General features: G+C 41.9%; 3 protein-coding genes across 7 annotated transcripts; all 3 read right to left on the reverse strand.

The window, feature by feature from the left end:
- Positions 1-55,709: 55,709 nt before the first annotated feature.
- rpa1 (replication protein A1) lies at positions 55,710-89,690 on the reverse strand. Of its 2 annotated transcripts, none has more exons than XM_080460514.1 (17): positions 89,534-89,690; positions 89,223-89,270; positions 88,451-88,529; positions 88,049-88,157; positions 87,849-87,937; positions 87,179-87,256; positions 85,839-85,953; positions 83,486-83,588; positions 83,335-83,403; positions 82,822-83,014; positions 78,578-78,714; positions 76,589-76,737; positions 67,357-67,489; positions 61,697-61,873; positions 61,192-61,299; positions 60,789-60,875; positions 55,710-56,471 (listed from the first exon to the last, which is right to left on the reverse strand). In XM_080460514.1, exons 1-17 carry the CDS (start codon positions 89,561-89,563, stop codon positions 56,367-56,369), a joined length of 1,809 nt encoding a protein of 602 aa, XP_080316640.1. In that variant the 5' UTR covers positions 89,564-89,690; the 3' UTR covers positions 55,710-56,366. The 2 variants fall into 2 exon arrangements, with proteins under 2 accessions (XP_080316640.1, XP_080316639.1); XM_080460513.1 differs by having other exon boundaries at positions 87,137-87,256; positions 89,534-89,664.
- A 1,711-nt stretch (positions 89,691-91,401) lies between these two features.
- Positions 91,402-95,584, reverse strand: serpinf2b (serpin peptidase inhibitor, clade F (alpha-2 antiplasmin, pigment epithelium derived factor), member 2b). Of its 3 annotated transcripts, none has more exons than XM_080459424.1 (10): positions 95,257-95,584; positions 94,733-94,824; positions 94,452-94,570; positions 94,302-94,376; positions 93,950-94,220; positions 93,643-93,786; positions 93,306-93,494; positions 93,054-93,196; positions 91,921-92,125; positions 91,402-91,842 (listed from the first exon to the last, which is right to left on the reverse strand). In XM_080459424.1, the coding sequence occupies exons 3-10, from the start codon at positions 94,503-94,505 to the stop codon at positions 91,490-91,492; spliced, it is 1,434 nt and encodes a 477-aa protein (XP_080315550.1). In that variant the 5' UTR covers positions 94,506-94,570; positions 94,733-94,824; positions 95,257-95,584; the 3' UTR covers positions 91,402-91,489. The 3 variants fall into 3 exon arrangements, with proteins under 3 accessions (XP_080315550.1, XP_080315551.1, XP_080315552.1); XM_080459425.1 differs by having other exon boundaries at positions 94,452-94,520; positions 95,257-95,565; XM_080459426.1 differs by lacking the exon at positions 94,733-94,824 and having other exon boundaries at positions 94,452-94,520; positions 95,257-95,565.
- A 374-nt stretch (positions 95,585-95,958) lies between these two features.
- Positions 95,959-110,734, reverse strand: wdr81 (WD repeat domain 81). Of its 2 annotated transcripts, none has more exons than XM_080460115.1 (12): positions 110,522-110,734; positions 107,834-108,341; positions 103,461-107,011; positions 103,269-103,376; positions 102,975-103,174; positions 102,721-102,902; positions 102,297-102,462; positions 101,721-101,886; positions 100,845-101,651; positions 100,590-100,735; positions 100,248-100,430; positions 95,959-97,778 (listed from the first exon to the last, which is right to left on the reverse strand). In XM_080460115.1, exons 2-12 carry the CDS (start codon positions 108,193-108,195, stop codon positions 97,452-97,454), a joined length of 6,198 nt encoding a protein of 2,065 aa, XP_080316241.1. In that variant the 5' UTR covers positions 108,196-108,341; positions 110,522-110,734; the 3' UTR covers positions 95,959-97,451. The 2 variants fall into 2 exon arrangements, with proteins under 2 accessions (XP_080316241.1, XP_080316240.1); XM_080460114.1 differs by having other exon boundaries at positions 95,976-97,778; positions 100,248-100,481.
- Positions 110,735-113,721: the final 2,987 nt, after the last annotated feature.

The following is a 113,721-nucleotide window of genomic DNA, read 5'->3' on the forward strand; positions in this document are numbered from 1 at the left end:
TTTTACACAGGATTTCCTTGATTAATAAGAACATTTAAATAAGCACCCCGGGATCCGTGCCTTTGTCCTTCGTACTCGACGAACTTACGCGACGGAACAAGGCAGCAGGCTGCTCTGACTCTTCTGGTCCTGATACTGATGATAACTGCATCGTGTTTATGAGTGAGATTCTGTCCTGAAGCATCTTTTCATCACTTCATTAAACCGCCTGATATGCATTTGGAAGAAGCAGTCACACGCGCTGGCATGTGGATGGACGGACTTTTTTTTCCACCGTGAAAAAAAAAAATCTCGACTTTGATTTTCGACTATTTCTGGGGCCACGAAGGTTTTGGGTTTTTTTGTAGCCTCCGAATTTTTTTTTTTCTTCAGTGGCCCTAAAACTCTTACGTATAGTTCTTAAGTTCACGTGCACTTTTTTTTTTTTACAATTCCTTTTTTTTTCCCCTGGTCCTGTTCGGCAGCTTGGGCAAACAATATTATGTGATTGATAGCCTTCCGGTGTCAGAACAGTTTTTGCTCTTGCAACAGGAAGAGACCTGTTGCTGCCTTTATTAGAAGTTGGCATGGCTGCTGTACACGACCGGGGGGGGTGCATGGGGCACAGCGAGAGGTGCATGGGGAAGCCCCATCTCCCGCCCCCCCCACCCTGTGGAGTGTTGGATGCATGTAGGGGTGTGTCTTTGTGTTTTGAAGAGGTGGATGCTATGTGTGTGTCTAGGGTGAGGTTTAAAATTGGGGGGTAGCGGGGCCTGGGCGTTCTACCACTGCCAAGCGGCAGAACCCCGAAAGCGGCTTACCCGCTCAAGACCCTGCGTGACTAGGAGTGGTTAAAATTGAGGGCGGTGCAAAGTCGTGGGGGACCCAGACCGCAGTTAAGTAGGCACCGCCTCACTGTCCCTATTGTAGAGTGAAGTAAGGTAAGGTAGGGGGGTTGTGAGGGAGGGAGGTCCCCCCGTCGCTAGGACCTTGGCCCAGATGGAACCCCCCGCGTTGCCCCACTCCATCCCCGAGCGGCCGGCCTAAAACCCGGGGAATAACACCCCCCCGACAAGGCGCCGCAAGGAAGCCCCCACCTCACCCAACGGCCAGAGTCTGGGATTTGCAGGGCCCAGTACGAGCCCAGCTGAAAGCCAGCGGTTAAAATTGAGGTGCGGTGCAAAGTCGGGGGAGGACCAAGACCGCAGTTAAGTAGTCTGGACCCCCCACCCTAGGCACCACCTCACTAACCGAGAACCCTGATCCTCCGCCCCTGATCTTGATACACACACACACACACACACACACACACACACACACACACACACACACACGACCACCCCCAGCCCAGAGCAGACACCCCCCACACACATCCCCCTGCACTCCCCAGACCAGGCCGCAGCCTCCCCAGCATAGATGGTAGCAACTCCCCCAAACCCACAGAGCCGCAAACCACTCAAGCCACGACGCCATAGCCACTGACGGCCCAGGAGCCCCAGGGCGGAGCCACCGCCCCCCCACCAGGGCTGCATGGTGTATTTAATTATTGGCGACTATGTCGACTCAAATTGTGTCAAATGATTTTTCCTTCAAGCAGACATTCTCTCCAATGTGATGTGGTCTAGGAGTAAGTTTTTAAATCATTTCATATTCAGATTACTTTTGGATTTCCAGTTCATGAGCCTTTTTTGCGACTCTTAGGGAAACCAGGAGCATGCAGGACTAATTTTTTTCTGTTTTAATTTCTGTGAGATCACCTAACAAGCAAAGTGCAGGTGAGACTGGAATTGGGTAGCCCAGGCATAACGATAAATCTTCACAAATCTTTTGCCAGAACGTTTGGACTGGTGTACACAGCCAAAGTGCGTGTAAATAGGTATCGGGGAGATGACAGTGTGTAGATAGTATCAGGGAGCTCACCTGTGCAGTTTGAACATGTGTTAGTGGGAGTGACACCCATCTTGAACATCCTTTGTCCTGTGTAATGAACTCTGTGAATGACTGTATTGTATGAGCTGTATATTGGTGTTTTTGCTCATTTTGAATGTATTTGTACAGATTTGTGACCAAAACGTTGGGTCTCTGCTGATGTTGAGATCTTCTTCCCATTTGGAGGTTGAGGGGATGTTGAGATATTTGAACCTGACAGGATTGAGATAATTTTAGAAAGAGGTTTAGGTGCTGAGATCTTCAGATGGTTTGTCACTGTCTGAGGTAAGTTCAGGTTAATCTGGTCTAGTTTGAACTTAGTTTGTATTATTGACTTAAGCTGAAGATATTCCAGATAGTTGTTTTGACTGATACCATATGTTTCTATTAGGTCATTAAATAGAATAAAACAGTTTTTGGAAAAACGTTGTTCTAAGTTTCTTATTCCTTTATTTTGCCATCTTGGGAAGTTTATTGGTTTCTTTCTTTGCAGGATGTCGGGATTGTTCAAGAGGGGGTGAGTTTGCAGGAGATGAGTGAAGATCCATTCATTTTAAGAAATTCCCACCAAGCTGTCAGCGATGTGTTTATATTGATGCTTTTAAAGCAGCTGTGTTTTTTGATGACAGGACTGAAGAAGGGAAGATCTCTGATATGGAAATCTTCACAGAATGTTTTTTAAATGTCAAGCCAGTCTTCATCTAAAGGTTTCTGATTAATCCATTTTACAACATAAAGTAGTTTGTTGGCCAGATAATAATTGTAAAAGTTTGGGAGTTCTAAGCCACCTTGGTCCTTGGTGTTCTGTAGTGTTTTTAAACTTATACGTGATGGTTTGTTTTTCCATAAGAATTTAGAGACATGAGAATCAAGAGTGTTAAACCAAGTTTTTGGTGGTTTTGTTGGGATCATTGAGAAGATGTAGTTAATTTTAGGCAGGACTATAATTTTGATTTTTGCTACTCTCCTCATAATTGATATAGGGAGTGTCCTCCATCGAGTGAGGTCCTCCTCCAATGTTTTAATAAGGGGGGTGTAGTTTAAGTGCACCAAGTCTGAGAGTTTGGCTGAGATGTTAATGCTGAGGTATTTGATGTTCCCTGGTTTGAGTGGGATGTGAGGTGTGTGCTGGAAAATAGAGTTAATAGGCAAGACGACTGATTTGTTCCAATTTATAGAATATTCTGAGATTGAGTAGAATCTGTCTATTAACCCTATTGTTTCTGGAAGAGAAGTCTGTGCGCTTTGCAGGAAAAGTAGCACATCATCTGCATAGACACACATTTTATGTGTTACATTTACTGTTCTTATTCCTTTAATGTAATTGTTCTGTCTAATGGCTGCTGCAAGTGGGTCGATAAAAATTGCAACGAGAGATGGTGAGAGTGGACACCCCTGTTTGGTACCTCTCTCAAGAGTGAACCTTGAAGACATTTGGTCATTGGTTTTGACACAGGCACTGGGTGAGGTGGACAGTATTTTTATCCAGTAGGGGTAATTTTCTCTAAATCCAAATTTTCGTAGTGCAGCGAGTAGAAATTTCCAATTTACCCTATCAAAGGCTTTTTCTGCAACTAAGGAGGTGATAGTGGCCTTTTGTTTATTGTGGTGGCAGTGGTCAATAAGATTAATTAATCTACGTGTATTGTTAGTGGAGTGGTCAATAAGATTAAATAATCTACGTGTATTGTTAGTGGAGTGTCGTCCTTTAATGAACCCAGTTTGACCAGGGTGTATGATGTGGGGTCTGCTTGCTAATGTTTTACTAATTAGTTTAAGATCTACATTGATTAGTGATATCGGTAGCTAGATGGTAGTGTGGGATCTTTATCCGGTTTTAGAAGAAGACTGATATTTGCACAGTTCATATGTTGGGGGAGAGTGTAAGATTTTTTTAATCTCCTCAATTATTCAGAAAAAAATTGGTGAGAGTAAAGACCATAATTCTTTGTAAAATTCAGTGGGGTATCCATCGGGTCCTGGAGCTTTACCATCAGGTCCTGGGGCTTTACCATCTGGTCCTGGGGCTTTACCATCAGGTCCTGGAGCTTTACCATCAGGCATGTGCTGGAGAGCTTCATGCAGTTCTTTTACTGAGATGGAAGCTTCTAGGCCTGGGATCTGTTCGTCTTTTAATTTTGGGTGGTCAACTGTGCTCAGAAAGTCTATTTCAGATTGTGAACGGTCAATTTGTGAAGAGTAAAGTTTTTGTAAAATTCTCTGTGATTTTACCATTTTGAGTTTGGACTGAGGGGATTGTACATTTTCCTTAATTCCTTTTTAACTGATTGGCTAAAAGTTTGCTGGATTTATTGCCATGTTTAAAGTTCTCCCAGCGTAGTCTCTGCAGTTGAAATTGTGTTTTATCTTGTTGGGATTTATGGTTGGTTATTGGCGTTAAATTACTGTAAGTAATAGATTACTGAAAGTAATAAATCACTGGAAGTAATTTATGAAAAATTGAAATTATTAATGGAAGTAAGCGGTCATTTACTCATTAACAACTCCTAAAGTAATTGAGTAATTACTTAAAAAGGAAAAAAAAAGAATAAATTATCAAAAATAATTTATTAATAAAAGAATCATTAATTTGCATAAATTTGTTATTTATGTATTAATAATAAATCGGGGCACCACCAGATAAACTGGAAATAGCTAATACCAAAATATCAGTCTCGTTTGTAAAAAGTTTATTTAAGTTAGTTAATATTTCTGCATAAAATATAGCAATCTTAAATAAATTGGAAGGTGTGAGATCCGAGCACAGACTGTTACAAACCAGTGAATTGTCAACAATAAATACACAATAATCACCAAGAAGCGTTCAATTCAGCTAACAGGCGTTTATTAACAAAATGTATTAATTCATAAATAATTCTGGAATCATCTCATAAATCAACACATTCAAATAGCAAACGACATCTAACACGGAGATCTAATCTATTAAACAGCAAATACTATGTACAAAGAGTGTGTGTGTGTGTGTGTGTGTGTGTGTGTGTGTGTGTGTGTGTGTGTGTGTGTGTGTGTGTGTGTGTGTGTGTGTGTGTGTGTGTGTGTGTGCATGGTCTGGAGTGACGAGGGGGTGTAATGACCTCGAACGTCCACCAGGTGGAGGCAGACGTCGGCAGGTCAATGCGGTGACTGTGACGACCACTAGGGGTGTGCGGCGGCGCGCAGCGGGAGAGCGCAATAACCTGATGTGTCCACCAGGTGGATGTCAAGAGGGATTGCGATGACCCACGCGACCATTAGAGGCGTTTGACTCGCTCTTTCTGGGGACGCGGCGGTTGCTTAGCGGCCAGATAAACAAGACGTCAGTCGAGCGCGCATGCGCGAGGGCTGTCTCGGAGTGAGTTAGTCTACCTAGGGCGTAACGAACGGGCGGTTCCGTTGGCCCGGTTCTGAGTCCTAAGTGGAGGTCGGGACCTGCAGTTAGGACTACTGTGACTGAGGCAGATCTGCACTTAGAGCAGGTTACATGCAGTTGGTGTTACATGCAGAAGTAAGCTTATCTTGATGGGTTAAGGGGGGCGCGTGGCTGCGGGTTAGTGGAAGTGGGGGAGAGAAGAGAAAGAGGATGAAGACAAGAGAAAGACAGAGAATTCTGCGAGGCTCGGTTCTGAACCCTGGTTCCTCCACACAGAGCTCCCAGTGGGCCTGGAGCTCACTTGGACCTCTGGTTCTGAGGTGGAAAACCAGAGTCCTGGACTTATTGGTGCGTGTGAACGCGCGTACACAAACAGATGAGATGCTGCGGCCTTCTGAGATCCAGTATGAGACAAAAATACATAATATTTTTACAATTCTTTACAGACGAACATCATTTTAATTACAGTAAAGGTGGGTTTATGAACAGGAGCTAGACTACTACATTTTTAGTCCTGATGATATCCAAATTGTGTACAATCTGTTGCTTTAAAATTGAGCTTTCCCGACAAACATCAAACTATCTATTGAGGTTCCTGAGAGATCTACGAAGTGAGTGCCCACTCGTTGTGATCTCAACTCTGTGACTGGACAGTTCAGTTTCTGTTGACAGCTGGAGAGAGATTAAGGATAACAGCAGAGACCAACAGGGATTATCATCTCTCCCCAACCACCTGTTAGCCTCCTCATTACAGTTAACTAAGGCCTACTCCATAGAACAGCATGAGAAGCGACTGAAAGTTGAGAAGAATTTAGAGAATAAACTGAAACACCAATTTCAGTTCGCAAAGCCAAACTTTCATAACATTGTCGAAATAACATGGTAAAATCAACCTTAATAAATATGTCATAAGCCTCATTCTTTGGAGGATCATAAGTTTGAAAGTTAATGACTACTTGATGATTCCTGGGTGGTATTTAAAACACTTCTCGTTAATTTGCGTTTCATTCAGTCTTGAGATTGTGACGCTGCAAAAATTGTGATTATAAGACAGATTCATGTTTAACTGATATTGTGTGCAATCAGTCGTATTATTATTTCACAAAATGGCTTCATTTTGATCATTCAAACAGTTTTGTTTTTTTAACAGGCTGCATTGTGGTGAAGTGGTTAACACTCAGCACACAGGAAATGCAAACACTCAGTCTTTCTGTGTTTTCTGTGAAGCACTTTCATGTTCTCGTTTTGCATTCCTGGGTTTTCTCTGGGTACTCGCGTTTCCTCTGGATGGATGAAAATCTGCAAGTCCTAAACAGAAAATTTCACTTTCGAGTGTCTTGTCCCGTCACACATCATTCATGTTTTCACATTGAGTGTGCTGAAAGGCATCCCGTTTGAATATATGAGTAGACACGTTTTATTCGGTAAGTCAATCCACAATGTCTTCTTTCTGAGATATTTGCTGCTCAATCTTCACTCTGCAACCTAACTCCTTTTTCGTATGTGGTTTTGCCGGAGCTCACCCAAAAATTGCCAGTTACAAGAGAAAAAAAATATGAATATACTTTTCTAAACTGCTGCCTCCTAAAACAAAGTTGACATGTGATAGTTTACTATATTTACAATACATAACATGATGAGTTCTACAACAAATAGCTCCAAATATTTGTGCTCGCGTCCTTACTGTCATTACAGCCACTTCAAATCCCCACTAATTCATTTATTTATTTATTTTGATTAGTATAATTAATAAAACACAGGTTGCAAAAGAAAATAAAAAGGAATGCTACCAGACACGGTTTGCCAAATCATTATAAACTCATAGCACACTTTTCCTGACATTTGCACATGTTTTGATGTATTTTTTTGTGTGTACTGGCACCCAAGTGAAAGAAAAATAAAGAATAATTATCTTTGCCCCTTGCCTCTTCAGGAGGCAGGCATGCAGAATGAATGCCCTGAGTGACGGCCTGCTTGCAGAGGTGGACAGAAGACAGGACATTTGTACTCAACTGTGCTTGAAGTGTAAACAAAAGTATTAGTACATTTCTAGCTTTTCTCCAGTTTTGGTGATTTAAAAATGATAGCAGATAGCCATATAGCTGATAAAAGCTAAAAAAGAGAGACATCCATTTTGAATATTATTTTGTGGGTGTATTCAATAGAGGAATGACTTAAGATGTGCAACTTTTACTAAAGCATGAGCAAAAGTGCAACTTGGGAAATACAACCCTCATATTCAGATAAGTATCACAAAAGAAACTGCAATGTGTGCAAGTGGCTGCTTCTACCGTTACATGGAGCCGCTGCATCTCAGTTAGTATGTAATGTTCACGCTCCCCATCCAGCCCTGATCATCTGTTAAAGGGGACATATCATGCTAAATCCACTTTTTTAGCCCTTAAATGCATTTTGTTGTATATTTAGAGTGTTTAGAAGTACAGAAAAGTTCAAAGTAGTCTCTTCAGGTGCTCCGTTGATATCTTTATATTCTGTTTTGGTCATATTTTGCGATCGGTTTCGATTTTTCTATTCTCTATTACGTTTTTTGAACAATGACGTCACAGTATTCTCAGCGGAACTGCCAAATTAGGACATCGACATTTCGAGCAATCCGCCATTTTTGTTTCTCGCTGCGATTTTGTAGTCCAACCGAAGTTACGAGAGGATAAGTCGAAATGTTCGGTTGTTGGATGTAGTAACCCACAAGCTTCGTTACACCGTCTCCCAGCATCAGAACCTTTTCGAAGTGCCTGGTTGAGTTTTATTTTTCACAGAAATGTACCCACATCTGTGGGTAAGGTCATTTTTGTGTGCGCGAATCACTTTAAGGACGACTGCTTCAGCAACCTCCGCCAGTATAAAGAAGGATTTGCCAAAAGACTTGGTCTGATTGAGCGGTCAGTTCCTTCTATCTATGGAGACGACGAACAGAGCACTTCGGTAAGCTGTATATAACGCTAAAAAGTGTGATGATAAGACGTCCCTGTCATTGTTTTGTTAGCATTAGCAGTTGCACCGTCTTCATATGTTAGCGCTGTGTGCTCATTTTAGATTATAATGTAACTTCTGTGTTAAATAGTCGTTGTAATACAGGCAGTATTGTAGTAGTGGGCATGGATGGAGAAGTTAGTGTAAATATAGTAACACACCATTGCGTTACATCCATATGAAGACGTTGTTCTGTAGGTGCATCATCGTCATTTTCATCTCGCTCCGCCGGGTCCGACTCTGGCTCCAACATGTATGGCTGGATGGACAAATCTTCCCTTGTTGACATTTTGTAAATAATGTGTGAATATAAAGTTTCTGCGCCGCTAGATAATTGTATCTGTTCTATCAAACTACAAAGATGGCCGAACAGGGTGACGTTGAACCGAGTGTCACCTCTGCAACCTGGAGAGGAGGCGGGGTATGAAGTGTGTCATTTGCATTTGAAGAGACCGCCCCAAAACGAGTTGCTCTCAGAAGCGCATCAGAAAAGGGGTTGAAAAGGGGCCTGTGGAGCTCTAATAATGAGGAATTCAGACCCAAGCATTGCAGTTTCGCGTTGTATAGACCACAACTGTATGATTTATATGTAAAAAGGAAGGATTTAAAAGCATGATATGTCTCCTTTAAGTGTCTTTGGGAAAAACAATTGACTCTAAAAAGCTTCTAATAGTGTGTGAGAACCTTCGCTGTCGGCATGTGAGCAGCTGAATGAGTCAATGAGGTGTTGAAATGTGCCACACATTTCCCATTCGTCCTAATTGTGTGTACAATACTGTGTACCCGCCCATTAGTGCGATTTCATATATTTCACACATTGCTGTATTCACAATGGTCAGTCATGTTTATACATCTAATGTGAGGAAAGATTATTAGTTATAAAAGACAGTAATCTGTAGCAGTCATTATTGCAACTGCAGGATTTTATTTTTATGAAGGAACTGATTAGTGTTGGTTGTTACAAATGGGTACCAACACGCCACAGCCATTGTTGTGAATCACTGTAGACTTGTTAGGAAGGAAACTCCTCCAGTAAAGAAGTCTTAGATTAACCCTGACAAATTATCTCGGCATGCCACATGTAGTGTGTGCTTTCCTTCTAATGGTGCTTAAACCTGCTATATAACCGAGTGCAGACGACGTCTAAAAATAACCGTTACTTAGAATCTGGGCTGTAAGAGCCGCATGCGTCTGGATGCTGACACTCCTCGTCGGAGTTTTACACAGAATTGTTTGATTCTCCTCGACTTTGAGGTAATTAAGAGTCTCACGCACACACACATACAAACACACACACACACACACACACACACACACACACACACACACACACACACACACACACACACACACACACACACACACACACACACACACACACACACACACACTCACACACACTCTCCTCTGAGTTGACCCACTTATTTGGAAAGCACATCAAAGGCGGGGACGTAATTGTAATTGTCTCATTGCAGAGGAAATCTAGGAGCGAGGCAGTCAGGACCCGATTCAGCTGGAAGATCCTCTGCACAAGAAAACAGGTAGCGCTCCAACAGCCTTGTTTGAAGCCGCAGCCAAAACGCTGCTGTATAATTAAAAAATGGGATGAGAGGATGAATAAGTTCTAGGATGTGGTATCATTAAGAAAATGAGAGAAGCTTAGGAAGAGGGAGCAGGAGTATACAGCAAGCCAGTAATAGGCCAGTTAATAGCCAGTTAAAGGGAAAGGAGGTTGGCGGAAATTCATGGAGGAAATGACACAAAGGAAACAAGCAATGAAACACAGGAGGGGGATTTTAAAATCCCAAGTTGAAGTGATATGGTATGAAAAATAAGAGGTGCATATTGGTTCATATGAATATACTATGCATTGTAGATACAACTACAAATCCCTCACCACAACTACACGACGCAACACAAGCCCCAATATAGTGCCAGTATGTGCGATTTCACATAACTTATTTATGCAGGAGAGATGCAGCTTGTTGATTCTTCCTAAGGCTTCACAGTATTGTGGATGCAACATCTCGCTGACAGAAAAAGGGCTGGAAACATACAGAGCACAGCAACCCCCCCCCCCCCCCCCCCCCCCCCCCCCCGCCAGAAAAGAAATGCAGCTTTTGTGCCCATTTCTTGGCTTTTTAATTGACTCACTGTCACTGCTGTGTGGCTTTAATTAAAACCACGCAATTAGAAAATTGAAAAGGAGATGAATAAGCACCGGGAAGGGAGACGACACACTCGGGGACGTGATAATTAAGAGCCAAAACACCACCAAAATGCCGTAACACTTGCACCCAGTGTGTTTCGCTGCTCTCTCTCTCTCTCTCTCTCTCTCTCTCTCTCTCTCTCTCTCTCTCTCTCTCTCTCTCTCTCTCTCTCTCTCTCTCTCTCTCTCTCTCCTCCTTCGAGTCCCACTCTCCCTGCTCAATCACAAAGCTAATATCACCTCTTTCTCCATAAAACCCTTTCTTATTCCAGTGCTTTTATTTTGTCTGTTTATTCAGCTTAAAATCCCCCCCTGAGCAGTGGTGTGCTCCAATTCTCCAAACCGGGCAGCTTGCATACTAAACGGGAGGACTGGAGTAGCCCAAGGCCACACCACCACCTGCATGGATTAGAGGCTTGCTAATCCTCTCTTGTTTGACCTCAAGTCAGATGGAATATGCAGAAAAGAAATGACTGAAAGTCGGTGTTCCGTGTTTCTCCAGAACAAAACATCTAGGTTAAATGACTTCTGTGAGGAGGTGGAGGGGAGCCTGGTTGGTTTTCATGAATCATGTTTTCCTTTTGCTGATTTCTTTCGGTGGTGAATTCTGACGCCTGTGTGCTCTCTAATGCTCGTGGCTTTAGCTGGTTTATAAGGAGACTTGAGCTTTTGGAAAGACCTGAATAGAAAAATTCCACTTTACACAAGGCTTAATGTTTCTATTGGGTATGATCACTTTGCTCTGAGGCCTGAAAAACTGGACGTAGAAACACAGCAACACTCCTTCAATTCCAAACACCTACCGGTACACTCAGGCATAGCGGAGTCACTGAAATTTGGATGAACCACTGTGGATATAAGAAGGCATAATAATTAAAAGAAAATCTTTTTATAGCCTCTAAAATGAATCTCACTCTTTGACACAGTTCAAAATAGCCCCTTCAAGCACAGTCCAGGCTTTTATCTGTGTTAAAATGAAATATAAACTAAAGGTGTCCGCTGTGGTTTATTTCACTTAATGTGCACATTACACAACTTAGACAAAATGTGTGTTTGGGTAGATGATTTCTTTTTTGCATTAATTCTTCTTGGCATTGAAACTTTTGCAAGGAAACTGCAATTTGTGGGAAGAGCAGAAGTAAATATGTGTTGCATCCATGAAAAATAAGAAAAGTCTTATTTTCAAAGTCCAAAAAGCTTCTTCTTTGTCGCTGACTCTTGTCTGGTGGATTGGATAATTGAAGTCTGAATAAACAAGACATATTGGCAATTTAACAATTTATTCTTGAACGAGCCCGACTAGCTCGAGGAAGAATTAAACACGTCCACAACGGCCTGGCACTTCCTCCTCGTGGTGGCCACCAGCATGGTCAAACAAATCACAAATCAGCCAAAATCCTAGCCAACATGGCTGCGTTGGTCATTCTGGCACCAGATATTTACTCTCCCTCTCTCCCTTCCAGAAAAATCGACCCTGCCCAACAGCAACGTGTTGCCTTGAAATCGGTGGGAGAAGCAAAGGCGCCGTTCTGTGAGTGCGGCGCAGCCATGGAGCTAAACACTCCTGGAGGGACCGACACTGCAGTCAAAAGGTTAAACACACATGTACACACACACTCAGGAACATGAGGAAATTCCCTCACAGCAGTGTGACAATGAGCTCCGGGCTCCTGATGAGGCATCGTCTGATCTGCACTGAATGTGTGTAAGTACTTAATTATGACTAAAGCGTATAAATACAGCAGGTAACAAAATAATTATAGTGTAGCTAAAGATTTTGATGGCGGAGCCTGCTGCACAGGATACTTGTAGTATTATGAGTCGTTTTTAAAGCACCATTTGTAACTCCTAATCTACTACACTTTGATTTTACCAAATCAATTTCAATTTTAAATTAAAATTGAAACGTTTCATCTGCATTGTTACAACCCGCAAGTTTACTCTTCTTACAAAGACATGTTTAGAAAAGCTGTAGAGAAATTCTCTATAATTCTTCATTCGTCAGAGAAATGTGCTGTTAATGGTCAAAGAAAATCTAATTATGATGCAATAAACTATCCAGCATTCCAAAAATAAAATTGCATTTTAATTTGAGTACTTTTAAAACTTGTAACTGAGAACAATTTAATCAGTCATTGTTCTGGGGAACAAGTTTTCTGTACTCTCTCGTGGATGATTTCTGACAATATTCTTACTGACAAGAGACGAAATGAATGAACAAACAAATTAGTTCTGGTCATAGTTCAATACAAAGACCAACAAATACCATTTGCTTTAGATGACAAAAGGCAGTGGCTTATTTATTCCTATCCTATATATATGTGCAACTTACAAACAAAAACAAAAAATGTATGTAACCTTAGTGTACATGTTTGAGTATAAATTTAAAACCGTAAAGTTATTAGATGAATCAGTTAGATTAAAATCTACCTCTTAGTACCTAAAAAGTGTAAAGTACATAAAATATATGTACATAGATCACTAAGTGATCAATAAATAAGGAAATCATTTTCCGTGTGTGCACTTTGAATACACAATAGAAATTATTTTTTAAGTTCTTGTTTTTTTTCAATGTCTGTATCACGTGACATGAAAATAACTTTTCAGTTAAAATGCCAAATGTAGATTAGTGAGTGAATAGCAAATTTGTTAAAAATCACAATTCAAAAAATTATAGATGAACGATGAATGAATATTTATTCAGGATTAAGGGCAAAGTATTGGTTTTGAATTTGTTTGTTTGTTTGTTTGTTTGTTTGTTTGTTTGTTTGTTTGTTTGTTTGTTTGTTTGTTTGTTTGTTTGTTTGTTTGTAACACGGTTTTATTAAAACTTCCATGCCTAAGAAAAATTCAGTGCGAGCTACAAATCTGGTAACGTTATCAAAGCAAAAAATGTTCTAAACAGTGTGAGCTATCGTGTCTGGCTCCGCTCAGCAGTAATGAAATCTGCCTTCAAGCACCTCTAAATGTGACTAATTAGCACATGATGTGGATGATGTTTGTTTGTTCTGCACTAAACACCGAAATTAAGAAAGATTATTTTATAAATATTTAGCTGTCAGCAATTGTTCAAGGAAAAATATTATCTGGAAAGTTGTTTTGTGATTATAATGGTGTGATGATGAGAGAGGATGAGAATACAGTATGAGGAGAAAGATATTGTGGGTGGAGCTACCAGCAAAGATATTGAGAAGAGGAGTGCAGTCTGTATGAATGTGTATGAATGCAAAATTAATATTTTGTGTTTAAATGTGTGCGTGTGTGTGGGTGTGTGTGTGTGTGTTTGTGTGTGTGTGTGTGTGTGTGTGTGTGCGTGCGTGCGTGCATGCATACATACATACATATGTACATACATACATTCATACATACATACATACATACATACATACATACATACATACATACATACATACATACATACATACATACATATATACTAGATAACATTAGATAACATTCTTACTGTTCTATTTACTATTTATATAATGCTATTACTATTCTTAATATCAGAAAGATAATTATTAAAAATTGGCGAAGGGGTAGGATTTGATAACTTTACTTCTTACCCCTTTTCAGGCATGTTAATTAGATATACGAGGAGTGTGTGTGTGTGTGTGTGTGTGTGTGTGTGTGTGTGTGTGTGTGTGTGTGTGTGTGTGTGTGTGTGTGTGTGTGTGTGCGTGTGTGTGTGTGTGTGTGCGTGTGTGTGTGTGTGTGTGTGTGTGTGTGTGTGTGTGTGTGTATACTTAAACATACAATTAGATATTTTGTGTAACTATATTTAAATAAACCATAATTTATCTATTTCTTATCATAAAATAGTGTACATATTTTTGGATACGTGTATGTATACAGGGATATTGGTTATGTATGTGGTTGCACAACATTTTTGAATGTTGCATGCCTGAAATCAATGAATTTAAAAAAAAAAAGAGAGATGAGGGAGGACATGCAGGAAACTGTGGTGAGGAAGGAGGGTAGAGGAGACGGCAGTTTAGCAAACCGTAAAATGCACAGAGGGGGACAGGAAGAAAAATGTGGCTGCCTAATGACAGTGAATGACAATCTAATTTATTTCTAATCGGGTCTCTGGGCACTTCAGTCTGAAAACGGATGGATGGATGGATGGATGGATGGATGGATGGATGGATGGATGGATGGATGGATGGATGGATGGATGGATGGATGGATGGATGGATTCTTCTCAAATATTGTTCACAAATTTGTCTAAATATGTGTTAGTGAGCGCTTCTCCTTTGCTGAGATAATCCAATATGGCCAGCCTAAAGACCCATTGAGACTCCAGAAGAAGGAAGAAGAAACTTCTGACACTCTGAGGTGTGAGTGAACAAATTACGTCATTTTTTTCACTCAGCAACGTCTGTCAGACGAAATTTCACCCACCTGGTTCCCTCGCTTGTTCTGCTGCATGGGCCGCAAAGTCTGGCGTGATTAGTCAGATTGTTCCTTTTTACTTCCGTATTCCACTTGTTCACAAGCCAAAATGGATATCGCCTTTTCTCCTTCATCTACTCGGCTATGTCATGTCTCAATACCAAATCTTCCGTCTCAGCTTCTTCTACCTCATCCGCCTCTTTCATACACTCCTCTCTCAAATCAAACGCTCGGTGGGCGGCGTCCTTCAACCACAAGTCTGCACTACTTTAGTACAGAACGGGGCAGTACGCGGCGTCTATTGATGCCCTGCCGTAAACAGACGCCGCTGACTTTGAATGGGTCTTAAGCAGACCTGTGCTGTCTAATCACCATGACGATCTTCCACCTGTAAGCTGGATGGATCCTGACAAAGGAGAAGTGCTCACTAACACAGATTCAGACAAATTTGAGAACAATATTTGAAAGAAACAAGCCTTTTGGGAACAAAAGACTTAAATGTTTGAGTCCGGCTCATGAACTATAAGAGCAAAAACCAAAATGTTGCATTTTTATTTTTGTTCAGTGATAAAGGAAACACCATCCAGGTTTTGGTTAAGACGTCCTGTGTGAATCCATCTAGCAGACTTTTTGCTGAGTTACAAGACTTCACCATGCAGCAGAGCCAAAGTAAAAAAATTAGCCCTCTTTTCCGTCATACAATTTTGGGGGTCCGTACCGGGATATCTCCTCACTTTTAATTTGAATAAAACTCTGTTCTGATCTCCTGACAAAGTGGCTCTCCGGCTCGCTGACTACAGGCTACAAAGAGAATGAAATATGCTGATGTTGTAATGATTTTGTCACTCACCTTGAGGCTACCCGGTGACAGACCCTCTCAAACGCTCTTAATCCTCCTTGCCTCGCTCTAAGAGCGGAGAAATAACAGGGACTTACCAGAGCAGCCGGAACGCTCCCCTGTGCTTCAGCACGGCCCTGTTTCATATTCAATGAAGGGTGTCGGTTGCAGCTGATGGGCCTGATCACTGGGCCAGCAGCACTGTCTAATTATCATGTCATACTCTGCACACGCTGAATACCGTGCTGGCAACACTCCCAAAGCCACCACTTTGAAGCTGTGTACTGATTATGTACAACAATGAAACGGAGGTTGGTAATCAAATACGGCTTTATTTCCTTATCTCTTTCTTTTAAATCGACTTTGCAACTTTTCCGGCGTCCAGAATTACAACGAGCTGCGACACCAACACAGATAATTGAGATGACAGATTAAATGACTTCCAGTGATTCAGCTGAGTCTCAATTTTGAGGACACTGCTAAACGAGAGGTGCTCCTGGAAGACTGAAACGCTTTGTCTGAAGGAGTTTTTCCATTGCATTTCCTAGATTACGTCTTCCACTCCAGCAGCAAAACGCAACACAAGTGTGTCCCCTCACATTCAAATAGCTGCATGGGGGGGGCATCCGAGGTTGAGTTCAGCCTCGTCTCACTCCCTCGCTCAACGCTCGGGGCCTGCAGCTCGGGCATCACGCACATAAACACACCCACACTGACACACAGCGATACACATCACAACAACACAAACATGCACTTAAAAAAAAGCGCTCATGTGACGCTCCTTTGCCCTTTCCTCCACAAGAAGGAGCACATGGGTGTATCAGTGCGCTTGTACGGCTTCCAAGTAGGTTTGCATCACCCACGCAGGCACCAGACCCCAGCTGTGTTTACAGAAAACAAACCCTGCCGCTGAACTCATGGATCGTGGCCAAGAGCCAATCTTCTGCACCATATTCCAATTCATACACAATGTGTGTGTTATTTTTCAAAGCCTGCAAGTGCTATGGTTAGTATGCATGAAATTAACATTCCCGTGATAACACATTTCATGTTGAACTATGACTTCAAAACAAAAACTAGACAAATATTATTCTGGGATAAATATTTTCCTGGCTTAATTTATGGGTGTTACATCATAATGTTGGACAACAGTTCTTCATAGTGACGTTTGTTGTGTATTAACTGCTCCATAACGGAGATGTTTGATTTTAATCCTCCCTACTTTTCTCCAACTCTAACTGACTGGCAGTGTAACACTGAGAAGATAAAAAGAATCAACTAGACTATCCAGTAACAACATCCAGCAGGGCAATGAAGTATTTAATCTTATTGATATAGACCTTTACAAATGAGTGACAAGGTGCTTTAGAGCAGTGTTTTTTTCTAGTTTTTTTTACCCCTTGTCCTGTTCGGCAGCTTGGGCAAACAATATTATGATATTGAGAACCTTCCGGTGTCAGAATAGTTTTTGCTCTTCAACAGGAAGAGACCTGGAGTCTCCTCCTGTTGCTGCCTTTATTAGAAGTTGGCATGGCTTCCGTTCACGACTGGGGGGGACACTCAAAGAGAGAGAGAAGAGAAGATTGGGGAGGGGGGGGGGGGGGGGGGGGGGGTTAAACCAGCCTGAGCAGCTCTAACATGATTTTGAAGCAGGAACATAAATTAACAAAGAAGCAACAACAAAAGAAGAACATGATTTTGAAAGCTGAACAAATGATGACAGAAAACAAGCAACTTCAGCAGCACATCTCATGAGGAGTGGAAATGTGTGTGTGTGTGTGTGTGTGTGTGTGTGTGTGTGTGTGTGTGTGTGTGTGTGTGTGTGTGTGTGTGTGTGTGTGTGTGTGTGTGTGTGTGTGTGTGTGTGTGTGTGTGTGGTTTGTCCACTGGGTGTGGTTGGAACTGGTGCGGGGGGGGCCTGTAGCGACACCCCGGGGTCCGAGGCCATCGGACCCGGACACAACCACCCCGGCGGTTGGCCGGCAGCCCCCCAGACCCGGGTAGGCCCCCGGTGAATCACCCCAGAGAGCCACACCCCAGTTCACCAGACAGAGAATGCAGAAAGGGGTGTGTCTTTGTGTTATGGAAAGGTGGATGCAATGTGTGTGTCTGAGGTGCGGTTTAAAATTGAGGGCCAAGCAGCAGAGCCCCGAAAGCCGGCTTACCCCCTCAAGAGGTAACTAAGTGTGGTTGACATTGTGGGCAGTCGGGCACCGCCCCACTGATCCCTATTGTTGAGTGAGGTAAGGTGAGGTAAGGTCCTGGGGGTTGAGAGGGAGGGAGGTACTCCCGTCGCTAGGACCCTGGCCCAGCTGGACCCCCCCATCCCTGAGCAGCCGGCCTGTTGGGACCAACACCCACCCCGACAAGGCACTGCAAGAGGACCCAGGCAGGAAGCCCCCACCCCACCCAACGGCCGGACAGCAGAGTCTGAGACCTGCAGGGCTCAGTACGAGCCCAGCGGTTAGCCCCCCCCCACACACACACACACACACACACACACACACAAACAAAACATGACTTCTCAGGAAATAATTGCAGCATGCTCATTAAATGCAATTATGTCCCGTTTCCTCCTTCTCTGCCTAAAAATTGCTGTTTGACGAGCTTCTCATGTAACCGCACAGTCAAAAAAATCTGATTAATCTGATTAATGAGAAACAGGCAAAAGCCTTAGAAAACCAAGTCCTCTTAAAACATCAACAATGTTATTTGTAGTCCTCCAAAATGAGAAATGAGCCCCCCCCCGCCCCCCCCCCTCGCCCACAGCACAATGACATATGTCATGTGTCAGAATCTGGTAGAGCAGCTAAAGAAAAAAAGGTTAATGTCAGATGTTACAGTCAAAAGTTCAGTATGCATGCAGTTAAACATCTGATATCAAAGACAGACATTCCTGTTAGTTTTGAAATGTGTCAGACTGGTGCAGCGATGGCAGGCTGAACAAAGAGTAATCAATGGATTTTTTTGTTGTTGTTTTACAAAATACACTTTTCTACAAAAGAAAGAATAGGAAAAGACAAAATACTTGTCTGTGATCTGCCGCATTGCTCTAACAACTCATTTGCTTTTCTCTGACGGTACATCAATACTGTATCGCACTCAATGGGGAGGGAGAACGATGGTAGAAGCAGGAAAGACGTTACTTCGCTCACATTATATCGGGCACTGCTGCGTCTTGAATTAGGGGACAGATCTGCATTGATTTTGTGGCAAGTGAATCAGGCTGTCTTAAATTGGGTATGTGCGTGTGTGTAGTCTTCCGAGCTAATTGCACGATGCTGTGGCAGCTGGAGGTGAGCTGCTGGGACTGGACCAGCACACCACTTGACAGTTTTTTTTTCCTCCCTCCTCTTCCAGTCACTGAAGTCTGCACCTTTGAACAAGATAATCAGTTTGGGTCCATCTCAGAGGGGCAGGCCATTTTATCATTTGTGTGTCTCCCGTGCGATAAACCTGAAACACCAATGCTTTGGTTAATTTGACACGTCAACTGAAAAACAAATCCCACAGTAGTGTGCTGCAGGTCGTAGTGATACGTAGTGTTGATCCTTAAATTGGTACAGCGGGGATTATATTAGTGTCTCACAAAGCCCACCACGTCTGAATTAAGCTGTTTAATTTGATTTGAACTGCATGTAGCCTGGAGAAATTACCCCAGAAAGGCACTTTAAAGTTCTTTATTGTAAATACAATGATAAGAAAGAAAACAAAATGTTGTTTTTCGGCTGCTGCCTTCAGGGGTCACTGCAGCAGATCATCCTCCTCCGTCTCCCACTATCCCCTGCTTCCTCAAATGTCACACCAGCCGTCTCCATGTCTTCCATCGCTACATCTAGAAATCTTCCATCCACACATGTTAACTTGACTTCTGTATCTTTATAAAAACTAAAAAATGAATAAAACATTTTACAATTAAATAAAATTATTAAACCCGAGAATGAGGAGGTCCTGAAAATCTCCTAAACGGGTCTATAAACACGACGCTCTCTCTACTGCAATAAAAGTTGTTCTTCTGATACGAACTGAGGGGGCAAAGCGCTCATTTCAAACAAAATTAGCACATTTCATTAGCATGAAAGGCTGAATGAAAACTACAATAATAGCAACAAAAATGCAAATTCGGTGAAAGACTGAATCACCTCCTTCAGGTGATAGTGATGAGATTCATGAGGCATTTTCTCTTTGGGAAACGAAAAAAACACACATTCACAGTTAAATCCTCGTAAAATCGTTTATGCATCCTTTCATCCTCACAGAGAAAAATTTGAAGCACAAAAAGTTTGGTTAATTATTTATTAACAGTTCCATATGAAGTATCTATGATCAGTGTGTTGGAAGTGGTGTTGCAAGTCCTGGATCATAATGCAAAGTGTCCTTGAATTGATTATTGCTTTTGCAAAAATACAAATTCAGCTGAGAGAGTCTCCTCATTCTAAACTTCCCTCCCCTCTCTCTCACAGCCGATGTGTCTGAGTGTCCTTGGACCACCAGACATCACCTTATACGTGAATGAGTGTGTGAGTTTGTGAGAAAAATGAGGGAATGTGATCGCACACCAACTCTGCTAAAGCAATAAAAACAAGCAGAGTGTTTCTAAAATGTGGCCGATACAGAACATCCTCATTTAGGCTGAACTCTGAGAAGACCTCCAGTGGAGAATACACTCAAGCCTAACAACCTTCTAGACAGAGGGCCTGTGTGAGCACATCACTGTCACAAATCACAAGTTTCAACACTTTCTGAGTGTCAACTACTTTTTTTTGTCTCTTTTCAGGTGCTGCTAGCAATTAATTGCACATACAAAACCCATCAGAGAATCTCTTAATGCTTTTTGGTTTTTGTTTCATTGTCAAAAAGTCCACCGATATGAGCTTTTTACAGTCCAGCTCCTGCTGACCTTGTCTGTCACGTCTTAGCTTTGGGAGAACTCACCAGGTCTGAACAGCGGCCTGGACTACCAACCGTGATCAGCATATCCAGGATCTCTCTCTGTTTTCTGGGTTGACTTATCCAGACATGCGCGATGTTGATAGCAGTTACTACGAAGCAGGTTATCAACTCGCCGGTTCAACCCAGACCTACGTGTGCACGTTCACATGAAAGGGGCGGAGTTTGCAGCGTCTGACCAATCACACACAGAGAAAACCTGCAGCGCAGTTTACAGATTACTGAAGGAGCAGTTATTCTCTGAGATTAAGAAGAATTAAAACACATCCAGCTCGTTGAAAGCAACACTGCTGCTGCAGCCAAAGCCAGAACATTCCTGACTTGTTAATGTGTGACTTTTTGACATTATACGATATTAATTTATCAGCCATATAAACGGACAGCACGTCCACTGATCAATCAATTTCACTTTATTACAGCAGAAAGGTTTCAGGTTGAACTTCCTCACTGATCTTCTTTTAGTTTAGATTTTCCATTCAGTTGTTTTGAGGCTGAGTTTCTCTTGTGTTTTGTCTTGGAAAATTAATTCATCACCGCGACGACACGAGTAGTTCTGGTTCCATAAATTCATGTTTCTGCAGTTCTGTCAGTTGTGATCATGAACCTCATAAAGACAAACAAACTTGGAACAAGTCAAGAATAAAAACCTCCTTCAAAGCCTCAGAGATGAGGATTTATTTTATTATGTCAAAAAGATTTCTAAATGAATTTCTCATCTCCGCTCTGCTGCACCTCAGCGCTGAACCTGAGCACCAATCGCCATCATTTAAAAATGGGCGGGTCATTTTCCAGGAGATCTGATTGGTCAGGAGGCGGAGCTTTGACCTCTTATCCAGAACATAACCTGCTCCTGAGCAGGTTACACTTTCAGTTACCAGGTGATTTACCCTGGTGAGAAGTGAGCGAGCTTCGTAGTACAGAAAACCAGAGTTAATCCTTGAAGTTATCTCGATAAGAGAAAATCCAGCATCGCCGTACTAAGATTTTTGTTGTTGTGTTGTGTCATTTGTGGTTGCATTGTACTGTTGCCCTTCTGGGCCACTGTTTTCTTTTTTTTTCTTTTACTTCTTTAGTAACACTGCTGCTTCACGGCACTCAAAAGATAGTTCTAACAGCAAGACATTGTTTAAGTGCCTAAAGAAAAAATATGTATTTGGGACAATGTATGCAGAAGTATTACTGACAGCTGTAACAAACAGAAAGACAGACAAGCAGATCAACAAAAAAAAGAAATAGTTTCTGGAAATTCTTTTCATTGTATTTCAGTGGGAAGGAATGCTGTGTTATCTTTCGTAATAATGTCTGTGGAAAGTCTTCTAAAAATGTAAAACTGTACCCAGCAGAGTCTTTTGCCGTTTCCCCGGGGGTCTGAGCTGGAAAATCAAGCTCTGGCGTCCCATCCCCACAGCAGTGACAGCGAACGGTGAGGCTGCGTTATGAGTGCCAGTCTGTCACAGGGGACTAGTGGTACTGCTACTCATGTCACAGTGCTGTTCTCCCGTCACAGCTAAAAATAAGATGTTAAACCCTAGCAGGGGGGGGATGCTTTCCATCTCACTCGGCTTGCTAAGTTATTGCAACACGGAGATGCTAAGAGATTTTATCTATCCAATCAGCTTTCGGGTTTGGCGACAGTCAGACTCTACAAAAGCGGTTGCACAATTAAATTATCACTGTGGTGGAGCTTCACGTCCATCAGAAATCTACAGTAGTTTGCAGAAGATGCATCAAAAACATTTCAAAATGACTGTGATGCCATGCATTTGTAAATCAAAACCAAGAGAGGCCAAGGTTTCTCGTGAATGCACCACTTTAAGGCTGACTGTTGCTGTGGTTCAAAGTGACAAATACAATGCCGTCCGTTGCTCTCCTCCCTGTCAGGACTGTGGGAGAAGCCAGTGAAAATGAAAACCACCTCTGCTTCTTGTCCGTCTTTCTCCCCCCACCCACCCCCCGTGTCCTTTGTTACTCTATCACAGTCGATTCAATTCAAAGTTGTCAGATCAAACAGACGCCCCCCCCTCGCCATCCCTCCGCAAGGGCACGGGAGAGGCGGTGCCTTTAATTCACAGTAAGGAGAAGAAAGCTGGCATTTATGGAAAAGTGTCTGTTGTGTCCAGACGCGCAGTGACACACACGCACTCTGTCCGCGGCACTCAATTTCCAACATGTTTCATGGAAAGTCTTTGATCTGCTTCGATAGGTCCGGATGACATGACTCAGCATTATTGTTGTGCAACTCCCACACAAGCGTGGGCGCTGTACATACAGAGGCGGGAATGTACTGATGCTTTCAGTGTCGATAATGCTGGAGCTCTTACTGCTGCACTATTCATGTTCCATGTATACTCTGCTCTTCTTTCAAGTCTCTGTGATATCTCACAGCTTCCTTTCAAGGTTCCATTCCCAGCTGACTTTGCCCCTGGGTGCATTTGCTCTTGAGCAAGTCAAAACTAAACTGTCCCAGTGGCCAGGCAAGGCAGTTTAACAGAAACCTTCCCAACAGCTTTCGCCAAATAGGTTTGTCTGGTTTAAGCAGTGATGCTGGTAACGTTCATTCATTCATTCATTCATTTTCTTCCGCTTATCCGTTTCCGGGTCGTGGGGGTGACAGTCTGAGCACTGTCACCCAGATCACAATACACCGATTAAGAACCTTCCTGCCCACGGGAAGGTGACGCCCGGCGTGGGACACGAACCCACTACCCCTGAGATTGTGAGTCTCATGCTCTACCAACTGAGCTAGCCGGGGGACAATGTTAATTTATAATGCGTTACTCTCATATCACCATCTTTTTCATTAACGACTAATCTATTACTATTTCCAAACCATTAATCACATTAAAATGACTTATCAAAGTCACTGTGCATTACTATTGTAGCGTTACTATTGTAGCGTTACTATTGTAGCATTACTATTGTAACATTACTATTGTAGAGTTACTATTGTAGTGTTATTATTGTAGCGTTATTCATCAATCAATCAATGAATGACTTCATTTATCCCCAGGGGGGAAATTAAAAGGTCTCATAGAGAAGGTAGTGCAAATAAATAAATAAATGAATAAATAGATGAATAGTGCAACAACAGACTACAACTACATCACCGGGTAAATAAATACCAGTAATTGTACAAATCTGGTAATAACAGCGTGAGTCAGATATTAGTACAACAATGAATGTAGATCAAAGGTTAAAATATGTATCAGCATGGTGCAGGAGGCAATCAGCAGTTTTCTTGTAATCTAATTTAGTTACTTTTAAAAACCAGTAATTGTATTACTTTATCAAGGTAATTGTGGCAACACTGGGTTTAAGTTAAAATATAATGACAGAGATCTTGCCACACATCCTCAAGGTCATGCTTCAGTATGGAATATTACCATATAGATGATTATCTTGTACAATACATTAGCTATGATGAAATATTGGAAGAAGACAAATACACTGAAAGAGATGTTTTTGTGTCGGTCAGTAGCAGTTCTCAAGCCATGACCTTCTTTTTCTTTTTCTTGCACACAATATCCCCTCTGTGTGTGACTAACTCTTTTTTTTTTTTTCCTTGACCTGGGAACAGCTTGATCTGTGAGATTTGTCACCGACATGTCCAATCTCCCCACTGGAAATCACAAGACTTTAAATTACAAAAGCAATAAAATACAAATTAGTTTTATACCCACAGCTCCATGCAGTATTAAGTTACCCAATCACAGTTTATAGGCATTTCTATCAAAAGTAGTCCAGTGAAAATAATTTCACAAGTTACTTTTTATTTTTTTTATTTTATTGAGGTTGTTTTTCTTTTTGTACAGAAAAACAAACAGAACAGTGAGGCAGGCGACAAATAACAAAACATTGCCTGTATCTTCATATCCTTCCATTTAGGAGTGTGGTTAAAAAAAACAGAGAGATATATGGCAAGGGGATACATACATGTGAATCTACATTCCTACGCACATATCTATGCACGCACACACACGCCATAACATGCACACGCACACGCTCTCCCATACACACACGTACACTTATGCACACGTGCACGGGAGAACACACATAAATATATGCACATCTCCATGCTCGTGAGTACAAACACACGGATACAAATATATGCACATGTGCACATACCCATCCAAGTATACATATACACATAAATACATGTATGCGCGAACATCCCGCACACATACAAACATACACGATACATGCATGCCCGCACATCCAATGTATTATAGACACTTAACAAGTTACTTTTAATTGACGTTTGGATTTGAGTTAATAAAGCAAGATTAAATTCTAGTTTTTACCCCAAGTGCTCCGTTTCAAATGTGATTTATTTCAAACTGCAATTCTGTGTCTACGTTGCCAGCATTTGTGTTTTAAAACAGACCAAATGTTTCTTGTTGGTGTAGACTGCCATTAATGCGATGCCAACTTTTGATCAGTTCTTCAGACAGTCCCTTCCCTCTTCAGTCTGCAGGACATTGTGTTCCTGGTTTGGGGAACGAGGAATACATCTTCAGTTAATTTGACCAAAGAACAAGTTTTCCTATTATTTTTCATTTCTTCTCGAGGGAATTTTGTTTCAAGAGAAATATTTTTGCATTGCTTTCCTCTGCTTGTGAAATAGCTCAAAGTTTGATTTGTGACCAGTGTCCACAGAATACGGAAACATGCGTGGAAACAACCAATGTGCAACTCCAATTTCTAATAAACTTTGATTTTCATTACTTTCAGTTGTTTGGCAGGTCATGTGACTTATATTAGGAAGTGACTCAAATATATATCGAAATATAATGCAACCGGACTGCGTAAAACAGCATTACTACGATTTGAGTCACACCAAGAAAAAAACTAGACGGCACAATTCAAACTGAAAAAATATGTTACATAAACTTAAAATAGGGCAGCAGAAGGAGTTCGGCATGTGTGAGAAACTCATGAGGGACTGGAGAAAAACAAAGAAAAACAAAGAAACTGAGAAAACGAGGGAGCTTTTTGTTGTGATGTGGCTTTTTGTTATTGTGTTGTGGCTTTTTGCTGTTGTGTTGTGCTGTTGGGCTAAAAACACGATGGAAAGAGGTGAAGGAACAGATTCACAGATGAGAAGCAGGCCGACGCTCATCAATGGTAATCTAATGATATTCCATAATGTCCGTTACACTGTAGGTCATGTCAGTGACCTGCTTCGAATCACCGTAGCCTGCAACCTTTTGGTCCTCTTGTCCCGATTTGCCGTCAAATTCAAAATGAGCCCCTGGTAAAATATGGTGAAAAAAATATGAGTTTGATAGATCTGCATGCTGTTTTGACCCACAATTTCCTTTCTGGATGAGCAGTAGTAAATTCTCACTACTGAATAAAAAGACAGGATCAGTTATCTTGACAAGGCTGGTGAATGAGATCGGTGGCCAGCAAGGAAGTTAATAAAAAAAGATGATTGCTTAAAGTGTTTCTGCCAAAATCATTTGATATCCTCGGTTATTCTGATAAGTCAGGTTGTTTAACTCTCACACTGAAAGTGCCTCGGCCTGGCTTTATTAAGTCAGCAAAATAAATGTCAAAGCAGGTAGTAGGTAAACAAAGAAAAACGCAGCGTTAAAAATAGAAACAGTATTAGGGATCTTGACGGACCAAGTGAAATCAATACCATTTGATTTGAGGATAAATATTGCAAAGATTCTGTGTTTTGTTTTGATTATTGGCTGCACTCAGTGGTAGATCAAATAAAAACATGTGGACACTTTCATTAAGTCTGAAGATGCCAATAGTCATAACAAATCACACAAAATGTGATGATTTATTTATACAAACACAAACTCTCCCACATAATATCGAATTTTGTAATAATTCTTGTGTTGGTGTGACTGGGCACTTGTGCACAAATGTATGCACAGAATTGAGGTGCAGTACATATTCTGATTGAATTAATGCATCTTCTTATTCTAACCTTCGCAACAGTGTGTGTAACCCAGGGATACTCAACCTTTATGAGTAAAAGAGCTATTTTTCACTATTTTCCACTAAATAAAATTCATCTGGAGCCATAAAGTTTATTATCTGAAATGTAGGAAAAAAACATCAAAATAAAATTTGCAATACAAATGAAAATTAAAGTTAAAGAAGGTTATGTTTAAGGCAGCATATATTTATTTATTACTTTCAGCAACGAAAGTTGGGCGACAACGAAGTTCAGAGAAGGTTATGTTTTCGTCGGCGTGTTTATTAGTTTGTATGTATGTACGAGGTTTTTATCTGAAGCTATCTTTTATCCCAGACAAGAGAGGAACGACACCCATTGCATTTAGCTCATTACTGGACACAATTGGATTTTCACAGAAGGTGAATGAACCCACTCATTATCTTAATCACACACTTGATTTTGTCCTCTCTTATGGTATTGACATTAATCAATTAATGGTTCTTCCCCACAACCCTCTGTTGTCAGATCACTTCCTGATATCATTTCAATTTACATTAACTGGCTTTATAGCCCCGGAAAATAAATTGAAATATAAGAGATATCCATCAGACAATGCTCTAGCCAAATTCAGGGAAGTACTCCCATCAATATTGACTTCAGCTCCATCCGTGAATCCAGCAGTACATAGCTGTCACACCATTAGCCCTATTCAGGCTGACTTGGTTGGAGATGGAACAGCAGCTTTACTTTGCTCAACACTTGATTCCATTGCCCCCTTGAAGATAAAAGCACCAACTCAGAGGAGGATAGCGCCACGGTATAAGGATCATTTACGAACTTTAAAGAAATCAGCACAAGAATTAGAGAAGAAATGGCACTTGACTCAGTTAGAAGTATTTCGAACGGCTTGGAGAGGTGGTTTGTTAATCTATAAAAAAATTCCTTCGCAAAACCCGAATTGCCTACTATTCCTCCTTAATAGAAGAAAACAAGAACAATCGTAGATTTCTCTTCAGTACTATAGCCAGGCTGACAAAAAGTCACAGCTCTGTCGAACCTCATATCCCTTTAACTATGAGCAGTAATGACTTTGTAAACTTCTTTAATGACAAAATTCTAACTATCAGGGATCAAATTAAAGACTCACTGCCCAACGCTGTCGCAGATCGAGCAACCACATCTTCAGACCAGATCCAGCTTCCACTCTTATAGAGCCATTTGAGTTATCCTCAATCGTGAAAGATATTTTTCCCGTGATTAGCACACCAATAATAGATCAGATCAACATATCTTGAATAACAGGATATGTACCACAAGTCTTTAAGGTTGCTGTTGTGAAATCTCTTCTTAAAAAACACACCCTTGACCCAGTTGTCTTAGCAAGTTACAGGCCAATATCCAACCGTCCCTTTAGTTCTAAAATCCTAGAAAAGGTGATTGCAAGTCAGTTATGTGACCATTTAAGCAAAAATGACCTGTTTGAGTCTTTCCAGTCAGGTTTTAGATTCATTATAGCACAGAGACGCTTTGGTCAAAGTTACTAATGATCTTCTCGTGGCCTCAGACAAAGGCCTTGTCTATTCTGGTCCTGTTAGATCTCAGTGCTGCATTTGATACTATTGATCATAACATCCTATTACATAGAAAGAAAACATGACGTCTCTTCGTATCTCTATTGGTGTTTTTTCACGTCCGTCTTGTTTTAGTCCGGAGCCCCGGAGTGGACATTGAGGGGAAAAAAAATAACGCGTGGATGAGTTTGGGGCTTATTTTTCAACATTTGGGCATTATATAGTGAATTTCTGCTCCTTTCACTTTATTTCTGGGTGTGTCTGAATCAAATGTTTCAACATTGGAGAAGAATGGAGGTTTACAGTGATAGAACGAAGCTCTAAAAGCTGTTTCCAATGGTAACCTACGTAAACACATTGATTAAAATTCTTTCACGTGAAGCGCCGTTAAAAGGCTCATTTTATGCCTATAAAATCCAAGCTTTCATCTCCGCGAATGTGAATTAAATAAATACCGTTCCCTCGTATTATTAACTTCAGGAAGCGACTTATTATATCGTTCCCACTTGTATTATTTTTTTTTTTTTTCTCTATAACCACTCTGGGGCTCCGTGTTCGCTGTGGTTTTCAGAAAGCTGGTACAGCCCACTTCCGCCTTTTAGGTAGCGATAACTCCAGAGATAACTCCGCCCCCACCTGATGACGCGTCGGGTCCCAGTCTGGCTCCTCTTTGGCCCAGCAACGAAGTGGGGCCAGCGTAGCACCAGTTTAGCCCCTGTTTGGCCGGGGCTTTGGCAGTGGAAAGACAAAAAACTGGTGCTAAGTCTGGCCCTGGCTCCGAACTAGCACCTGGTTTTTTCCGGTGGAAATTATATTTATTTCAGTGATCCGTTTGGCATACCACTAGAGGGAGCCCTGAGTACCACTAGTGGTACTCGTACCACACTTTGAGAATGACTGAGCTAGAGCGCATCATCGGGCTAAAAGGTACAGCACTAAATTGGTTCCAATCATATTTATCAGACAGGTTCCACTTCGTTGATGTTCACGATAACTCTTCAGTCCAGACTGAAGTTAAACATGGAGTTCCACAGGGTTCTGTCTTAGGTCCTACACTTTTTACTTTATACATGCTTCCTGTAGGGAATATAATTTTTTTTAAAAACACCCCATTAACTTCCAGACACACAAATCTATTTATCTATGAAACCTGACGATAATAAACAACTTTCTAAACTAGAAGCTTGTCTTGAAGACATAAAGGTTGGATGAGCCGTAATTTCCTGCTCCTGAACTCAGATCAAACTGACATTATTATATTTGGCCCAAAACATTTAAGGGAGAAATTATCTAAAGACATAGTAACACTAGATGGTATTACTTTGTCCTCAAGTACCACTGTGAGGAACCTGGGAGTTATTTTTGACCAGGATTTATCCTTCAACTCCCACATTAAACAAATCTGCAGGACTACCTTTTTTCACCTCCGTAATATTTCCAAAATTAGAAACATGCTGACTCAGAGTGATGCTGAAAAACTAATCCATGCATTTGTTACTTCGAGAGTAGACTATTGTAGCTCCCTATTATCAGGGTGTGAAAATAACTGCTTAAAAAGTCTTCAATTGATTCAAAATGCTGCAGCGAGAGTCCTGACAAGAACCAGCATCAGAGATCACATCACTCTAATACTAACCTCTCTTCATTGGCTCCCTGTTCAATCTAGAATAGAATTTAAAAACCTCCTTCTAACTTCTAAAGCTCTTAACCAGGCCCCCATCATATTTTAAAGAACTGTTAGTCCCATGTCTCCCCAGAAGAACACTTGGTTCTCAGAGTGCTGGCTTACTGGAGGTTCCTAGGTTTTTTTAAAGTAGAATGGAGGCGGAGCTTTCAGCTCTCAGGTTCCTCTGATGTGGAACCAGATCCCAGTTTCAGTTAGGGAGGATGAAACAGTCTCTACTTTTAAGGCCAGACTCAAGACTTTTCTGTTTACTAAAGCTTACAGTTAGGGCTGTTTCAAAACACTGCAGCCACAGATTATAGACCTCTGGTCTGACCCAACATACTTGAAGCTTCAACTAACCCAATTGGACCAAAGTGAACAACATCTTCATCACTGAAAATATTTACAACATGACTCCAAGAGCTGCATTCATCACCACAACTTTTGTGAGCTCCTGCTCTTAGGAAGCCCTTAAAGATGGAAAGACAGAACTAGACTACATGTATGACTTAGTTAACCAACTCTACTTATCTAACCCTGTGCTAATCTTTACCAACCCAATGATCTCACCAAAGTTTTATTAGTGTTGAACTGGATGAACACTTTTAGGACCATACAACACTATTACACACCCACTCTTACTGAAATACACACTAACCTTTATCACGTCGATTTCCCCTTAACTCTACCGTCAGCACTTTTCCCGACAGAGATCAGGTCAAACGTCTCTCTGCATCCTCACGAAGCACTGAGCATTTTGTCAGCATGTGTCACAAACACGTACATTCAACATGACAGAGGCCTCCAACCCATAGAGTCGAGGTTCCCTCTCCGCCACTCACAGTAACCCAAATGTCACCTTTTCAAAAATGTATGGGGTCAGGAGGGAAACATATGTGCAAACGTTGATGCAAATTGAAATTACATATTCATCACTTCAAACGATGGGACAGGAATACAAAATAAAAAATAAAGTTACAAATCAGAGGGCTGCACACAAGTGGGTGTAGCTTATGCATCACGTTACTTCCTGAACTCTCAGCGGGGACCAAGAATATAAACAGTGGAGTGAAGAGCTTTCTGAATTCCCATGAGCTTTTCAGACAACACTATCAATGTGATGACCGCTTTCAGTAACTTCAGAGGAGCGTACCCCTCCTCTACCAATTTCATGGACTGGAAATACAAGGATTAACAATCCTCCTTTGCAATGGGGAGCCAAAATGAAAAAAAACAAAAACACATCCTCTGCTCAGTTTCCTGTGACAGAAAACAAAGCGTCTGATATTTTCCATAGGAGAACTGTTTTATTTTAAGCCTCACCAACTCGGCCGTCCGTGTTTTTAATGTTGAAGGATACGTTCTCTGTGGTTGTAAACCAGCAAAAGCCTTTCAGTGTTTGTGTAGCTCCGTCAGTGCAACACGTTGTCTTCAGAGCTCACAACATGGTTACTTAGGTTTGTTGACAATGGACGGTTGCTGGAGAAAAAGCTGTGCAGGAGTGAGAGACAACTTAAAGGAACAAAGTCAGCCCTCATTGTTTGAATGCTGATACTTTTTTTTATTCCATTGTTCTTCTGGCTCTGTGCTGCAGCACATGCAACTTGAAGGAAAAAGATGCTTTAGCTTGATTCAGTTTACAGCCACACAGACCAAACTGTGTGGGAGACGAAGCTATTTTATCACATAATGGTCAAAAGTTCAAGAGTACTTGAGCAGATACACAAAACCTTCATTTTGCATCTATACCCACAGATGTACTTATGAACCTCTATCTGGATTACACTGCAGAGCATTTAGTTAAATGCTAATCCACTCGTAGTTTAGATTGTGAATAAGTGCTACTTCAAATAACATTCTGAAAGTGTTTGTTGATGGATTTTAATATCTAAACTAAAGTCTATCCTTGTAACTCAAGACAGCTTTTTAATCGCCCGGCCCCAGGTGATTGGCTCAAAATCTAAATCTATCCACTTCACCATAAAATGCTCCCGTTTCTGTGTTTACGTACATGTTCTGCACAGTGATTAAAATACTGCCTCACACATCAGCAGTGAAATCATCAATAATAGTCTGTGTGCCAGTTTGCATTGGCAGCCATAACAGAGGCTCCACAATGCCTGACAGATGAGGCAGCGATGCTCCGGGTCATAAGCTCTTTCTTTTTTTTTTTTTTTTCCTCCACATGTACCTCTTTGCATCATTTCGATAGAGGTTGATTTTTATTGCGTCAGTTCATAGATCTTTGTTCCAGAAGTCAGACAGATTTTTTTTGGTTTGTTTCTGTGGTCCCTCTGTTTTTGTGTGTGTGTTTTCTTAAGGCTTACCGGGGGGTTGTGTTTTATGCCGGGTCCTCTGAGGTTGTGCGCCCACATCCTGGAGAGTGCCGTTGACTCGCTGTGCAGTCACAAGGCATTTCTATGTGCCGTGAAAATGACTTTTCAAGCGAGACACAGGAGTTTAGTCCATTTCAACCTATATAGAAAGTTTGGCTTTGACTCTGATCACATCCTTAGAACCACTTCTGAGCATGAACTAATGTTGGAGCTGGAAAATACTAATCGTCCGATTCAAATCTGAACCTGAATTTGTCATTTGTTTGGAAAGATACTGGGCAGCGAACCTAGACTTTACCAAGGGACATTCTGAGTGTGAGGTGAGAAAGCCACTGTCCCCCTTTCTGCTATAATAAAAAGAGAAAGAGACCAGTATATAAATGTTGTCTCCTTTGTTCTGTTTCCCACTTTTTTGGCGCTTGTGTACACGTTGGCTCCTCTTTCAAAAGTGTGCACAAACATGTGCACATAAAAAGCCACTGAAGATTGCCTCAAAGTAATCAATGTCTGTAAATTAGGGGACAGCCTTTGGCAGCGTTTTTCCTAATCCTGTGAATAAATGATTTTGGTTAATGAGGGGAGCATTTACAGTAACAATACAGATGCAGCCAAACCAATCCAGGCGGTGAGCGGCTGCCAATAAACACAGGCTGGCGCTCAGTCACTCATTGATCATCAGAGCAGGTCAAGATCACTGTTGTGAGCACTTCATAACAAGAGGTGGCTTTTCATATCGGCTTTATTTGTCATCAAGGGGAAAGTAGAAAAAGAGGGCGGCATTAGTGGAGTCACCTTGCAAGTGAAGAGAAATTACAGAGCAGTTTTTGGGTGTCAAGTGAAATTAGAGGCCATGTGGCTGTGTAACGAAGAAGATGAAATGTCTAAAAGGTGACTTGGTGTTTACAAACAACAATGACCTGTGCTAATCTGTCTCTGTGAACAGCAATCTGTCTGGGTTTGCCTTGCTCTCTCTCATCATTCAGGCCTGTGTTGGCTCGTCATCCTGGCAGGGACGTCGCTCCATTGAAACCTAATGACCCATTATAGAACTTAACCCAATCACTCCACTTCCACTTAGCCCACAGTCTGCTGAAAAACCATTTCAAGTCATAATCAATTTCTGAAAAATCAATGACTTGAGGAGAGGAGACTGTGGGGACTCGGTGCTGTCATTCAGTTTTCTCTGCTCCTCATCGCATCCAGTCAACAACTACACACAGGTATGATCACAACATGTGACTTACGTCAGTGCAGAGCATCATCCTCGCAAAAAAAAAAAACAACATCCTCTTGTATAGTCATTTTAATTGCATATCACTTCACATGCTGGCTGCATTTTGTTAACTCTCACTCCACAGCCCCAATGAACACTCGACACACGTCTCTAAAATCAACAACCCTCGAAAAATCATGAAAAGGTTTGATTAAAAATGATTTTATCATGTCTGCACATGTTGACACTTGTTGTCTTTACGACTGCATTACTGTGACAGACGCAGAATGTATTTGCATTTGTCTCATTAGACAGCGTTTCAGTCTTACAGCTGGAGGTATAGCTGCTCCTTTCATTCGTTCCCCATTGTCAAAGTGACAGACGGGGAAAAAAGATGAAGATGTGTAATTGAAACTGCCAGACACATTTAATGCATATATTTTATTCATTGTGTTGACTCGCTCTTTCTCTCTCTCTCTCTCTCTGTCTCTGTCTCTCTCTCTCTCTCTCTCTCTCTCTGTCTCTGTCTCTCTCTCTCTCTCTCTCTCTCTCTCTCTCTCTCTCTCGGCCATTATGGGCTAAGATAATGTTCTGGGAATATGTTGCCTGCAGAAGCCTGAAGCTCCAAAAAAAAAAAGAAAACACAAATACTAAATGAAGATACAACACATCATCATCATCATCACTCACACTGTTTACAACAAGAGAAACACATTTCCCACCCTTGATAAGACACTCGTGGAAATGCTTCTAGGCAGTTCAAGCTTTTCACTCTTATTTGATTTTTAAATCCCTTATATGGCATTTATATAAACCAAAATCTGTTTGGAACTATAAAAGTGATGAAAAGCAAACATATTTCATAATTTCTGGAAAAGAAAACTAAAACTTCTGATTGGAAAAATTATCCATTAGATTTCTGTCATGCCACTACAGAGTCCGCCATGTTTGTTACTCGTGCCTGAGCAGAAGAAATCTGCACATGCACAGTAACACAATCACGATCCAAGCACCGCTGTCGTGTAAACAGACCCCCCCACTCCCTCCGAAAGCGAAGAAAGTTTTGTGGTTAAAGTCATTTTCGGTGTCGTTTAAATGTGGTGTTAGAGCCAAGAACAAAGATATCGCCTTGATTCTCCCATGGATGCTGTTTTCGCCGAGGATGGCAGAAAATCACAGTGTGTAGCGGCTTTAAAGTGTCAAAAATATCAACAACGAGCCTCTTCTCACAGCCTCCACAAGGATAAAAGAAAAATCTCACAAAAAGTTTCTTAGGCCACGTTTAGACGTACCCGGGTGTTTTAAAAAAAAAACTGGGATATTTGTCTGTGTTTGGGCTGCGCATTTACACATAAACAAGCTACGGCTCACCACAGAGGATGATTCCTGAAAACTCCGCCCACAGTGGATATCTGGATAAATCTGTCTCTCCGGTCGCATCTAAAAGTGGGGAGGGGGAGATTTACGTCACAATTCATGAGGTCCTGTTTTTTTCCCAAGATTCTGATTGGCTGTATGGCTTCATGCTTCTTGTTGCACTGCCCCCTACAGCTCTGAACCAGGTGTATATGCGGGTGGTGTCAATTAAGATTTTTTTTTGTAAACGTAGAGGGGGAAATATACGTTTTTTGTGAAAACCCAGGTACATGTAAACGTGGCCTTATTGGCCAAAGAAAAACTATCATGTGCCAATGGAGACCAAGTGGCTCCATGATGCGGTCATTTGCTCAATAAAGCATGTTTCATCACTTCATTTTAAAGCTTCAGCAACTTCATGACGATAATCAGCACGGCTTGAAAGAATCTGCAGGAAAGTTTATGAAAACTGATGTCAAATACACACAGGACCTCCTCTGTTTCGAATGCCAGGACACAATGATTATTGGTGTATATGTGAAAAAACCTTTTCCTTTCAGCCCCGAGAGCCAATACTAACAATTAGACAAGCTGACATATATGTCAATACTCTTAAAGCGGCATGTGTGTTTTCTGCTCGAGCCCCATAAGGAACTCGATTGTGACAGCGCAAGATGGTCAAAGTGGGAATTGATCAATTCAGATACTTCGTATTTCCAAAGAAGTTTCCCTTTCAGACTGTGATCTGCTCAATGAGACGCCTTGCAGCCTTGAAACAAATTGTTTCCGTTGCTCCTGTGTTAAATACAGTTTTTAAACCTGTTCTCTGTGTTGGTGTTCAGCTGCACAGTATTACCAATCAAAAGCATTTATTTAATCTCCAATGTGTTCCTATTTTGTCCACCTGCTTTTGCATGAACGGAAGATCAACCAAACACTGAAGAACTCCTCACCACTGATTTCTTTTCATCTTCTGTCTCACAGGTGTGCAGCAGGTCAGTTCATCACATCACAAAACATTATCTCAATTACACAACGTGGCGTCACCACAAACACACCATTTCTTTATTTTTAGAGGAATTCAAGATATCTGAAGTCCCTCGTGGATAATGGGTGTGGATGCTAATTCTGTCTGTGCTGCTTAAATAAAAAATAAAAAAAACTGATAATGAATTTCAAACTCAGCAGCAGTGATTCTGCCCAAAATAAACTGTCTGGCTTGTTCTGGTTAATCTGCAGACCTCACAGTAGAGCCTTTTATTTCACACTATTTTCATTGGAAATCATTGTCCTCAGTGAACGAGTCACAACAAAGAGAAACACCATGCAACTTTGGATTAATTCAGGATTATTTTAAGATTTGAGAACAAACAACATGCATCATTGATAAATAATACAGTTTGTCTTTTCTACCGGGGCTGTTCAGACAACAGGCTGCAAGTGAATCTCATTGAGATGGACCACCACATACACTAATTCACTCCTCTGGTCGATTTAGACACACCAATTCACCACATGCTTTTGGACTAAACCACAGTAGAGAGAATAGGTAGAACATGCAAACTTCACACTGGGCTCCAAGGCAAGAAGGCAAGTTTATTTGTTTAGCACCATTCATACTCAAGGCAATTCAAAATGCTTCACAAAGGCAAAACAAAAATCATAAAATTACATTAAAATCATAAAAATAAAACAAGACAACATTTAAAAAGACAAAAATCAATTAAAACAGGAGAATAAATAGCTAAGAATTTAAAATAAGGCTCGTAAAAATGCATTCAGAATATCGAAAACTTGATTACAAGGAGTGATGTTTCAAAATCATGAGAAAGCTGCAGTGACGATAAGGATTTCAAGCAAACGTTGGGATCGTCTCACTGTGACGCCAGAATTACAACCACCTCATCATCATGTAGCTTTGCATATATTTCATTTTATAGCAACATGACCACGGTTCAATGTGATTTTTTACAAAAATACACTAGTAAGTTTTTGTTTCAGCTGATATTTCTGCCCTTTCTGCACAGTAAGGCAGGTAGAACTCAAGCGACCATGATCTACTTGTCTTTTCCTGTTATCGTCTGGTAAAATGTCTCAGGCCGTAATGCTGTTTTGACAATGATGTGAGATGGGATGTATACATTTTTTATGGATTTTCAGCTGGGATTTTTTTTTCCTATCCTGGCAAAATCTCCTTTAAGCCCCTGTAACGTCACATCAGTAACACTGGCAAAATATCAGTGACATTGAAATGTCATGGAAAACACCCGTATTTGTAAAAGCAAGTACCTTGAGATGAGTGTAATTGGAAGAAGATAAACCAAATTGAACACTTTTCCAAGGTTATTACTTAAAAAAACAATATTTTTAAGGAATCGTTTCAGTCCAGTTCATATAATGAGTGTCAAACTATCATCCATGTTTTCATTTAATCTTTTCTGACAGACATAAGTCCTTAAATAGACAGCAAGTTGTCTTGGGTGCAATATCTTTTTCTTCTTTTTTTTTTTAACAAAAACAAAGAGAGGATTAGATTTTACTTTATAATTTTTTAAGTGTAACTTGGAGACCATGTGTGGGACCTGGGTTCGAGTCCTAGTGAGAGACAGAAGAACATCTAATGTTAAAACCGCTGGATATTTCAGCAGGAAGAAAAGAACATCTGGTGTAAAACTTACATCTGGAATCATCACAAGGGGCAATGACTTGCTGTGGCTAAATCTGGAAATAGAAGAAGAAGAAGAAGAAGAAGAAGAAGAAGAAGAAGAAGAAGAAGAAGAAGAAGAAGAAGAAGAAGAAGAAGAAGAAGAAGAAAAGACACGTGATTATTTTTCAAAATTTGAACCATAGAGACCCATCATCTGAAACCAGATCACAGATTAACTAACAGTAACCTGCTGACAGTCCAATTCATAAAAAGAGTAGACTGGTCTTCAGCAGTAAGAGCACCATCAGAAGTCTGTCTGAGGAGCTCTGCGTCGCCACATCTTATTCAGAATAAGTTTAAATTGCTCATTCAGCACACACCAAGATGTTGTGGGAAGCACGCTCACCTCTCAGCATGGAGGTCTTGAGTTGAAGTCTCGGTTGACCTTGTGGTTTCCATCTCCTACCCGTCCATGCCTGGTTCCTCTGGGTAATCTGGTTTCCTCCCACACCCTTATATCAAAATGAAATAACTATAATTGACACAGTTACTCAAAACAATCATGAGTCAGTGCTTCAAACTACACGTGTCTCCTCTTTTAAGTCACCAGCTGAGCTGCCACGTCTGGAAGTGAACGGCCGTTTCTTCAGAAACTGTTCTATCATGTGTGAGAAAGATTGTATAGGAAGTAAGTGGTTTTTTGGTTAATAAAAGTGTTGGAGTCCAGGACTCTCAAAGTCCACCGTCTCCCCCCAGTTCTTTAATTCTTTACTTGTTATAAAAATGCCAAAGACTGACTTGAGATAATTACCATTTATTCGATAGCCACAATCAATAGTCAGAGCGCTGGTCTACCACAATCGTAGCTCGCGCAGGAGAATGTCCGAAGTGGCTGCAGATCTTTGATCTTGAATTTATTAATTTGTTAATTAATTAGTTAATTAATTAACTAATTAATGGTTTATTTCGGTTACAGTGCAAAAATTGAATCTTGTGCATTCAGTTTATAGTGCTTAAAAGTTCACACACACACCTTTTTTCTTCTTTGTTACAATTTCTGTAGCCAAAATGGGTTGAGGCTGGGCTTTTGCCGTTCCCTTACAAATCCCGACACCAGTGATAAAAGAAAAAAAACTAAACATAACAGAAGTAATAGAAAAGAGGAGAAAAACTATAACCAACTCTAAGTTATTCTTCTTAATCATTTCTGATTTCAATCATTTTTCATCTCCAGGACATTCATCTTCTGGACTGAGGTAAGTATTGACATTGTAATGTCTTCAAAAAAACTTGTCTTTCCGTAGCAGCTGTGTTAAGTTCCTGCTTCTAATTCCTCCTATTATCTTTGTCTTTCAGGTCACAGTGATACTTCTGTCTCTAAAGTCTAAACAATGTTTTTCTCCACCTCTGCAAGTTAGTAAGGTCAATGAGTTATTCCAGTTTGCAAACGTAAAGTGGGGAGATTCTGAAAGTCTATTACATGCCCCACCAACATGCACAAGCTAAACATTACACTGTTGAGGAAGCTGACAATATAATCTGCACTTAAATTAATTCACATATTCCCGAAAGCCCTGATTTGCACATTTAAATTGCTTCTTTTCCATGGCAACAGCAGCCAAGGCCTTGGTGTATTGTGCTATTTAGAGCCGTCTGCCACACTGAAATGACCCACAGAACATGAATTCTGAAGAGCAGAGTCAAACTAACCGGGACTGGAGACTATAGGCTAACCATGAGTCTTTATATAATTTGATTCACTCTTTTTAGACCATAAATGGAGGTGAGTGAATATTGTTTTTTAAACAACTCCAATTATATTAATAATAAATAGCTCACTTTTTTTTTTACCCTACAGTATGGGTGGATGGAGTAATCCATCCATTTTTTCCTGTTTATCCATTTCCAGGTCACAGAGGTGGCAGTCTGAGCACTGTCACCCAGATCACATTGCACCAAATAAGAACCTTCCTGCAGGTGGTGAGCCCACGGGAAGGTGGTGCTCAGTGTGGGACATGAACCCACTACCTTGAGATCGGGAGTCTCATGCTCTACCAACTGAGCTAGCCAGGGGCACAGTATACTCCATTGAGCAAATTCAAGAATTACCTTTGTTAATAAACTCCATTTTAATCCAGTTATCTCAGTCATTGTTCAATTATGTTCTCTGTACAATTTCAAATATCAAGAACCTGAAAATGTTCCACTCCAACTTAACCCACCAATCACCCGACCCCACTGATCAAAACGTGGTCCAAAACACATCATCTCTATAAATCCAGAAGACGTCCTCAGAGGGGCCAGAGTGAAAGTTTTCTAGATGTCTTTCTTGGACGCTGTATTTGCATCTTGTCTGGACGTCAATGAAAACACGTTTAAAGTGGTTTAAAGCGGAATGAGGACAGGTCATCAGTCTTCCACAGGACACACACTTAGGGTGTGTTCTGCTACAATTATAATCACAAGTAAGTGTTTGGAACGTGGAAAGTACCCAGAAGAAACACATGCACACACAAGCAACTCCACAAACACCTCCAGCTGGATTTGAACCCACCACCTTCTCAGAATAAACGGTCATAACTCAGACATTGTGCATTAAACTTCACATTCTGTCTCCTCTTGCCTGTCATGATCTACTTCCCTCATTATTTTGATGACAAATTAATAATCATACAGTCAGTTGGACTTAACAGTCAGCTTGTGACCTGTCTCTTTTAACTGATTCTGGGTGTCTTAGATGTCCATCATTTTTAAGTGTCATATTTGGTGTCAAATGGACGTCCAGATTACGGCCTGGATGGACGTGTCTTGGATGTCTATGGACGTTGTTTGCTCAGTGGGACGTAATTTAGACGTTTTTTTGGGCTAAATTTGGTCGGTCCATCATAGCCTCAAGTTAGCCCAAATATAGTCGTTGAAATTGAGGCGTTATTGGACCGTCATTGGAAGGTCCAATAACATTGCAATTTCATTTGTTGGGTCGGAAGTATGTGAAGTTTAAAGCAGACTGCCCGATGTCTGGGTTATGACCATTTTTTGCTTTGGTCGCAAGGCATTGAACTTGTGAAGCCGACACTGTGAAACATGCCACTTTGATAACTTTTGATATTGTGAATACAACTATGTGCATAAATTAATCCTTTATCAGCACTTTTTTGTCCATCGTCTCATTCAGTCAAAGTTAAAATCTACAGGATGAATTCATGACTGTCCTTTAATCATATGTGTACATAGTGCATATATGATGATATAATTGTCACAACTTAAAATAGATGTGGTGCAGTGGTTAGCACTCTTGCCTCACAGCAGGAATGCTGAGGGTTCAAACCCAGCTAGGATCTTCTTGTGTGAGTGTGGGTTTTCTGCCACAGTCCAATAACATGTTTTTCAACCATCTTTCACTTTTAAAAAGATATGTAGACCACAAAGAGAAGTCTTAATAGAAACGACATGAAAAAGACAACTTTTCATCTTTCCCTTTTCTACGGAAGGCAAAGGCGTCTTTTCAACGAAAAGCCCAATAACGAGACCCTCATTGCAATCAGGTGTACTGCAACTGGAAGAGAGCTAAAACAGGCAGGACAGGTGGCCTCGAGGACCGAGGTTGGAGACCTCTGATCTATTGTCTCTACCCAGCTTGTTCAGCCAGGAGAGGCTCTGATCGGATGGAAGGTTTTGCACAAGTCTGGCAGATAGACAATCACTCAATCTTTGTTTAGAATCTGTGGTTAGCCTAACATGTCTATAACTGAACCGTGGAAGGAATCATGAGTACCTTTAAATAAACAACCAAACACCGTAACATCAAGCTTCATTATTGTGGCAACAGCACAAACCACATGAACCCAGTTTGATTGTATTCAGTATATTCTGTGTAGTCTAATATCCTATTCTATTTCCATTGTTGATTGCTTTACTCAATTTTTGTTAATTCAGTTTTTGTTATTGTTGTTGTTAATCCCTTTGTGCCCATCCATCCATCAATCATCGTCTTTCCTGCTTAGTCCTCATGGGATTGTAGTGACAGTATCGAGAGGAAAGCAGAATAGAAATTCCCAGTATCCCCCACATTGTCCTCCAGTTCCTCACAGGGGACCTCCAGCTGGTCTCAGCTGGTCTCAGACCTACCCAGAGGTATAATGTCTCCAGTGGGTCCTGGGTCAACTTCTGGGCCTCCTCCCAATTGGGTATGAAGTCCAATGGCGTTGACCAACTTCCCTCCACTTTGAGTCTCTTTGCTGGAGGGTTCATTCCTTTACTCGATCAGGAAGGATAAAGCCTGCCACCTTGCGGAAAAAACTCGTTTCAGCCACTTGTATCCACAATCTGGTTCTTTCCATCATGAACCAAGTTCATAACCATCAGCCAGAGTGGGGGTGATCAACTGGCAAACAGAGAATTTTGCAGTGCGGTGTAACAAATGAATTACTAGAACTGATTGCCTGAAACCACAATCCCACTCTCCATCATATCTGATGTTCAAGACATTAAGATACTTGAACTCCTCCACCTGAAGAACGATCTTCATCCTTATCATTTTCCAACTTTGTACCTTTGTTTTATAAATGTGCTATGAATATATCAACTTAGAATATTTCTTGGGGCAGTAGTTTTCTAGCGGTTAGAGTAGCGAGCTTGAGACCAGAGGATGAGTGTACAGATCCCACTGAGTTGTGTGAGGAAGCCATCCAGTATGAAACCTCTGCCAAAGTTGTGAATCACGATGATCATTGTTATATCTAATTTTGTCTTGTGTCTCCATTCTTAAAATATTAACTCTCATAAGACACTGCTCATTTGTTATTGACTGTTATACCAAAATCTTAACAAACTCCCTGGTGATTGCAGCGCAGCTCATGGTCACACCAAATCCTCGGCTTACTTCCTTATCGGGGTAAGTCAGGGTATACAACGTGGCAGGGGACAATAGGAGGCCCTTCTGTTTTTACTCGCAGCATAAACCCCAGCCTTGAGGGGTTGTTGTTGATTCCAGAACTGACAGGCATGAAAGAAGGGATTTAGATGTTGACCCAAACATCTCTCCACCTGGCTTTGAAGCTTGCAAGTAAGGCCGGTATCACACTGTCCCACCACCTCACATTCTCCTGTAAAGCTCGCATTGCAGCTCCCAGTCAGCCAGAGTCGCAATCCGCAAGTTCAAATGCGACATATTTTTCTACTGCTCATCCTCTCGTTGCTATGCTTCCTCTGTGGCTCAATGGTGCGGCGGCTGATGGGATAAATAGTTCAAATGCTGCACAAACACACGATTAAATCCCCCCCTCCAGCGGCTACCTCGCCAGACAAACTTCAAACACTGGTCAGGAGCAAGTGGGTCACTGCTTGGCCAAATCATGGCGGCAATTAGGCAAAAAACAATAGATGCTTGTTGAGGCTACTCGTGGCTTGAGGAGACATTCCCACCCACACAGCAGTGTTATCTACCCCACTACAGACATGCATGCATTGCCTGGAGTCGCTCAGAAGACACACAGTTGGCATGGACTTTCTCGTTTAATTATAGCTCTTCAGAGTAATGCTGCACATTACCTTAATTTTCCCTCATTAATGATTGTCATGAAGCATCCCCTGGCTTCCCCCACTACCCGTACTTTCAGTTTGTTGATTTTTATTAGTCAAACGTGTGGCACAATGGCTTGTAAGTAATGATGTGAAATGATAGCTGCAGGGTATCTGCTGAATTAAAGTAAGGGAGTTGGCAGGGCCGTAGCTGAAGCACCTTGACAGCTGAGCAGCGTGTATCAGCAAGAATATCATCTTTCTCTTTTTTCCCAGTTGATAATGTGAGACTCAGTTGCAGGGCGAATGGACCCAAATTTAAATCCCACGCCAGAAAAGTAACAAGCGAGAGTTAAGGTTGTTGCCAAGACTCTTCCAGCTCTGCAGGTTGTGTTGAGTAAAGGCATCTCTCCAACTGACATGTTTAAGCCTTTGACTGGATCGCACGGCATGTGACACATTACAGTTCTTTTATTGTCTCCTTCATCCTGGATATGTGAGTGATAGTCGGATCACAATGAAAAAAAAAGGTTTTCCTCTGAACTCTAGATTTGAGTTGTCTGTCAAGCTCTAATTGTTACAGTCTGCAAGCTCCAGTGAAGAGTTTCCTCAGCAGTGAGCTCAAAATGTTGCATTTCTATTCAAATGATTTATATGAGACGGTAACGAAAACAACAAAGATATAGATTATTTTTTGGTTTAAGAATGCAACAAAAGCTGTGATTTTTAAAGGATCTTTAGTTTGCATTTAACTCCAGCCTTCATTCTCCATTCTTTCTTTTTCCACTGCATACACATGGCTGACTAAAAGGGCTCCTCTAGCTTAAGCTTTGTCTTCAAGGGGTCTGTAAAGAGACGTCAAAATATCATCTCCAGCAGGAAGTGTGTAAAGCTGCCTGTGCAGGCACTCTGTCAGCTCCTGAGACAGCACAGTCGCTCTGCCCAACTCCCCCCTTTTCATCTTATTCCAGGAACCGGCGAAGGCTCCGCTGACAAGTAAGTAAGTAAATAAGCCAATTGCTTTTCAGGTTGGTAGGCGAGGGGCAACTAGAAGAGGGGTTTGTGTAAACTGTGAAGACGCAGGAAAATATTTACTGTCATTGCGGTCTGTCGAGAAGGACACACTGTAACAGGGCCTGAGGCAACACTGTGCCCTCATGGGATCTGCTGCTTTGGCCTTGTTGACATGAAGATATAATACATATCCTGGGGAGTATCAGAGGAGCAAGTAAATTTGGTTTGCCCGACAAGACTTTGGCATCAATTCAAATAAACATGTCTGAATGCATGAATTCCATCTGGACTCCCGTTGCACTGAAGAGATAATGTGCAGGCTCTCGCTGAAGAGAAACAGAGGAAACATAATGACGTAAAGATGGAAAAATTAAAAAAAGGGAAACCGCTAAAAGTGAATCTCCACACTGAGGATTCTGTAAAAATAGAATCCGAGCCAGTGCAAGGGAATGAAGGAAGAGGCAGCGGAGACGGGCTCCGGTGAGTCTGAATTACCTTGAGATGCCCCTTTATCTTCATCTGTGGTGTCCTTGAGGCGCAGGCATGTAAAAGAGCACCGCAGAGGTCTCAGTTAAGCCTGAAGTGAACGCCATCAGCATTTCTCAAACATTTAAAGATTTAATGCATGCTAAAGTTGAAGACATAACAGAAGACGTGGGGTGAAAAGAGGCGAGGAGGAAGAGTGTTCGGAAGCAGCACAAGTTATATCACTAAAATCCTTCTCCAGTAGAAGCATCGAATGTGTCTGGTCTGGAAAAAGGACAGAGAAGAAAGACAAAGAGGGAAGCAGGGAGCAGAGGAGCTGTGTCACCCGGGGCAGTTGCGTTAAAATGCAAAAGACAAAGGGTGCACACCGCCCGCCCACCCACGCCTCTCTTTGATACATCACCTGTACAGCTGAATTATTTGGCAGCAAAAACCATTTCTCTCTCATGAGGATTAAAGTCACTTCACCAGCTAACCAGGCATCAAATAATGTCGCATCAAAAACAAGAAGACCAGAGCTGCCGCGCCTGATGCAGTGAAAGTCAAACTATTACCTCAAAGTTCACACGCTGCACATATAGTTTCACACTGGCATACTTTCATATTCAACATGTTTATGCATATATTTCTTTTATTCATATCTCAAAGCAAAAATACTCAGGTCAACTAGATTTAGTTATTTGTCTTGGAAAATGTTTTTCCTTTATCAGAGTGAATTCATCAGTTCATGCTCTTCCAGGTTGCGCCGTCTGATAAGGAAAAGGTGGCTAAAGTTCTTAAATGTGTTTATATCTATAAGATTCCTGTGGGCTTACCACCCGCAGGAAAGGTTCTTAATCGGTGCAATGTGATCTGGGTGCCAGTGCTCAGACTGCCACCTCCCGACCCGGAAATGCATAAGCAGGAGAAAATGGATGGATGGATGGATGGATGGGATATCTATAAGACATGTTCACTATAGCTTATTACCATTTTAATCTGTCTTCATTATATTTACAGTGCCTGTTTATGAATGAACTACTTTCTAATGCCAGAGACAGAAGCCACATCCTCATTGCAACACCCCCTTCACAGTCGGAACCCCCCCAGGTGTTTCTTCACAAATTGCACCTACTTACATGGTGCTGTTTTTTACCAATAAATTGCTGTATATGATGCTGTTTGACATTATTCGGGGGGACGAAAGCAATCCCGGGGTGAAAGATAACGGACGCACACACTGATATTTTCAATACGGCGGTGATGGTCTCACACCTTTTCTCCTTGGACTGTCTAATCACTTGTTATCTTGACACTTCAATGAACTCGGAGATGATAGTATTCACTGATGATCAGCCCTTATTCAAAGCAACGGGGTCAGCCAATTAGAGAGAAGCTCGACAAGGTCACTCACACCTGTACATACAGAATGAGGACCAGCAGATCTCAAAGTGAGAGGGTGTCAGTTCCTTTGTGAGACGTACAAAAGAGCAACATAAAACTTCAAAGTTATTTTGATATTGGAAACCATACTAGAATAGTAATTTCAATGACGTGCAAACCCTTTGATGTTTGCTTCTTATTTATTTATTTTTTCCCCCCTTTTTCTCGATGTAATGAAACATATTCCACAGGCGCTATTCAAAAACGCCCCTGCGGTGCTGATTTCTTTTCCCTGAGGAAAAAAAATAAAAAATCTGACAGCTACAGGACAAGCCCCAACCATCATCTTTTCTAATACATATGGAAATAAAGCACAGAAAGAGAGACGCAAATGGTAGTTAAGGGTTGAGTACCAATAGCCCCGTGGCACATGAAGCAAGTCGCTCAGCTTGGTGAAATATTAATGTCTATTCAATCCATTGAAACAAGTCAGTTTGAACACATATGCCCATCACTTTGTTTTTTAATCCTAATAATATAGAGGAGACATACAGTGGAATATGTTGTGAACAGGAGGCTCTTGACTGTGTGAATATACATATTCAACAAGTGAATTCACACGAACATGTCAACATCAGCAGTTGGACCACTGAAGTGCCGGCACACAAACACAGCAATTCAATGATAAATAAATCAACAGAGCAGACGTCCTGATTTTAAATAAAGTCAATTTCACAAAGTATTGATGGTCGAGCCTCAATTTGTACATCACATCGGCGATGTCTGAAGAAAAAAATCAACAAAACTGCACAATTATGGTGATTCATGGATGGATGGATGGATGGATGGATGGATGGATGGATGGATGGATGGATGGATGGATGGATGGATGGATGGATGGATGGATGGATGGATGGATGGATGGATGGATAGATGATTCAGTTGTGAACTGCTGTTGGTATTTACAAAGCAAAAATTGTGTGTACTGGCTTTCAGTTTCAAAATGTAAGTCATAGTAAGCCTTTACAGCCTGAAACACTAAGCCAGGCATTGTTTAGCAATTCAGCTTTATATTTTATTTTTTGAATTTGTCTTCAATACATAGAGTGAATAAATTCAACCTGGATTGAATATATATGATAGATGGGCCCTTTTTTTGCTGGTTGCAACATCATGATGGAAACCTCCCTACTCTGTTTGTTGATCAACTGTAAACAAATTAAAAGAACAGTAAGCACAATTAATCAATTAATCTAAATAGGTCTGATTAAAAAACAACATCACACAGTACAATATATTTCTATCATCTAAATTCTCTGTGGGTTTCCAATTTTATTTGTTTCAATCTTCACCATCTTTCAAAATCAATCAATCTTTTCATACAGTAAAATGCGATACAAGGTGCTTTACATGTTAAAACCACACACACACACACACACACACACACACACACACACACACACACACACACACACACACACACACACACACACACACAAAAACATGGTTGGTCTCCTGGAATGAGAGAAAACATGACTGAATCAAGTGCAGGCCTCAGCAACAGGAGAAAGTCAAACAGACGTGACCCAAAGCGCTACAATTTATTTAACACTGAAAGGATGGAAAAAAACAACTAGAACAAAATAAAATATGATAAATATTATGTAACTATAACACTATAAAACATGTATGCAGCTTTACAGTGTTCTTGAGAAGGGAACAGATGGGGAAGATGGCCGGAGCCAGATGTAGCGCAGCCTTCCACCCAAAAGCAGGAAGCCACAGATGGAGTGGAGGCGCAGACATTCTCCCCCATCAGGGAAGCAGTAGGGTTAGAGTCCTTCCAGTCTGGTTCTGGCTGAAGTGGAGCTGCTGACACCGAGGCAATGAGCGAGGTGGAGACTCGACAGGCCTGGAAACAACACAACTTCTGTCTAGATGGCTGAAACGTCCAAGGAACATTTTCTTGGACTGTGTGGTTACTAATTCTGGTGTTTCTGTTGCTTCTTTTTATTGTGCTTGCAGCATGTTAATATTTTTAAATAAAAATTATATTAGAAATTAAATGTATTATTGTTGTTGTGGTTGTGGTTGTGGTTGTGGTTGTGGTTGTTGTTGTTGTTGTTGTTGTTGTGGTTGTTGTTACCACCACAAAGCTGAAGTGTATCTGGGAGTTGTGGTATATCCTCCTCCAGGTAAGCAAATCTTTTTCACTGCCTTTTGGAAAAGGAGATTATCCTCTACAGTGTGAGTTGGATCAGTGTGTTGGTTGAGATGTTCACTATTGCTGTCATTTCACCTATTGTCGAGGATCCATATTAAAATACTTGTAATATTAAAATGAAAAAAAGTTGAGTATTATTGTTTTCAAACAGCAAAAATCAACAGGCTACAGAGGTAATCACAGTGATGTGACTGAGAGCTTGACATGTCAGACATTTAGAATTCATCTTCATAGTCCCTCATGTTTGGGGGATTTTACTCCATTTATGGAGCACTTGCAGAAACGTTAAGCTCTGGAAGAATGAGCAGAGATAAATGTGTTTTACTTCAAGCAGCAAAGCCTCACCTGGTGTCAGCGGGTGCATTTTTTCTGGACCAGAATCTGGATGAGGAAATGACTCCTTCATACTGTCTATATCTGATGTTGTCATGTTTTAGGATTTTATTGAAAAAAGTTTATTACAGAGTCTTCTTCCACTCAAATCATAATAAAGGCAAAGTTTATCCATTCATCAGCAACATTTGTGAAGAGGTGAACAAGATGCTTGACACTGTGCAAGAGGTGGAGATACTGATCAACAAAGCTGTATTGCAGAATGATGCTTTCAAATCCAGCCGTATGGAGCAGACACAAGGAGTTTGGTAAAAGAATCTCTCTAACACAATAATGTGGAAACAAAACAAGTGGCCCAGAGGAATAATGTGTTCCACATAATACTACATTCTCACTGCAGTAACGTGGCATCACAGCAGCCCCTCACTTTGCAAAGCTGCTCGAAGCACAACAGCGTTATATCGATAGAACCTGTGAAAGTTGTAATTGTTTTTCCGGGAAAAAAAAACAAGTTGACAGAAAGCAGACGGGTTGACAGAGACTGATCGGGAGTCAAAACGTGGGTGAAATCCAGAGGAACATCAACAAAAAGCCATTACCTTACAATTCAACCACACTACAATTGGGGAGCAGTGTCCTTCACAAGGATGAAATTGGCCAAATATAGGCACCAATATATCAAACCATTACACTTCCCACCATTTGTAAGCAGCCACATAAACTGTAGAGTGTGCAGGACCAGATTGCAGCAGCTAAAACTATACTTTGAACCCAGGATTTCAATTGTACTCATCAGGAGGGTTGTATGAAAGCAGTTCTGGCCTCCGTCTGACATTTTGCTGAGAATAGCCCTGAGGAAGAAACAAAAACAGAGAAATGAAAAGGATTCATTGAAAGGGAATCAAAGTGGAGAATGTTTTTTGCAGGACTTCTCGCCCTGACAATGACAAGGAGTCACAGAGAGAATAACAACACAAACTCACGACATGGCCTCATAATCAAGCGCTTGTGAAGACAAACAGAACGTTATCCCTCCCAAATCTAATTAAAGAGACAAGCTGAACAGACGAGCAGAACATATTTGTATCTGCAGATTCAATCTGCACTGCTTTTCTTTAGCAACAATGGACCTTTACTTTGATTGCAACAATTATCAGTAATGATTGGCTTTCACCTGCCAGACAGTTTGATTCCCTGCACCCTATTTGAAGACGGTGCACAGATCCTGCCAGAATCACTTATTTTCTATCTTTTGCTTGACGAGATCAGTCCTGAGGGGAAATAAACCATTGTAGTATCCACATGACCAATATTTGGTCAGCAGGTCTGAGACCAGACTTGCCTGTTATCTGTTCAAATACACAGCTCTCCCTTTCTCATGCACATAAGCAAATACCTCAGGGCCCCAGAAGAGGGAAAAAAACAAACATCCGTGAATCCAAAGACATACATATCATATTTACTCTCATTCATTACAGAAGCACCCACGGGGCTTATCCTCCGGCCCATTTGTCTCCTTGGTGTCAGGGCCACAGGCTTTTTCTTCTCGCTCAGCACATGTGCTTCCAGCCGAGGTCCACAGGTCCAAATAAAAAGCTCCGGCAGTAAAGGTAAACAAGCCGCAGACCGGGCAAGGCCACAGAGACGACCGCAATGACTCCTAATGATTTTCAGACATGCCTCTTAAAAAAAGACCCTGTTGTCTGTCAACCTATTTGTTTAAGACTGAGCTGGGTCTGGAGCAGAGCACAAGGCATTAAATATACATTAATGCCATTACCTTCAAAGAATATTTATATCAGAAAGATCAACTGCTTGCACGCACTATATCAGAAGCACACACCAATGCAGCATCCCAGCTCAGGAGGATCCTCATGGGATATACAAATATATCCATAAACACAACATGAGAACAGACTGGCAAGTCACACAGCCTCCCTGCCACAGCTCCGCTCCGGGTCTTTAACATGTGATAGGATACTCCTGGGCTCATTTCAGAACTCATTCCTCATGATATCATGATCTACATGTGAGTGTATAAATAACACACTCATAACTTGTTTATTTAGTCAAAGTTGCTAAAAATTAAGAATCTTGTAAACTATAATACGTCAGTATTTTTATATAAAGCATTCAAACAAATTATAACCGACTAACATACAACATTTCTTTACAATTTGAGAGAGAGTTTGTAATTTGAGAGGATATAGAGATTTTACATTTCCGATTGCCCAATCCACTCGGAAACGTTTTTCTGTTTGTATGCGGAATAAAACTTTGGATCAGATTGGAAATACAAATCAAGCAATGTCAAACTATTGAGAGATTTAAACTGTTATATAAACATCAGGTCTGGTCACAATATAGAGAGAGTGAGTCTTATTGTTATATCAATACTCTGTCTACTAGTGTTGATAAGTGCCTTTGTTTCTTTACCATTGTTGGTATATTGTTTATTATCATTGCTGGTATGTTTTATTTATATTATTGCTGAATGATTTATTTAATATTGTTGTATAGATGATTGACAAATCAGTTTTGAGTCCATAGTTTACAGAAAAATGAAAGATAGTGAAGTTCATTATGTAGAATATTAATTGAAAATGGGGGGTGGGAATAAATAAGTTTTCTTCTTCCCACTCCCTTTCAGTCAAATATGGAGCTTGCTTTCTTTTTATGTTAAATGAATGTTGATAATGACACCTGGCCAACCACGTGATTAAATAAATAAGTAAATAAATAAACTAACAAACATTAATGCAATGGTTTCCACCTGTACTTTTTGTGCATGTGTGGGTTTTATCTGGAATTGCCTGGCGGTGTCCAGGTGAGATGGCTGTCTCTCTGTTGGTGGACTAACCACCTGTCCAAAGTGTCCCCCGTCATCACTCACAGTCGGCTGAGATCAGTGGGATCGGCTCCAGCGCCCCGTGATCTTGAGTTGGCTGAAGCGGTACAGAAGATGGATCCCTCACAATCCAAAGACGTGTATGTTAGGTTAAGTTAGTTGTTGTGAGACGGTGACTCTAAAACGTCCCGGGTGATTGATGGTGTTCTCTGCTCTCGGCCCTGTGCTGGACCGGCGACCTCTTCAAGGTGCACTCAAGCTTTTACTCATATTCAGCCGGGCTCGCCCTCACCTCCTTGAGAAACTAGACCCGATGATAAAGGGAGAAAAGATGGACGCGTGGACGGACATTAGAAGCTGTAATTTGTAAAACATTGCTTTTTGTGAGAGCCCGCCATGTTTTGACAATGTCGGGTCTGATCTAAAAAAGATTTCCACTCGAGCTAAAGATCAATATGTCTTCAGAGAAATAGCAAGCCAAACCCAGAATTACAACATGCCTCAGAGCTCAGTGTTATTAAGTGTCAAATTCAGAATTAAATTTATGATGCCATTCTTTCAGGCGAATGTGTAAACTTTTATTTTCTTGCTGCGAGAAAGAAAATGTCAAGACCATAAATACCCCAATAAAACAAATGAGTATACAGACGGCACAATCAGCTCAACAGCAGCAATTCCGGCCATTACAGTTTGTACTCAGGCTGGTACAAGAAGCGTGCTTTCATCATAACTCAGCCACACGGACGTCCAGTGACGTCGCTAAAGAGAAACTCACTTTGCTGCACCAGCACAATCTCTGGCGCTCAGAGAAATGAGCACTTCCACACACGTAGGCAAATAAGTCACCGGGAATGTGTAAATGTCCTCTCAGCACCAGAAATGTCAAAATCTGAATGATTAGATGCAAATGAGTGCATGCATTTTAAAACATCGTTTATAGAGAATAAATCATGGTGCATTGTTAATACCAAACACAATTTAATTCTAATTGAAATTCACTTACGTCTCATCCCAAACTGCCATGGCTGGATTAACCTTTTGACCAATTCCCACTCGCTGCACTTTCATCTATGGATCCTGTTCTTCCCAAGCTGATCTTTACATTTAACATTGACCAGGGTTCATACTAGGGCCGCCGTCTGGAGAGTTTGCATGTTCTTACTGTGTGGGGCAGAGATGGATGAGCAGTGGCAGCGGAGCGCAGACTCCTGAACTGCAATTTGACCAACGTTGTGCCAAAAATATAGACATTTTAATGCCGTTTAACTTTCAATAAAGTGTCAAAAAAAAGAAAAAAAAGACCTCACATAAACAAGTATGAATAGGCTTCACTTAAATAGCACATTTTCACTGTTTCAGCAGCCTCAAGGCGAGTGATCAATCTCCTGGAGGAGTAACTTGGGGTTCAGTGTATCTTCTACAGGTTGAGAAAGGCAATCGAACCACCGACCTTGGGTTTTACACAGGAGCACATGAAGAACTTCCATCTGAACTGAATCAAATCTATGTTTGGGCTACGAATAACGTGAAGAATAACAGAGTGCCCCTGTCACCCTGTGTCCTGCAGCAGTTCCTGGTTTTGTCTGTTAGATTGACGATAAAGATAAAGACTTGCAATTCCGGAGCGCTCTTTGTTGGACCTATTCATGCTTTTTGTCCATCCGCTGCCGTGGGCTTTCAGGTCAGGTATAATAGGTACATAAGGTGGATGAATGGCGCAGTAAGCCACATTATATTTACTACAATTACCATTATTGACTTGGGAACCCAAAGAACAGCTGTAGACCTTTCTTGTTTGGTGGCTAAACCCATGGTAAATCCAGTGGATGTGACGTTATTAATACCCGTTACAAGATCTTATACCGGCTCTGTGGAGCTGCTGAGCTACTTTAATCACCATTTGTCAAATGAGGATCAGTTCACCTTGGAGACGAGGGACTGCTGATTAGAGCTAATTTACACAAGCCACAATGAGCAGGATTAAAGCATCCATCCATCTTTGAGACTCGCTCTATTCAAGTTTGAGTCGTGGGGAAAAGTCTATCGAAGCTAAAGGTCATCAAGGTGACTGCATGGTTTCTCCAGCAAGACTCGTCTCCTCTGGGACTGCATTACTATATAATCAGTGAGAGCCTCCCGTAGAGGGAATATCAATAACTAAAGACAAAGTCATTTCTTCATGGACTCTATTCACTGACTTACTATTTTCCGTTAAATTATTAACATTGCAATTAATCCCATCGACGGTTTTGTGTTGTGTGTCAAACATCACACTACCTGCTACAAAACCCAGTAAAGACAAAACTATGAACCATGTGTGGCACCAGCTCACAAGTTAGTATCACACTGCCAGTTTTAACCATCTGCTCTTTGAATAAAGCAACACAGACGGACTGTTGTCGAGCCGCAAATTCAATCCAATCATGCACTCAGCCAATCCTTCTGAAACAAGCGTGAAATCAATTATAAATACATTTCATTTCTGCCTAACTAGGAATGTGTAATCAGATCGATCGAAAGTGAAAACACGAGTGAGAGCAGAAATATCGGGTGACAGCTTCAATCACTATTTTTTTTCTCGCGTTTTATATGTGAATAACAGCAAGTGCAACACTGGACTTCCAGAAGATTATTGCTAGATAATGCAGGAGTAGAAACCTTTCTTTGCCCCTAAAATGTTTTGAAGGCAGGAAGTGACTGTGGCGACCTCGTGCATCGACATACATTCTGCACAGATGCTATTTTCAGAAAGTCACAGTAAAGTACATGCAAATATCTACAACATCCAGAAAACTGAGACGCACGAAGGAGATTACGGGAAAAAAAAGTCAAATCAATATTGGCATGCATGTCCAGGCAGAGGAGGGGAGAAAAAAACCCCTCCTACCTTTGCTTACCATTTAAAGACAGGTCTAATCCATCTCGGCTCACTGCGGGCAACAGATGCGGCACTCGGCAAGAAAGGAGATGTTATCGCAAGAAAAATGGGAAGGAGCAGCTTCACTGATGTTCTGCTTTAATACAACATGAAAGTCAAGTTTGCAGGAAATCTGTTGCATATCTGAGCAAAAACCTTCACAGATGGAGGGCATCGTGAGCTCAACCTTGGGGGGCGCGAAATAAAGAAAGAAACAAGCAATGCACAAGCTAAAAATAAGAACTCATTTCTGTTCCAGTTGAGTCACATGTGCTAACGGGATTTTGTACCATTTAAAAACTTTGATGTATGATGAATATACACACTGAGGCTGGTATCGTACATTATGTATCCATCATGTCAAGCCTGCAGTGGCATCCCAACTGGCTTTAGAGGAAAAACTACAGCAAACATGCAGCCAGTGGCTTCAGCAACTTGAGCATTGAGAGAAACTCTGCAGCGGAACGGAACCATCTGAAACACACTTTATCCACAGAACATCGGTTCTGTTCTCCACTTTTCAAATTCATTAAAAACTGTGTTTATTTGCAGAGAACTATGAAGTGTGTGTAGTGCCACATTAAGTAATAACGGTGCAATATATAATCATGTAATAATTTTCACCTCATTATGCAATAACGTCACATTTTGTAACAATCTGCCGCATTTTGTAATAACTTGTTACATATTGCAAGTTATTACAAAATGTGGGTGCTTATTTAAGAAAAGTAATAATTTAGTGCATTATGCAATACATTGTCTTTATCTGCAGACATGGTTCTATGTTTAATATTGAGTAAAAATTAAGATTCAGTTGTACTAGAATTCTGTGTCACTCCTTGCTTTTGCTCACGTCCTGCCAACATAGCGATGGTTGAACACAGGATCTAAATCAGGTTGAACTTTTTGGATCGTCTGCCATCGTTCCTGGTAGATTAGTTACAAGGCAACCACTAGTTTCACCAGCCATCTTTATTTTCTTAAGAAATTGAACCAGATTCTAAGTGCTACTGAGTGCAGATAATCTTTTAACCTGCATTTTGTAATAACTGATGCAATTAGTAACAAGTCATTACAAAATGCAGCAGTTTATTACAAAATGTGGCATTATTACATAAAGATTTTAAAATGTATTACATTTTGCACCATTATTACATATTGCAGCACCAGTGTGGTCAAACCAAGTATGGATCTTTCATTGTCGTAGCAACATATTTTACCCACTATCTCTGCAATAGTGTAATAAAATGTTTGAGCCAACTGCTTTGACAAGTCCATAAATTCTCAGTTCGCTGGCTGTAACATTAATGAAGTAGCATTAAAAAATAAAAATAATCCTGAAAATAACTGCATTGAATAGAGGAAGTAATTATAATCACTCATTGAGGATTTTCTCCCTCTTCCTCCCCATTTCTGCCAAGTTCTTACATTATTGGCCTTTTTCCATTTAAAATGGACAAAAGTATTCCATTATTGGCAGGCATTACAATATTGGATATCATTACACGACTAGCCGCTTCACTCCTGTTAATTCACTTTGCAATTTGATCATTTTTTGAAATCACTCTTGCAGCCTTTTCTCGTACGCTGGCAGAACATTATTTTGCAGGGTAAAAGAATCGAGGCGAAGGAGACGCGGACGTGATAATGAACACTTTTATTGTCACAGCTGATCAGACACACACACACACACACACACACAAAAAACCCAGACAAAACAAATTTAATACACCAACGTCACCTTCTATCTCCTTAAATAGAACTCAGGACATTTTCCATTAGGTCTGCACTGTGCATGTGTATATGCGCTTATGTTTGCAAGAATGTGAAAGTGGAAGGAAAGAAAGAAGGAAGAGGAAAAAAGTGAAGGGTCTTATCAGGGATGTGCAGGTCCAGCCCGGCCATTCTGAGAGCGTCAGGCGGTGAAAAGGGGTGCGAGCTGCCGTTCTGGTCTTTTGCTTTAAAGCAGCCGCCGCCGCCGCCGCCACAGCCACACAAACAGCTGGCTGACTCAAGACAGCAGAGTGGGTTAGTAAGCCACAAAAAAAATGGTCCCTGTGCCCGCCTCCTCAAAAGAATCAGTTTGACAAACATTATTCCAAACAGACGAGGCGAGAAGTCACTCCCATTACAAATATATCTGGAGATATTCGAAGGGAAGGAGGACAAAATGAAAGACAACAACTGCTCTGAGATAGAAGATTGTGTTACGTTTAGAACTGCTTGGTGGCTGTACAGAAACAAAGAAATCCCCCAGAACTTCATAAAACAAAACCCCCGGTGCAGGCCGTCGCTCTACTGGGCTGCCAGTTTCCGGATATTCATGATGAGCCTCTTGCTGTAGTCCTTATGATCGACGGGCTTCACGTCCATCACCGTGGCTTTAATCCGAGATTCATCCTGCAGGACAAAACACCAGGACATTCATCTTTGGCAGTACAATCGTGGCTCACAGCAGACAGTGTGTGTTATTAGTCGTTCAGTCTGTATTTCTCACAGTAGACAACCAAACAAAATACAACTGAAAAATGCACCAGATGCTATTAACCTCCAAAATCCTGTAATAAATGTAGAATCAACCAAAGACGAATGGAAGCCTCTTCCACTGTCCTTTATGAGATGTTTGGACTCCATCAATTCAGCTTTTAAAGCAGTGGCCACCTCCAAAGCCGTCTAGACGGAGGAAGGTCGTTCCTACCAGGCCCATTAATTTCTGCTTTTAAACAGAGAGTACCCTCATTGTCTCCATTAATCCTCGGCTGCTGCAGTGTAAACTGTTCTCTGCCGGAGACACGGCCGCCATCCCCAAGAAAAACCCTGTCACATCTCTCACTGCTGGTTTTGTGCAAAACTCTTTGGACGTTACCAGAGATTGACCGGTGACTCTGATCTATGAGGATGGATTTCTTCTTCTCAAACTTAAGTGGTGCAGTGCGACACTGCAGAGAAATCCCACTTTGACTCACAATACGGCCGATTTTCCACCACTTCAGGACTGCATTAAAAGTGAAACATGATGTTCGATCAGCTTCACTCGATTGAGTTGAAGGTGTAATTTTCACTGATTCACAAAGCCCCACATCAAGCAATATATAATAATAGATATTAATACATGTCAAATTCAAGCAACCAACTGAACAGCCAACAAAGTTTGTATATGAAGAAACCAACTGTCGGAATCTACCATTGGAAGATTTGATTTTGTCACAAAACGCAGCCGATTGAAGCCTCGTTCACACGTTTCAAGTCAAAACGCATCGTTACACAGCAGTTTACACAGCAATGTTCTCAAAACAATGTCTACTTGAACGGAAGCGACAAACGGTGAAAACGATGTAGTTAGCATTTTAGGCCACTAGTGGGTGCTGCTCTTTGTATTTGTAATGAAACCAAACACACACATGGGCGCGGTGAGCATGCACAGTGGCAGCATTTCAGAAAAGTAAAGTTTTCCTACGTCTATGTTGTAGTGTTTTCATAAAGTTTTACACGTCGACAGAGCCTCAATAGAAAGTTCCACCTTGGGATTCATTTTCCAAAAGCTGCATTTTCAGTGGCACGGAGCCCCGAAACAAACACCTGAAACAAAATGAGGCCTAAAAGACAAATATCAACCACCATCAGAGGAAAAGATGCGTCGTAGCCACATATTTTAGTGGATGAAATATAAAAATATGAAGCATACTGAAACAGCAAACATTTGTTACAAAATGAAGCCTCACCAATACACCTGAGCCCACCATCGTCAAGAGATAAACGATTGAACAAGTGCAATCATAGAAATATCTGGGGACTGTCATGACATATCATAGTTAAACTTTAAAGAAAACTGTGAGGCAGTGAACACGAAGGGACACCAGCGTCTGTTTTGTCTGTGAATGTTGTCCCGTTTCAATGTGGACAAAACCTTGATGACACTTTATCGTGCTTTTATCAAATCCGTGTTATCTTTCTCACCGGTGGCTTGGTTTGGAAACGTTCATTTAAAAGAGAGGAACTTTAATCAGTCAATTAATAAAATGGGCCAGTCGGCTGATTGGACAGTCACAGCTGAGCTTACAGTCGCTGTACAACAGGCAGCTACAGCGGCTGTAAGCTCCATCTCTGGAGACGACTCCATCCTGGCCAGAGAGTAATAATAATAATAATAATAATAATAATAATAATGATGGCTTGGATTTATATAGCGCTTTTTTCGCGCTGACTCAAAGCACGTATAGAGAGCATTATTCATTCACACCAGTCCCACCAGTGATGGTGAGCTACGTTGTAGCCACAGCTGCCCTGGGGCTGTTGACAGAGGCGTGGCTGCCCTCCGACCACCTCCAACAATCATGCACCATTCACACCCATTCACACGAGGCAATGTGGGTCGCAGTGTGTGTCGACACGACACTGACTTTTTGATAGAGTGGGATTCAAACCGCCAACCCTCCGGTTATTGGACGACCGACTCTACCACTGGAACCACGATCGCCCCCGAGTTCCAGCTCCTGCCATCTAGACGTAGATTTAAAGCCCCAAAACTGAAGACGAGCCGCTACAGGAGCAGCTTTGTTCCTGCTGCCATTTCCTTTTTAAATCAATCTTGAAAGCACCTCACTCTTGGGTCTTGTTATGTAATGAATTTCGACCTGATTTTTTATCTATTTATTGTTCCTTTTTTAACTTTATCAACAAGTTGTCATACTGGAATTTTGGTGGCTCCATCTATTTATTTAGTCTTTCACCTGTCTGAGTCTGAGTGCCCATCTATGTCTGTGTCCCTACTGTCTTTTGCTGTCCTGCGTTTTAATACACCTGTATGTACTGTCAGATGCCCTCTCTGCTGCACAAAAAATCTACCTACGGTATCAATAAAGTGACCCTTGACCTGTAATTCTACGTCTATATGTAATTTCCTTCCCTCCATCACTCACAGGGACCAGGATGTTGAGTGTTGCTGCATGTTGAGTGGGACAGTGGAGACGAGGTGTGAGACAATCGGTACATATCTATCAGAGTGTGTGTGTGCACAGAAAAACAGTGAGCTACAGGAGCATTTGGCTTCTTGCTTTTCCTAACAGCTTTAATGAGGCCAAGCTGAAGAAACGAGCCACTTCATGTAGAACAAGACATTGTATCTCCACCATATGTGATTTCTAGAAAGAACAGCAGCGACTGACTGACCTAAGCTTCAGAAACAGCAACTCATGAATAAAACATTCAAACCATTTCATTCCCAAACCTTTAAACATCCCGTATATTTTCTCATTGTGCGCAAACCTGCTCTGCACAGTTCAGGTAATCTCTGGTGCAATAAAATAAAGCACTTCTCCAGGACAATAACCCTGAAACTGTACAGTAAATGAAGGTCAGGTCCGACCAGAGTGAATTTTAAGAACCAAAAGGAGGAGTTCGCCAAACATTTAGATTCAAGTTAAAAATCATACTAAGTACCTGGAAATTAAGCAACGTATTTTCTTATTGTGTGCAGATGCTCTCTAAGAATAACTGGCAACATCAGTAAAACTTTACTTCTGATCAACAAACACTCAAAACTCTGCAAAACCACAAATCCACGTTTATAATGAAGCATTCAACTGTTTTAGTATTTCACTTAAACAACTAACATAAAGGAGGAATACTATGGAGGGTGGGGTACAGAGTCTATAACAAGTAGAAAACAGTTCAGAAAACTGCGGGAGTCGTTACATAATCCCTCCGGCTTTTCAATTCACAAACACCGCCTTCACAAGTATCTACACCCACAACTTGCAGCGTTCTGATCGCCAGCCAGCGGACTGTAGAGATTTGAGCCGTTGTATACAAGAAAAAATCATCAGAGAAGTTCTGCAGAAGCATGTTTAACAGTATTGAAATAAGTTCTAACTATGGCTGTTTTATTCTATTGTGTTGTGCACAACATCTTTTTAAGAAATACGAGAAATGAGTTGGAAAACCTGAAGTGAACTTTTCGCACCTGATACATGTACGACAATCTAAACTGTGTTTACATGAGTATTTGTGATGAACTGAACACCGCTGAGAGGAGGATCGTCTGTTTGTTTGAGATTCCTTTTCAAAGTGAGTCTCACTGAGAACAACGGTGGATGAGTATTGTCGGCTGCCGAGGACCCGCTTTATCGGACACGGAGCTCGCACGCCGCTGCACAAAAGATAAAACGCGAGTGTGCGACACAATTGCTGGCTTGTGAGGAGAGGAGAGAGGAAAGAAGAGAAAAAGGAGAGGAGAGGGGAGAGAGAGGAGAGGGGAGAGAGCGGGGCTGCAGGTGTCTCCGCTGAAGGAATGTGGGGGTTTGGAGGCAGAAGCCAAAGCGGTGAGGACGCAGCCGAGCTGAATGCGACAGACAGAGGCCTCTTCTGTGCGTTGGGAGGCGGATGCCGCTGCTGGCGCGGCTCCAGACTTCCTGCTCAGAGTCCCAGCCCAATCAATTCTTTTATGCACGTCCCTCAAAACAAGCCTCTATCTGTGTGGTCTGCAGGAAAGACTGACCGCCGCTAATCTGAGCCCCAGAAACGAGCGGCGCTCTACAGCGCAGAGTGTGAAACCTGCTCCGCCCGTCAGAGCGAAGGTGCTGCAGTTGTTGTTAATGAACAGGCAAACTATCAAAGTGGAAAACAACATGATGCTTCATGTTTTATGTTTTCGTTTCACAGAGAAATGGCAGCAGTTCAGCAGATCTGAAGCAGCCTCACTGTGTCTCTTTTACTTACATTATAAGTCTCCAGCTTCACTCTGTTGCGGAAGACGAAGGTGTGGAAGTTGGCGTTCTGGAAGACCTCGTCGAAGGCACTCTCATTCTGAATGTCAGTAGAAGAAGCACATAGTTGTTTTTTTTTTTTTTTAAATCAAACATGAATTTCATCGCAGTCTGAAGTGGAAAAATAAAGTAAGCGTCTGATAACCGAGCACCGAAAAACAACTGCTGTGATTTTCTAAGTAATTACGCCTGGAAGCGGCGCCGCACAGCGGGTGTCTTTAACATATTTGCATCAATCAATTAAAAATAAAAATAAAAATGTGTGGCCGTCAGTGTGCTTGGGAGTAACAGAGCCCGAGGTTCAGCTCTTGTTTCCTGAAGCGAGAATCGTATTGGCGAGCGATTGGGAGTCTCACCGAGTCCTTGAGCTGCCCGAGGTAAGCTGCGTTCTGACCCAGGATGGCCTCCGCACTCTCCTGGAAGCACGTCACCCACTGGTTGTCCCCACAGTCTGCGATGTTGGCCTGACGGATGACGACAAACAAACAAGCATAAAAAGAGGGTAGAGTTGCACAGAGAAGTACTAATGAGCAGAATCTGTTTCACATCATGAATATAGTAGTTCTCTCGACATCCAGACTCTGGCGAGTAGCAGAACACAATGATTCACAGTTTATGTTACAGCTTGTGAAGTCCAACAATATGGCACCTGCTGAGTGGTACAAAATAAAAAGACTTTCATGTTTTTTATCTGCTAACAAGATGGAAACGTTGGCCAGTATGTGTGTTTTCATCTGCGAGACAACGGCTCCGCATGGCGAGCTGCAGCAGTCAATCCAACAAAAAGATGGAGTCCTGCTATAGAATATTGATCTGGGTCTGTTTGGACGTTTGTGCAGCAGAGCTGAAGGAGTCACTCACAGACAGGATGAGGCGGTACTTGAAGTTGGGGAACTCTTTGTCACACTTCTCGCAGCGGAACATGCCGTTCTGCTGGTCCACCACTTTCTTGTTGCAGTCCTGGCTGGGGCAGGCCTGGTAGAGACAGTTCTCCTTACGGAGATACACGATGGTGGCGATGCAGCTGTAGTAATCCGCCTGCGAGGGAGGGAGGGAGGGAGGGAGGGTAAAAGAAAGAAAAACTGCATAAACAAAGTGGAAGTGCCAAACGTGGCTGCTGATGTTCCTCCTCTCCACACGCAAGCTTCCTGCTCTCGTGACCTTTGTGCTGTTTACATTAAACATGTTGACAACCAAAACAATAACAGCAAAGAATTAACATTAAGATGGCATTTCCAGGAGTGTGTGGCGATGCATGCGAGCAGTCTGAAAGCAAGAAGAAAAGCTGGAGACGCACAGAACCGCCCTGCAACTCACATAACGGACACAGATGCAATCTTGTGAGGAGGACGAAGATCTTCTGACGAGCAGGAAAACCTCTGCAACCTAACAAGTAACTTAAATCCACACGGGATAACATGAAGAGCGGTTCTGCTTGTATTGTGATGAAGAGACGAGCTCAATCGACTCTCCTTGTCGCACATTTTCCTGCAAACTGTTTTCTGTCCTTTTCCCCACTGTGGGTGTGACGCCAGAGGGGAGCAGGTCCTGTCTGCGCTGATGAAGGATAATGACGCCGCTTCAGGGTCACAGAGCAGAGAACAGCTGAGTTTTAGCAGCATTCAAAGATTATTACCAGCCACACCAGTGGAGTCAAACATAAGACTTGTGGGCCAAAACCAAGCACTTTGTAAAAAGTCTTTCTTTTTTTTAATTCACCACTCATGTGGTTACATGGACCAATAGTAATTCGATTAAATGATGACCTGATTAAATTTGCACCATATAAACACTTCAATGTGATTCTTTTTGCAACATCTGACGGAAACTACGATGGGATTGTAGGGTCTAGCGTAGGGCTGGGCGATTTGGCCTAAAAAAAACTTTTTTCAAAGAAAAATTAAAGTTTTTCATTTGATTTTCTTTTTTTTTTTTCCTCAATGCGCTTGAAAATGACTGCATCAGTTATATTGTCAAAAGAGCAACTTTATTGCTGCGATTGTCGTCAGATTTAAAATGCATATAAACAATCCCAAAATAAAAAGTAAAAGATGCTCCGTTATTCAACAAATTCAAGCTTTGACCAGGTTTAAGCAAAAGTGCCACAGCAACTATGGAAACCCACGAGGAATGGTAGACCGGAACGCAAAAAATGCCCAACAACTGGGGAGGAAAAACTCATATTGGCAAAATAAAAATCTTTTTTTTTTTTTTTTTTTACTACAAATTTGATTTAATAAATTTTTTGCCCAGCCCTGGTGTAGCGTACTCCGGTTTTTGATGCAATCATTGTGCATTTAAATGGAGAGTCGGGTTGCTTCCTACAGTCAGAGCTTTGCATCTGACGTCATCGTGTTAAAAGACGTGGAGTTCACATGTCACAAACAGCAAAATGGCACAGTGCAAAGCATTATGGGATTGATCCACTGAAATGAATCGGGTCACATCGTGGTGCATATAGATCGGCACGACATTCTGATGACTTCATTCAGTATTCATGAAAAACAATCTGATCCAAGAATCTGAAAGAATTTATTCAGTTTGACAAAAAAGGGACCATGTAAACGCAGCTAGTGAAACCTGAGCTGAGAAATCAGTGCTGCCGCCACAAAATTAACATCAGCCCTCAAATTCATGCAGTCAGGGTGAGTTCGTAAAAACACCCATAATGCAACAGCAATAGGAGGCTTTATTTTATTTTTTGATATCTCACTGTATTTTTCTCCAGAAAGTTTCATTAAAATTGGCTTCAAGATGAAATTGTTGTCTTTTTTTAATAGTAATTCTTTGGTTTTGTGAAAAGAGACATTCTCTGCACGTACACTCCTCACAACAAAGACAAAAACGTAAAATTGAAATTTAAGTTATTATGGTACTATTTGTCCATTTCAGTCCACTCAACATGAAATTGTTCCGATGGCTCCTAAAATAAAATGTGTTTGACAGTGCTGAGCTTCACTGTTGGTTCAACATTAAGTTTGACTGCAAAATGTCGCTTTCCACAGATTCCAGTGAAAACTGCTGCTACGCCTGATTGTTCTGGTATGAGCAGGAAAAAAGGTCAACATGGACGTTGCAAGAATGTGGACCTTTGGTCTTGTTGGGAATCTACAAACTATCGGCACACTGTCAGAAGACTAATCGAATGTTTTGTTTTTCCTCTGCTCTTCCGACTCTACGTCCAAACACACAAAGAAATCTCCACGAACTTTGAAAATGTCCTGGATCATTAAAAACTAAAAAAGGGGAACAAGAAATCAATGAAAAATTCATGACAAACCATTTAAATACACCTAATTTTCAGTGTCTCATCTTAATAAGCCACTGATTCTGTTATTGTGAAAAGTATCAGACCTCAATTAACCGCCAAAACAAGATGACTGACGCTTCATGTCACTCTGGGTAAATTTAAAAACAAAAAAGAAGGTTGGAAATGACAGCGACAAAAATAACCAAAAACCATTCTGTTTCAAAACGTCAGCCAAGTTTTAATTGCTGCTTTGATTTACCAGACAACAAGCCGGACTAATTTTCCAACAGGTCCAATTAATCAAGAAAAGGCTTCGGTAATTAGTGGCTGAGTGACACCAGAACCGCTTCTCCTCCTATCAGACGATTCTACAATGTGGTGTCAGGGGACAGGGGGGGGTGGGGGGTGGGGGTGGGTGGGTGGGTGACCACCGGCTGTCAACCAGGGCGCCGCGGCCGAGTGGGAACCCGGGAATGTGACACAAAGACTTTTTGACAGCGACAATTAATTGCGACAGGCTTTGGTTGGTGGGGGTCCAGAGAGGCCTGACCTCCCCGAGGCCCCCGTGTCTCAGAGGGCGGCAGCTCAGCTTCCTGCTTATAGCCGCCGACTTCTGGATCTCGCCGGTTTTATGTGATAGACGCAGTCGATACATCTGGGTTTTATTCGTTTTCTCAAAAGGTTTGTGAAATAAAAATAAAAACCTGTTCAGTTGAAGGTAAATGTAAAACAAAATCTAGGACACATTAACATCCGGGGGTTGGAAATTCACTGCCGTTCTTCCATAAATCCACAAGTGGATGAGCAGGAGGAAGGGGAGGGAGGGGGGGAGATGCCATGCGCAGTAACAGACTCCATTGCCTCCGTCAGTCTCTGCAGGAGGGAACAGCGACCGTGAAAGAATCTTTCCACCTTGGAAGCCGAGATAAAAACTTCACGGATACAGTGGATCCGCACACTGGTGTCGTGTAAATGGACCCCCCAACAGTGAAGAAGGTTTTGCGGATACACTCGTATTGGTTGTCGTGTAAACGGGACCTGAGTATTAATTTATTCTCGTCAAACCGATCCTTTAATTTACACATTTTTGCAGTTATTGTTCTTAGTAGATGTTGTAAATCCCCCCTGAGCAAAAAAAAAAACCTGCTGTCATCTGTAATTAAAAACTATTTTTGAACGTTAGAAACTCTGCAGACGTCATTTATGTGCAGGATGAAGAGTTTGGGACCCAGCGCTGACCACTGGGGTCAAAATTAACCTGTATAAATGAGAATGTTCCCTTTGGCCGTAAACAAAAACTGGGTTGGAGACCAGACCGAATGGAGGGGGTTAGTTGTACCAAGGTGTGTGTAAGGTTCTCGTGTTGATTATGTTTTGTGTTTAAAGTAAAATGACTGAGTAGATCATTTATAAGTATTTAAAAACAGTTTAGTAAAGCTAGATTGTAGGGTCGGCAGAAACATGTAGAGGAAACCTTGACCTGGTTTAAACTGCTATGGAAGAAAGTTAAATAATCCAGGAAATATGTCTGAGTAACACAGGTCCTGTTAGTCTGACTGCGTCCTAATAGTCCCTCCTTTCTCCTTTCCTATCAAGTTTTCCTTAACCCCATGGATGATGTCACAGTGTTAAGGAAAGGTGACTTTACTTTACTGTGTTGGTTCTACAACATCCAGAATATTCCTAGTTGGGTTCTGGGTTCTAGATGATTTCAAGTTGTTCTAGGCAGATTATTGCTTTAGTAACTTACATGATCTGCTCCTTTTTCAGTCATCCTGAGTTTCCCTGAACGCTCCGATGAGCGGGTTCCTTTAATTGTTGTCGCCGCAAGGAATTGTGGGGGAACATGAGCTGGTCTCCTTTGGTAAAGGAAGCATCAGTGGTTCCTAGGCTGAAGGAGGTTCTAAAGGAAACATCAGTGGTTCCTAGGCTAAAGGAGGTTCTAAAGGAAGCATCAGTGGTTCCTAGGCTGAAGGAGGTTCTAAAGGAAGCATCAGTGGTTCCTAGGTTGAAGGAGGTTCTAAAGGAAGCATCAGTGGTTCCTAGGCTAAAGGAGGTTCTAAAGGAAGCATCAGTGGTTCCTAGGCTAAAGGAGGTTCTAAAGGAAGCATCAGTGGTTCCTAGGCTGAAGGAGGTTCTAAAGGATGCATTGAGCCTTCTTTCCTTAGCTTATTGTGAATTCCAATGTTCCTTATCACGGCCGCCACTTAAACGCTTCCAGGGTTAGGGAGAAGTGGATAGGAAAGGAGATACGAGGGACTATTAGGAGAGACGTTTAGGAGATAGGAGGGACTATCCGGACGCACCCTTTGTTTCTTTAAGATAGAAAAGAAAGAAGCTCCTAGTTTACAGAGGCTGGTTGCTCCCTGTTCTCCCTGTGCCTGCAATGACGTTTTAACCCAAAGGTAAAGTCGTGAGTCTGACTCCCTCATGTGTGTGTGTGTTGGTGATTGTGTGTCGGTCTTGTGATGGAGTGTTCAGGTTGTACAGCGCATGTCGCCTTGTGTAGGATGACACTTCAGGGTTACGTCCATTAAACAGGAACTGAAGCTCACCGAATAGATGGAAAGTCACTCCTGATCACCTTTTGGCGCCCTGTCATCACTTTCTCACATCTATGAAGTGTCCAAGTCTTACTGAGGATATTTTCATCACTAATGTGCAGAACATGTGGGATCATGTTAAATCTGGTTCTACCCCGGACCATTTATACACTTCTGTGAGCACAATTTCCCTCCAACGTTTCGGGTAAAAAGCAAATTAAAGAACACACATTGCTGCACTTAAGTGAGAGTAGTCTTGCGACAGAGGGCAAAGAATAGAGTGCATAAAGTCTTAGCAATTAGTCGCGGGGATAAATGTGACTTTCGCCAAGACTCAGAGGGGACACCCACAACGCAGATGGATTAATGAGCAGCGGGAGATCGGGAACTTCAGTGGATCTGATTTTCAGCGCCAATACCTCGTGCAGTGATTTCATGAGTCTTTGATTGTAATGATTCATCAGGCCGACGCTCGGCGAGAAGAGGCCTCGTGCCGGAGTGACAAGGTTATATAGTGGAAGGCGGTATAGGTGTACCTTGAGCTTTAATAACAAATGCAGCTCGACTATGGGCACTTTCATATTTGTTGTTTGGAATTCAGCTGCGGTCTTTCAGTGCGTCCTTGAATATCTACAAAGAGTCATCCTTGAATAATATAATAATATATCTCGAGTTGCCATATCTCTAGCACTCCAGTGTGTGGAAACAAAAGCCGTGCATGTGTCTACCTTCTCTCCGTGTCCCAGATGCTCCGTCTTAACATCACACAGAGATTTCCAGTTGGTGTTTGCGCCTCCGCCGCCGCCACCTCGCATCTCCGTCAGAGACTGTCCGTCCATGGCGTGACCCTCCTTATCATACCTGGAAAATAAGTCAATACCACTTCATTTACATTCATTTTATTGCATTCATAGAGGAGATTTTACTTTTTGTCCAAAAAATAAGTTTTGTTTATCAAAGCACTTGATCTGTCGGTGGTACGTTCATCTACAAGCAAACACTTTGTCCTCACTTTGTGTTAAATCAAGTTTTAAAAAAGAAAGGGGGGTGGGGGGGTTGACTTGAGTTTGATTAACATTAAATTCTGATGATTAAGACAAAGCATTCTCAAAACTGCAGCTCTTATTGTGGTTTTCTTATGGTGCTTTTCCTGCAGTTTCTATCAAAAGTGGTGAACAGTTGACAGGATCATAAGCAGACATTAACCACCATGAAAGAGTCACTTCAAGACATTTTAAAGTTACTCTAACAGAAGAAAATCTTTAAAATCTTAAACAGAATGACGTCAGCAGGGAATAAACCAAAACAAGATCATTACCACTCATTTCAAACCTGCAGTTTTCCAAATCAATCACACCAAAGTCCTTATGTTTACAAACAAACCAGAATTCATAGCCATCAAACTGTGCTTATGTTTGCTGACTGACAGAAACCTGCTGCAAGGGTTTCTGGGAAATCAAAGATGGCGCCTCGGCAGCTCAAACCAAAATACCAACATTTGACAGAATCAGCCTGAAAAGTCTTCAAGCCATGAGAGGAGTGCATTGTTTTGCCGGTTATTGTTTTTTACTGCTGAGTGTTAAATAAAAAAAAAAAAATCCCAAAATAATAAAAAATAAATAAATAACTATATATAATTACCACAGTGTTGAACAGGATGAGGTTGACAGTTTTGTTTTGAAAGGGAAACAGGAAATTATTCAGAAGTTAATGGACATTGAGACAGTGGGAACTTTTTTAAAGATGCCTTTCAAAAGTTGTCCAATGAAATATTCTCAATGTGATGCTCTCAATTATATCAAATTCTTCTGTAAATGTTGTTTAAACTCATTGTGCCTGTACATGATGGGAAAGTTACACATGATCAGATAGTAATTTTAGTACTGAACAGTACATCCTGCCTGTTTAGAGACTTCTACCTTCAAATAAGTATTTTGACCGTTTTAACCCGATATAAAATGAGCTCAGAGTTCCTTCCACTTGTCCCGAGAGCACTCTGCAGAGGTCCACTTATGGACTGCAGCACTACTCATTTAGCCACGTCCAAATCAGAGCAGGAGGCAGACAACGCCACTGTTCACGCCACTGTGAACAGACGGCAGGCTGTCCATTTCGCAGCAGGCTTTAAAAAAAAAGAAAATTATTTCATTTGTGTTTGTCAAAGCGAGGATGGCTGGTCTGAGAGCGAGGCAGCCTGAGAGCCTTGTGAAATGAATCAACGGCAGAAGGACAGATGAGCCGGCTCGGGTCAGGGCTGTTAGCGTGATATCAAAAACCCATTTTCCTCCAGTGTTCCCAGTAATTCAGGGGAGACGGCAGCACAGAGGAAGGCAAGGCCGACGGGGAAGAAAGATGGCAGAAGGGACAGAGCATTTGAGGGGGGGAAATATCAGTTTAAAATGCTCACAGAGATCAATGGAGCTCACTAATCTGCTGGCCACGAGGCAGAGCGGCATACTGCGGAGGGGTCAGGGTGTAAATATGAGGAGCGCCTTGCTCCTGGAGGCTTGACTAATTGAAAATATCCCCATTAACGGTTCAGAATGTAGCCTGAGCAACACACAAGCGCCTTGTTTTCCACTGCAGCGACAAAAAGGTTAGCCATTCTTTACCACAGTGCCAATTTCCCCGCACAAGTGTACCTGCACAGATTTGCTTAATTGTGGTTCCATCCATCCAGCCAGGCGGGAAACAAAAAAGAGAGAGACACAATAGAGCGACTCAACCGCCCCCACACACAGAAGTACTGCACAATAGGAGAAATGTCATGACATGAGCCGATGGGATTAAAAATGCGTCGCGATTTGAAGGGAAAAAGTGCAGAACATGCGGGCGTCACCTGGCCGCTTCGGACAGCTGACGTGACTCGACGAGCTAACCGCTGCGACGGCATCCGCTTTTACTTGTGCTGCTGGTTTTATTAATACCGACAGAGGAGCGCTGAAAACAAAAAGAACGGTGATAGAGGAGGCAAAAATAAAAGGACAAATTCGACGTGGCAGAAAATGTGCAACAGCAGATTCCAGTTGAAGGGGACAAGCTATGTGCTTCGAGACGATCAGACACATGCATGTGCACGCAACAAACATGTCACATGTCAGCCAGTCAGTGAACAAGGACAGTACATGAGCGGAGACGTGTCGGGAGGAGAATACTCTGTCAGCGTTGCTGCTTGCTTCAGGCTAAAACCTCCCCTGGCAAACACACAACAAACACCCCGACTTCATCGAGTTGGGAACTTCCATCTGCACGGACTGACACGCTGTCAGAGACAAAACCTTAAAGGTCTCATATCATCCAGGTTTTCAACAATTTCAATGTCGGAGGTCCAACAGTGCCATATTCAAAGTGCATTTCCACAAATCCTGCCTCGGTGCTGAATTTCCTCAAGTCTAAAAGTCCCTGTAGTGACTCTACTGAGAACAGGCAGTTTCTGTGTCTGTCAAATAAAAAATATAGGGAATAAAATAAAATTTGTCCTATGCATTGTTACAGTTACTACCAAGTGGCTAACACTGCCTGAAGCCTCATACGCAAGCTGAAGACACAATACTGTTAGAAGGTGAATTCTGCATAATATGGGACCTTTAAAGTTTTAAAAAGCTGCAGGTGTGAGTTTTTCATTTCGATGGCATCAGGGTTTTATTGTTGCATACGATGGGCCAGGTGTACGAACGCAGCGCTCCAACATCCATGTCATGTCTGCACCTCTGGTACATTTTCATATGCATCACTAGTGAATCAATAGTTGAATTTTAATGAGTTTGTCCTCCACACAACTCCACAGAGAAGGCATACCAGAGATTTAAAAAACAACAACCACAACAAGTAATGTCCCAGGTTTGCTTCATGCTTTTTCTTTTATTTATTTTCACAAAGGTGCACCCAAGTTTCCCTGTTCTAGGGAGTGGAGTTATTCAGCTGTAAGGTTTTATTAAGACATTGTATTATAATATGGTGGAAGGACCAATCATTCATCTCTGTGCTATTAATATAGGTTGGTAATGTACAGATGAATGGAAGTCAAAGGCAAAATGATAAGTTGAGAATTATGTGAACCATGGAAAATACCAGTAAAAAAAGAATTTGGGGGGGGGGGGGGGGGGGGGGGTGCAAAGATTGACTTTATGAAGCAGCATTCATACATGAAATGTAGCGTTGATTCACAAGAATAAGATTTTTTAAATTAACTGGGGTTTATGTATAGGTCAGTGATTTATGAATTCAGCTCAGCTACAGTGTTTTTACGTGTGATTAAAGTGTTGTGATGAATGAAATGCTTCTTCCTGGTTTCGACCAGCGTCACTTCCTGCCAGCTCAGGAAAGAAGTCCTGTTATTTTCCATCTTGGAAAATGTCCATACTCACTAAAGTTGTTTGTTTAAATGGAGAAGGTCAGCTAATTGATCAGCAGGTATTTACTTTCCCTTTCTTAATCAATACAGCCTCGTGAAAGATTTGGGTGAAATAGCGGTCGATTCCATAATGAGGCACCATGTTCTGTCCTCTACTGTGTTTAAACTGCTTCGCCTCTGGACCAACATTAATTATTGCCCTGACATGGTTCTGAGTCTGTAAAACAAAAATGCTGGAGTCACGATAACAAAGACAGAAATGTCAACTTGGACTGGACTATGACTAAATGAGATAATGGTGTCCAAGTCAGCCGCATCAACGACTGAGGATTATTCAGCTGAATGGAGCCGACAGGAGAGCGACAGCGCAGCTGTCTGGAGATGTGCTGTTGCCCCCTAATGGACAAAAGTGTCTGTACAGCCGGAGTTCTTAAAGCGTGGAGTCTAAAAGGAAACATTAAGATTTGTGCATCGTGCAGCCTTACGCCCTCATTGGAGGGAATTGAAACTATTTGTACCTGTGAATATTCATTTGTGTGTTGCCGAACGAACTGCAAAAGTCAAGTTCCTCATGTGTACAAACTAAACAAGTGCTGAGCAGCTGCACTAATAACCTGCATGAGTCTGAGACGAGAGCCACCCAAGGAGAGGCGATTCATTTGAGGAAGTCCCAGCGGTCTGCACCAAAACCTAATCAAATCAAGACGCCTCTGCAGGAGTAACGCTATGTTTCAGTAGCATTGGACCAACAGCAGGGGGGCGGAGGGGGTGGAGGGGGTGGGGGTTGTTCTGTGCATGGCTAAAAAAAAATATATTATCCAAAGATTAATTTACACTTAAATTGAATTTGTTGCTTTTCTGTTTTCCATAACTCAACGCAGCTGACAGGACAATTACCGAGGGACACTTAAGGGCTGTAAACAATAATAGAGGTGAGCTCAACAACAAAACACACACACACACAAAAAAAAGCTCCACAGCTTGATATCTTTAAGTAAAAACGCCGACTGCTGCACTTTCTGAACCTGCCAGGCTTTTAGAGGATGCTGCTTTCACTCACTCACCTGCTCACTGTGAAATGCTTCAGAGCTGCGTGGCGATCTGTAAAACTTTTACTCTCACTGAAGCAGAGTATCTGAAGTGAGTCTCGACCCTGGAGAGGTCTCATGTCCAGACACAGACGGTCACAACTACAGGACGCCTTTAATGACCGATTAACCTCAAACTCATGTGTTTAAATATTGGCAACTTGTGTTTCGACTCCTTCCTCAATCTAAACAGATTAACCACACAGTCTGCATTTCCTTATCCATATCCTTCTATATCAAGCTGATAATCATCGGTAGCAATAGTTAGCAGCGTCCTCTTGACGTCAAAGCATTCAACTTTTTCTTCCAGCTCCATTTCTTAGAAAGTCTACTTTTCCATCATAAATAGTTGTTTAACTACATCATACATTGTTTAGCGTAAGGTTTACATAAATACAAATCACTCCAAGCAAAGACATTGTCAGTTATTCCAGCCAGATATCAGTCTGTCACTCTGAATTGCATTTTAGGTTTTGTTTTTAAACCCTAATGTCACATATTTTTCCCAGAACAACAGAATTTTAGGACATGTCCAGAATATTTGTTACCGATCACCATTCAACTGCCCACACCGTCGCCATCGCTGCATTCGAGTTTAATTATGAGGAATCAGATCAAATCCTTCCAGCCAAACACCACTGCCGTGAGTTAGTGGACGACTGTATTATTTTCCACACTGGACGCCAATCCTCCTGCATTATTTCTCATTTGACTCGTTCTTTGACTAAATGTGTAGTCAGACCTTGTGCGTTTCACAATTTACAAGTCTCCCTTTATGGTTACACACTGCTTCCAGCAGCAGAAACAGCAACTTACATGAATGTTTGTGTAAAATGGAGCATGCTGCATAATTACAGCTGCGTGTTAAAGTACATATCTGTCCCTGATGTACACAAGTTAAAAGAATTAAGTGATTAATTTGCACAGACGTTGTGTTAAACAGTGGGTGTAATATTTAAAGGGCGGATACGGGTCAGAGTTAGTACTGTGCAGGTTTTCAGGACTGGATTCTGCTGTGAGACTTGTGTCTCCATTACAATTACAAATGCTTCTTTTTATGAAATAGATTTAACGTAATATACATATGTGCATTATACTTTTGTACAAGTGAGCAAACAAACCTCACAGGTTCTTGTTTTTACTGCATCTCACAGGTTGTCACTGCCTCCAGAAATGAAAGTAGTATTTGTATGGTGTCTGCGATTACAGCCTTAGATTAAGTATAAATAACCGAGAGAGGGATTCTCCCCGTTCCCCTCCCAGCAGGGGGCGCAGTGCTGCTCTCAGACACGCTACATAATGATTTCGTCTTCGCCAAAGTTCTCCCTCGGACTGACTGAGATCAAGAGTAAGAATTTATCTGACTTTTAAACTGTTCATTAGTGGCTGGCTGCCGACCTGCAGAGACGAGCCGCCTGGACCGACTCCTCCTCCGCAGTGGCGGTTTAAAGGATCATTATCTTTGGTTGTACATGTGAGAAGTGACTTGAAGTGAGAAACAAGCCTCCACCATTAAACAGAAGAGTGCACAGGAGTCTCAAGTCTCCACTGCAGGAGGGTGGAGACGTCACTTCAGCACTAAAAGGAAATAGAATCAGCTGATATGGAGTTATTGGAATTTTTTTATTCCCCAACATCAGAATCAGCACCAACCCTCAAAAACAATCCATATCGGTAGGGTCCTAATGAAAACCCATCTGACCCCAGTAAACGCGATTAAAACATCCAATCATTTAAAATAATATTTCCATTTACCTCTGTGTAAAATGAGAACTATTGTAAAATACAGATGTGGTTCAATGTTGAGGGTTAAATTATGAAAGAGTTTTAATAAGTGACCTTCAAAATACCCTTGAAATAGAAAATTGGTTTAGAAAACGCTCCATGTCCAAAAAAAGTACAAGGAATCCGTGTTTGTTTCACCGTTACCTAATAGGACGTTCAAGAAACACAAAAGTAGTGAAGTGGTGGACCTCAGCCCGTAGTTTCTCAGGATGCTTTTTAAAATTTTAATACGAAACAAATCTTAAACAAAAACTACTGCGGCAGTTATTAACAAAAAAAGAGGGCTGCACAACACCGTCGTCTCAAATGACTAAGACCCTGATTCAAATCCACATCGGACATTTCAGTGTGGATTTTCCTCCGGGTGCTACAAAAATACTCAAGTTACATCGTTTCTGGCTTTGTCACCAAACGACCAGAGATCTGTCCGGTTCCTCATGTTGTGCACGCCGTCTGGCGGCGGAGGGTAAATAAATGAATCCCTTTAAATCCGATCGATTGGAGCGGCGCTCGCAGACGCAGACATTTGCTCTCATGCCAGAGAAGAGGGGTCAGAGACGGCCTGCTTAAGTAGGATCTATAAAGGGGACGGATCAATCAGGGAGCCATAGTGCTTCAGTGAGGTTAAGTACCCCCCCCCCCCACACACACACACACACACACACACACACACACACACACACACACACACACTCCATGTTTCCTGCTTCATTCATCAATCATGTGCCAACATGTCGCCCTTTATTAAGCAATCTAACAACCTCACATAGAGGAAAATAGCTTTTTATCCAGGCAGCTGGCACAAAGACAAATAAACATGCTGCGCCGCACAAATATCTGGGGACATGCATGTCCACCGGATCGGTTTAAAAAAAAAAAAAAAAAAAAAAAAATGAAGAAACGAGGAACTGGCTTAAAAAAAGTATAATCAAAAATCCTACTTATTTCTACACCACATGGTAAAACTATGCTTATTAAATCTTTTCCTCCGAGGCATCCTGGCTAATTGTTCAATAATTCACATGTTGAAGCGAAAACAAACACTACCCCCACCCACCCACTCACCCCCACCCACCCACCCACCCACACACACACAAGCTAATCTAGATAATGACAACTGAACACTAAAAAAAAATAGAAACTTGTATCTAAATTCTTTCATAATATCCACTGAGGATGTGTGGATCTATTAATCGGTTACAAATCAACATTTGATGAAGGATTAAAATCAATTCATCAAATTTTGGATCAGGATTGTTTTTTAAGCGTCTGCTTCTAGCTTCACTTGTTCGAGGGCATAACGTTGCTTCGGTTGGAGTCTAAAGAGGTGGCTTTTTGTTTGGGGTTTTTTCTCTGGCATGGAAACGCACTTCTGTAAATCGCCTGCTTGGTGGCCGTGTCACTTTCAGTCCTCTTGGCGGTGTCTTGACTCATCGCTCCACCAACAATCATACAACTACGGTCATGTGGATAAATTCTCAACAAGAAATGCTCACATACTGATGTTTAATCACGTTTTTGTTCATCTCCAGAAAAGAAAGCCATTTATTTGCAGGTAAACCACAAAAATGGACCTTGTTTTACTCATTAAATAAAGTATAGCTGGTGTGTCCCCCTGTGGCTGGAACAACTACGTCCTGTCAGGACATTTCTGGGATTTGGAGATTTTGTCTGGCGTCTTGTGTTCTGGACCATCGGGGTGAACTTTCTCGGCCGGCCAGACCTGCGCATGTTGGCAGTTGTTTTGAATGTCCTCCACTTGTGGACTATTTTCCGGACAGTGGAATCAATGACAGATTTTGAGTTTTTTTTTTTTTAATCACTTAGAAGATTGTTGCAGCTTCCGAGTCTGCTATCTGATGAAGCTCTGGAGAAATGTTGGCGTCCAAATTTATTCCCAGAAAATGCATTTTTTTTATTATTTACATTTTACATAAAGTTTTAAAAAGTATTTTCTTGAGTTAGATTTATTATTTTTTTTTTGTATTATTCAAATTTTTCAGTTGTGATAAAATTGATATTAAATACCCATATGTCCAAATATGTTTTAAAAAAAAAACAAAAAAAAAAAAAACCCAACAACAAACATGGAGGCTTTGTAGGGTGACTTTTTCACATGACTGTATATAATTCTCCTGCCTGCACCTGATTGGACAAACGTCATTCGTGTCTGCTCTTGGAAGTTTTATTACTGAAACAGTTCAGCAAAAACTTTTTCTGAAATCATTTGAGGAGAAAGAAGCTGTGCAGCCCATTACAGTGAGTTTAGACTGAGTTTTTTATGGAATGAGCCGAGGGCAGCTCTGGGGCGGAGCAACGCAGCTCGAAACGCGTCTCAGCGCACCCAGCATGCACCGCGGTGTGTTTTACGTAGACAATGTGGGAAATGAATGGATCTGGAGGAAACGTATGGCGTCAGCGTGGATTCCAAACAAACACAGCAGCAGCAGGTGACTATACCAGCCACTTCTGTCCTGAGAATGAACTTATTTGTAATTTCATATATTCGTGAAGACATTTTCAGTATTCAATCTAGTTTTCTTATTCGAATCATATCGTGGGTCGAGCGTGTCCTTACATCACTAAAATAAACAACAACTTACTATTCACGCAGTTCAAGCCCTCTGGCAGTACATGATGTATAACTCATATGGAAAGCTCTTTGTATACAATTATAGGAACATGAGCATTTCTTTTTGTTCTGCATTATCCAAGACATTGAGGCTCACTCACCAGCCTCGCAGCTTATACGCCTCCGGGATGTCCGGGTTGATCATCAGGGTGCTGCTGAAGGACGCGGAGAGCGAACGGCCTCCAAAGTCGGAGAGTTTTGCTGCCTTGATGGCTACAATGGGCTGTCCAGAGCCGTCAAACTTCTCTGCCTGCGCAAACAAACAAATATAGCTAACTTGTTATCAATCGACTCCAACTTTCTGTTTCTCCCTGGAAGGTGAAGCATGTCAGGGTTAGAAGAAGAATGGAGCCTTTTAGATAACAGAAGTGAAATAATGTGTTTTGGAGAAAGCAAACATGTGATTTGACATCATGTCATCCTGCTCAATCAGACGAGTTTAGTTCATCTTCATGTAGAAATGATCACAATGTCTCAGTCATTCAATAACCTCACAAAAAAAACAAACAAAAAAAACTTCAAAAACGATTGTTAAGACTGTGAAAATACTTTTCCCTTCAGGTGAATTACAGCTACGATCCAAAGTTAAGATTCATTACACAAAGCATTAAAATAAAAACCCTGGTAAATCCTAGAAAGATTACATTTATTCATTGGTCAGTTTTTCTTTATTTTTTTGTAGCCAGAGGGCGTAATTAATTATCACAATTTAAATTTAAGAACTGCTTCAGGTGTTAAATATTGTATATTGTAGTGTGTGTGTGTGTGTGTGTGTGTGTGTGTGTCTCAAACCAGTATAATAATAATAATAATGAATTTTATTTATAACGCACCTTACAATCTCAAATCTCAAAGAGCTACAGGAAAAAAAATGAAAAGGGTAGGTCAGAGAGAGAATCGTTATCAAGCTTTTTCATGAGATTCGACTTATTTGTAAAAGATCTGCGGTTAACGGCTCCAGATCTCTGGAACAGACTGTCTCTGCGTGTCAGGCTGACCCTCGCACCGCATATTAATAAATAACATCTCCAGACTCATTTGTACTCACTGGCTTTTCAACTTGTTTATTATTAAAAGCCTCTGTCGTGCTTTGTTCTAAATCTTTCCTACAGCTGTATTTTGATCAAGTTTGGGGTTAAATGTGCTTCGTAAATTAAATTTGATTTGAAGAAAAATATTCAATTTCTACATTTTATAATCAGCGCTGAACAAATGAGGCAGGTGAGCATGTCAGTTTTAAAAGTCATTTAACTAAATATTTGGAAAATCGAACTCTTGACCTTAAGTGGAGTTTTAAATTCATCCAGTGATGAATTTCGTGACAAAAACTCAAGAAACTTTTATAGAAAAACAAAAACAAAAAAAACCTCCCAGTGGCTCCACTGGAGGGGGGGAAAGAAAAAGCACATGCCACACAGTTTCCCCTCTAACAATACAAAGCTACAGGCACCTTCCTCATCCTCCTGTTTACTTCATTTCAACTTACATAACCTGAGGGTGTCAGCAGAAGGAGAAATAAACACCGGAAAGCTTCTCGAACAGGGATAAACACATCCAACCCTCGTGGTTTGGAGCGGCCATTGTTTTCTATAAACTATACATCTTTTGTGCCATACACAAGATGTGCCGTGGGGATCTGTCGAAGCAAACGAGCGGGGAACACGCTGCTTCTTGTTCTTGTCGGGGGGGGGGGGGGGGGGGGGGGCAATGGCTCAGCTCAGTTCACTGCCATTGTTCACTCCCACTTCATCATCCAGCGACAGGACGTTTCGTCAATAATCCTACAAATATCTCGGCTCCTATTCAAGGAGCTGCGGTTAAATGTCACTTTGCTCAGGAGCTGTTGGAGTGTGATCAGGAGGCGAGACGGAGAGAGCGCCACTTCCGACTTCAACACCTCTCTCATCAGCACCAGGTTACATTGAGAGCGAGTAATAAAGGTACTTCACAGGAAGCACTGGCGAATGAAAACCATCCTGGGAGGTGATGATTAATATTTGGACAACAGAGCGCAGACGTTACAGTAAACAGGCCGACGCACTGCGAGGCCGGTATGGATTCTCCAGATAGTCCGTTCAATCAGTACTCACCTCTTCTCCCCACAGCGTGACGCTCACCACCTTCCCCGTCATGTCCATCAGGTTCAGCGTTCTCTTGGACACCTCGCGGTTGGACTTGGTGGTCAGGCGGGTCAGCTCGTCCACGCTCTTACACACTCCGATCACATCTGCAATCAAAGAGCAATGGGCGTTAAAGAAGAAAGAAGAATCGTCCATGCGCTGAGGATTCACGCTCAACATTTAAATGTTTCATGTTTCGAGCAGAACTTCCCTATGATGAGCTGCGTCTACACACAGGCACGATGCGTTACGAATAGAATTTTCATCCGTGGCACATTCCTGACATTCTTAAAAGTGACGTGACGCTTCTGAACTTCACTTTAGGATTGAGACACGAATGCAGCCAGACGTCACCATTTTAAAACTCCAGCTCGCCGAGGAGAACGGCGCTGACCGCGGCATCAAAACAACGAAAAGCAGCTCCTCCGCTGTAGCAGGCGATTCACACCTCTGTGAAGCTGCGTCCTACTCCACGCTAAACTCCCTGAAAATAGTCCCAATCATTTGTGCTGCGTTGCCAAATAATTTCCCCGGGATTAACAAAGTGATTGAGGTTTTAAAGATATAACAAGTTTATCATGAGATGATGACGTCACACAGACCGTAGAGAGGAGTTTATTACAGCCTCATATAAAATCAACAATAAAGATAATAATAATATTAAAGCAAACAGCTCTGGTATTGGAATAGTATCAGTGTCGGCAGACATCCAAATTCGTGTATCGGGATCGGATGGGAAGTGAAAAAATGTGGCTCAGTGCATCCCTACTCTGGATCACAACAAAGAAAAAGTGACACTACTATAGATTCTAGGGTTTACAGCAGAAATTAACACTTTTGAAAAGGGCTTCATGGCTTTTTAATTTCAAAATGTCCTATGAATTCGATAGAGAAAATTATAAGTACATATATATATATATCTCTAGCCACTGAAACAGATTAAAAATAACTACAACATACTGCTATTTAGATGCAGTTTTTTGTTTTCATTTCCTTTTCTTTAGGGAATAAATTATACACTGTTACTTGTTTTGTTATAAATAAAAAGTTTTTTGTTTTTTTTAAAAAGTCACACGACTTCGATGTCACATCGTGAATATCAAAGAAAAACACGATGAAAAGGGTTTTTGATTGAATAAATGCAGTTTAACAGACGTACTTTGTTGACTAATCCAATGACGCACAACATACCTGAATCTAGTATTCGTTAAGACGCAACAGTGGCATTAATCATATTACTCTATCTTTAAACCTAAAAGCAAAGCCTTTAACCATTTCACATTAAGGTTTACTCTTTCGCAGGAGACTATTTATTCCAACAGCAACAGAGGCGCTGTGGCGTCCATTAAAGAATTACAAGGCGGCTCCTTAGTATCACTTCCTGTCACGTGTGAGAGCAGGAAGTGGTTTCCTCGTGGCCACAGAGTCGCTCTGCTGTGCGGGCTGTTCCTGTCGCCACCGTTATTACAGAAACTTTTATCTCTCTGCTCGTATACTGTAATTACCTCAAGCTTGCAGCATATCCAGCTCCACTTTCCAACGACAAACTCTATCCACAGCTTACGGAGGCTTATTACCGGCTTGTTGGGAAAACACCTTGATAGGCCAAAGGCTTATTGGAATTCTAACGCGCTGAGATACCAGCGAGCCAGGGGAGGAAGTGATGTGAACTCGTACAGCGGGTGTTACAGAAGACACACCTGTCGTTCAGACCACCGTATTATAAAACACACATACACCTCGCAGGCTATCTTATGTAACCCTTGAAACGAAGACAGAGGATGCGTAAGACAACGTCGACATTAATATCTCATAAAATGGATTGGCAAGACATAATCGCCATTTAAAGAAAAACTTTTAAGTTTTAATTAGACACAGTGCATCATCCCACTGCAGTGATGCAGAGTGGGAACAAACTGAGCCTTAAGCTGCCTTGAAAGGCTTTGCACAGCCCGATTCGGAGAAATGAGACATTGCAGGGCTCGCTGGGTTTTTCCCATATGGAAATCTGACTCACTCAGCACTGTGGATGCTTCTTCCTTATTTGGGAAAAGAAAAAAGCAAATTTGTTAGTTTCTCAATACTTTGTTGAAGCCACTTTGATATGGAATCAGGACGCTCTGGTCGGTTTGACTGATTGTTTATGTTGTAGTTTACTACAGTTTACATTTTAGTCCAACTGCTTCACTTTTAAGTGGGATTCATGTTTTGGATTTTTTTTTCTGGTCACAATTCAGGTGAAGTTGTTCATACTAGTTTAAGTGGATCAGAGATTCCAAACTAATACGTTCTCTTCTTTACAAGACAGCAGAACCTTTGAATTGTGATTTTTGTTCTTCTTACATCATTCTCAGAAGAAATTTGATTCTATAAGTGAGTTTTACAATAATTCTAGCAAAGCCAAAACTATTCCAATGAAGGTATATACTACAAGCATACTATAATATACAACGTATATGTAAGTATCAGATCGAGAAAGTATCGGTATCTGCAGATACTCAAATCTGAAAAATCTGATTGGTATCGGGGAAAATGTGTCTTTCGATTTTAGTGTTGTCATGATTATCACTCCTCTTCCTTTGTTTAGTCTGCATGTTCCTCCTGTGCATGTGTTTTCTCCTCACACAGTCCAAAAACATGCAGATTACTTTAATTAGAGTCTGAATTTCCCCATCTGTCTGTATCTTGTGTTTTTGCCCTTCGAAGAACTGGCGACCTGTCCAAGATTCCTCCCCGTCTTCGCTCGACTCCGACGCTACGACGGAGATCTACACTTTCCTTGATAATAAACGTGATGAAAAACCTGTAAATAAAAGACATAATGCAGCATCGCAACACGAGGTAGAAGGTAGACGTTACAGTCCGCTGCAGCAGCAGCAAAGGCTCTTTCACTGGTTCTGACAGATTTTCATTGAAGTTCTGCCGTCATTTGATAATCTGGCAGATCTCACTCAGCACAACATCTCAAGGATTCTTAATGAGTGTTTCTCTCCTCCGGTTCAGCAAACCGACTGAGCTGATTTTGTTTCGGTACGATTCCTCTTCTCATAAAAAGCACTATCCAGTTGAAGACAAAGAATTTACATAAAGTTTTCTAGTTTCCAGATTCCATATCAGTCGAAAATGATTCATATTACATAGCAAGAGGATAAACTTAACTATATATAATCATTAACTAGAATAGTTAGTAGGGATGTCGATATTAGTGATTTGTGAGTGATCGGGGATCGGCAAATCCAGCCGATCACCCCGCCGATCTAAAAAAAAAAAACAAAAAAAAAAAAAAAAAAAAACCCCGAGGTCCACAACGTCTCCTTATAACCACAACAATCAGGGACTACAAGCTCCGGTCGAGCTGCAGAAGCTAGAAGCAGGTGGAGCGGGGCCATAGACCTATAAAACTCAAGTTATATATATAGTGGTTTATGTGTTTATGTGCAGAAGTCTACTTCTTTAATTTCTATATGGTCTGTCTTCTTCTGCGTTTTTATTGTGTTTAGTGAGTCACAGCGCCCCTAAAGGCCTGGCATGTGTACTACATGCCCTGAAGCCTCGTGTTGAGCCGTGTTGATAGTGAGGTGTGGACGGTTTTTTGGGAGAAGGCCAGAGAGAAAAAAAAAAAGAGCAATTTTCGTCGTGTGGATGTACCCTCAGTTTACAACAACAACTAAAGAGAAAGAAGAATTTTGATTCAATAAGTGAGTTTTACAATAATCTCTAGCTAAACAAAGCTTCTGCCAATAGTGCTTTTAGCTTCAGACATCTTAGTTGCTCCAGAAAAACACTATTAAGTATATTTGCAATAGCAATGTGAGTATCAGTTCGGGAAAGTATCGGTATCGGCCGATACTCAATTCTGAAAAATCGGATCGGTATCGGGGGCAAAAAGCTGTGATCGGGACATCCCTAATAGTTAGGTAGGAGTGCAAATTAACTGTCAACAGACAGTTGTTTTTTTTTTACCAGCGAGGGCATCAGGTGTGAGCAGACTTACTTGAGCAGCTTTATTCCTGCTGATTAAATCTCCTCCGCAAAGATATTTATGTTTTATCTTTGACAGTGTGTCATATTGTTGTAACCGCAGTGAAGGCTGCGGGCTGTTTACCACTTTTCCTCCCAAAAATGAAGTGAGTGAACTGGAGAGGCAGCTCCTGTGTGGGACCCTGATGACGCAGGTTGGGGGTTATTAGATCGTCACTCTCATCTCTCCTTACCGACAATGGCGTCTTTGTCTTTGTTCTCCAAGTCGCCGATGGTGACGAACTCGCACTGTACCATGGGAACGTCGCCGCTGTCGTCGCAGGGGATGATGGTGGATTCTCCGTTGAGCGTCATCTCATAGTCGTTCTTCACCGAGGTGTACTGCTTGTTGGCAATCTTCAGGGAGCCTTTGGAGATGTAGTAGACCTGGAGCGTGCAGACAAGGCCGAGCGTTAGTCACAGATTCACCTGAGTGAGTGGTGCAAATAAGATAGGACTGTCGGTGGTGGTGGTTTTGGGGGGGGGGGGGGGTCAACAAAGGCTGGCAGATGATTATAAGCTGCTTATTGTTCGAGTACAGTGCAGCCAGAATGACTCATTCATACTCTCTGTGGCTTTAACTCGCCAAGTCCTGGCAGCGGTTGATAGAGGAGCCTGCAGCCAAATCTGTCTTTAACAGCGCGCTGAAGGGCAGAACTGGCAGACGCTCGGGACACGCCAAGTCATCATCTGGAGGAACGTCTCACCTTGCCAACCTCAACCAGGTCGTAGAACTTGTCCACCTCTTGGTTGAATCCAGTCACCCGGATCTCGCCCTGTTAAGAAACGTAGGGGTTAATGCGGCTCCGCCACACACCGGGCTGTGAGGCTGTTGCCGTTCACTCCAGGAAAGCTTACGCTCTCGTCGACGAGCTCCATGGAGAAGAGCTTGCCGTCACCGCGGGAGTTGCTCCATGTGCGAATGCTGCTCTTGTTGGTGACCCGGGCTCGGACGGTCCACCTGGAAGAGACTCGCATGTTAACTTCTCCTCTGTTTAACGGGCCGTTCACATCCGGATCGTCTAGGACGGTTCACTTGGGAGGGGGCGGAGCTGAGAATTTTCACCCCTTCATTTGGTTCAGGCGGCGTTCACTTTCACTTTGGAGACCAGAAGAACTCGCCTGGAAAACGTCAGTTACAGCAGCTGCTGGTTAGGGGGCGCTGTCGCCTGAAACAAACACTGACCAGAGAGGAAGTGAAGAAGAAACTCGGCTCAAGTCCACACCGTCAGCCTGTGGTGGCTAGGCTAGTTAGCTCTTGGCTAATAGATAGCCACAAACAACCACGATATCTAGTCTTCACACCAGATATCAATGAGTCTTCCTCACTACTTCTTCCTCACTACTCCATCTGGCCACGACATATTTCCCAACTTTTTCTTTCTGTGTCTAATTCTTCCGTTTTACTCAGTTAGCTTTGTTTGAATACGACCCAGAATGCATTGCGCTCTATGTCAGGTTCTGTGGCCCCGCCCACTAGAAAGATCGTTTGTAAAAGAAGCAAGACTGAAGTTTTTAAAGGGACCAGAGATCTGTTAGCTCCGGTTCAGAGTTTGTGGGCGTGTTCACGTCGCCCAAACGAAAGCGTTCTTCCTTGAAGAGACTCTGGTCTGGACCAAACGGGACCGGGAACACGCCTTTAGTCCACACAAGTTCCAACATTCGCTGATATTGTTTCAATCTTTTAATTCCCGCTCTGCCCTCGACAGCACTTTCAATAAGCAGCAAGGTGTGAAGCCGACATTAAAAGCTGCGTCGCCTCCTTCCCTCCTCTGCATCAGGATTTTCAGTCATTCCAGGAAACGACGCAGGTGCAGCTAATAACATCCACAAGCTAAGTTAGAGCCGCGGGAGCCGCGCTGGCGTTCCACCGCAGAGTGGAGCTCCTGGTAAAGTTTTCACCGATGCCTGGGTGACAAATTAACTCGGAGCAGCACTTTAAAGAGAACAAATCGGATCTCTTAAGTAACAAAAGCCTTTTCAAACGTTTAAACCTTTAGAATAATGTCAAAACATCACTAGTAGACTTTCTTCCACCTTCTCACCGTCATCTGCTCGTCATGCAGGTCAAACTCCTTCATTCACGTCTTTGCTTGAATACAAATTGGACTGTATTTTGTTCAAAAGTTATTTAGTTATCAGCAAATAGCATCTAGAAAAACATACTGGATTTCTCTATGTTAATAATCATTAAGGAGAAAATCCCAGAATTCTGTTTCGCCATGGATTGACCCCATTAACTCATGAGGCTTAGGACTCGATGGGAGTAAATATACTACGGTGACACTGCCTGTAATTCCTCAATAAATGTACTGCGATCGCCAACTTGTCCTCAGAGGCGAATGACCAGAAATGGACGGGGGCGTGAGAGTGAGGTGGTGAAAACCTGGAGGCTGCAGAAGTAACGAGGAAGCGAGAAGCTTTCGCCAAGATGATGTGGAAACGGTGTAGTGGGTAGGATTCTAGATTACTTTTGTTTTTCTGTAGATTTCATCTGATATGAGTGTTTTTGATTTCAGGGGTAAATCCAACCGATCACCTTGCTGGTCTTTTTCACAGCGCAGCACCATGTGGACCGGAGCTGCACTTTTCCTCTCAAGCCAACATGTTGAAGCCACTTCGATATGGAATCAGGACGTTCTGGTCGGTTTTACCGATTGTTTATGTTGTAGTATACATTTTAGTCCAACTGCTTCACTTTTAAGTGGGATTCATGTTTTCAATTCAGGTGAAGTTGTTTATATCAGTTTAAGAGGATCAGAGATTCCAGAATAATACATTCTCTTCTTTACAAGACAGCAGAATCTTTGAATTGTGATTTTTTTTTAAGTTAAAATAAGTTCTTCTTACATCACTCTGAGAAAATTGATTGATTTGAATTGGTTTTATAAGCGAGTTTTACAATAATTCTGGCAAAGCAAAGACTATTCCAATGAAGCTACGTACTATAATATAACAAATTATATCCTCCCACAGTCCAAACACATGCAGATTACTTTAATTGGAGTGAGAAACAGTGCAGTTGGTAGGATTCTAGATTACCTTCATTTATTTCTGTAGATTTCATGAAATGTGAGCAACTTCTGAAGGTGCTTCCGATTTTTTTTTATAAATTTTTTTTTAATGTCCAATCATTAAGAGGAAGATTGTTTCCTCTGTGTTCCGTTTAAACAGTCTTACTTGTCCATTGGATTTTCATTGAAACACTCACTTGGACTGGTAGGGGTTGAGGCTGGCGATGGGCACCACTTTGGAGCTTCCCCCCGGAGTGCTGGGCATGGCGGATGGAGCTTTCTTCCCAAAGTCTCTGTTGAAACCTCTGTTCACTGTAGGAGGAAAGAAGAGTTTAAAAAAAAAAAAAAAAAAAAAAAAAAAAAAAAAAACACAAGAAATGATCCATGAAGAGCAGTGATGGAAAGGAGTCAAGCGAAAGAAGCATACATTATTCATCGGAGACAAATTACAAAAATCCAATTTCTTTGGTTTGCGACTTGCTTGATCACCGTAATTATCTCGCTTCATGAGGGAAGTTTCATCAAAGAACGACTTAAAAGTAAATTTGCCACCGTTCACTCCGGGGTCTCGCGAGGAGAGGAGACTCAACGAGGAAACAAAAAATCTTGTCAGCCCGACTTGTTGGAGGAGTGTGATCCAGCATTTTGGCGAGAGGGATGATTCACATTTCACAGAAGCGGGGCAGAGTGTGAAATGCTGTAACAAACTGGAGCCGCTCTTCCCCCGGAGAGCCGCGCCGCCTGACTTTGAGATTTTCCGTTTGAACAAGCGCTGCACATTTGATTTGTGTGCGTCTCACGCGGAGGATTAGAGTTCAAAGTGTCCACTTAAGTCCTCCCCACTTTGCCAACCACTGCACTTCTGGTAATTAAGCCCCCAGATCAAGAAGCACACAGAGAGAAATGAACAATGACTGTGCTGATGAGGAGGGGCGCTTGCCACAACCTCAATTCCCACACGGCAGATTAGGGGGATGAATACCTGCCATGACACACCGGGAGGACATCAGAAGCCCTCCTCACAGCTGGACTGCACATCTCCCGCTCAAACTTATTTTCTGCGACGTGATCCACTGACACCGACAACTGAGTGCTTCAAAGATGAATCAGTTTGATCGTTGAGCTTGTTCACACTCTCTGGTTCTGGTAAGTCTGTGCTGCTGCGTTCAAGTCCATTTCTCTATGCAGGGCGCTCAAAAAAACAAACACTAAACTAAAACCATAATTGCTGACATACATCAGCAGACAATTCTCCATCGACGCAGGCCGAGGGCCGTTTAAGATCATCATATGGAGCGTTCACTGTCAAACAATACGTTACGGGAGAACGGTGATTTTCCATAACACTGCAGAAAAAACAACAACTCTGGAGTAACTTAAAATTAAAATGGTTCTCAGTGGGGCTGTCAAAATTACTGAGTCTTGTAAATCTCCGGGTCCCTCAGAGGATGAGAGGCAATAGCGAAATGCTGCCATCTGGTGGTCATCCACGTACCATATGTTGACCGAGTGAATTCTGAGTTCGGCTCACACTCACTCTCATTTCTGTTTTGAGGCTGCAGGGGAGCTCGGTTTTCAGGGGCAGGAGCTGCATTCTGTGGGCCTTTACTCTGACCTGCAAGGAGGATGCGACATCAGGAACATCATACAACACCACTCCCATTGGGCAAAACTCGTCTGTCTGCAGCAGGGGTACCAAACACGTTTTAATTCAGGGGCCACATACAGACCAATTTAATGTTAAATGAGCCGGACTGGTAATACAGTGCAATATTAACGTTTGAATTTAAAGTTTTTCTTTGTTGTGACAGAGTATATGCGATGAAAAATCTGTAATTCCACATGGTTGGTAGAGCGGTCGTCTCCCAATCAGAAAGGTTGCAGGTTCGATTCCCATCTCTGCCTGCCTACATGCCGAAGTGTCCAAGACACTGAACCCCAAACTGCCCCCATTGAAGCGACCGTGCCTTGCACGGCTGCAGCCTCCAGTGGTGTGTGAATGTGTGAATGTGATGAGCTATGTAAAGTGCTTTGGGGTTGTTGTCAGCGAAAAGGCTCTTTATAAGTGAGTCCATTTATTTGTTGGGTTGGATTGCAGCCTCTCGCAGGCCAGTTTTAGCCGACGGGCCTCATGTTTGACACCCCTGCTCTACAGTAATATATCATAAGAACTTCTGCTCAAAACATAAAACATTTAAAAGTTTTACCTTCAGAGTATGCCGTGGGCTCGCCTATTTTACCACCAACCTCCGCAGCGTGCTTCAAAACATCAATTTCCAAAATGATCACCACTCGCCTGCGGAAAACATACCGGCGTGAACAACAGAAAAACACCCGTGTGCCTGTTTATCTGCACGTTTTCATGAAAAGTCTGGTGAATCTGAAAGAGCAGAGATGCTCCACGTACCGTCCGTCCTTCAGGATATTGGTCACGTGTCTCTTCAGGATGCAGACGCAGTTTGGCGCCAGCCGATTGTCCTCCGCCATGCAGTTCAGCTGAGTGGAGAGCATGAAGGCTGCGGAGATGGAGAAAGATGACGGAACAAATCAGGCACAAGCAGCTCATGGTCCTTCAACAAAGTGACTCAGGAACGACAGCAGCTCCCATAAAAAGTTACAAAACTCTTGAAATCCTTCATCCAATGTCAAGAAAAACAAACTAGATTAAAGTCAGCAAAAATAGAACAAAAACAACCTACAAACATTATCCAGAGTGCATTTTTATCAGCCTCACTGGTCTTGCTGTATGCACATCTGAATCTCTTCCTGTTTATGTCTGAGGCATGTTGATGAAGATGAGAGAGCTTACATGACATGGTGTGTATTCCGTCACTCATCATCACCCGAAAGCGAGCCGGACCGTTCCCTCCATCGATCTTACGAATGTGCTGGAAAAAATAAAAGAACGGCTCAACAGATTTCTGAAAAAAATGATCATCTTCCAATGAATGTGTAATCCTACATTCTCAGTTTATATTAATCCCAAGTGTCATCAGGTTTCCTGCTAACTGAATGTAATTATGTAGTGAGATTCAATGTTTGGTGTCTTAAAAGGTTTATCTCAACAGAGCGGAAGCAGGTGCATTAAAACCTCGGGAATTGTCTTGTGACCACAAATGTTTAGTGTGATTGAGAAATATACTCGTGTAGATATTGAGCCGACTGTGGGGAGTGGAAAAACTGACAAATATTGTACTTTGATTTGATTTCGCCTGTCCACCTGGGTGTGGATTTCTCCCTGTAAAAATATACAGCTTAAGTGTTTGTTTTCAGAACCAATTTAATTTGATTGGACCATTACTTTACTGAAATTACTGTAGCTTTAAGCCTGTTTACGGACCTACTTTCACATACTAGTCAAATGCTACGATTAGTTTGTGAAACAATAACAGTATCTTCGCTTTGTTAAAGTTAGGTTAAGTATGAGTTTCGGGATTATTATTCCCCTTCAAATGTGAATGTAATTGTGCTTTGGGTACTCATGTCTACTGCATTGTGCATTTGAGAAGTGGTGACTGTATATAAAGCACAACAACCTGAATTAAACATGAGATCACTGATGTGTGAGGAGTTTGTCTTACCACCATCTGAAGCACAGGGTCGTTGCAGGTGATGCCATTAGACAAAGCCTGCAAACACACAGCATCAGGTCAGACGTTGGGAGAAAAGAAAGCTGATGTGAGCTCATGTAGATTCAAGTTGATGAACAAAATATTAACGATTAGCGAACATTATGAATGGCCGTTAACACATATAATTTAATTGTGTCCAAGCTGAAGCAAATTAGGAGTGGCCGGCTAATCTACCTGGACAAAGACACATTGCAGCTTCAAATTATGTTTAAAAAAAATAGATATGCATTCATTAGACACACGTTGAAGATCAAACTTACCTCTATCGCGCCTTCTGAGAGTTTCATCATTGCTGCGAAGAAGTGACTGAGCGACCAAAAAAGCGACTGTAGAGATTAACTCGCTGGACAAACCGACCCTGCTTCACTGAGCTGAAGTCTGGTAGTTGTGTTCAAGGCGCCAACAGCTTCGTGAAACGCGCCAAAGAGCCTCCAGTTTCCGGTTCCGTGCACCGATCTGAGATCAGTTTCATGTCTGAACGCAGAGCGGATGAACCTCCCGAGGATCGTGCAGAACTGACGTGAGACCAGCGAGGCAGCGTGACGTCAGGCGCTCATTATGGTGCGTTCAGGGCACACACGTGAAAATCCGATATTTTGCTGTATGTGTTTCCGGTCCGAGTTTATTTTTGACAACGATAAATGAAAGACTGACTCAAATTGTGTTTTATATTATGAGTATGATACTGATTAAATGTTTTCTAACAAAAATTGTCCATAAGCATTAGTTTTCTCTTGATATTTTTCATTAATACGTCAATTAATTTGCGGAAGAGAAACCTTAATCTAATTGACATTTGTCCTGGAGACCTTGAAGCGTCCACAGCTAAACCCCCCAAAAAAACACAAAAAAGCTTTTTGTTATATATTCTCATTTTTACATATTCATACGTTGTTTGAATGTTGTTGTTTTTTGGCGTGATTTTACTGTTAATGTTTTAAAATCTTATGTAAACGACCAGTCCACCACTTTTTTGGGGGGGGAGAAAGCGTTGTATAGAATATTGATTAACCACCAGCATCTTACCAGCTGTGAAGTGATGCAGTTGCATGGCTTCAAAAATGCAATCTGTTCATTCCCTCTGAGAAAAAAAACTGAAAAGAGCTCATTTTTCAATCAGTAAACCCATAAAGTATGTAGGTTCTGCCTTGAACGAAGTCCGAATATGTCAAGCATTATACAGATTTCAGACATTGGTTTCTCAGACTTATTTAATTGTGGTAATACCTAATACTGGAAATGATAATCTCTCCTTCAGAACATTTTCGTCTGACATTATTTATGTAACTATCTAGCAAAAGCACCAGATTATTTGGAAATATCTCCTAATATCAGCCCATTATTCACAGGGTCATTCAGCGGCAGGTCGGGGTCATGAAGGGACATGAGAGGTTACTGAAATAGAATTGAGATTTTGGTCTTTTCAACACATCTGGAATCAAACAAACAATGATCGTGGAAGATTTGGGGTCAAAGAGTCAGACACAGCAATGTCCTCTATCATCAAAACAACTCTAGTTGTGCTCAATCTGAGATTCAGTGGCTCACTATGCTGGTCACGATACTTCCTGCTGGTTTCTCCCTTCATTGGTCACCATCTGAATGTGGAAATATGAAACTGCCACCTGTTCCCCACAGCTGTCTTCCACGTTCTCTGTTTTTATGAAATGCGTCAACTCACATTCATCTACAAGCATTTTTGGGTTTTTTATCTAGTTTGTCAATATTGTGTGAAAAATAATACTCTTTACCAAAACATGGGAGTTAGATCAGTTTAATTTATTGACCCATCACATGACCAATTTTACCATCTGACAGCATACGCACAGAGACCGTACTGTTCTTAGACTGTCGCAGATTAGTTTGGTAAAACTTTGAACTTGTATGCAATGTCAAATTAAACAATATCTACTGCAAATATACATACTTCTGTTGTGTTTTGCACTCTGATGGATTCCTTGACCTTGAGTAAATGTCTAATGCTCCAAAATAATCTTAATTCTGCATTGTTTATCAGGGTTATTAGGCTTTTTACTGGGTTGTATTAAATGAAGCAATACCCCCCCCCCCCCCCCCCCACCCACCCCCCACCCCCCCACACACACACACAAAAAAAAAAAGAAACATCTGTTTCAAACATATTTATCCAGCTGTCAGTACAATTATAAATGTAGTGGTCGGCGCTCCCCCAGGCCAGTTGTACAGGATATTAATCCCTACTTAGGCGGACCTCCATATGAGCCCATGTGATTCTTATCGACTGGGAATCCCACTTTATCCATGTTTCCAGAATCAGATTTCTGCAAAATAGGTGCACCAGGATTTGGGTTGTTGATGACCCCCATGAAGATCGGTACTCGTGTCTTATCATCCATAAGAGCAAAGAAAAAGGGTTGGCTGAGGTGGAAAACAGGATTGGACGCCCTGGAGATGACCACAGTGGTGGCTGCAGCAGCCTCTGCACCCTCCTCATTTATCTCCATGCTGGATTTGTGCATCACGCTGGAGACCAGCAGGGGGCCGTCTGCCATGTCAGCCAGGTTGGGATTAGAAAACATGTCTCCCAGGCCTAATCCAGAGCAGAGAGGGTTAAAATCCATGCACAGTAGAAATATCCAAATGATGACAAATCATAATTAGTTCTCACCCAATTTCGTAAAAACTTCCTGTAACTCTTGAGCATACTCCAGTTTGAACTTGGGAACTTTAACTTGCACGGCCCTCTCTTTAGGCAGACGATTATACAAGTGAGAAATATTCAGATTTGCAGAAAGGGAGGAAACGTTCACCTGACCAGACAGAGGCATGACCACCAGCAAACTCATAGAGTTGAGGAACGGGAAGCTTGCAACCTGCACAAGAAGAAGACATGACATTTCAACACAACCGAGGCCGTGTGTGTGTGTGTGTGTGTGTGTGTGTGTGTGTGTGTGTGTGTGTGTGTGTGTGTGTGTGTGTGTGTGTGTGTGTGTGTGTGTGTGCGTGTGTGTGTGCGTGTTTTAATTTACCAATCACAGACTCATAAACATCATTAACCAAAATAACCACAAAACAAGCAAAGCAACCAGCAAGTAAATGAACAATGTATAATATGAACGATCCTTATCTGACCCCCCTCTTTTTTTTTTTTTTCTTGCTGAACACAAAGTGAATGTAGTGAACATTTGTAAGTTACTCTTAAATTTCTACACAGTAATTAAAGTACAGTAATATGAGTTAAGAGTAACAAATGTCGATTGCGCTGTGGTTCAGAAAGTGTTTTGTCTTACCGGGTATTGAAATGCTTCATGGTATTCTGTTTTGTTCGGGTTTAACTTGAGACATACAGTGTATTTTTTCATCCAGTTTTACCCCGAGAAATCTGGTTTCATGAGTTCTAACAATGTCGCTCCCATCCATCTGTATTATTACGTTAATATTGTTTGGACGATTCACAAATAGTAGAGGTTTAGTTTCGTTTAGATTGAGTGTTAATTTATTCCTGTCAAACTAACTCTTTAACTTGCACATGCATGCAGTTCTTGTTCTGAGTAGGTGTTTTAAATCCCCCCGAGCAAAAAAAAACTGCTGTCATCTGAAATTAAAACCAATTTTCAAACGTTAGAAACTCTGCAGACGTCATTTAAGTGACAGATGAAGAGTTTGGGACCCAGCGCTGATCCCTGGGGGCAAAATGAACCTTTATAAATGAGAAGATTCCTTTTGGCCGTAAACAAAAATGGCGTAGGAGACCAGAGACCAGAGAGAGTGTGTGTGTCACGGTTCAGAAGAGTATTTTACCTGAGCCTCTAGTTCCTGATCAATAAATAAACTCAGGGGATGTTTGGCATCTTCCATCACTTCAACATCAACCATGTGTTTTTCATCCAGGTAAAACACGCCTCTGGAAGTGAAGCGTGGGTCGAACCGAGCTTTCCACTCTCCTGCGGGGGAGGCGAACGCATCGAACACAAATTAGCTGAAAACGACGCAAAGTACTGAAGCACTGGACGAGTCACATGTGACCATGGTGGCCTCTCATTTCTCCTTCACCTTTGAAGTGGACGGCATTGATGAGCATCAGCAGCAGATTGGGCGGGAGAGCGGGAAGGAAGTCGGTCATCAGTCCTCGAGTTGCGTTCTCCACCCAGTCGTTGATCTGCTGCAGGCTCTCCAACATGGCCGGCTCCGAGTCGTATAGCCTCTGGGATTCGTTGAGGAATGCTTGCTTTGGCACAAACCCTGAAACCAAGAAACACACAGGCTTTCGAACCAGCTCATGCGGTGAGTATTAATGACTCATCATGATTTTGCTGCAGGTTGGAGGTGTGCGGCCTTTCAACTTTTAGCTCTAGGGCATAAGAAAAGTATGTTTTACGCAGAAAGTAACCTTGACGCAAAAAGATCCGTGTGGCAATTTGTACTTCATTGTTTCTGAGATGTACTAAGATGTTGTGCAGAGACTGGTGGTAGCAGGGGAGGCTGTTTTCATGGAGATGATGCATCAGCAGCTCCTCAGTCTCATTTACTGCACCTGTGAAGAAGGAGACCGGAGCAATAATCAGACAGGAGCCGGACACGTCCCCAGGCAGCCATCAGCAAGGACGAGATGCTGACACAATTCATCAAATGTGGGGTAATCACATACACACTTGGGTACAATGTCACTCGTAAAAACTGCGGAAGGACGTGCGTACCTAAAGCCAACTGGGAGAGGGCGAGTGATATGCTTAAAGGAGATATAATGACGTTTGGTTGCTCCGGCGTGGTCTCCAGGTTCTGCAGCAGCTGTACGCCCAGCTTCTGAATGGCTGCGGCGACGGCCTCCCGAGACTGAGCGCCTCGACTGACAGAGAGGCAGCCCTCAATTGCTTCTTCGTCCAATGAGGTCCCATTGGGCCTGCCGCCGCCGCCGCTCACCGCGACATCTGCATTTTCTGGTTGCGCCGTACTGTTGCTTTTTTTATTCTGTCGGCAGGAACAGCGGAGAAAGTTGAGCGCGAGGTTTCTCCACAGGAAAGATTGAAATGGTGCTGCTTTGGCTCTAACCTCTATGGGCTGACTGGGCATCAAATCAATGAGAGGGACCAGAGGGATTGACTGATTTTCTGCCACCTCAGCATTCTGTTAAAGTAAAGTAATCCACGATTAAGACAGACCGAGATGATTATGCACTTCAGAGTGATTTTAGTAGCTTACAGTGGCTCCTTGGCTGCAGAGACAGATCAACAGGAGTGTCAAGCAGAGGTCCATGTCCTTACAATGTAACTGCAAAAGATCGTGCAAATTCGCTTGGAAATGGTCTTTTCTGTTCACTTCTGAGGTTTTTTTTTTTAGGAAAAAACAAAAAACAAACACAAGCTCATAACACATGTTCAAAGCACTTGAGTGTATTGTGCAATAAATCAATATCTTTCTTAAGTCCAAGTACTCGTAACCAGCCAGTTGCTGTCACACGTGAAATAACAGAAATTTCTCACCTCTTGTTTGAATTTATGTGACGTATAGTCTGACGGTCTTGAACACTTTCACTCTACCTAGTCGCCCTCTCTTTTAAAACAGCCTAAATCATCTGAAAATATGCATAAAACATGAGCCACAAAGATCACACTCCAGGGTTTTCTCTTGAACTGCAGTCATTCAGGCACATTGGATTGTATTATGAATTTTTCATTCTATAAAATGATGCTGCAGGCAATTCATTTAATGCTATATATTTGAAGAAAAAATAAAGAATATAATATAATATAATATATATATAAATATATATATAGTGGGAGGTATTTGTGTAACCCAGTCTATTGTGATATTTACAGACATGCGTATTCAGACCCACATCCAATCTCAAAATGATCAACAAAACAGAAATGAATAGTGGATTTATTTGCTATTGCACAATTTGATTACTTCATGCACAAGTGACAGAATCATTAAGAACCGTTAAACAATATTAGACTAAGAGTTTGAAGGAGCAGAATAAGCAGCAGTGAAAGAATGAGCTTACCTTTTATTGAAAATTACAAAAATACTTGCTGTCTTGTCCAAAAAAAAGGAGCGACCAAGTACTGTGGATGGCAGTATTCCTGAGAGTGAAAGATTGGCATTTGCTCAGCAAACAGTTGAATATTAACTTCAATCGACCGGGGCCTCATTTAAGCCACTATTTGTTTGTAAATGCAACTACAGGCTCTTCCTGGGTTAAACATTGAAGCCTGAAATACGTAACTATTTTGCATGTCAATAGGAATGTGATAAATATCGTGACACAACTAAATCTTCTACAAGGAACATGACTGTTTATTTGCAAAGGTGTGATTCATTCCGCCGTTTGTGGGCAAACAAATACAACCTGATCTCTGTAGGGAACAATCTCTCGTTTCCCAGAAACCCCTAGGAAGTGTGTACACCCCCAACTTAGCAGAAGAGCAGCATTTGGTTGCTCTGCAGAGAAATCACGGCTCAATTCTTTAGACAAATAGCATTTTTGATGAGAATTAAACAAAAATGTGGATAATATAATAATATATATATAGATAATATATCATTGGATCACATTTTGCCATTGAACTAAAACTTAAACCCTTTCGGGTCACATGACTGCCATTTGCAAACATCCAGAGGACTTTGTCCAAACTGAGCTCGACTGATTCAGCTTCGACGGTCGCAGAAGACGAATCGAGAAGAACTGGGACACACAAACAAAATAAGTCGCAGAGATTTTTTCACAGATTTTATTCATCCAGTTAATAAACAGGACGTTCTTCAGTCGCCTCTTGAAAAGATTAAATATCAAGTGTAACCAACTATCGGTGTGCAACTCAAATACTCTTTTTGAGAATAAGCTGGTCTTTCTATGATCGATCCGAAATCCCAGATTTCCTATAAAGACAACATTTCATAAAATGTGGACCTCTTGTCAGTGTGTTCTGGGGCTTAGACAAATAAATAGAAACAGGGACATACGAGTTCAACACACCAGCCCAATTTTGATCGTTGAATCCTGCTCAGCTTTGAAAACGTTTAAAGATTCAGTGAGTTTTAATGGAGACGGGAGTATTAGTCTACTACGAAGTCATTAACATACACAGGTAGCAATTTAAACCATATGTTTATTGAGCCATGAAATCCTGTTTGTATTTTTATATGTAGTTACATAGAAAGATTAAAAGAAAGTTCATCTTGGCGTCGACTGTTTCTACGTGTTTGTTCGCTTTTTGAGACAAAGTCAGGGCTACAACAACATACCCAGTCAAAGTCTGTCTCTCCATCCACTGCCAGGATAATGTTGCTACAGGTTCAGAGTGCTAAAACAAGAGGTACCTAAACACAGTTTAGAAAGTCCTGAAGCAAATTCAAGTAATTTATTAGTGGATAAAAACATTCTTTCTTTTTAAAATCCGAGTGACAAAATCTAAACGTTACAATTCAGGCCATACTTGTGCAGTAGATTAAAGGCTGTGCATTAATAACTAACCTTTTAGGCGTGACAACATGTGAAGCGTTTCCCCTCCGAGAAGGTACAGCGAGACTGTCGTCACAGCAGCCAGTGTACATTTATTGTTCATGGTGTAGAAACTAACTACTGTCACACGACTTGCATGTATTAACACAAACAGGAAAGTCAATCTACAAATACTGCATAGTTGGATCAGTGCACTTAGAGAAGCATGTTTTCTATTGAGGAAGATGGAAGGCGAGGTCGATGTATTTTTGGTTTTTGTTATGCATCTATTTGGAAAAAGTGTAAACACTACATACAGTAAGACCTTCCTGAGCATGTCTTCCAATTCATATGTTTGAAAGGACGGGCTGACCTTGTCAAAACAATAAGTGACCTTGTCAAAATGAGAATTTCCCATTGTAGTACATACTATACAGTTATATTCTTTAAAAAAAAAAAATAATCAAGGGATTTAGTTTGTATGTACAAGATAAAAAGCCATTCGAGTGGCACACTCCCAGTCCATCAGATTCAGTGCCAACAGACCAGGCTGGTACGGCTGGATGGACATGAAGCTTCAATAACTTGTGCTGCCTCATTGAAAAAGCAGTTTAAAGGAATGGACGACCTGCCCTGCCAGTAACAGTTGACCTCCAGCGCAGAGGAGGCAGCGAGAGCTCAGACTCCTGCAGACTTCACAAATAAGACACTTTAAAGGTTGTTGGAACGAGAGTTTAGAGTAGCTGGGAGCTATTGATCTAAGCCAATAACCTAATGGCACCGTTCTCGGAGCCCAGCAGCAGCAGCCTCTTAGTAGGCAGGACTGCCAGGCTGGTCAGAGTGCCGCGGAAGTTCTCTGAGCTCAGCTTGGTGCTGCTGACAGGGCTCATGGAGATATCGGCCATGGAGTACACCCCGATTTTGTTGGCCACTGTTCCGGTGACGATCTCCGAGCCGTAAAGGTCGAAGGCGTGGACGGGGTCGGACTGGGACTTGTACTGGCGAAGCGACTTGTTTTCAAGGTCTTTCCACACAGTCAGAGAGTAGTCGGTGGAGGAGCTGATCACCAGGTTTCCTTCTGCCGCCTGAGAATTAAAACAAGAGGCACAGTCAATACCTGCTGGTGTCATTTCTCAGGTTCAACATTGGCCGGCATTAATCTTCAGGTCCAGTAAAAACACACCAAACAAGGAGATCAAATACAAGACTGAGACATTTGGAATACCAGCTTCATTAAAAGAGTTTTTATAATATGCTACAGCAGTTGATGCAGCAATTAGAAAAAAAACAAAAAAACAACAAACCGAGCAATGTTGTTGCATCCACAAACTTTAACATTTAATTGCGATGAAGTGTTGTTTTTGGAACAACAGCGGCTCGTAGGGATTCAAGTGGTGACCCAGTGATACAAATGTGCCAATGAGAATCACAGCAAGTCTTTCTAATGAGTAACCTGTGTCCATATTTGCCTAAACCTGTGCTTGTAAAACTGGAGATACAATCCTTGACCTAATTTGGGGTTAAATAAAGTTTGCGCAGTGTTGACAGCAGATTTGCCGGGTACAACTTTCACCATCTCTGCATCACTAACTCTGAAGAATGTCAAAATAAAAACCAGAAGAGGAGCAGCGACTCCCGATTTCAGTATGTAAAAAAACAAAAAAAACAAACCCACAGTATCAATTTAATAGGATTTTTGAGAAAGTATTTGTTATCCGCAGGTTTTTCCACCATGGTTATATTTTAAGATGTAGTTAACCCAACAACTACTGAAGAGGCTGAACGGATTTTGAAGAACACGGCTCATCTCTTTAAGGAAACACAAATCCTCGGCAATAAAGTGCTTGTTTTCATTTACTTCAGGAAAGCCCTCAAGTCCATGTCTTCTATACATCAAGCTCTCAACTAACCCCGGAAAGCACAATCACAGTAAAACAAGAAGTCACGTATGGCCATGGAGCAGTGGTCTCAGTCAGACGTGATGAACATTATGTGGCGTCTGCTTGTAACATGGGTCAATCTGAGCCAAAGATTCAATAGGAGTTACAAATGCTGAACTGGCAGGCAGTTCACACTATTTAGAAGCCCTGATTGAAATTGTACTCAACAGATTTTGTTGTTTTATGCAAGTTAAAGTGGTAAAAGACACAAAATGTTTCACTTATATTTAATCTGAGACTCACAAAACAGGATTCCTTTAAAACAAATACGACATGATTTGGGTTAAATGAACAATATACATCCGATACATGCTCATTTTTGCATAAACAAACCATTTGACTCCCATGCAAGCACTTATTTTAGGAATTACACAATGAGAAGAGAAACTCTCCCAGTGGCCTCCAGGAAGGTTAAATAACACATGACAAAGTCTGACCACAGGTTCGGGTACAACAGCCACTTTATGTCATTCACAGCGACGCCCACGTTCAACCCACGTTTTTGTAAACAACTTGATAATTATCAACACCCACGCACGTTTACTAAGAGTACTCCTGGTCAACCTGAAAGTAAAAGTCATATCACTTAAGTATCCATATAGAAAAACAAAAATAGGAAACCTCCACGTTCAAATTACATTTACTGTTATTCAGTTAAACCCAGAACAATGAATAAACAAAAAGGTGGTTAGAAAAAGAGGCCATGCTTAACCTGTCTGGTTAATCCCATGGGGGGACTATAAATCAGGACTGTCAATCTCATTTTTGGCCACAGAGGGTCGCCTTCAGTCTTCGGGGGAGCCCACTTTGTGGCAGTATGAAAACCACTGGTTGTTAATTTTTGGTTAAAAAAACCTCCAAATGATTTCATCACTTTTAGTGCACAGAGGTCCTAGTATATTAGGAATATCTTTTACATCAAATGTACAAAACAGGTGCAATGTTAACATTATGCCATTTTTATAAAAAAGAAAATCCAATTAATATTTTCTGATATTTTTACATTTGTTTGAAAACTCCTGTTCTAAATATAACTGTGGGCTGACAAAATTTGCATTTCCTTTAAAATGCTGAAATTTTCAAGTGTTTTACACAAATGTAAAAAAAGAAAAAAAAAAAGACTTTATTTAATTAATAATCAAGTGAACCCCCAGTCCCTGTTAGTCAATGTGTTGGTGAGGAACTGATTTAGACTGATTCAATTATTTAGTTAAAAAATTAAGGAAATAATTAGAATTGAATAATTTCATGAAAGGTTTGGATATTGTTAAAAGGTCTGAGTTCTATTTTCTTTTCCTTCATGTCGATCCACTTCAACTCAGCTGAAATATCAAACAATATTGGATAAAATTCTTTTCTTGTGTAACAACTTTTGTCAGCAGCCATGACTTCATGTAATGTGCTTCACATGTAGTTTACCATCCAGTAGCCAAAATGTTGACATGTTTACTCCACCAGCTAACAGTGTTAGTTAGAGGTCACCACATCCAGTAATAGTAGCCACATTCATTTCAGAATCAGGGGAGAAGCGATACACTCTAAATTGGGCAGGTGAATTAATAAAAACTCACATACGAGTTAAAGGTAAATTATAAAAACACTCTACAAGCATACCTTCATTTGGAGGATATCTCCCTCATGTGCCGGCCACCCCCTCAATATGAGCCCCGTGCGGGCATCCAGCAGGACGATGAAGCCGGAGGAGAAACCTGCAGCCACGGTGCGTCCCGATGGGCTCACGGCCAAATAACGGATGAGCCCTGCACTCACGTTGTTGTACGCCAGACGAAATTCATGCTGGGAACAAACGAGAAGATGGATCACAGTCCGGTCTGAAATGAGTCCAAACTGAAGAAGTGTAAAAAAAGTGTGATCTTTCCAGGAATACAATATTGATTAATAATTATTGCTTGTACTCAGTCCTGACAGAACGAGTTTGCTGAGTGGCATTGCTACCTGCAATCCAGGTTTACGGGGATCAATGAAGCGGAGAACAGAATCTGCGCTGCCAAAAACAACACTGCTGTGTGGAGCTGGCATCGTGGTGACAGCTGTAATAGGATTCTTCCCATCTACAGCTTCATATGAGCGAATGTGCTTGCCTAAGCGGAAAAATTAATATTTTGTTACTTAAGAAAAGAATATGAACTCCTTCATATATTATTCAGTCGTAATCATGAATAAAAATGTCTTGGATTTGATCTCTTCTACCTGTATATTGGTCCCAAAGGTGCACGGTTCCATCACAGCTGACGACCTCCTGAGACGCCTCCAGCTGTCCGACATAGAAGATCGACTTCCGATGTTCGCTGTACGTGAGCCTGGGCTCCACCTCCTGTGTCCCATCACCATGGTTATACAGAGGCCACAGCTTCACCGTCTTGTCTTTACTTCCAGAAAGGAAGTAATCCTCTCCAGCCAGCGGTGCCAGACACTTGGTTGTGCTAGAGTGACCCAGGAAGCTCTGCAGTCTGATCTGATGGAAGTGGAAATGAGGGTCTTGTTGGTTGAGCCCGATCTCGTACTGCCAGTAAGCAAGCCAGTTGCCTTGCAGCGAGCGGCTGCTCCGTGGGAGCTCCTGCTTCAGGGCGCTGTCCTCCAGGGTGGGGCCCGTCACCCAGGAGGAGGCAAAAGATGTTGTGCCAGCGGACGGAGCGGTGAAGGTTGAGGAAGTGGTGATGATAGGGGTGGCGTGGCTGGCGCGCCCCCAAGAGCTGGCCAAGCCGATGCTGGAGCTTCCACCATAGTCAGTGTCTTGTGACACTTGGATGCGATTTCCAACAAGGTGACTCCCAAATGTGCCTGACTCAGGAAGGGAGTCTCCCAGAGAGGTGGAGCCTGTTGAGGGTGCAGGGAATGGGCTGTAACCTGACCGCCTCGAGGACGGATGTGCCTCCAATCTGGACGTTGAAGCGGGGTTCGTCTCTGCGGCCCTGTGACTCAGGCTCTGATGATATGACTGGGCCAGCTGCCATACTAGCTCATGATTGGGAACCAGCTTTCGAATTGCTGCGTCACCTAAAAAGACCACAAATTTGATCAATCTTGATGTTTCACTCAGTCTGACAAAATATGTGCATCTCCTACCTATGAGGCAGTAGAAAGGGATGTAGGAGGCATGAGCCATCTCAGGGTTGAAAACAGTCTGCAGCTCCTCCAAAACTCCCAATTCGTATGTCACATTTGGCTTCTCGGGCGTACAGACATCCACCACTGTGACTTCTCCCACAATTCTGCGTGGCGCACTGTCCAGCTGCAGCGAAACACAAACAACCTCAGTTGTGTTTCACTTCAATCTATGTATGCAATTTCAACAAGTGGCCTTAAATCAAATAATTTGTGGACACAAACACACTGAATTCAATGTTTTTGATCAGATTGTAATGAGATTTTCCAAACTGTTTTTTTCAGCGGTTATGGCAGATCTGCATGTTAGGAGTATAAGTCTATAGGTATGATTTATGTATATCTTTTACGAGAACAAAACTGAGTTATTGGGACACTTTGGAGCAGTCGCTAAAACCGCTGTCTGAAAATCTTTTCTAAATGAAGTATTAACAATCAGCAAAAAGAAAATTCTAAATAAATAAATAAATAAAAAATGTAGGTGACATTGAACAATGAGCATAAACAAAATCTATGTTTTCTTGTGAGCATGTGTACCTGAGGCTGCAAGCAATGCAGCAAAGAAAAAATGGCAAAGAACCGACGCAGCGTGTCAGCCATATGCTGTTGCACCATCTCCCTCCCGATGCGCAGACAGATGAGAGCCATTAGGCTGAGTGTCTTCAGACAGACGGCAGTGCGCGTTTGTACTCCACTGGGGAACCTACGCAGCATCAGGGATTGAATAGAACAAAGCAGTGGATGAAGGACATATCTATGAGAGTATACTTTGACAAAAAATATACTGGTCTAGTCCAGATCAATAAGTTGAAAATGTCACGAAAAGGACAAGGAAAAACAAACATCCGCAACAGGATAGCCTGATTTTATCGTTTCACGTCATAATTTAATAATTACCACTGGAGAAGAGGCTTGCATACTGCCAGCATATGTAGTAAAAAAATGTGTGTGTGTTGCTTACCCCATACAGGGAGTGGTAAGCAGGTCCAGCAGAGGCAAAAGAACATCCTGATTGATCTTCATGAGCATGTCCATGAGAGTGGTATCAGACAGAAAGACAATGATCTTCTGAGTAAGTGCAACAGCTCCAAGCAGACTCGCTTCTTTTCGCGTGTTAAGACGTTGTGATGAAGGTGGAGACACCTGGAAAACACACAAACTGCTGTGAGAGACAGCAGGAAGAAAAATGATCAGAGAGTATTTGTCCCGACTTACCAGATATCCAATGTAAGGCAGATACTGGTAGGTGAGCACGGGCTCTCCATAAAGCTGAGCAATGTAGATGAGACATTCCAACACAGGTCCTGCTGTGTGGTCACCAACCACAGGTTTCTTCTCGTAAACACTGCCCATTCCCACACTCTCCAAACTGCTCTCCTCAGTAACGGGGGCCACAAACTGGTGGTTTTCAAGTCCTACGGAATTTTAAAATGAAGAAAACAAATACTGCAATGAACGGCAAGATAATAAATGAGATGATTTGGCAAATCTACATACAATCTAACTCACCAATGTAACAATTTGTGAGCAGTCGGAGCAGGTTTCTGGCTACGTATCGAGCCGTCACCGTCGGTCCAAGTTTTGCTGAAAGCCATCGAACTGTTTTGCAGACCGTATCTGTGTATGGAAAGACAATCGGATTATTAAACATTGACATTGTTGTTACACAAATGATTTTTATGAGAAGATATTTTTACTCACCTAAAAGAATCTTTTGCTCTTTCTCCTCAGACTCTGATGGATCGTGGTCGTCTTCCTCTTCCTGTCCACCAACAATCCCTTTCTCAGTCTCTTCCAGCGTCATCCCATTCACAAATTCACCCTCTAGCGTTGCCACTGTGGCCACTGAAGTCTCGGTGCAACCCGAAAGAGTGAGCTCGAGGTTGAGAGCAGATGGGTCATCTGTCCCCTCTTTATCCTCATTTGTCTCAGTCATATCCTCTTCCTCCAGCTCTGCTCCCTCCTCTCCCTCACTGGCTTGTTTCAGGTCCTGGCTGCTGTCAGCTGATTTTAGACTGGCTCGATCCCGCATTGAATCGTCCCCCAGAGAGAGTTCGCTTGTGCTGCTTTTGTCACTCAGTTTCCCAACACTTAAAGACTCCTGGTCTTGATCTTTGGCTGCAGAGTTTTGACTTGGCTGCTTCCCAGCAGTCACCCCTGCTCCACTGTTGACATAGAACCCATTCTGAAAGTCCTCAGTCTCTGACAGGAATACTTGATCATTGAGACTAATGCCAGAGGAGTAGTTAATCATGCCACTGTCTCCCACCACCCCCACTCCCCCACTGGCTCCACTACTTCCACCAACTGACCCAGATGATGCCCGCACCTCGCCACACTGGAACTCCTCTTCCTCCTCCTCGCCTAGGTTACACATGCCAGGCCTGATGCCTTTTAAAAGTTCGCCAGCAGAATCTGTGATGCTGCTTTCAAAGCCGGTGATGACCTGCAGCACATGGGGGAGGAGGTTGGAGAGAAAGGCCTGCAGGCCCAGCCTCACAATCAGCTGCAGAATGAAACAGTCGGTGTAAAGATAAAAGCGTCCCCGGAGGCAGTGGGGGTTTTCATACACACTGATTAATGGCTTCAGTAAATACTTGTTGGCATTTCTGGGGCCAAGTACTTTAGAAATAGGCTCAAAAAGGTACCAAGCTGCATAAACAGCTGTTGACTCCTCAAGCATGAGCGCTAGAATGAAGGGCAAGAGAATTTCAAGACCCTCTGGCGTTATGTTACTCTGCAGCAGCGCTTCAAGCTGCTGCCACAGGTGAAAGACAACATCCCTCCCTTGAAGACAACCCATCGTATCCATCTTGTTATGGTAGGAAAAGATAAAACGATGGAGAGCCGCAAAAAAGGGAGGGAAAGGAAAGGGGGTGATGTAGGAGTTCAACAGCAGGTGGGGGTTTGGAGGAGGGAGACCATCACAGATGGGATCATATTTAAAAAGAAGTGGACTGGGGCAGTCTGGCACTTCTCTTTGTGCTACTCCAGAGTTCTTCTCTATCAGCAAAAGAGTCTCGAGAGCATGGTGCAAGGACAGTGGCACATCACGGAGACTGGCAGAGCATAGCTTCATGACGGCTTGGAACCGCTGTCGGAGTGGGGCGCTTGGCTTCAGTCCTCTCAGTTTAGCAGAGTAAAAGATCTCGGCAATGAGAACACCAAAGGCCTGCATGTCTCTTTGGTAGAGTTGTGTGAGAGAGGGTAAAGATTCATTTATGTGGCCCTCTCTCATCCTGTCAGTAGAAACTACAGAATGCCCAACTTCAGCATGAAGACATTTCACCAGGAAGTTGTTGAGCTTCTCCAGCTCTTCCAAAGGCTGTAGCGGGTTAAAACTTTCAGGAAGAATGATCTTAATTTCCTCTGCATTGGTGGCAGCCACGTTCCCTTCCACAAGCTTTTTGTTCATTGGCCCACTTCTTTGTAACATGGCACTTCGTAAACCAGGTCCTACGCCACTTGTGAAGTCACCAGGAAAAGAATTCGGAGACTGCGATACAATAAGTGCTGAGTGCTCTCCTCCTGCTTTTCCTCCCATGGTACTGATGCTGGGAAGTGGTACGGAGCACGAGGCAGAGGTGGATGAGCCAGTGGTCGCTAATGAGTCCAGGGCTTCAGTTCCTTGTTCAAGTTCCTCATCTCTGTCCACCATGGTCCAGCCAGTGGACTCGCAGCCCGTGGACTCTGGCACCATTCCGTCCACAGTGTCAGCCACGGTATCAACTGGGGGGATTTGTAGAGAAGGCACATTAAGAGCAGCAAGACCAAGGAAAGGAGGTTCTGCTGGGGCGTACTGGGTAGGCGACAGGCGGGGTGGGTGAGGCTGGTCAAACAGCTGAACTACACCATAGCTCGTGAGATTGGTGTGGTTGTCCACGAGGTGCAGGCACACATTCTTGGCCCTGACAGCTTCTTTACCAGACAGCTTATAGCCAAACGTGAGGTCTATCCAGTGATGCAAGTACTGGGACACCTCTCTGCTCTCCAGAAGGCGGCGATGCACCTCAATGAACTCTTCACACGACTTGCACCAAGAAGGCACATCCAAGTCTGGCATGTCCGGGTGGATGGAGCGGAAAATAGAGGGATCTGTGTAGAACTCTGGAATGCACTCGTCAGGCGTCCAGCTCTGCATGCGCTCCATACTGGCTGGGTATTCGTTGGGCTCCCACTGGGATCTGACGTGGCTGCACAAAACAGATTTGGGTGTCTGTCTGGCTTTGTAGACATAGTAGGTGATGTCTGAAAGCACGTCGGATATGTGATGAGGTACGTGAAGGTGGTCAGACTGTCCTGAACTGCCCGCACCTACACAGCCACCAAGGTCTCCACCTACACCGCCTCCACCAACACCGTTCCCAACTGCCGCTGCCAAAGCCTCTTTGGTCATCTCATATGTGAAGTCCAGCTGCTTGTCTCCCTTGTTGAGCCTAAACTTTGACCTCCTCAGATCCCGGAATTTTCCAAATGGCACAGTAAAATCTACCACCCACGGCAGCACCGGGTGATAATTCGGGTCACCTTCTCTCCGTCCTGCCAACTTGTTCAGTTCCATCAGGTAGCGAAAGTTGCCGACACGCCCATGGACCCAATCCAGAGCCAAAATTTTCAGCTCACCAAAGCAGTCGTTGCAAAGTCTCTTGTTCTCTTGGCTCACACAGTCCTTTTCACTCGACAGGATTCCTTTTGGCTCTTGTCTGCCACCGTCTGCGTTACTTTCCATCCCGAGTTCCTCGTATTGTGCAAGGTTAATCTTAAGACGGCTGCAGAGTTGCTCGTCTACTGCTATGTCCTGAAGAGACAGCTCTCCGCACGACAGACCAGCTGCATGACATGCCTGCAGAGCTGTTAAGAGCTGGTAAAGAATGAACAACACTTTGGCATGGCTGTTAGCGAGCTTGGCTGGGCTGAAAGAAACTATATCGTGTAGAGAATACTGAGTGTAAGGAAGAATCACATACAGCATTTCTGCTGTCTCTAGCAGACACTCTGCAGGCAGAACATTTGGACACAACTGGTCAGACTGTGACTTTGAGAAGCACAACGAACTAGAAGGCAAGTAGCTTTCCTTCTCTTTCTCTCTGGCTGGGGAGAGAGATGGTGACGCTCTGTCGGGTGAGATGAACGTAGAATTAAAGAGTTTCTGTAGCGCGTGACGCACTGCATCTACAGCTGCAACGTGCATCTGCTCACTGGCTCCTGCATATGTCTGCACAAGTTTGTGATGGGTTTCACGCCACAGATTCCTGAAAAAATAAAAAGATAAAAAAAGGCAGAACACCAATTAATTACTATGGCTCACACACCTCAATCAGGGTCTATATCACTTTCCTGTATTCAAAAATCATATATACCATCCTTTCTAGACTATGCATAGAGTCATATTGGTCTTTGATCACAGTAACAGTTTTGGCTGCTCCAGTCCTTCACACATTTCTCAGGAAGTCTGAAGTCTCTTTCGAACATATACATATATATCTTTTAAAGTTTTAGCTTAAACCCTCCTGCTTAGCTTTTTAAATTTGGCAACAAATTGCTAGTGTTGCCAGTCAAATGTGGTAGAAATTTAGGTTCCTCCGACTATTAAATGGCATTTGTCTTCACAATTTTATATGTTGTGAAAAACACAAAAAGCTGACTCAGTGATAATAAAATCTCTTCTACAGTTGCGGGCATTAAGAGATAATGAACACATGTCAGTAGCTCATAACGAGAAATCTTCAAGCATATAAGAAGATAACTTTGTGAGCTTAGGTATCAAATAACATCCACAAAGTCAATCTTGTTGAAGTTAAGCTCAAGTTAGTTCTACACCTAATTATTGAAAGCATTCATGAGTAATCAAACTTTTTTGTTTAAATTATCGGGCAAAAAATAGTACAATAGTAATAAAAATAAACAAACATGTAAATAAAGTCTGGTGTTCTATCTTTAAATAGGTTGATAGAAAAGGCCAAATCTACAATCACTTGCGAGTATGCGTTAAACCAGTAACTTAGCAATGAATCAATCTACATTTTTAATTTTCAAGATTTTTTTCACAGTAAACTATAAAGAATTTGATGTACCTGACATTATGCTGTGACACACACTGCATGGTTTTCACATAGGAACCCTGTGACAGCAATTCCACCTGTTGGTGGCATGGATCCCTGCCCAGTCTGTAGCTCAGCTTGCTTTTCCTCACACCCTGGATGCAGACTCGGGTCCACCCTTGGGGTAACTTGGCTTGGGAGGACTGAAGGTATGTGCTCATTTCTGCCTCGCTGCTGCTGTCGAAGCGGGCACAGCGCATTAACCTCCTCTCCCTCAGGCCTGTTACCCAGCGCACAGGGACGAGGGCCACTAGTTCCTGGGGACGGGGTCCCAGGCCCTGCTGCCGCTTGTCAACGCCCAAGTCTTTCTCAACTGCGCGCATCAACCAATCCATGGTGACTGTCCAGACGCTTGTTCAGTGTTGAACACTTTTCTGCGACAATCAGCTCGCTGGTTCGTACTGGGAATAATTTTCAGAAAGCCATGGATGGAGAAATAAAGGTGATCAAGGCCAGAGCTAGCCTCCTCCTCTGATTGGACCTGAAAGGGAAGGAATGACAAACATGAAAGAAACAAATGAGCTGAGCAGCAACATTGCAAATGTGCAAAAAGGGACATTTTTCACAAAGACAAATCTAAGTCCCTGCCATGTGAGTAATGTGATGGTGGCGAATGAATGTGGCAACTTATACTCATCCATAGTAACTTCCTGGAAAAAGAGTGAGCATTGTGCATTTCTGCAAGTCAAGGTCACATTACAGAACGTTACCATTTTAGAAACAAAGATGCCTTAACCACAAACTGACAGGAGTTTTACCATCTAAGTTAAAACTGTTATTTTTTGTGAAAGACAATGCTTAGGGTTGGAGTCACTTTACTCAAAAAAGGTCTGGAGTTCAATCCCCTGAAGTAATTACCGTAATTACATTTAGCTGTATATCCCAGAGGTTTGCATAATTAGAGTAGATGACGACGCCATAGAGCCTTAATTTATTTATTTATTTTTAAATCTGTGAACATGTGGAAAAGTGTATTTTTTCAAATGAAGATCGAGCACCATGCCTGGCAGCCATCAAGTGTGTCTGTAAATGGTTGAATCTAACAACATAAAATGTTATGTGACTGCAGTAGCAATGAAAATGTGTTATAATCAAAGAAGACCATCGGTCAGGTGCAAGACAAGGAGTAAAGCTGTTTTGCTGAAGCAATAACTATGCACTTGCTCTGAGAATCTTAAAAGGTACTTTAGGCTCATTAAGAAATGACAGAGCAGAGCTACCTTCTCTGAACAATGAGTAACGAACACTCTTCAGGAAAAACAACACTTGGGAGAGAAACTGTTCGTCAAATGCTGTAGTCTATAATACTACTTGAACGCAAATTAATGTTCATGAATTGCATTTTTTAGGTAGCTCTGCCAGTTCATCACGAGGAAAGCAGTGCAGACCTGACCTGTATAGTTAAAAAAAACTTGACCTCTAAAGTCATTCTTTGATAAACACAGTTTAAAAAAAAAAAAAAAGGCTTCATTAACCTCTTAAGGGCCGCCTATTCTAGTTGATTTTCTGTGATTATACACACTCAAATGCCAAATCTAGAAACCAAGATAGACAATATGTTGTGGTATTCTTATTGGTGTGTTATTATGAATGGAATGAGCACCAGAACCCCTACAATAGAGTTGTTTTAGACCTACAGAAACTTCAGGGATTGTACTTTTATCATAGTATAAACATAATATAGATAAAGCAAGCTCTCAAACGAGATATATGCATTGAGTGGGAAAAATTTTTTTCCTCTCTTCCGTATTACTTCTGTTATGTTTATTTTTTCCTGTTTTCTTATCTTGTATCACTGGTGTCAGGTTGTTAAGGGATAACCAAAAATAAGCCTTAGCTTCTGCCTAGACCCAGTTTGGCTACAGATATTGTGAAAACAACAACAACAACAACAACAACAACAACGTGTGCGTGACCTTAGAAGCACTATGAACTGAATGCACAAAATTCAACTTTTGCACTGAAACTGTAACCGAAATAAACCATTCATTCTAAAGATAGAATATAGGACATTGCTTTTTTGGGACAAGAATTTAATTAAGGGCTTGTTTACATTCGATCACCCACTTTTCTTGCATTTTCCTACTGCTGTTGCTAAATGACACCTTCTTCACTCCAGCGACATCAGTGACGTTACAGATTTCAAACCGTCTATGAGCATAGATTCTTCTCGGAGGGTGTGTTCTGCAGATTTATAAAAACCTGAGATCTGCTCACAGACATGTAGATCTTTCATCAACACATTAGTAGACAAGTTCAGACCAAACTTCAGATTCAGTCACTGATCTGAACTGCACCTTAAATCAAAGTTAATATCAAGTCGCTGCTTTTCTGCAAACCGACCATGACAACGTCCACTAAACTACAATACCAGTAGATAGTAGAACGCATTACATGGACGACAGAGACGTGTTTCGACAGCGTCCGCAGCTTTGAGAGATTAAGTAACGGGAGTAACGAAAGTGAGTCGAGGACATTTAAGGAAGTAACTCGCTAGCGATTAGCTTAGCGAGAGGCGAGCCTCCATCATGAACGCGGCACGACGCGGTCATGAGTTTCATGAATATAGGGACACCAAGCTGAGCAGTGGCTGATCGCCTCGTGTAACTTCGCTGTAATTACAGAATCATAACAGCGGAGCAGGTTGAAGGCGTCGCTCACCTCGCCACTTGTAGCAGCTGACGGCTAGTTAGCGCGGAGCTAACTAACGGTGCACTCCGCCTTCACGCATGACAAACTGCGTCAACTTTCAGCAGACTGGCTCGTGCCGCGGGTTCGCACGCGTGTGCGTTTCCATCCTGCGACGTTTGCGGGCGAGTGTCGGCGGACGGGCGACAAACAGACAGTCAGTCAGCCGGTTGTGTTTTGTTGGGAGCTCGCTGGAGCCATGTTTTTAGAGCTCGAGAGCCTCACGTGACACAACAGCAGACAGAGCTCATGTGACTCGCGCTCGCGCGCGGCTCCCAACCAACGATAGGACAGGACTAGAGGCTCCGCGTGCACGCAGCGTCACGACACACCAGCAGGGTTTCTCATGTTTATTCACCTGCAAACATCTTTATTCTGTCAAGGACAAAGTTCTGTCCTGTTTTTTTAATTTAGAATAAAATATGAGGCTTGATTGTGTTTTTGTGCCTTGCACAGATTTGTTCAGACTTGTCAGAGACACGTCATTATTATTTTGAAGTACTTTCTTCAGTCACAGGCCACTGGCCAACCCCATCTGACACAGACTCACACTAAAACATACGTAATTTATTTAATTTCATGTCATTCAGTTTAGTTTATTTTTTATTTAATTTTAATGACAAAAAAAAACCAACACAAAAAAACAATCAATACAATACAAAACAAAAGGTTCAAAGTTCTGAATGTACAGATAGATTTATGTAATCTCCCCTTTGCAACAAACAGTCAAATTATTATATCAATAAAAACAAAAATACAAAATGACTTTTAAGTCCGAGAAGCCTGTACAGCCACTATTACTCTTATCAGAACGTTTCTATCATGACAGCACTGTGATATAGTTCTTTGTATCTGAACTCATTACTTTATGTGTGTTAATTTGATTCTATTGAGTCCTTGTCTAGATTGCTCCATAAAATAACTTATTATACTGAAATATAGAGGTGCCGAAATGCATACATTGTTGGTCCTAAATCTAGGTTTTATGAAGATTTCTGTTTCTTTTAGGTTATACTGACGAGTTTCTCTTTTTAGAACTCGATTCTGGATATTAACTGGTCAAGTTCGTTTGTGAGCTTTCAACATTATTTACAGAATACTCTAATCTACTCTGTTGTGAAACTTTTACAATTTTGACAGAATACATTGACTCAGATGAACATATGCACTTCAACTCTGGAAGGAAACCGAGAAACCCACATATGTGTAGAAAAACAGGTGAACTCCACGCGGAAAGGCCCTCAAGCCCAAGTCAGATTCAGTTATTCACAAGTTAATTACAGAGAGGGATAAAGATATGATTGACATTTGAGGGCTCTGATGTTTAGTTGAGAGCCTCTGAGTTCTTGTGATCTTATACTTTAAACTAAATCCTTTGATTGATTTTCTCATGGGTTCAAAGAGTTTGAAAAAAAGAGACACAAAAGCATTACATGTGTGAATACGTGAAGTTCATTGAATTTCTGTTCAAACTTGCCGGTGGTGCAGTTACAGGTGCCTCCGCAAGGTGGAACTACTTCTTCAATTTCACCAACAAATCACGAGCTTTTTTTTTTAAAACACATGCGCTGTGCAATAACATTGTCGTTTTTAAAAATCGTATATTTTGGAGTGATGTTTTGTTTCATTCTGCAGCCTGTCAATAAAATGATTAAATATGTAAGGTGCATCAGTATTCTAGTGCAAAGAGCTGGGATTTAATTTTCCTCCAACCTCAGTCTAGCATGGTTTATTCCAGTTTCAATTCAGTTATTAAACAAAGAGGAATGAACAATAAATTATAATGAATATCTGTGGTTCTTCCAATGAAATTGCATTTGTCAATTTTAGGACATTTTCTTTTCGCTCAGATGTTTTTTAAAGATCCTTGATTCATCAAAGTCATTTTAATTGTGCCAGAGAAGCATCTGTACTTTCTCCCTTCACTCTTGATGTGAAAGGTGTCTTCTGGACAGATTCAGCACAGATAAAGATTCTCACATAAAACTTTGAACATCTTCATCTATTCCAGCCACTATAGCTTCTTCACTTGCTTCATGTTTTGTTGCTGCACGAGTCCTGGTGTTGTCAGGACCTCGTTTTCCAACTTTTGTGAACTCTTTTTACACAAATTGCATGTGATTTGGCATTTGAGAGGATCACTGTATACGCATGGTTGTTTTGAAACTATGGTTTAGCTGGGAATCCTAAGTTTATAATGATATGTCAATTACTTGGAAAAATATTGTACGATCAAAGTTAAAGTTAAAGACGCTGACTCTCCAGTTTGTGAACAAAGAAACAAACAATCAAACAGACTGAATTCTACATGCATGACCACACTGTGTTGGAAACACAATTACCAGCGCACAGACGAAAGCCTCTCTAATCCTTCCACGCCGGAAATATAGAGTACTTGATTTGGATGCAGAAAATATATGAACAAGAGCATGACGTTCCTGAGAATATCACGTTCCCTTCTTACCTCTGAGGATACCTGTTTAGGGGCTAGAGCAAAAATGATGTGTTTCAGGTTTATAACCACGGCGTTGGCTTGAGTTCATAGCATTCCTGGTAATTCTTAAACTCAGAGATGGATTCAACAAAATGAAAAACGTTGCAAAGCATCAATAGAGTGCGGTTGTCGCGCCAAAACTATTGGTGGATTTTAACTTTAGTTATTTAAATTAAGCAAATGAGGCCTTTCACTGACTGCTGAATATTTACTCCAAATGACTTAAATCCAGGGATATAAGATTGTTTCATTTCTTTAGTGAACCGGTGTTATTTTCTGTCTGCCCTGTTTTTAAATATAATATAAAGTGAGGCTGTCAGTGCGATGGGCCCTGAGGATCAGACAAAGCTGTTATGTAGGCATTTTAAAAGCCCTTACTCAACTTCAAATACAGTTTTATTGCTCCTTTGCTCAAGAAGCAGCATTATGCAGCAATTGTGAGTTTAAGATTTCACACAAACAGTCGATCTGGACCTGGGAGCTAAATCAAACTCTTCCCTGAGCTAATAGGTTTAATTAGGAAAAGCATATATATACATTATATATATGTATAATGTGGATATATGAATCCCCACAAAACCAAGTCAAGCAGATGTCGCAGGGTTGAGTTACTTACAGAGTGCAGTCATGAAATAGTCCTTCACTGTTTTTCTGAAATGTTACTTTAAAGAGATGTATG

This window comes from Lipophrys pholis, assembly GCF_963383615.2.
Source record: "Lipophrys pholis genome assembly, chromosome: 3".
Lineage (NCBI taxonomy): Eukaryota > Metazoa > Chordata > Actinopteri > Blenniiformes > Blenniidae > Lipophrys > Lipophrys pholis.

Coding starts and splice junctions, on each gene's coding strand:
- serpinf2b (XM_080459424.1), bottom strand. CDS start 94,505: ATGGACCTCTGCTTGACACTCCTGTTGATCTGTCTCTGCAGCCAAGGA. Junction 93,787..93,949: donor CCTCTCCCAGTTGGCTTTAG/GTACGCACGTCC, acceptor CCTTCTTCACAG/GTGCAGTAAATGAGACTGAG. Junction 93,197..93,305: donor CAATGCCGTCCACTTCAAAG/GTGAAGGAGAAA, acceptor CCTCCCCCGCAG/GAGAGTGGAAAGCTCGGTTC.
- rpa1 (XM_080460513.1), bottom strand. CDS start 89,563: ATGATGAAACTCTCAGAAGGCGCGATAGAG. Junction 83,015..83,334: donor ACCTGGTTGAGGTTGGCAAG/GTGAGACGTTCC, acceptor TGCACGCTCCAG/GTCTACTACATCTCCAAAGG. Junction 60,876..61,191: donor TCGGGCAGCTCAAGGACTCG/GTGAGACTCCCA, acceptor ACTGACATTCAG/AATGAGAGTGCCTTCGACGA.
- wdr81 (XM_080460114.1), bottom strand. CDS start 108,195: ATGGATTGGTTGATGCGCGCAGTTGAGAAAGACTTGGGCGTTGACAAG. Junction 107,012..107,833: donor GTGTCACAGCATAATGTCAG/GTACATCAAATT, acceptor TTATTTTTTCAG/GAATCTGTGGCGTGAAACCC. Junction 97,779..100,247: donor GAGATATCCTCCAAATGAAG/GTATGCTTGTAG, acceptor TTTAATTCTCAG/GCGGCAGAAGGAAACCTGGT.